General features: G+C 44.6%; 2 protein-coding genes across 7 annotated transcripts in view; one reads left to right on the plus strand and one right to left on the minus strand.

Annotated features, from left to right (window-relative positions):
- Window positions 1-31,440: 31,440 nt before the first annotated feature.
- LOC147622973 (GPN-loop GTPase QQT2-like) lies at window positions 31,441-119,886 on the minus strand. Of its 5 annotated transcripts, none has more exons than XM_086820995.1 (6): window positions 119,765-119,870; window positions 80,499-80,691; window positions 35,883-36,109; window positions 35,508-35,798; window positions 35,177-35,382; window positions 31,441-31,592 (listed from the first exon to the last, which is right to left on the minus strand). In XM_086820995.1, exons 1-6 carry the CDS (start codon window positions 119,765-119,767, stop codon window positions 31,574-31,576), a joined length of 939 nt encoding a protein of 312 aa, XP_086677121.1. In that variant the 5' UTR covers window positions 119,768-119,870; the 3' UTR covers window positions 31,441-31,573. The 5 variants fall into 5 exon arrangements, with proteins under 5 accessions (XP_086677121.1, XP_086677118.1, XP_086677117.1 ...); XM_086820992.1 differs by lacking the exon at window positions 31,441-31,592 and adding an exon at window positions 34,448-35,014 and having other exon boundaries at window positions 80,499-80,703; window positions 119,765-119,886; XM_086820991.1 differs by lacking the exon at window positions 31,441-31,592 and adding an exon at window positions 34,448-35,014 and having other exon boundaries at window positions 119,765-119,866.
- A 21,390-nt stretch (window positions 119,887-141,276) lies between these two features.
- Window positions 141,277-144,179, plus strand: part of LOC147622974 (uncharacterized) — a 3,514-nt gene continuing 611 nt past the window's right edge. Inside the window, exons 1-2 of one of the 2 annotated variants that reach the window (XM_086820997.1) lie at window positions 141,277-143,248; window positions 143,959-144,131. In XM_086820997.1, coding sequence (XP_086677123.1) covers window positions 141,527-143,248; window positions 143,959-144,114 — 1,878 coding nt within the window. In that variant the 5' untranslated portion in view covers window positions 141,277-141,526 and the 3' untranslated portion in view covers window positions 144,115-144,131. Of the gene's footprint in view, window positions 143,249-143,958; window positions 144,154-144,179 lie in introns of both variants that reach the window. The other variant, XM_086820998.1, reaches the window with a different exon arrangement.

Genomic DNA, 144,179 nt, shown 5'->3' on the forward strand with positions numbered 1-144,179 from the left:
TTAGAGACAATATGTACAACTTGAGGGTAGCTGTGTTGTCAGCTGGGTTGATTGTACTTGTAGCATTCTAGACCTAGCTTCCTCCTAAGAACTTACAAGCTGGGTTAGAGACAATATGTACATTTTGTGTAAAGAACCCAAGGCTTTGTATATGTTGTCCACCCTGGCAATTGAATTTGGCATGGGTAGTTTTAAGAGTTGGTTTACCTAAAGAGACCCATGTTTCCCATGGAAAAAGATTGTGGCTAGCTATGGGAGACAGCAAGGCACACTTTCGTTGCATGTTTCTGCCAAAGGGAAAATCTATTCAGAACCGAAGGGTGGTTGTTTCAAGTTGGGGAGCTACACTTACACTGAGGGTGTTAAGCGAGGCAATGGCCATGTAGGGTTCATGGAGGGTCTAGCCATTTGGGAGCATGAATTGTGTGTCAAGTTTGCGACCTGGGAGGGTGTCAAGTGTAGCAAGGATTTCAAGCCAATCATGGTCAACATTGTCACTATTGACAACAGCGACATGCATGGCACCCATGCATCATCAAGAGCTTGATGACAAGCATATCAAACCAAGAGATCATTGCTTCTAGCAGTGGTTATAGAGTCTTCAGTAAAGGGAGCTTTGGCCATGGGATGTGAGTGCTAGGTATATAAATTGACCTTCAGCGTTTGAGACTCTTTACAGAGGTAGACATGATGCATATCGTAGTCATGGATCAGTTGTGTTTGGCACATGAAGGGTCTACCCAAGATACTGTCATAGGTGGCATTATGAAAGTCTATGACCACAAATGTGAGGTGGAATGTTATGTCATAGACTTTGCACTATGCCTAGGGGGTTTGCAGATTTCCCATCCACAAGCTCGATCACCAATGTGGTGGGATCAAGGTGTGGTTGGCCCCAGTTTTCCTAGTATGTTTGTGTGAGGATGTTTACGCCAGCACCTCCATCAAGGATGTCTTTGATCACATGTCCATTATAGGAAACAGGCAAAGCTGCGTTGGTGTCATCACCCTCAAAGTAGTGGCCCAGTGCATTTACTCGAATTGTGGGTGTGCCTTTGGGTTGTGGGTTGTGGTGATGAAGTAAGTTTAGATGATGGGGCTCAGATTCATCCGAGGAATCTAAGTTAACTACCTCCTCTACTACAGAAGCCTGTAGTTTTCTTTCCATCCAATCCCGAAAGTCATTCCATAAATTTGGACTATCTTTTAACATTCCAATGGGCATTTGGATTTGGGAGGAAAGGAAGGCGGCAGAGAGGCCGACCAGGTCGCATTGATGAGTAGGAGATTTCGGAGGGGTAAGGCATTGATCATAGGGTGGATTAGGAATAGTATATGGAAGTTCAATTTGGTCCTTATGTGACAGGTGTGGAGGTTGAGAGTTGGTTGCCAAAGGAGGATAAAATACATCAGCAAATTTGGTGTGTAGACCTCGTGAGTCTTTGTCGGACTCTGTGTCAGTGTTTGCATCGAGTTGTTTGATGTGAACATGGGATTTTGGCTTGGCCATTTGTGGAATAGGCATTGGAGGATGAGGAGGCACATGAGGGGAAAAATTATCGTTTGTCAACATCATGTTGGCGAACGGATCATCCTCGGCCTTGGAACAGCTGTGGGGACTCTTGCCCTACTTGGTGTGGAAGTTTAGGTTCAATGGGGGACAACACGCACTCAGGCACTAGGTCAAAGGTTACAAAAGTGAGTGGCGGTTTTGGTTAAGCTTAGTAGTGGTCTACCAGTGCTTGGGCCTCTTGAAGACGTTACTTCTCAAGGATGGAATTGGGATATGTGGCTAGCCATTTTTTCTATTTGTTAAGTGTTTGCTGGGTTGCATGGGGGAGTGGCAATTCGGCACGATCTTCACTACCGGAGGAGGAGGATGTGGCCTTTGTTGAGCTAGTGTGGATGCTAACTTGATCTTTTCCGTGGTCAATGTGCTTAGAGCGTTGTTTCTTTTGGGATGTGGCCTTTTTTAGCTTGGCTTGCAACTGCGTGAAGACATTCAATGGGACAGCTGAAATCTTCCCATGTTGAACGCTCGACACATTGAGGGATGGCATGCCCTCAATTGTGGAGTGAGAAATCGATTGCGAAGGGCAATCTTTAAAGTAATGGTCAATTCCACAGCCATGACATTGTGGTTGCATTGGCAGATGTTTCTTTTGAGGGAATTCAACCACTCTATGGGGTCTATGGTAGAGGAAACACGGAAGAGGTGGTTTCCCTATGGGTGCACCTATAGTGTGCACAAGTGGTTTAGGGTCCATGTGAGGCACCGGCAAAGGGAGATGATGTGTTAGGGGTGCCACAGTGGGGATGGCGGAGCGCATGGGCTCCACAGGTTTAACAACGGACCTGGTTGGGATCTTTCCATGAGCACTAGGGTTTGCCTGGAGAGGCAACGATTGGAATGGAAAGATTGGTACTGGAGAAGTTCACGGTGGCGCTGTGTGTGAGTGGTTAGTTTGGGGTGGTGCCACCAATAAGGCTTGGGGCTCGGGAGGAGAGGAAGGTAATGTTATAAATGAGCTCTGGGTTGTCATTGGTGCGGTGGCCAATTGTGTGGAATAACTTTCTCGCATGTTGTCATCGCTCGAGAAAGATCGCCCATTTTTGCAGGCTTGATCAAAGGTGGAGGGGTCCTTGACCAACATGTGGTCGTATAGTCTTGGATTGTGCAACCCCAATAGGAAACGATCCATTAAGTTCTTGTCACTCAATTTTCTCCTCTCCTCACAACGCAAATCAAGGTACTTAATGTGTGTGATGTAGTCGCGTAATGTTTCCTCGGGTTTTTGTTCCAGTTTTGCAACAGTTGGATGATAGGGCTCCATTTGGGCCCGTAGGGTGCAATTCCAAGCATGAAGGCCTCTCTCACTGCTTTGCCAAGGATTGGAACCATTGCACGGCCTTGTCTTCAAGGCTGAGTCCAAGAGGAGATGGACTTTGGTTGCATTGTCGAAAATTTCAAATGCCTGACAAATTTGGTTAAAGACCTCGATGTGGTATACACAAGATCTCTAACTCCATGGAATTTTGGTAGAAGTTTAATTTTTTTTCCCACATAGGTTTTGTATGTGAGATTTGTGGGTGCGAGTGTCGTGACCTTCCTAGAGCTTCCTAGAGCTTGTACTAAGCTTGGAACGTCAAGTTATGGCGCAAGGGGAGGTGGTGCAAGGGTGGGGGTGGGAATAGATCCGTGGTGGATAGACAAGAAGGTACGTGAGTGTGCTAAGGGTGTCTATGCACGTCGAGGTGAATGTATGGAGGGGCCCCACTAGATGAGGGCTGTTGAAAAATCATTTCACCCTCACGGCTAAACATGTGTGGCGTGGCGACCACATGGGAATGTGCAATGGGGACCGGGGTGCCGTCGAATGGAATGGGGGCATTGGGAGCATGCAACCATGACTGAAAGGTGTCCATGGTATGTAGGGAAGCTTAGAAAAGCTTCAACGATGTGCGTGTGGGCCCGAAATAGGAGTTTTAGCTCACTTTTTCCTTGCGCGTGAATGCATCCTTAAGGTTAAAAGTGGTCTTTTTGAGGCGTTTTATGCCTATAAAAATGACCCTAGTAAGTCGAGGAGGTAGACCAAAAGCACTTCTAAAGATTTGGAAATTTTGGAAATTTTATTATTTTTTTGTAAATTTTAAAAATTTTTCTCGAGAATGGTACGGACATACGCCTAGGATGGTACGCTTGTGGCTATGGTTGGTACGGGTGTACGCTTAGGACGGTATGCTCGTGGTAAATTTTTTTTTTTCAAGAATGGTACTGACGTATGCTTAGGATGGTACGCCCATGGGGGTTAAGGTTGGTACAAGCTTACGCTTAGGATGGTACGCTCATGGCAAAAAAAAATCTTTTTTTTTCGAGAATGGTACAACCGTACGCTTAGGATGGTATGCCCGTGGTGGCCTAGGTTGGTAAAGGTGTATGCTTATGAAACGGTACGCCTGTGGCAAAAAAAAAATCAAAAATTTTGCTTTTTTTTTCGAGAATGGTATGGTTGTACGCTTAGGTTGGTATGCCCATGGATAAGGTTGGTACAAGTGTACGCTCAAGACAGTACGCTCGTGGGTAAAATTTTTTCAATTTTAAATTATTTTTTTCTGAGAATGGTATGGCCTTATGCTGCTTAGGTTGGTACAGTCGTACGCTTAGGATGGTACTGCCATGGCTAAGGTTGGTACGGGTATACGCTTAGGATGGTACGCTCATGGTAATGTTTTTTTCTAAATTTATATATATATATATTTTGGGTTTTGTATGGTTGTACGCTTAGAAGCATACACCTGTGGCCTTAGGTGTGAATGGCCGTGGCAAGTTGAAATTTGGATTTGGATTTTGAAATTTGAATTTGAATTTCAATTTGGAGGGAAGTGAGTGGGAGATAACTAAGACTCCCTCATTAATGCTAGGTAGGTGGGAAAGGGCTAAAATTAGAGTTTACCTCTAAATTAGTGGATTTCTACTAATTTGGAGGTACTCTAAATTAACTAATCATTAATCTTCTTAATCCCATTGTTAATCACTCCTTAACTCCTTTCTTTGCCCTCTAATTATTCCTAATTGGTGAGGAGTTTAAGCATGGGGATTTGATAGGTGGATTCGCAATGTTTCAGTTAATCCAAAGATGTGATTATTCCTAAATAATTTCACTAATTAGGTCTCTAATTAATCCACTCAAAAGAGAAAAAATTAGACAAAAAAGATCAAATTAGTGCTAATTCTTGCTAATTAAGGCCTAATTGGAGTGGACTAAACATAGATTTGGATCAAGGTAAGTGTTTATAACACTAATTCCACTCCAATTAGCCTAATTACAAGCAATTAGACTCGATTTTTTGATTTTTTGCTTTCTTTAAGTCCACTAATCACCCAACTAGTAGATTAGTGAAAATTAAGAGAGTATATGGATTTTTTAGATTTTTTGATGGATTAGTGTTATTTTTAACAAGGCTGACCTACCTATGCAAAGGAATTAAGCAAAAGAAACAAGATTAAGCTAAAAATTACAAAAAAAATAGTCTAGGTTTAAGCAAAAACTCTCACCCAAATCTCAAGATTTTTCACTTAAACGAGTAGTAATCCTACTCTAAACACAAAGCTACACATGAATCACAACAAAAACCATGCAAAACATCAAAATACATCGCCAAAGAGCTTACCTGGCACCGGGCTATGGAGGCTCTGTCGAATTTGAATCAAAGATGGTGTAGATAAGTAGCGGATTGGCACTCCCCCCCACCAGAAGTGGTGCCAAAGATGTTAAGGAAAACCTATCCTAATGGGTCGTGGGAAGTTTCCTATCCATCAAGCTCGGGTGGCTTAAGAGCTCCACCATAGCCGTCCATCACCACTGTTCTCCCGCACTCGTTGTCACATCGAGGTAGTTGCTCTAATCCTACATGTGATGCAAGCTCTCTTGTGAAGATCATGTGGGATCTCCACGGAAGAGGATCACATTGGTTAGCTTAATCACGAGAGAGAGAGAGAGAGAGAGAGAGAGAGAGAGAGAGAGAGAGAGAGGAAGCAAGAGGGAACAAGTGACTAGCACTAATCACTTGCAAACCCTAACCCAAAGTACACCACACATACTAGATTAGAGTTGCAAGAGGGAACAAGTGACTAGCACTAATCACTTGCAAACCCTAACCCAAAGTATACCACACATACTAGATTAGAGTTGCAAGAGAGAGAGAGCAAGCGAACACTCCACTTCTATTTCATAAATGGGAGAATCCGTTACAAACAAGAGAAATTGGCTTTTATTGTTCCAAGCCTTTTCGCACTAAAGAGACATATAGTTTACATTTTGAGCTTCTATTATTTGCAGCACACGGAAGGTCATCCCATCAATACCATCTTGCAATCACGCGCGAGAGCTGTGTCTTTGTCTCTCAGTAGGGGGTCTTGGGCTAGGAGGCCTCCATCTCCCTAGCTTTCTGGGCTCCCTACATGTAGTCTAGTGGAGGGATAATGAACAAGAGCTAGAGAAGATTAAAGATTAAGATGCGCTTCCTCCAAAAAAGCAACCGTTTGGTAAATGGGGTTCTGTTGCATGGCTGAGAAAGAGGGCTCTTCTGACACATGTCATGATGGTTCTTGCATGCCAAGGGTCTTGTCCATGCCATATTTATATATACATGTATGTACACATATATTTATATATATGTAAATATATATAATCATACAAATACATACATATATGTATGTGTGTACATACGTATTGTATAATGTGTGTGTGTATAATGTGTACATACGTATTGTATAATGTGTGTGTGTGTGTGTGTATACATATACACACACACACACACCACATATTATGCATATGTGTGTTCATGTGTGTGTGTATATATATATTATATGTATATATATGTATATGCAAGTGGTTAGACCACTTGTCTTGGATCATGGAAGTCCCTATTATACAGGCTAAAGAGGCGAAGAGGTGTGTCAATCCCTGCTATTTAAGCCCTTTCTCTACTCAGATAAAATAAGTAATCCTTCTAAAAGGCAACAATTAAGCTAGAAATATTGAACCACCTTCTACTCAATCAAAATGTCACTCAAGCAAGAAATCATGCATACTTAACACACTCCATCCACACACACAAGCATACATCCTCAAGCAAGCAAGATGGTAAGAGCTGAGGAGGAGAAGTCAGCTATGTGAGATAGTAAAGGAAAAGAAGGTGGAACATGTGACAGTCACATTGGTGAATAAGGCACTTGATATATCCATGAGAGAAGATAACCCAAAGTATTTCATTGTGCAATCGGAGAAAAATATATGGAGGTTAGGATCATTTGAGGTAAGTAAATTTTTGAAATGTGCATCTACTTTTGTCATCTATATTAGGACCACTATTGAAGATCTAGTTATGTCACTTATATGTTTACAGGTTAAGACAGAGGATCACAATACACTAAATTGGGTGTTTCATCAAACTAAAATACCGTCTATCATAAGAAGTCAAGTTCAAGATGAACTGCTTCATGTAGAAGGGAGAGGTGATTTTCAAGTTCACTGGCATCTTGTTGGGGACCTCAAAACACTAAAGTGTATGTATAACATTAGAAAAAGGAGGTAACTCAAATTCACCATGCATATATTGTAATGATCCAGCATCAAAGTTGAGCCAGAAGTGGTGGAAGAAAGCCCCCAACAAATTTATGTCGAATCTTTGAAAAACTTGTATTTCTATACATTGGATTTTCTTGGAAACTTTGTCTAGAAAAGCAAAGAAGAAAATAAAGGCATTAAGAAAAGTACTTTCATACATGGTGGTGATGTTAAAATTACTAAAGACTTGAAAAGGTCGACAAATGGTAAAGAAGTTCCAATCAAACCATTGATTGGTGATGTTAAGGCAAGAAGGCTTTTTCAAGGCCACAGGTTAAGATAAAGCTTAAAAAATGAACACATTATATCTCTACAATCAAATATAACTTGTGGAAGAGGGTACATAATACTATGAAAGATCATGAGGCGGATGGCCTTGAAAGGATCGTAAAGTCTAAAGTATGGCAATCTCTTGAGTGATTAGGTATTTATATTCCATGACAAACAAACTTGGAACAAAACTGATCATAAGGCATTTGAAGAACAAATGAAGATTTTTTAAAAGAGCATGAAGGAGGCTTGGACAGATTGCAACATAGACACACAACATTTTGAAGGAGTACAGCCTTGATGAACCGAGGTCCAATGCCCATGTCCTGCAAAGACTGTAATACAAAATCCCACTGGAGTCTATCATAAGCCTTATCAAAATCTATTTTTAAGAAGATGAAATCCTAGTTAGTACTCTGGGCATGTTCAATTCCCTCCCATAGTGCAATAATGGCACCCAGAATGTACTTGTCCTTAACAAAGCCTTTTTGCTCATTTTTGATCCACGTGTTCAGATTGTTAGATGGAATGATTGTAAGAGATTTGGCAAAGATTTTATAGGTAGAAGAGAGCATAGTAATTGGCCTCCAATTATTGATAATAAGCTCCTTGGTTCCTCTTTTATGTATGAGCTTTATGACCCCTTCATTCACTTGTCTAGGAAAAGCTCCAAAGGTTAGAGATTCCTTCCATATCGATAGAAGATATGGTGTGAGAATATTTATAAAGCATTTGTAAAATTCATTAGGGAGCCCATCCAAGCCAGGGCTTTTCCATTTTTAAGGGCATCAATAGCACATTCAATTTCCCCTTTGCTAAGATTATTTTCTAAGGAGGTTGTTAAGGAAAACCTACCCTAACGTGTCATGGGAAGTTTCCTCTTTGCCGTCGAGCTCGAGCTCCACCGTAGCCGCTTGTCTCACAATCATCCTCCCACACTCATTGTCACACCAAGGCAGTTTCTCTAATCCTACGGGTGATGCAAGCTCTCTCGCAAAGATTGTGTGGGATCTCCGCGGAAGACAATCGCATTGGTTAGCCTAAATTTAACGAGAGAGAGAGAGAGAGAGAGAGAGAGAGAGAGAGAGAGAGAGAGAGGAATCAAGAGGGAACAAGTCACTCCCACACCCTAAGCCTAAGCACACCACACGTGCTAGATTAGAGTTGCAAGAGAGAGGGAGAGAGAACACTCCAATTCTATTGCACAAATGGGAACAAGTGATTAGCACTAATCACTCCCACACCCTAACCCTAAGCACACCACACATGCTAGATTAGAGTTGCAAGAGAGAGGGAGAGAGAGAACACTCCAATTCTATTACACAAATGGGAGAATCTGTTACAAACAAGAGAAATTGTCTTTTATAGTTCCAAGCATTTTCCCACTAGGCCGCCCCAGAAGTAAGTGATCTGGGGTGCCCAAAATATAGTTATAAAGCTTTTCTCTATGGTTTGGCCAACTGACCACGATCCTCTTATCTGTTCTTCAAAGCTCAATACTTGGGAGCATCTTTAGGGCATTTCCCTCATCAAATGATGGGATTTACAATATATATTGCTGATGCCTATTACATAAGTGTGCGGACATAGTTGTTGTAGGAATCTGTTAACCAATATGTGGTTACCTTCCTAAAGTCGATTGCGTCCTTGTGATCGGTGAAGGGGTTTTGTCCGAGACACGCGGGGAAGTTTCACACTTGGTTTGTTATCTTGTCTCTCTGGAAATGAGAGGGGGTGGGGGATTTAATAAGATGGAAAGAAGTTAGTGGAGTATTGGAGATTATCTAGCTAGTCGTATATGGGCCTTTATGAGTTTGCTTTTTTGTATTAGCCCAGTTGTATCCTTTATTTTATTTTTGGTGTTTTTCTTGTTTTGTTGTCGCCTTTGTGGCGGCAGGACATCCTCATAAGAGGAGTCAGAGTACTTGAATGAGTAGACTAGCACAAAATACTTAATGACCAATATCCTAGTGGGAGGTGGTATTATTAAGGAGGGGTTAGTAAAACAATGGTGTTAGTAAGAAAGTGGCAAGGGAGGAATTACAGAGGGACAAAGAGGCAACACACATGGAGACTGATTATGCTCCAAGATGTTGTATGTCGATGGTGATGTACATGAAGCTATAGCATCTTTGTCAAGACACCATGATAGGTCTCTTGGTTGGAGGTATCTGTTTGTGGTGTTCTCTCTATTTCTTTTTGTGCTTTGTCTTCTTTTGTTGGAGTTCGGGGATCCTGTGTTGATAGGAGTGGTAGTGGATGATGGCAAGGATCCATAGATGTGGAGCCGAAGCAAAAGTTAAGGGTAGAATGGATTAGGCATGAAGCACATTTATATGGAGGTGAAGCGAGGGTGATTTAGAAGATCCAAGCAATGGGTCGTACCATTAACCAGGCTTGTGCGCACAACATGGTCCCCCCATCCAGAGATGTACCTAGATGGCTGTCCATGGTGAAGCTTTGTGCGGTGTGCACGCATAGGATAGAGCCAAGTGAGATTTGCAGGTGTTGTGCATGGGCGAGGGCAAAAGGTATGCCCACGTAGATCCTAATCACCTAGAGACTCTCTTTTTTTACATGTGTTTATTGGTCAGCACCCCTAAATAGGGTTTTGTATTACGTGGCCCATTACGTGGCCCATGTGGCGAGTGTTGTGAGCTTACGTTTGAGTTTATCTTTGAGTGGTTAGATAAGCTCAGCCATTTGTAGCACTGCCCCTTGGTTTGGTGACTAAGTCAAGGGGCGGGTGGAGCTTCGCGAAGGAGGCTCTATTGGGGAAAAGGGGTGGGCAAATTGAGATTTTGAGTGCCCAGGGTTTGGGTGTGGGCAAGTTTGGAGGATTTTGTCAAGTAGGAGGGGACTTGCCTACCCGTTGGTCAGCAAACCATCATTGTTGATTGGACAGGTACGGGCTTGGGTGGTGTGCTTTGGGCACAAACTGTTGAGTGTTTTGCCGTGGGAGCCAAATGATGGAGTTGCCATCATGGAGGCCTTGGGCTTCTAAGAGACATAAGGGCACCCAATGCAGCCGAGTGATGAAGGTTCATGGTTGTCGAGGCTTCCTGGTCTTTTGTTGACTAGGCGTTGAGCTATGATGTGGTTGTCAACATGGAGGAGAGGTTTTTGATCGTGGCTTTGGGAGCCACATGTGTGTGTTGCCTTCATGGAATCCTTGAGCTTTGAGAGCAGGTTGGTAGGCACCTAGTGTTGTTGGTTACGTTGTGCTTGGGGTTGCCTAACTCGAGGTTGTGGAACCTTTTGTCGTGGCTTCCTGGGAAGTTTCTGGTGGATAAGCACAAGCAGAGTTCTTGGGTAGCCAAAGGTGAGTGTTGCCTTCATAGTAGCCTTGTGCTCGTAATAGGCAGTTGGGGATGAGCCAACATTAAAGCTTTGACATAGTGTTGGTATTTGTTGGCTTAGTTGGTTTCTTGTGATTGGGTTTCATAGGTGGCCATTTGGGGATTGAGAGTTTTGTGTAGCCATCATAGAAACCCTAAGCTACAAGAAGGTTCTTGGGCACCCACCATTGATTTGTCATGATAAAGGTAAGAGGTCGGGATGCTTTCTGGATGGGTAGTCGAGGGTGTAGAGTTGAGTGGGATTGTCAACGACAAGGCTTGATTGGCATTGTTGGATGGTGTCGACACAGTGGCCCTTTGACCAGCTTTGGTGAGGCATGGGGTGTATAGAGGAGACTTCCAGCACAGCAGTATGAGCATGGGACAGGAGGGGGAAGGGAAGTTGGGGGCAAGGGTGCGTGTATGATTTCCTCTTGGGGACACAAGAGGACTGTGGCCTTTCGGCCATGGATTTCCATGGTGGCCATTTTTTCGTGCCAATTTATTTGGTAGTATAGTGAGTGGCATTAATCCACTCTTTTCCAATGATAATCTGGCCTTGGAGTACTCCTACATCGATAACATGAAATCTACACTCCAACTGGTTTTTTCTAATGGAAATTTTAGGAATGAAATACCCAACACTCATTAAAAGCATTTCATGTGAAATTTGAATGTAATTGTTTTCTTTTGTTAGTGTGGGTTTTTCGAGTGCTTCCATGCCTCCAACAATATGATATTGGTGTGGACCATAGAATAGATGTGGGCTTGCCACCATTGTAGACCATTTGCGGTCAGGAGTCCAATCCATATTCTTGGTGCAGTGGAAGAGTTATAGTTATTGTGGGGGGATGAGAATACCCTTTGTGGAAACATTTGGTGGGGGCAGAGGATCATATTCGAGGCACTCCCGATCCAAGAGGATCATTCTTACCTTTCCCCGAGGAAGCTTGAGGGTAGCTGTGTTGTCAGCTGGGTTGATTGTACTTGTAGCATTCTAGACCTAGCTTCCTCCTAGGATGATTGCTTCCTTTATCTCACCGATGGGAACCACATAGAACTTACAAGCTAATGGGTTAGAGACAATATGTACAACTTGAGGGTAGCTGTGTTGTCAGCTGGGTTGATTGTACTTGTAGCATTCTAGACCTAGCTTCCTCCTAAGAACTTACAAGCTGGGTTAGAGACAATATGTACATTTTGTGTAAAGAACCCAAGGCTTTGTATATGTTGTCCACCCTGGCAATTGAATTTGGCATGGGTAGTTTTAAGAGTTGGTTTACCTAAAGAGACCCATGTTTCCCATGGAAAAAGATTGTGGCTAGCTATGGGAGACAGCAAGGCACACTTCGTTGGATGTTTCTGCCAAAGGGAAAATCTATTCAGAACCGAAGGGTGGTTGTTTCAAGTTGGGGAGCTACACTTACACTGAGGGTGTTAAGCGAGGCAATGGCCATGTAGGGTTCATGGAGGGTCTAGCCATTTGGGAGCATGAATTGTGTGTCAAGTTTGCGACCTGGGAGGGTGTCAAGTGTAGCAAGGATTTCAAGCCAATCATGGTCAACATTGTCACTATTGACAACAGCGACATGCATGGCACCCATGCATCATCAAGAGCTTGATGACAAGCATATCAAACCAAGAGATCATTGCTTCTAGCAGTGGTTATAGAGTCTTCAGTAAAGGGAGCTTTGGCCATGGGATGTGAGTGCTAGGTATATAAATTGACCTTCAGCGTTTGAGACTCTTTACAGAGGTAGACATGATGCATATCGTAGTCATGGATCAGTTGTGTTTGGCACATGAAGGGTCTACCCAAGATACTGTCATAGGTGGCATTATGAAAGTCTATGACCACAAATGTGAGGTGGAATGTTATGTCATAGACTTTGCACTATGCCTAGGGGGTTTGCAGATTTCCCATCCACAAGCTCGATCACCAATGTGGTGGGATCAAGGTGTGGTTGGCCCCAGTTTTCCTAGTATGCTTGTGTGAGGATGTTTACGCCAGCACCTCCATCAAGGATGTCTTTGATCACATGTCCATTATAGGAAACAGGCAAAGCTGCGTTGGTGTCATCACCCTCAAAGTAGTGGCCCAGTGCATTTACTCGAATTGTGGGTGTGCCTTTGGGTTGTGGGTTGTGGTGATGAAGTAAGTTTAGATGATGGGGCTCAGATTCATCTGAGGAATCTAAGTTAGCTACCTCCTCTACTACAGAAGCCTGTAGTTTTCTTTCCATCCAATCCCGAAAGTCATTCCATAAATTTGGACTATCTTTTAACATTCCAATGGGCATTTGGATTTGGGAGGAAAGGAAGGCGGCAGAGAGGCCGACCAAGTCGCATTGATGAGTAGGAGATTTCGGAGGGGTAAGGCATTGATCATAGGGTGGATTAGGAATAGTATATGGAAGTTCAATTTGGTCCTTATGTGACAGGTGTGGAGGTTGAGAGTTGGTTGCCAAAGGAGGATAAAATACATCAGCAAATTTGGTGTGTAGACCTCGTGAGTCTTTGTCGGACTCTGTGTCAGTGTTTGCATCGAGTTGTTTGATGTGAACATGGGATTTTGGCTTGGCCGTTTGTGGAATAGGCATTGGAGGATGAGGAGGCACATGAGGGGAAAAATTATCGTTTGTCAACATCATGTTGGCGAACGGATCATCCTCGGCCTTGGAACAGCTGTGGGGACTCTTGCCCTACTTGGTGTGGAAGTTTAGGTTCAATGGGGGACAACACGCACTCAGGCACTAGGTCAAAGGTTACAAAAGTGAGTTGCGGTTTTGGTTAAGCTTAGTAGTGGTCTACCAGTGCTTGGGCCTCTTGAAGACGTTACTTCTCAAGGATGGAATTGGGATATGTGGCTAGCCATTTTTTCTGTTTGTTAAGTGTTTGCTGGGTTGCATGGGGGAGTGGCAATTCGGCACGATCTTCACTACCGAAGGAGGAGGATGTGGCCTTTGTTGAGCTAGTGTGGATGCTAACTTGATCTTTTCCGTGGTCAATGTGCTTAGAGCGTTGTTTCTTTTGGGATGTGGCCTTTTTTAGCTTGGCTTGCAACTGCGTGAAGACATTCAATGGGACAGCTGAAATCTTCCCATGTTGAACGCTCGACACATTGAGGGATGGCATGCCCTCAATTGTGGAGTGAGAAATCGATTGCGAAGGGCAATCTTTAAAGTAATGGTCAATTCCACATCCATGACATTGTGGTTGCATTGGCAGATGTTTCTTTTGAGGGAATTCAACCACTCTATGGGGTCTATGGTAGAGGAAACACGGAAGAGGTGGTTTCCCTATGGGTGCACCTATAGTGTGCACAAGTGGTTTAGGGTCCATGTGAGGCACCGGCAAAGGGAGATGATGTGTTAGGGGTGCCACAGTGGGGATGGCGGAGCGCATGGGCTCCACAGGTTTAACAACGGACCTGGTTGGGATCTTTCCATGAGCACTAGGGTTTGCCTGGAGAGGCAACGATTGGAATGGAAAGATTGGTACTGGAGAAGTTCACGGTGGCGCTCTGTGTGAGTGGTTAGTTTGGGGTGGTGCCACCAATAAGGCTTGGGGCTCGGGAGGAGAGGAAGGTAATGTTATAAATGAGCTCTGGGTTGTCATTGGTGCGGTGGCCAATTGTGTGGAATAACTTTCTCGCATGTTGTCATCGCTCGAGAAAGATCGCCCATTTTTGCAGGCTTGATCAAAGGTGGAGGGGTCCTTGACCAACATGTGGTCGTATAGTCTTCGATTGTGCAACCCCAATAGGAAACGATCCATTAAGTTCTTGTCACTCAATTTTCTCCTCTCCTCACAACGCAAATCAAGGTACTTAATTTGTGTGATGTAGTCGCGTAATGTTTCCTCGGGTTTTTGTTCCAGTTTTGCAACAGTTGGATGATAGGGCTCCATTTGGGCCCGTAGGGTGCAATTCCAAGCATGAAGGCCTCTCTCACTGCTTTGCCAAGGATTGGAACCATTGCACGGCCTTGTCTTCAAGGCTGAGTCCAAGAGGAGATGGACTTTGGTTGCATTGTCGAAAATTTCAAATGCCTGACAAATTTGGTTAAAGACCTCGATGTGGTATACACAAGATTTCTAACTCCATGGAATTTTGGCAGAAGTTTGATTTTTTTTCTCACATAGGTTTTGTATGTGAGATTTGTGGGTGCGAGTGTCGTGACCTTCCTAGAGCTTCCTAGAGCTTGTACTAAGCTTGGAACGTCAAGTTATGGCGCAAGGGGAGGTGGTGCAAGGGTGGGGGTGGGAATAGATCCGTGGTGGATAGACAAGAAGGTACGTGAGTGTGCTAAGGGTGTCTATGCACGTCGAGGTGAATGTATGGAGGGGCCCCACTAGATGAGGGCTGTTGAAAAATCATTTCACCCTCACGGCTAAACATGTGTGGCGTGGCGACCACATGGGAATGTGCAATGGGGACCGGGGTGCCGTCGAATGGAATGGGGGCATTGGGAGCATGCAACCATGACTGAAAGGTGTCCATGGTATGTAGGGAAGCTTAGAAAAGCTTCAACGATGTGCGTGTGGGCCCGAAATAGGAGTTTTAGCTCACTTTTTCCTTGCGCGTGAATGCATCCTTAAGGTTAAAAGTGGTCTTTTTGAGGCGTTTTATGCCTATAAAAATGACCCTAGTAAGTCGAGGAGGTAGACCAAAAGCACTTCTAAAGATTTGAAAATTTTGGAAATTTTATTATTTTTTTGTAAATTTTAAAATTTTTTCTCGAGAATGGTACGGACATACGCCTAGGATGGTACGCTTGTGGCTATGGTTGGTACGGGTGTACGCTTAGGACGGTATGCTCGTGGTAAATTTTTTTTTTTCAAGAATGGTACTGACGTATGCTTAGGATGGTACGCCCATGGGGGTTAAGGTTGGTACAAGATTACGCTTAGGATGGTACGCTCATGGCAAAAAAAAATCTTTTTTTTTCGAGAATGGTACAACCGTACGCTTAGGATGGTATGCCCGTGGTGGCCTAGGTTGGTAAAGGTGTATGCTTATGAAACGGTACGCCTGTGGCAAAAAAAAAATCAAAAATTTTGCTTTTTTTTTCGAGAATGGTATGGTTGTACGCTTAGGTTGGTATGCCCATGGATAAGGTTGGTACAAGTGTACGCTCAAGACAGTACGCTCGTGGGTAAAATTTTTTCAATTTTAAATTATTTTTTTCTGAGAATGGTATGGCCTTATGCTGCTTAGGTTGGTACAGTCGTACGCTTAGGATGGTACCGCCATGGCTAAGGTTGGTACGGGTATACGCTTAGGATGGTACGCTCATGGTAATGTTTTTTTCTAAATTTATATATATATATATTTTGGGTTTTGTATGGTTGTACGCTTAGAAGCATACACCTGTGGCCTTAGGTGTGAATGGCCGTGGCAAGTTGAAATTTGGATTTGGATTTTGAAATTTGAATTTGAATTTCAATTTGGAGGGAAGTGAGTGGGAGATAACTAAGACTCCCTCATTAATGCTAGGTAGGTGGGAAAGGGCTAAAATTAGAGTTTACCTCTAAATTAGTGGATTTCTACTAATTTGGAGGTACTCTAAATTAACTAATCATTAATCTTCTTAATCCCATTGTTAATCACTCCTTAACTCCTTTCTTTGCCCTCTAATTATTCCTAATTGGTGAGGAGTTTAAGCATGGGGATTTGATAGGTGGATTCGCAATGTTTCAGTTAATCCAAAGATGTGATTATTCCTAAATAATTTCACTAATTAGGTCTCTAATTAATCCACTCAAAAGAGAAAAAATTAGACAAAAAAGATCAAATTAGTGCTAATTCTTGCTAATTAAGGCCTAATTGGAGTGGACTAAACATAGATTTGGATCAAGGTAAGTGTTTATAACACTAATTCCACTCCAATTAGCCTAATTACAAGCAATTAGACTCGATTTTTTGATTTTTTGCTTTCTTTAAGTCCACTAATCACCCAACTAGTAGATTAGTGAAAATTAAGAGAGTATATGGATTTTTTAGATTTTTTGATGGATTAGTGTTATTTTTAACAAGGCTGACCTACCTATGCAAAGGAATTAAGCAAAAGAAACAAGATTAAGCTAAAAATTACAAAAAAAATAGTCTAGGTTTAAGCAAAAACTCTCACCCAAATCTCAAGATTTTTCACTTAAACGAGTAGTAATCCTACTCTAAACACAAAGCTACACATGAATCACAACAAAAACCATGCAAAACATCAAAATACATCGCCAAAGAGCTTACCTGGCACCGGGCTATGGAGGCTCTGTCGAATTTGAATCAAAGATGGTGTAGATAAGTAGCGGATTGGCACTCCCCCCCACCAGAAGTGGTGCCAAAGATGTTAAGGAAAACCTATCCTAATGGGTCGTGGGAAGTTTCCTATCCATCAAGCTCGGGTGGCTTAAGAGCTCCACCATAGCCGTCCATCACCACTGTTCTCCCGCACTCGTTGTCACATCGAGGTAGTTGCTCTAATCCTACATGTGATGCAAGCTCTCTTGTGAAGATCATGTGGGATCTCCACGGAAGAGGATCACATTGGTTAGCTTAATCACGAGAGAGAGAGAGAGAGAGAGAGAGAGAGAGGAAGCAAGAGGGAACAAGTGACTAGCACTAATAACTTGCAAACCCTAACCCAAAGTACACCACACATACTAGATTAGAGTTGCAAGAGGGAACAAGTGACTAGCACTAATCACTTGCAAACCCTAACCCAAAGTACACCACACATACTAGATTAGAGTTGCAAGAGAGAGAGAGAGCAAGCGAACACTCCACTTCTATTTCATAAATGGGAGAATCCGTTACAAACAAGAGAAATTGGCTTTTATTGTTCCAAGCCTTTTCGCACTAAAGAGACATATAGTTTACATTTTGAGCTTCTATTATTTGCAGCACACGGAAGGTCATCCCATCAATACCATCTTGCAATCACGCGCGAGAGCTGTGTCTTTGTCTCTCAGTAGGGGGTCTTGGGCTAGGAGGCCTCCATCTCCCTAGCTTTCTGGGCTCCCTACATGTAGTCTAGTGGAGGGATAATGAACAAGAGCTAGAGAAGATTAAAGATTAAGATGCGCTTCCTCCAAAAAAGCAACCGTTTGGTAAATGGGGTTCTGTTGCATGGCTGAGAAAGAGGGCTCTTCTGACACATGTCATGATGGTTCTTGCATGCCAGGGGTCTTGTCCACGCCATATTTATATATACATGTATGTACACATATATTTATATATATGTAAATATATATAATCATACAAATACATACATATATGTATGTGTGTACATACGTATTGTATAATGTGTGTGTATATAATCATACAAATACATACATATATGTATGTGTGTACATACGTATTGTATAATGTGTGTGTGTGTGTGTATACATATACACACACACACACACAACACATATTATGCATATGTGTGTTCATGTGTGTGTGTATATATATATTATATGTATATATATGTATATGCAAGTGGTTAGACCACTTGTCTTGGATCATGGAAGTCCCTATTATACAGGCTAAAGAGGCGAAGAGGTGTGTCAATCCCTGCTATTTAAGCCCTTTCTCTACTCAGATAAAATAAGTAATCCTTCTAAAAGGCAACAATTAAGCTAGAAATATTGAACCACCTTCTACTCAATCAAAATGTCACTCAAGCAAGAAATCATGCATACTTAACACACTCCATCCACACACACAAGCATACATCCTCAAGCAAGCAAGATGGTAAGAGCTGAGGAGGAGAAGTCAGCTATGTGAGATAGTAAAGGAAAAGAAGGTGGAACATGTGACAGTCACATTGGTGAATAAGGCACTTGATATATCCATGAGAGAAGATAACCCAAAGTATTTCATTGTGCAATCGGAGAAAAATATATGGAGGTTAGGATCATTTGAGGTAAGTAAATTTTTGAAATGTGCATCTACTTTTGTCATCTATATTAGGACCACTATTGAAGATCTAGTTATGTCACTTATATGTTTACAGGTTAAGACAGAGGATCACAATACACTAAATTGGGTGTTTCATCAAACTAAAATACCGTCTATCATAAGAAGTCAAGTTCAAGATGAACTGCTTCATGTAGAAGGGAGAGGTGATTTTCAAGTTCACTGGCATCTTGTTGGGGACCTCAAAACACTAAAGTGTATGTATAACATTAGAAAAAGGAGGTAACTCAAATTCACCATGCATATATTGTAATGATCCAGCATCAAAGTTGAGCCAAAAGTGGTGGAAGAAAGCCCCCAACAAATTTATGTCGAATCTTTGAAAAACTTGTATTTCTATACATTGGATTTTCTTGGAAACTTTGTCTAGAAAAGCAAAGAAGAAAATAAAGGCATTAAAAAAAGTACTTTCATACATGGTGGTGATGTTAAAATTACTAAAGACTTGAAAAGGTCGACAAATGGTAAAGAAGTTCCAATCAAACCATTGATTGGTGATGTTAAGGCAAGAAGGCTTTTTCAAGGCCACAGGTTAAGATAAAGCTTAAAAAATGAACACATTATATCTCTACAATCAAATATAACTTGTGGAAGAGGGTACATAATACTATGAAAGATCATGAAGCGGATGGCCTTGAAAGGATCGTAAAGTCTAAAGTATGGCAATCTCTTGAGTGATTAGGTATTTATATTCCATGACAAACAAACTTGGAACAAAACTGATCATAAGGCATTTGAAGAACAAATGAAGATTTTTTAAAAGAGCATGAAGGAGGCTTGGACAGATTGCAACATAGACACACAACATTTTGAAGGAGTAAAGAAGGCAAATAGTATGAAAGAAGTTTTTTAATGGTTTTACAGAAGCATACTACGACTTAATAGAAAATGAACTGTTGCAAGCTCACAAGTATTATTGGCATTTAGAATTTGTCAAAAACAACGAGAAGAGAAACATTTGACAATTCTATAGCTACACAAAAGCATGCATAGTGGAGACAAACTAAAGTGTTTATAAACGGGCATCATTCATTGGATAGATGAACAGTAGAAAGTACAATAGATCCAAATACAAAAAGTATCCTTTTGAGTCTACAAAGACATATCTTGTATAATAAAAATGAAAAAAAATTTGGTGTCCCTACACCTTAATATGCAATTATGGTATTTTTCTATATCTCTTCCCATAATCTACGAGCAGGAGCCTTCTTTGCTATTTTTGTTGGTGTTCGCTTTGTCTTCAACGAAACCTATTCTTTAGGAGTTTCAACACTGGGCTCTTCTTGGGACTTCTTTGACTCTCTGCCTTTAATCAGCAAGGTCTCTTGCTTTGGAGTTGCCTCCCTGAACCTTATCAGATAGTGCTTGCCAAAATCAACAAGCTCTGTAGGATTTCTTATGCCATTTGCAAGTGCATAGGTAGCGTAGGTGAGATAGTGTGCTTCCCTTGAGCTTTGTTTACTTGGATGGTAGACCAAAATATTCATGGCACTTACTTTCTTAATAAGAATTACTTTGTCATAGTTATAGTAGAGATTACACTTCCTCTAAGGAAACGAGATAAACTTTTGAATAAGAGAATAGTAGCTTCCCCATTATTGCTCAGTAGCTTGTGTGATAGACCAAAAGCTTTGCATCTGACAATTTGTTAATGTAATGAAATAAAGATGCATCTCTTCCATGTCCTCTCACTCTTTTTCTAGATTCTTGAAGCAAGAACTCATCCTCTTCAACAAGAAACTAAAACAAAAAATACTTTTATGAAAATACAAATTCACAAGAAAATAACATTCCAATGGGTAATATGAATACAAAAGCATTACCTGCATATTTTCATCCAGTTCTAATTGTTTGTCAGTCCACAAGTCAATGGTATTATCAAATTTATCTTCCTTTTCTTCCTTCTTTTCCTTGCTCTTGCCAAGTTGGTCAAATACGAATTATTTTTGGACTTGGTGTGAAACGTTGCATCAGCCATCTCTTCAGTCTCTTCAAACTTTGCAACCTCATCAAAACATAGTGCTAGAGATGCCTGTGGATTGGAATTATCTTCTAGTGGAATAAATGGATCATCTTTATCAATGAACTCGAGGTCTAGAGTACATGACTGAGCAATTATTTCTAGTTCATAATCTTCTCTTAAGTTGAAGATTTTTTGTATATTACTTAGAAGAACATACTTTGAATCTTCAATCCTGAAAGATGGAAGCAAAGAATTAGAATGATTGTAACTTTGAATATCCAATGATTTAATGTCCTGAGCCGTCTTCAATGTTTCTGACTTTAGACCAATTAGATCCAGAGAAGCAACCTCCTTCTCTTCTTCTTCATGAATAAATTCCTCTTCCATATCATTAATCTCTTTTGGAAGATGTGAGGGGACTTCAGCACTAGATAAGTTAAAGATTTTTTGTTTATCGCTTAGAATAAATCTAATCCCACTGACTTCTCGTTGATTTGTGCCACCTCCCCTACATCTAGGGCACCTTTTCCTAGAATCTTTCTACACCCCTATATTCACTCATGCTACCCTTGATTCTCTCATCAGTAGATACCTCTCACCTTTTCACTGCTACCCACTCAATTACAGGCTCCCTTTTACAGTCTCTTGCTAAGGGCTTGTTCCCGTACACACCCATTCACTTGCATATTTCAATACCTCCCCTCAAGTGAATAACTCTAGCACACCTGGACCCTATACCAAGTTTCCCTCTTACTTGGTAGCCCGCAACCAGTGCCTCAAGTCCCTAACTCATAGTCTCTCTCTATGTGTCCAAGGTTACTGCAAGTTCCCGTGACCTTGACTTAAGTGCTCACACATACATCTAGATATCTTGACACATCTGTTGTGGATTTGAGTATAACTGCATCACAAATAGATGGTCATGTCTGTCATCACCACCCTATTTACTATATGATGCATAGTTGCCTTGCTCTGCGACTTTCCCACTTTTAATGTCCTTCTACTTTTTATAGCAATCCTTTGCCATGTGACCTGGTATGCCTCAATAATAGCACTCTATGTTATTTACACTCTATTTTCTTTGCCAAACCACTTCGGTCTCTTTGGCTCCCCCTACCTCTAGATTGGCCTCTTCCACTTGCGTATGATTTACTGATGTTACAAAAATCATTAGACTGTTGTTGTCTAGAATTATGGTTTCCTTGTTGTTGGACCACCATCTTGGCCTTGATTATAATCTCTACCTCTTCCTCTACCGGAATTAGAGTAGAAGGCATATTCTAATGTGCTCTTGCTCTGTGAAAGAGTCCTCACCTAGAGACTTTTCTTCTATTATAAACATAGACACCAAGTCCAAAAAGTTGGAAACATTCTCTCTGGCTGAAATGGAGATCTTGAATGGCTTGTACTCTTTGCTAAGCCCATTCAAATAGACACTCACCCAATCATCATCTTCCACTGGTACATTGATATAGAACCAAGGGATTCAACAATGCCCTCGATCTTTAAAGCATACTCATTGATAGACGTGCTTTTCTTCTCCACTATATGCAGCTCTTGTTTCCTTACCTTTATATTAGTTTGGAACATCTACACACTCAAATAGACACTCACCCAATCATCATCTTCCACTGGTACATTGATATAGAACCAAGGGATTCAACAATGCCCTCGATCTTTAAAGCATACTCATTGATAGACATGCTTTTCTTCTCCACTGTATGCAGCTCTTGTTTTAACTGTGCAGTTTCCTTACCTTTATATTAGTTTGGAACATCTACACACTAGGTTCTGCCGGCCATGTAACTACTGGAGTGTTGGCATCTTGTGTATGTATCCTATCATTGTGTCTATGACATTGATAGAAAACCAATGTATGAATTTCCTTACACTTTGATTCCAATCCTTGAATGCCTTTATATCTGCTGGAGTGGCATTTTTCAGAAAACTTTGGAGGCTCCTCATTATCTCCTTTGACATAGTCCCAAAATCCTTTACCCCCATGAGGAAATTGGTCATTCCAAAATTCTAAGCATGGAAGTTGTTCTTGTACACCTACTCATTAACAATCTGATTGATTCTATCGGACATGTTTTCCTGCAGCAATCAAAAAGCTACAAATAGACAATTTATGTATGCAACTTATCACACAACAATATCTTCTATAACAGCCTATGGTACTTCAGCATAACCTTTATGTCACCAGATCTTACAGAGTACATGTACATACACCCAATATAAAAAATACATATGCAAACACTATTTGCACTCCCAAAATGCATTGCTGCACTACAAAAACCAAATTTCGACTAGAAACAGTTCTCCACCAAAACTTCTTGAAACTGCCAAAACTACCTTGTAGTGATGAAACAGAGATCAAAACGCATATGAAATGCGAATCTGGCCACAAAACCTAAGTATAAAGTATTATGTACCACACAAAAACATCTAAGTCTATGAAGAGAGCTCCTCAATTGGAGATGTGTAGCTCCTGGAGTGTTAACCACTCCAGTTAACATCATTTTTCAAGCGTGGTCATATTTCTTGTAACCTATCATTTTGTAACCACGTAAAGCGCTTATTGATAAAAGATATATGGGATGACCAAGCTTACAGTTTGTGTAATGCCGATCATAGGAATGAGCTAGATGTACATAGAGCTAAAAAGCCAATTTTGGGTCCCCAATTGTAAATGGATGGCCGGCCATTGTAAAAAGTGAGCTCATAAATATAAGTCATTTTATAGAATATGAAAAGGGACAATCCCATTTGTCTCAAATGAAGTCTTGCTCTCTCTCTCTCTCTCTCTCTCTCGCTTATGGTTGCATTCTTGTGTTGTGAATGCTTTCTTGCTTGATTGTTGTGTATGCATGGAGGGGATGGTGTTAATCTAGCTTCTCTTCTCCTCTCCCTTCTCTTGTCTTTCTCTCAAGATCCCTCTTTCATGCACATTGGCATTGAGTAGAGGTACAGCTTTCCATAGCTCCCTTCTTCTTTTCTCATTACCTAGCTTGTGAATCTCCACTTGGGTGACACAAGTGGTGGTGGAGTGAGCCCCTAGCAGCCTCACATAAGGGAGTTAATCCTCATTAGGGTTGGCTAAATGCTATTCTCCGAATCGACCCTTGCATGGTTTCATTGTCTTCTTCTCTCCCTCTCTTGTGCAAGTTGGTGTGTTTAGGTTAACATCTTTCGTGCCGCTATCGGGGATAAGCATTTAGCTTAGGGTCCTCCATACATTTCATTTGCTAGAGCCTTCACATTGCCCGGTTGGAGTGCAAATACACCTATTGTTGCATGTTGCATCATGTGTTTGTTGCTTGTTTGTTGATTTTTTAAAAAGAGAAATGGAGATCAATGGAGCATTGGAGCATCGAAGTCTTCATCAGATGCAAGAGACACAAGCAAGTGCTTAAATTTTATCTTAAGATTCATGCAAATTTTTTATTTTTGTTCAACATTTGTTAAGTTTCCATAAATAGCTTAATCATCTAATTAATCTTATTTAATTAGGTTTTCTTAGGCATTCTAGGTATCATTAGGTAGCTAGGGACTAGCTTTAGCCTCCTACAAAAACAAAAACTCAATAAAACATTTGGGAAGCACCTAAAGCAAAAAAACTGAGGAGGAGAGTAGGTGGAATTTTCACTATGGAGGAAGGGTTTCTGAGAAGCATACGGCCGTAGCCTTCTTAGTGCCACGATCGTGGCAACTTTGCCACGCTCGTACCTTTCTCTAGAGCAAATCTTTTGATATCTCCATCATTCAATTTGGCAAATGGCATTTAAAAGGGAATAATATGCATTAATTGAGCATAAAGATTATTAAACAAGGGTTACAGCAGTTGCACTATTAGGGAATCTTAGTAGGTGGCTGTCAGCACACCTACACCATTAAACATCTCTATGAATTGGAAGTGTACGGCCATACCATTTAAATCATATGCCTGTACCATCTAGAGCGTATGGCCATTCCTTCTCTGAAGCTACGCCCATGGCAACTTTGCCACACTTGTACCTTCTGCTCTGTCTCGCCTATTCCTTTTGTTTTGCCACACTTGTTCCTTCTTCCCTACCACAAATTGGCACGATTGCACGGAGTTCAAGGAAGCTATACGAATCCTACTTGGTTGACAACTCCAAGAGGCGCCCACCATCACCAAAGTCACTGATCGCATGGACCTCCATGTTCTGCAACCCTACCTCGATGCCAAGCATTGCATTGGAAGCACGAGCACCCCCCTCGATAACACAACGGCTACCACAGGCCACCCGCCACTTTTCATCCTATCACGTTCAATCTCATGGGTGAGAAGCCAGCCTGGTGGTGTCCATTCCTTCTCAAACCATATATCTGGGACCAGTATTGTAAGGCACCATGCTAGCTCAAGAGAATCAACCTCAAGTATCTATCGATTCACCGCCGATGGGCATGGAATCTCTTCCATGAGGAGCAGGCCAAGAACCCAAAACACCTTTACAATTTTCCGTTGTTCGCTCCTCCGATGCCACAAAATCCGTGCACTGAAGCCAACATGCTCAAGCACCTACATGACTTCATCAGCAAATACGAGCAAGTGCCAGATCCCGCAGTGGTCGCCACAATCAGGTTCTTTAATCTTATTATCACACTGTTCGAGACTTTCCCATATTGGAGCCATTACCATTTACCACAAAGGCAATCAAGGCTTGGCCTTCGACATCAACAAAGACCCAACACTAAAGCAACTATTTGGCTACTATGAGTGCATCCACTGGATGCCTGCGTGTGGAACCTCCAAACCTTTGAGGATATGAAGGAGACAACCTTTTAGATGAGTTACCAAGTCTTCCATCGCAACACAATTTTGTCCGGACATACTCGATTTACTTTTTTCGGACAGACCTAGATTAGGGAGGGGGGTATCTTAGCCACTTTGGTTAACATCATTTTTCAAGTGTGGTCACTCTTCTTATAACCTATCATTTGGTAACCGCGCAAAGCGCTTATTGATAAAAGATATATGGAATGACCAAGCTTACGGCTTGTGTAATGCCAGTCGTGGAATGAGCTAGATGTACATACACCTAGAAAGTCAATTTTGGGCTCCCAATTGTAAATGGGTGGCCGACCATTGTAAAAAGTGAGCTCATGTATATAAGTCATTTTATGGAATATGAAAAGGGACAATCCCATTTGTCTCAATGGAGTCTCTCTCTCTCTCTCTCTCTCTCTCTCTCTCTCTCTCTCTCTCTCTCTTGCTTATTGTTGCATGCTTGTGTTATGAATGCTTGCTTGCTTGATTGTTGTGTATGCATGGAGGGGATGGTGTTAATCTAGCTTCTCTTCTCCTCTCCCTCCTCTTGTATTTCTCTCATGATCCCTCTTGCATGCACATTGGCATTGAGTGGAGGTAGAGCTTTCCATAGCTCCCTTCTTCTTTGCTCATTACCTAGCTTGTGAATCTCCACTTGTGGGACACAAGTGGTGGTGGAGTGAGCCCCTAGCGGCTTCAAATAGGGGAGTTAACCCTCATTAGGGTTGGCTAAATGCTATTCTCCTAATCGACCCTTGCATGGTTTCATTCTCTTGTTCTCTTATGCAAGGTATGTTTAGGTTAACATGGAGCTACTGAGAGGGTGTTGTACCTAAACTAAGAAGGGAAAGAGATGATGATACCTAAACTAAGAAGAAAAATAGATGTTGATACTCTTACCCATGTATCTCTTCCTTGCTTTTTCTTACTTCTTGCTTGCCTCCTTAGTGCTCACAAAAACCAAAGCTCTGATACCATAAAGAGAATGTGGGGGGGAGAGAGAGAGAGAGAGCTTGAGCTCCTTGCAAGCAAACACACACACACAAGAGAGTGCAAGCTACCAGAGAGAGATGGATGGCTGAATTTTCTTCTATCTTCTTCTCTTCTCTACAACTATATAAATAAAAGATAAGAGTATATACATAAAAGAAAAGTACTCTCCTACAATAGCATACAATGGTCGGTCCATAGTGTGAACCCAACTATATGAGCTGGCACTATAACTATGCCATAACTCTATTACTCCAGAGTGGCTGTCACACAGCCTGTTATCCACTAGCGGTATATCAACCATAATCTCACCATATAAGTGTGGAAGCTATCATCAAGACGGATCATCAATGTCTGCCATAGCATTAGTTGAGCTCAATATCTCAACATAAGCATCACAAGAAAGATTAAGGTAATCTTAAGCCAAACAAAACGTTTACATGTTTTATCTAGGATTTGAGAGTCGCCTCAATGTTCTTGCTCTCTCTCTTTTCCTTATGTTGCCCTCCTCTCTTTCTCTTGTAAGCATGTGTCTTAATAGTTCACTTAAGTTATTAAATAAAAGCCTCTGTGTCTAGGCCCTCAGAAAACTCACTACCCTAACTACCTCAAAACTCCTCCCCACGATACACTGGCATTCACCTCCAAGAGGGGGGGTGGGGAGGTGACACAGTCTGTGCCGAGGGAGGCCATTGCGGGAGGGGTGTGAGGGACACTGCCCCCACCGGCAATGGGGGGCGGGGCAAGGAGCACGGCTCGAGGGTGCGAGGGGGGATGGCATCGGTACCCGAGAGGAGGGGAGTGTGGTCAATCGAGCTGAGGTGAGGCATGGGGGTGACCACCAACACCGCTCTACCATCTCACACAGGGCATAGGTCTGTTGAGTGCAATGCACATCCCCAGCTGGGACCATGCTCCATCGAGGACCGTTGCCCAATTTTTGTCTAGGGACATTAGGTTTGGTAGCCCAGTGTTGAAAAATGTTGTTTGTATCACTTTTTGGATTGTATTAAAAATAGATTACAGTTCTCTAAATGGAGAGCCATCTAATTCAAGAGTAGACTTTTACATCGTCTATAATCATATCAAGACGGCTTTTGAAAAGATGTTAAGGGCTTAAAATTGCATCATGCCAAAGTAGGCATCTTGAGCATGTTGTTGCACCACCGATGGTGATAGATACTCTTTTTTAGACAATTGCATATATCGGATGAGTGCATGGATGGGTGCATGAAGAGGCCCACAACTAGACATGGAGTCTTCACGATGACTAGCTTAGTAGGGGCAAACCTCTTGGTTGCCCAAAGTCTCTTCGTGATTCACGGCGCATGGCATACAAATGGCTACCACCACTAAAAAAGTACGATCTTACCTCTCGCTCCATCTCAGGGAACCTTGCAATCTTGAACCCACCCGTGGGAGTACACCGATCTCGTCATCTTGGACGAAGACCTTAACAAATGAATCCCGAGAAAAGTTATATATGGAAGTTGCTCAATTTTTTTTGGAGGAATTCAATCGTATAACTAGTTTATGCATAGTCATTCTAGATTTTCTCTAATTTTGGTTGTACCAGCCATGTCTATTTGGGATTAGTCCAATAAAAGGGGGTGTTGTGGATCAAGTAAAGATATCCCACCTACGGATAATCGTTAAGGGTAGAGGAAGAATGGATGGCACAACTAGATTCCTCGTGAAAAACTAGACATTTTACAATCCAAGACCGTTAAGGTCTCCAAACGGTTTAAAGGACGAGATCGCCTATTGCCAAAAAAAGTATGCTCTTGCCTCTCCCTTTCTCTAGATCATTAAGGCCATCATGGCCCAACTCCGCATTGAGACTCCGAATCATGCAGGGGACTTTTATATTCACAACGTCCGGGCCGTAGGAGCACTTCTTGTCTCATATCCGTCATGGCATGGTGCAACCTTCATTAAACATGACCCATAAGGAATATTGAAAATCAGACTATTCCATTGCGTTCAAAATTTTGAAATAACAGCACTTTGCAAATTTCATCGGTTAAGGCCCTTGTCTAGGGCTGAGAAAACTCACTACCCTAACTGCCTCACAGCTCTCGGACACGCTGGCGTTCACTTCCGAGGTGGGGTGGGGTGGGGTGGGGAGGGGTGTGAGGAACACCACCGAACACGGCTTGGGGTGGTGGGAAGGGGGTGTGGTCAACTGAGCTGGGGTGAAACACAGCATGACCGCCAACACTGCTCCGCGAGAACGCATCCCTGCGCATCCCTACTGGGACATTGTGACTCCAAATTGTGTGGACACTAGATGCAAGCCGGTGGTGGTGGTGGTGGTGGGCAAATTGCGTCCGGGATACAGGAGTTACACCGCCTCCGTCACCCTGGACGGAGACCTTACCGGATGAATCGGAAGAAACCTAATATATGAACGCTGCTAAAAGGGGGGGTTAGATCAAGTGAAGATGCATGGCTGCCGGATAATCGTTAATGCTAGTGGTAGAATGGATGGCATGGCTGGATTCCTCATGAAAACTGTGCATTTTACCTTTTTGGATCATTGCAATCCAACATCGTTAAGGTCGTCAAACCACCTAGAAGGTTAGTCCGAAAAGGTTTAGTAGTCCCAGTGCTGAAAAATGTTGCATGTATCACTTTCTGGCTGCTTGTAAAAATAGGTTATAGTTCATGGGGAGCCATTTAATTCAAGAGTAGACTTTCATATCATCTAGAGTCCTATCAAACCACCTAGAAGATTAGTCCGAAAAGGTTTGATAGCCCCCAATGTTGAAAAATGTTGCGTGTATCACTTTCTGGCTTGTTGTAAAAATAGGTTATAGTTCATGGGGAGCCATTTAATTCAAGAGTAGACTTTCATATCATCTAGAATCCTATCAAGACGGCTTCTAGAAAGATGTTAAGTGCTGGAAATTGCATCATGCCAAAGTAGGCATCTTGAGCACGTTTTCTGCACCATCGATGGTGGTAGATGCTCTCTTCTAGACAATCGCATATATCGGACGAGTGCAAGGATGGGTGCACGAAGACTCCTAGGACTAGACATGGAGTCTTCGCATGACGAATAGCATAGTAGGGCCAAACCTCTTGGTTGCCCAAAGTCTCTTCATGATTCACGACGTATGGCATACAGATGGCTACCACCAAAAAAGTATGATCTTACCTCTCCCTTCATTTGGATCACTCAAGGATCCTTGCATGCCTCCACATTGAGACTCAAAATTGTGCAGGAGACTGGATGTAAGCTGATGGTGGGTAGAAAGTGTCCTGGTTGCACCCGCACCGTGGGAGTACACCACTTTCGTTGCCTTGGACAAAGACCTTAATGGATAAATTTAGTTATATGGTACCAGCCATGTCTATATGGGATTAGTCTAGCAAATCATTAAAAAAGGGTAGTTGGATCAAGTAAAGATGTCCCGGCTGCGCGGATAATCATTACGGCTAGTGTGGAAGAATGGATGGCATAGCTAATTCCTCATGAAAAACCAAACAGTTACCTTTTTGGATCATTATGATCCGAGACCGTTAAGGTTGTCATTGGCTATAACGGCTTTAATGAGATCGCCTATCACCAAAAAAGTATGATCTTGTCTCTCCCTTCCTTTGGATCACTCAAGGATTCTTGCAATCCTTGCCCGACTCCCTATTGAGACTCTGAACCGTGCGAGGGACTGGATGCAAGCTAGTGGTGGTGGGCAAACAGCGTCTGGCCCATGGGAGTACATTGTTTTCGTCCCCCTTAATGTCCCCCTTAACGGATGAATTCGAAGAAAAGTTATCGAATGAAAATTGCTCATTTTTTCATGAGGTTCTCATGATTCATGACACATGGCATACATATAGATCCCCTACCACCCAAAAAGAGTATAATCTTGCCTCTCCCTTCCTTTGGATCACTGAAGTATCCCAGCCATTCTTGCCCGGCTCTGCATCGAGACTCCAAATTATGCGAGGGACTAATGGTAGTAGGCAGACGATGTCCGGGTTGCACCTGGCTCAGCGGGAGCACACCACTTGAAGACCTTAACAGACAAATCCATAGAAAAGTTATATATGAAAATTGCTCTTCTTTTTTGGTGGGAAATCCAACTATATGGCTTGTTTATGCACAAACATTCTAGATTTTTGTAGTTTTGGCTATACCAACCATGTTTATCTAGGATCAATCCAACAAATCCTTTAAAAAGGGGGGTTGCATCAAGTAAAGATTCCCCGGAAGAATGGATGTATAATCATTAAGGCTAGTGGAAGAATAGATGGATTCCTCATGAAAAACAGAGATCATTACGATCCGAAATTGTTAAGGTTATCAATGGTTAACAGTTGTTAATGAGATCGCCTACTAGCAAGCCGGTGGTGGACAGATGGCATCCGAGTCGCGAAATCTCATAGCCTTCTTTGGATTGATTTATAAGAAGAAATATGAGTGTAAAAAACCTTAATGTGGCCACACCATCCAAATCTTGCACTATCCTCACCAAGCACATTATATTCCAAATGTGTCTTCAATGTATTAGTATTCTCAAAAAAGTATGACCCAACAATGGAAAGTTATATATCGCATGTGGATCTCTTTGGTTCATGGTCATGAATTGTTGATCAAAAGTTATCTCCTCCTCTTGATTGGCATGTATGAGGGCTTGTTTCTCCTGAGTTAGTTCTTGCTAACATAGAAGTTTCAACACTATTTAAACCTTAGAAACTTCTTCTACCACTTTGGCTAGAGGGCCATGGTCTCCTCTGCCAACAATCTCCTCAGTTTGTAGGTACTGGTTTGCTAGTCACCTCTTGTCTACTTGGGGTTATTAGCCCTCCATGTGAGCTTGCTATCCCACACAATGGTGACTATTCTCTATGTATCATATAGTGTGACATCATATAATTGCAAATAAGTTTTGACTTCAATCAAAGCTTGCCACGGGTCCTTTGGTGCTGCCAAACATGCACAAAATCTTCAAGAGCCGACACAAGGGATCTCATTAGGTAAGATACTTTACGTTTCAGTTGTGGGACCCTTGAATAAGCTTTTTCTAGACATGGATCAATGTACATTATTGGTGCCACCTTCTTGAGCATCCTCAATGTTGCTGCATGTTAGGATTTTTGGCTTCTTCCTTCTTGTGCTCCTTAGGATCTATCTTGGTTCCTACATATATTTCTCTTTCATCGAATCTAGATTAGTATTTGCATGCTTCAAGATTGATCAAGTGTTAGTGGAAATATTGATAGTTACATTGAGAGAAGAAACTAGAGTAGTGTGTTGCGTTTGAGGCAAATGTAGTGTTTCTTGTATGTTACAAGTTGTGGTTCATGTCCATGGCCTTGTACCAATATAGAAGCTTCCTTTGAGTTTAGCTCCTTATCTTCATCTTCAAGTTGCGGAAACTTCACACTACAAGTCTTCAAAGGGAATGTCTAAGTTCATCTGCATTAGGGTAGGCAACCTAGGTTCTATCAAAAGAATAGACCTTCCTTGTAAGGTTGGCTAAAATTTGTTGCATTTGGTATCAAAGCTGCTTTCCACATAGCTTGTCTATAGTGCTGCTGTCCACATAGCTTGTCTATAGTGCTGCCTGCAACCACGTCACCAAGCAATAGCCATGTTATTACAAACCTGCTTGTAGCTCCACAACATCTTCATCACATCAACCGTAGTTGCGCTTTTGAAAAAAAATTGAGCTCCTACATTGCAATTGGATTATCTCCCGCATTCCAAAAAAATTGGGGTTCAAGGAAACAATCAGCAAATTCAAGCCCCTACATTAAAGAAAAAATAGAGCTTTTTCAATTTTAGCAGAAACCCCCATAAAATTACAAGAAACCCCATAAAATTACAGATTCTGCATTTTTGGGAGTTCTCCAAAATTGGAGCATTCTACATCACATTGATTGGAGCATTCTACATCACATTGAAGTCTTCTCGAGTCCTCTCTTCTGTCCTTCGGGCCTAAAATGATTGGCCAAGCATCCACAGCTTGGCGTCGGCACCTCAAACCTCAAACGACATCTACATTGACATGTGTTCAAGGGGGGGTCTAATCTCCTACAAATATGTGTGTTTTTTATGTGTTTGAGTTGGGTCTTCCACCCAAGTCATCCCCCTGAAATTTGATTTATAATAAATGTTCATGTGTGTTAGTATTTGCCCATCTGTGTTTGTACCACATTGAGCTATAAAAGGCTTCATAATTTTCTTCATTACCTTGTTTTGAGTCAAGGGGGGTCCTCTAGAAGGGCTGAGGAATCTTATGTGTGGTCAAGCTCCATTTGCAGGTTGACAGTGATTGGTTGTATCACCTCCCCGGTATGGTCACTATGATCTTTTGCATCACGTGGTGCCAGTGAGCCCAAATCACCATAAGTATGAAGCCCACTTCATAAAATATCACCTTCACTCCAAAGAGGGGTTTGTTGGGTATTTCGGAGCTTCACATGTAACCATCATGTGTACCCATATGTAAAGTGTCCACTTACGTATCCACATGCGTCCGTGTGTGAATTGCCCCCAAAGGACTAGTATGTGTGTGTATCCTTATTCGTGTGTGTGTGTGTGTGTGTGTGTGTGTGTGTGAACACTTGCTTAGGTGTTAACTCACCCTTATATTGAATAAGATAAGTGTATGCAGTATCCATTTCTGTGTGATATGATTGAGTCAAAAGATAAGGTTTGCAACCTATAAAAATGCATGTAATTGGTGTACTTTACATAACTTTAATCAAGTACTTTGAGTCATGCAATCTCTCTCTAGGGTATTATTTTTCTCTCTAAACCCTCTCTCCTTCGCTTTCTACATTTGTTCTCTCTCTCTCTTTTCTCGACGGAGTTGAAGCCTCCATAGCTCCTTCTGCAAAAACCCTACCCATGGCTATACCATCAGATCTAAAATATGAAAACATATCGATTTTTGAAGTTCCAATAGAGAGAACATAAAAACTTTTTAAGTCATGAAGGTTTTTTTGCCAGAGGGTAGGAAAGGGGGTACATAAAAAATAAAATAAAATTATATATATATATATATATATATATATATATATATATATATATAGAGAGAGAGAGAGAGAGAGAGAGAGTATATCAATTACAAAGAAGAAAAACGAGCCATGCAAAAGCAAAGTATGTTCAATACGTTGAAAATTATTGATGTGTTTATGGCCCAGTGACAAGACTCAGATAAATTTATACAATTGCAATATCTTTTCCGTTAGAATAATCTGAATATATTGTGCTCCAAAATTATACATTCTCTACTGTTGAATAAATTAAGGTAAAATACGAGATGTAAAGATTACCATTAGAATAATTAAAATAACAAATTATAGTAATTAAATTATAAATTAAAAAAGTACATAGTATGTAAACCCCCTGAAGTGATTGGCTCTCTCTCTTTGTGTGTGTGTGTGTGTGTGTGTGTGGGGTGCAGCCATGTATGAAGCAGCTTTTTGGGGGACCAAGGCTAGGGGAGGCTACTTGGAAGAGCATAGAGAGGCTACAGGTCATGATGTTGTCATGCATGCTTAGAATTAAGATGTCACAGTGGGTGACACATGGGTTGTGCTAGCAGAGTTAGAGTTCCAGCACCATCGATGCTCTCTTTCAAACCATTACCTACATCCAGCATGTATATACTCTTGATAGAGATGCAATAGAGTCACCTATGCAGTTACATCAGGAGAGGGAGAGAGAGAGAGAGAGAGAGAGAGAGAGAGAGGAAGCAGGTTAGGTTGGCTGGACTGCCCTCCACCTTGCTTGCGTTATCGCTCTCACCAGCACTCAAAACAACAATAGGAAATCCCCATTCCTTTTCTTAACAGTAGACCGCAGGTCCATAAACCTCTTATTTAAGGAGATTAATCTTAAAGTTGAGAGAACATGCTAATATTTCATGAAACTTGCAAAACAAATAGCACAGTAATGCATGGCTTTTTGCTAGCTTGAAATATGATTATAACATCTTTCTAGTTTGCAGACTACGTTGGTAAATCTAGAGTCTGACTCCTTGGTCATAAATTGCTTCTGTGCATTGATTGTTCTCATAACCCTCTTAAAGGGGTTAAACTACGTGAAATAACAAAATTGTGGGCATACAGCGTTACCCACCACAAGACATCATATAGCTATCCTTATGAGCTTACGTTTCTCAACTTTCTTGCTATTGCATAATGCCAAAACCTAGCTGTAAGATGCAGATTTAGTTAATGAGGCACCACAGCTTTTAAAGAAACCTCCAAATCCAGCATTGCATTAGACACGTCAAGATGAAAAGACAAAGATGGAAAGCTGTTATAGATACAAGGCTTATCTGCAGCAGAACTAGCCTTTATGTATCTACTGGTTTCTACTCATCACTGTCCTCTTCCTCGTCATCTTCCTCCTCTTCATCTTCCTCTCCTATCCCCTCTTCCTTGTTCTCTTCTTCCTGTTCCATCAATTCCTTTCCCTTTGTGGAACTTAAAACAACCTTCTGCCCCTTGGATTCTTCTATATCTTTTCTCAGTCGGGCTAAGCTTTCCTGCCTCTGCAAGTCCTCCTTATACTCCTTTTCTGCTCTCTTCTCTTCAAGCTCTTTCCTATACAAGGCATCAATACACAACCCCCAAGAAACCAAAAAAAAAAAAAACTCAACCACCCCATAGCTGCAAAATCACACCAAAAACTCATGCCCCTAATCCTTGCTAATAAGGTCCATTCATGCATGTTAAAGAGATGTCAAAAGTGCCAAAGAAACTAACCTGTATGTGCCCATGTACTCATCTGCACTTGCTTCAACAGCCTCAAAGAAATCACCTAGACCCGCACCAGTTACAGCTGATACCCCAACGGTTCGTAAATTCTGATAGAACTCATCAAGTACCAGGCACAGGCTTCTGCTCAAGTTGGACGCATAGGACTTCTCACCCTCCACTGCTGCTTGAAAAGCTTCAAAGTCTTTCATCCACTGCAAAAATCAAGTCCACTTAATTTCTGAAGTTTTCAAGATGTTTCCAAGTCCCAGCATGCGCACGGAGATCAACACTCAAATATACAAAAGCATGAGTATGCCATCCGAGAGCAGAGAATCACCTCAACAGCAAATTGATGCTGTGCCACGTCCGTCTTGTTGAACAGAAGCAGCAGAGGGAGGCGGGTCTTGTACAGTATACTGCAGGCATACAACATGTTGCTCATAAAAGTGACTGGATTTGTAGACCGAGGAGTGTCCACAACATACGTCACTACCGTTGGGAACGTGGAAGCGAATGCTTCCGTGATGATTGCACCCGAGGCTGACCATGTAAAGATTTCAATTTGCCCAGGCGTGTCCACCAATACATAATCCAACTCATTTGATCTTTTCTCTACCAGCCCAACAACCTGAGTGCAGTGGAAAATAAAGCTTCAGATGAAAGTGCATAACACGAGGCAAAGTCCCAACGACGTAGAATCCAGATCTCTTACCTCATCAAATTTGGTGGCAAATAGGTTCAAGGACGTGAGTATGCCTCCATTAGGACCCAAATTGTACTCCTCCATGACATTCTTATAGTTGACAGTGTCCCGGATGTCTATGTTGGCTGTGAATGGCAGAGATAGGACTGCCGGGTCCAGGTTTAGAACATATCCCCGTATGCCCGATGACTGAGTATGAGCGACTAGCCGATGTAGGAACGTTGTCTTTCCGCTTCCTGTAAATAGTAGGCCACATTATTAATCAAGAAAAGGAAAGAAGTATTTTGCACAAAATTGAAACCACAAATATAGCTTTTATTGGAAAAAGCCACGCAAGTGACGATTATGTGATGACTAGATTGTTATTTTTGTTATTGTCTTATGACAAGACGATCTGTGCCTAGACCGTGGATGCCATCCACTCCTGATTGTCCATCCTTGAGGTAGACGGTCCACCAACGGCCCTTAGCAGAAGTCCTCGTAGTATGGGATGCACAAGTGAATGTGATCTGTCTAGACAGAGCCTTAGCTCTTGCGCTCAATGTTCCAAGGTCATGGCCTGGCCGTCTACATACCACATGCATAGTGCTAGGGATAATGAGATCATACATAAATAATAGAAGACTAGGGCCATTATCATCCCTCCAAGTTTCGTGGCTTGGAAGGGAATAGAATGGTGGAGGTTAAGCGCGCAGTGGCGTGAACACTACTGGGATGGGTGACCTTCCAAGAAATAGCCCGCAATTTCCAACATGGTATCAAAGCCCGGGAGGGCATGTTGGGATGATGTTAGCCGAGCAAGTCGACTTGCCAATTCCTCTCGGTGGAGCTGAACGAAGGCCGAATGCATCTACGACTAAGAAGGCTACATCGTGTTGGTATGCCTAGAGTAATCACTAGCAGGCAGACATATGCTGGAATAGCCGGGTGACATCTCCGTGAGAGCAAGCACACCTCTGAGCCAAGTGTCATTAGAGCCTCTGGGTACCCTATGTCCTGGCCATTGAGGGAGGGTGTCTGAAGGTTATGGCCTGGCCATCTACATACCACATGCCAGGGATAATGAGATCATACATAAATAATAGAAGACTAGGGCCATTATCATCCCTCCTCCACCAATTTTTGTGGGAATAGAGCGGTGGAGGTTAAGCGCGCAGCGGCGTGAACGCTACTGGGATGGGTGGCCTCCTAGGAAATGGCCCCCAATTTCCAACACTCAAGGGAGATACTTGTTTGCTTGTGCTGTGCAAAAGGACAACGAAGAAGATACATGAGAGAAAATGAAATGAAATGAAATGATATATTAACGTCTCTAAGAGGCCATAGTAGCCTATGAGACCAAAACTGAGAGTACATTTGAAGTTGGTGTCTCATCAAAGAGAACAACTAAATGAGACTAAAAAGTACAATAAACTCATTGTCCTACAGTTATAAGAACAGAACTGTAAGACTCCGAGATGATACTGAGTAGAAAATACTGGAAAATGCTGAAAAATGTATATCAAGTATTGTTAGTGGAAGTGTTGCCCTCTCCTTAGATCAAGTATCTCCGCCATGGGGCTGTCTAGAATGGAGAGGTCGTAGAAGCGAGGTAGGCGCCTCCGATGCCGAGTAATAATGGATCTGATTTGGCGATGGTGAGGATGCCGTGGTCGGGATCCTGGTGGGCATGGCCGACGAGCACAACATAAGATAACTGCTCTATCAGTGGTGACTCCCTGGGAGCGTGGTCGGCGCCCTAATGGCCCAATGGAGGAGGTATCAGGAGGTGTATGGGCTGGGTTGCTAGTGCTGGTGCCGAAGAAATCTGTCAGGGTCCTCTGTCTAGGTACATCATGGCTCAGCCTCCTATCTGCCAAGAGGGTCTCTCTGTGTCTCCTGAGCTCAAGTAGAAACAATCCCAGGCATCTCTAATCCTCAAACTCCATGACCCTGCGTCTACTACAATGAGAGAGAGAAATGAAATGAAATGATATATTAACGTCTCTAAGAGGCCATAGTGGCCTATGAGACCAAAACTGAGAGTACATCTGAAGTTGGTGTCTCATCAAAGAGAACAACTAAATGAGACTAAAAGTACAATAAACTGATTGTCCTACGTTTATCAGAACACAACTGTAAGACTCTGAGATGATACTGAGTAGAAAATACTGGAAAATACTGGAAAATGTATATCAGGTAGATCCATGTATGCTGATTAGTTGAAGTGTTGCCCTCTCCTTAGATCAAGTATCTCCGCCATGGGACTGTCTAGAATGGAGAGTTCGTAGAAGCGAGGTAGGCGCCTCCGATGCCGAGCAAAAATAATGGCTCTGATCTGGCGATGGTGAGGATGCCGTGGTCGGGATCCTGCTGGGCGTGGCTGACGAGCATGACATAAGGTAACTGCTCTATCAGTGGTGACTCCCTGGGAGTGTGGTCGGTGCCCTGATGGCCTAATGGAGGAGGTATCAAGAGGTGTGTGGGCTGGGTTGCTCGTGCTGGTGCCGAAGAAATCTATCAGGGTCCTCTTTCTAGGTACATCATGGCTCGGCCTCTTGTCTGCGAAGAGGGTCTCTTTGTGTCTCCTGAGCTCAAGTAGAAACAATCCTAGGCATCTCTGATCCTCAAACTCCATGAACCTGCATAACGGCCCAAAACCCTCTCGGAAGAGGCAGTGATATTTCCCTCGGATCTCATAATAGACTGTACATCGGCAAATGTAGTGTTCCTCTCTCTCTACCTCCTGGTAGCATAGCTGACAAATGCGGTCATCCACGATGTGATGCACATATCGCCCTGCCTCAATCCGCAGCTGGTGTGATGAGGTCCGGATCTGTCCAATGGCACAACGTATCCCATGTGATAGGTGTACATCCATGTACGTCAGGCGGGTGATAAAATCATCCGGTGAGAGGTGTAGAAAATGGCTCTTGTAATGAGCCATTTTCGTGCCCAAGGGCTCAAGGGGGCTAGTCCATGTCCTCTCTGTGTCCACTCTGATGATATCCATCCTGATCAAGAGAGAGAGAGAGAGAGAGAGATTAAGCCTCTACTAAAGACCCAATGGGCCTATGCGACCAAAGCAATACAATAATGTCCATGGCATATCTCATCATGGAACGGAAAATAAAAATGAAACAAAACAAAGCTATCTCACTGGGGTGATACAAAACTGTCCATGCAATCTCATCAGGGAGTACCAAGAACATGGAACATGAGAGAAGCATCAGCCCCCAATAGATGGTATACGACTCTCCAAAATATCAAGCATGGGGCTAATGAGTATGGCCAAGAGGTCTCCCTCAACTACGTCACGTGGAAAGGTAGCTAGATGGCGGTGGAGCATGTCCTGGATTTGGAGCTAATGAGGGGATCGTGGCCGACATCCGGGGGGCCGGGCGCATCGGGCACGTTGGAATGCGGAGGCCCGGTCCGTGGTAACTCCTCTTGAGCAAGGTGGGTCCGGAGCAGCCCGAGGTAGGATGCACTGTATGTTATGTCCTCCACCTCTTGGATCCGGAAGAAGCTAGTGATCGTCGGCTGGCAAGGGAGGGGTCAGGGTGGCTGGGGCCAAAACTCTCTCAAGAAAGTGTCCCTGTATTTGTGGAGTTCAAGCAGGAAGAGCCCTAGGCAATGCTGGTCCGGGAAGTTAATGATCCTGGAGAGTGGACCAAATCCCTCACAAAATAGACAGTGAAACCTCCCGCTAATCTCATAGTATACTCGGCAGCAACATATGTAATGCTCCTCTGTCTCAACCTCTGTGTGGCATAATCAGCAGATGCTCTCCTCCTTGAGTCTCCATATGCACTTCCCAGCTCTGAAGACGCGCTCAGCTCTACCTATCTCCACTCTGAGGTGGTGGGATGAAAACCGTATCTAGCCAATTGCAATCCACATGGCATGGGACATGTGAACACTCAAGTAGCCCGGTTGCTGAACACTCAAGTAGCCCGGTTGCTGGATCAATCCATCCTGAGTGAGCATGAGGAAGTGATCTCTGTAGAAGTGCATCTTCGTTGGGAGCTCCGAAGGTGTGATCCATGTGCAGTGGGAGTAGAGGCTGATATAACTGGATAACCCGGTTGGTGTCCTCATGAGAGACCTGGAGAAAAGGGGAGTCCAAACTATTCTGAAGGGGTGGGAGGCGGTCCATGTGGAGCCCATATACTAAGAACCAAGTGGAAACTAAGCCATACCATATACTGAGAGAAAGAAGAAAGAAGAAAGAAGAAAGAAAGTTGTATTAACGTCTTCAAAAGGTCAAAATGACTTATGAGACCAAAAGGTTACATCATATCCATGAGGTACATCATCCTGGGTACAAAATAGTAATAAAGAAAGATAACAAAAATCTAGAGCTATAAAATCCGATCTAGGTACATGAGCAGAGAGCTTTCATATCACCCTAATACATCCCTCATGGGCCGTTGTGACATGGTGCTCAAGGTGGTAAAACTGAGCCGGTACGAGGTCCTATGATGATGGGAGATGATGGCCCAGATCCTCCTATGGTGGAGTGGCTGTGGGTGAGGGCCATGGGGTCTGGGGCGCCGAGCTCTGTATAACTCAGTGGCTCTATGGAGTGTCACACCTCTCGGCCAAGCTCCTGCACTAGCCTGTGGTCCAGGTATGGTGGGTGGATCGGCCCTCAGAGTGTTGGTATGGAAGGAGTCGGTGAGAGCTCTCTATGCTGGTCCTCAAGCAAGTACAACTCATCTGGATCTCACTAAGGACTCCCTGTGTTTGCGGAGCTCTAGAAGAAAAAATCCCAAGCATCTCTGATCCAAGAAGTCCATGATCCTAGAAAGTGGTCCGATCCCAGCTCGGAAGAGGCAGTGTGAAACCAATCCCATCAAGTGGGAATAGACTTCGTTGGACACCCACTCGCGTAATAGCACAACTTTAAAACCACAATTTGAAATGGACAACTTAATGCAACTTGAAATTGAAATGAAATAAAATGAGATAAATGGACACCAGCACGGCCGGAACAGGCCGACCCCCCCCTCAATATATGATATATTTATAGGGAGTATTTAACAAATACAATGCTCCATGGGTTCCAAGAACCAGATGATGTCCATGTACAAGATGAATACAGTACCAAACAAATAGGCTCGAAGTAGATATTCGAAGCAGAACGACCACTAGCGTCATCCAATCTCTACGGTCCTGTGCTTTCACTGGAATCCGCGGAGAGCGCCCAACTGGTGTTCCAGGACCACGCACAAACAGGCGCTCCCGTACTAACGCCCTGGCTCTCCCGATCTCAGCACCTTTGGACCGAGGTTCTCCAATAGAGCTTGGACTACCCGGCACCGAACGGGTGTTGCCGTGGAGAGAATTCCTTATCAGATTTATCACAAAGTACTTTACTTAAATCTGAAAATTCACTTACTTGTGGATGGCAGATGGAAGTCCAATTCCCTCATGTGTCTGTGTAGAAGGTGTAGCCACCTAAGAGGGGTAAAGTCCTCTTGTAGCCGCCAAAGGAAAAGAAGTGCAACCTCTTGCCAAAAAGGAGATGGAGCAGCCACCTTAGGAGAAGTAAAGTCTTGCTGTAGGAACACAGCCATCAGATGTATAGGAGAAGGTGGCTCAGCCTCAAGAGGCGTGGACGAGCAACCAATGTATAGTCGCCTGACTGCAGGTGAACACCCTGACTGCAAAGAGGAGATGGAGGCGGTGTAGGTGCCTGCAATGGATAGGGCAACCTGCTGGAAGACAGGCGCAGAAGAGCGCACAGGCGCCTACAAGGGCAGCGCTGTCTGCTAGTAATAGTACCAGCTGCCTGTGAAGATAGCAGCACAAGCTTCTGGAGGTGGCAGCTGCTTCTGGTTGAAGTTGTTAGCCGCCCGCTGAAAGTACAGCAGACTGCACTGTCTGTATGAAAAAGAGAACACACAGCCGCCTGCAGTGTTACCTAGCGAAGAGAAGGCAACCTGCTGGGGATTCAACGCGGCCTGCTGGTCAGAGAAGAGTCGCCGACTGCAGCACAGCCTGTATGGACAGGAAGCGTCTGGCTGCAGCTTGTACCGCCTGTAGCGCAGGGAGAGCAGCCGCCTGAGAGAGAACTAGTGCAGCAGCCTTGAGCCTGTACAGTCGCCTGCAGAGCTGGTGGAGCTGGCGCCGTTAGAAAAACCCAGGAGATGATCGCCCGCCTGTCTATCATGGAGGTCGTGGCTTCTTTTTTATAAAAATTAGAGAGGGAGTTTAAACTATAGTATTGGCTGGCTCCCCACGTTTGCATGTGGGTGGCCAGTTCAAAGGGGGTGTGGGTAGGTGACCATGCACCCACCCCCACACACACATACTTAAGTGGGGCTCCCCACCTTGGCCTAAGTGGGTGCCCACTTTTAAGTGAGTGTGAACATATAATCTTATAAATCAAAAGGTTAGAGATTAAAGTATTAAACTAACATGTGCAATATACTTACCACCTGTTCACATGCACCAAAACTCGTCAAAAGACAGAGCAGACTTCACGACTCACTGGCAGGCGTCCCCGCTCAGTAAGTAACACGTCAAACAGGCAAACACAAAAATACAAGTCATGCGAAAACAGTTTCAAACATGCAGAACATGAGTGCCTGTGCAAATAGTATCATGGACATATCTCCCGTTCATGGAACAAGTACAAAATATCTGTCGGCACAAAAATGGCACGACGTAAAACATAAATCCTGGTCTTCCTATGGAGTGACAGTCCCATAGGTAAGACCCAATTCCAGGCATGAGCCTCCCTATGGAGTGACAATCCCATAGGTAAGACATGGCACGAATACTGGTTCTTCCATGGCGTGACAATCCCATGGGTCGAACACAGTCCAAGTCATACACGGGTGGTACCAGTCTGGCTCCCGTCCATACGACACCATCCTGCTAACACACGGGTGGCACCGGTCTGGCTCCCGTCCATGTCATCAAAATACTGGCCTCTTCACATGAGACACCGGCCTGGCCTCAAGTGAACGAGACACAAAAACTGGAGATTGACCAAATGGTCGGCCAATTGGTGACATCCCTCCGGGCTTCTAAAGAGTTGTCCTCACCTGAAAAGCCTCAAGATATGCCTGCAACAACTGTGGATAATCAACAAAATAATTCTCATTTACCCACTTTGCATCAATAGGCAAATAATTTTTAAACTTCACAAGGTATCTCCTGGAAAGCTTTCCTGCATTTAGCTTTCTCTCCTTGTGAAAAACAATCTGTTCCGGCTAGAGGATCTCCTCAAGCTCTTCAATCTCTGGCCGATCTTCTGTGTGACAGGTTCATCAGGATTTGACCCCACATATTTCCGAAATAGACTCACATGAAAAGCATTGTGAATCTTCCAATGACTAGGTAAAGCAAGCCTGTATGACACTTCATTGATCTTTTGAATCACCTTGAAGGGTCCATAATAGCGAGGAGAAAGCTTAGGATATGATCCTTCTCGTCCTGGCCTCTTCCGAAGCCTAGCCTTATCAAATTTCAGCAAAACCCAATCACCTTCTTTGACTTCCATGTCTCTTCTATGCTTGTCAGCAGCCATTTTATGCTTATCTTGTGATCTTGCAATGGCTGTCCGCACCTAACCAAAGGCTACATCCAAGTCTCGAACATATTCATTAGCTGCAAAAATCTCATCCTTTGTACGAAGGATGGGTGGCAATACCACTCTGCCATAAATAATCTCAAACGGAGCCTTTCTCGTGGAGGCATGGATCGTATTGTTGTAGGCCAGCTCAACAAGTGGAAGATACTTCTCCCATGCAGTCTTTTGATCTGCAACATAACACTTCAATAAATCCAACACGGCTGAATTTACAGCTTTACTTTGGCCATCCGTTTGGGGATGATAAGCTGATGAAAACTCAAGCTTAGTACCCATATTATCAAATAAAGCCCTCCAAAAGAGGCTGGTAGTCCTGGGGTCTCTATCCCCAACAATGGATTTAGGCATACCATGATGCTTGAAAATATTAGCAAGAAAAAGCTTTACCATATGATCAGCTTTAATGGTTTTCTTGATGGGCAAGAAATGAGCTTGCTTGCTAAACCTGTCCACAATGGTCCAAATAGCATCATTCCCATGCTGGGATCTAGGCAAATCCATAGTAATACTCTCCCAAGGTTGCGAGGGAATAGGCAATGGCTAAAGCAAACCTAGAGATTTTTGCCTGTCAAATTTCACCTTTTGGCAAGTAATACATGCACGTACATAAGCCTCAATGTCTTTACGCATGGTTGGCCAAAAGAAATATCTCTGAATCATGCGTGTAGTAGACATGATACCTCTACGACCAGCATAAGGTGGAGCGTGACATTCCTCCATAACCTTTGGACGCAAATCCTTCACCACACACAGGCAATTATCCTTCATAAGATAACCCTCGTTGATAACATAAGAGGCATGTGAATGACCAGCCATCAAATCAGTCCATATATGGCAAAAATCAGCACCCAAATGATACAAATTGCGCATAGCAGATAAGTCTCCATAAGAGGCCACTGAGACTACAGCTACATAAGGCCTCCTGGATAATACATCGGCCACCACATTTTTCTTTCCTGGAGTATGCACAATCTGAAAATGAAACATGGAAAGAAAGTTTGCCATTCTCATCTGCTTCTTTGAAAGCTTTGTTTGAGATAGAAAGTATCTCAAGCTTTGATGATCTGTCTTGACTACAAATTCAGCCCCAAGAAGATAATGTTTCCATATCTTTAAAGCATGAATTACAGCCAAGAGCTCTTTCTCATAGATATCCATATGAAGCTCAGCATCATGCAAACGACGGCTCTCGTATACAACTGCATGCCCTTCTTGATTTAGGACGGCTCTCGTATACAACTGCATGCCCTTCTTGATTTAGGACAGCTCCTATACAATCACCACAAGCATCACATTCAACTACGAATGACTTGTGCAAGTCAGGAACAATAAGAACTGGACCACATATGATAGCATGCTTGAGCTGCAAGAAAGCATCCTGTTCTTTTGAAGTCCATTTGAAAGTGATTTTCTTCTTTGTGAGATCATGTAGAGGAGTGGCAATCATAGCAAAATGCCTTATGAAACGCCTGTAATACGAACATAATCCCAGAAAACTACGTACTTGATGTACGTTTTGCAATTCGGGCCAATTCCGAATGGTCTCTATCTTTGCAGGATCCATTGTAACTCCATCCTTGGATACAATGTGTCCCAAATAATGAATCTCTGAAAGGAAGAACTCACTTTTCTTGGCATTAATGAAAAGTTTGTGCTTCCGCAACTCTTCGAACACTGTGACCAAATGAGTTCTGTGTTCCTGCTCATTCTTGGAGAAAACCAAGATATCATCAAAGAATACTCCTGTGAATTTGCGATGGGGTCGGAATATCCTATCCATCATACGATTAAACGTAGCAAGAGCATTGGTGAGACCAAAAGGCATTACCAAAAATTCATATAGTCCAAAGGCTGTCTAGAATGCAGTTTTATGGACATCTTGTGGCACCACTCGTATTTGGTGATAACCACTCTTCAAATCAAGTCTGCTAAAACAAGCCAAGCCATCAAGCTTATCCAAAATATCATCAATTCGCGGAATCGGGAATCTGTTCTTGATAGTAAGCTTGTTTAAAGCTCTATAGTCCACACACATGCGGAATGATCCGTCCTCCTTTTGAACAAGAAGCACAAGAGAGCAGTAAGGTGAGGAACTGGGCTGAACCAAACCTTTCTCTAAAAGCTCGTTTACCTGCTTCATGATTTCTTCTTGTTGTGCAGCACTCACTCGGTATGCGGGTTTGTTAGGTGGAGAACTACCTGGCACAAGATCTATACGATGATCTTCGGGCCTTTGGAGAGGTAATTCTCCTGGCAATGAATCAGCATAACAGTCGTTGAATGCATGAAGAAAATTCAGCCTATCATTAGACATAGCATCCACATTTTGATGATTTGGTACAAGGCTATCACGAACAAAAACCAAGTACGCAGAAAGACTCTTTTTCATTGCTTTATTAATTTGGATGTGTGATACAAGTGGGATGGAATCCCCTTCTTTGCCAGTATCAATAAAATGCATGCAGCCTTTATACATAAAAGAAATCATATTGGACTTGTAGTCTTTGCGGGGCTCAAGCCTATGGTGCCACGGCTTGCCCAACAATACATCACATCCATTTGGTGGAGCAACTAGGAAATATTCATTATCAAGGTAGCCCTGGATATGGATGCGCAACTTCCCTATCAATGGGATAACCTGCACCTCTTTACCAATAAATGCAGCTTCGGCTTCAATTTGAGGTTCCATGTTCTCAACCTCAATACCCAATGCAGCTGCCGTTTGCATAGAGATGAAGTTATCGGTTGCACAGTCATCAAACATGAATAAGGCGGGCTGATCCTTGATTTGCCCCCAAGCCTTGCATACCATCCGCTCTTTTGGATCATGACTTGTATTTCCTTGCACATCAGGAACTGCATGTACATGAGCCTTGGTCTGCTTGTCCTCGTGCTTAGGTTTGCGGTTAGGGCATTGTCGAAACATGTGGTCTTTGCTACCACAAGAAAAGCATTTTCCATCCTTGGCATATTGCTCTCTTTGCTCCGGGGTTCAGCCGAATTTGTTCTTCCTTGGGCCCTGATCTTTAGATGTGGTAATTTCAGCTTTACCACCCTAGTGGGTCTCCCGGAAGTTCTTTTTAGGTGGCTGTCCACCCTTTTGCAGATTTAGGACAGCCTTGTCTTTCCCCTTTGAACCTCCTTGATCCTGTTTAATCTTGAGCACCAATTGCTCCGTAGCAAGAGCAGAAGCTGTGAGTTGTTGCAAAGTATGTTTCGGGTGCAATTCAATGCCCAAATGATATGCTGGTTGCAGTCCAGAGCGAAACTTTCTCTTTCTTTCATCCTCAGTGATTTGCATAAAGGGAGTTACTTCCAGCAATACTTTCCAGAACTTGTTAACATACTATTGCACGCTTTCATTATCTCTTTGCTCCAGCCTGTCCCACTTTTGAGTGAGAGTTTGCTCCGCATTCAGTGGCAAAAACTGAGCATAGAATCTATCCTTAAATTCCTTCCAGGTGCAAATGGGATCCTTGGTGATCTTTTCAATGATCCACCAATGAGCAGCGGTCCCTTTTAAAAACATGCTAGCATGGCGTACCTTTGACTTTTCAGTGAAGTCCTCATCGCTAAAAGCAACGTCGAACTGTGCCACAAATGCTAACACTTTGGAAGCATCATGCTCCCCATGAAAAACATCAAACTTGACAGATTTATCACCTGCTTTGAATTCCTTGAGCTTTTTGGCATGAGGCTCATGGTCTTCTATTTTTCTTTTCCCCTTATCCAACGGGGCAGCCCTATCTGCATGGGCTCCATGGGCCGTCATAGAAGTTTCATGAGGCACGGTGGCATGTGCTCCACGAACTTGAAACTCAGATGCATGTGACTTACCTGCATAAGGCAGTGTCTCTCCATGAGACAACTCAGAAGGCAAATTCTTCTAGTGGGAGACCTGTCACCCTTACCATGGGATACATGTCTTGAATGCATGTGACTTTCATGCCCTCCGTGAGCACTAGCATACATATATCTGTCATGTTTTGTGACTTGTGGAGAAGATGCATGACGAGAAGTGACTGTCACCTCTTCCTTTTGCATAAAAGACCTCAGTCTTTGAGATGCGGGATCTCCATGCTTCAAGCGGGGTGGATTTCTGAATTTCAGCTCTCCGTCGTCCCCCTCTTTGATATCACCCTTGCGGAGGAGGTAGGCAAGTGCCAACTCCCTTGGCTTTTTGCCCACTTCCCGTGCCATGGACTCAAAAGCTACATCTACCATTGCATCAGCCTTCCTAGCTTCAATGGCACTTTGCACATGGGGATCTTCATGCAAAAATTTTAACTGCTGCTCTTGTGCCTGCAAAAGTTTTCTCATATGTTTCATTTCAGCCCTCATTGCATCAGGCTCTTGTTCAAGCATGACTGTCTTTCCTGGAGACAGTTGACCCTTTGATTCATTATCATTAATCCTTTCAAGGGACTTGTGCCTTCCTCGCAGAGCATCAGACCCACGAGAGGCACTAGATGGACCCCTCGAATTTGGCACTTCCAAAGGGTTGCCTTGGCTGTCCATTGTGTTTAAGTGTGCTAAAAGCGGGGTGTCCAGTACACAGGTTCGTTTCCCCACTAGGAAGAGGGAAACAACCGTGCTCTGATACCAATGAAACCGATCCCGTCAAGTGGGAATAGACTCCGTTGGACACCCACTCGCTAATAGCACAACTTTAAAACCACAATTTGAAATGGACAACTTAATACAACTTGAAATTGAAATGAAATAAAATGAGGTAAATGGACACCAGCACTGGGGCCGGAACGGGCCGACCCCCCCCCCCCTCAATATGTGATATATTTATTGAAAGTATTTAACAAATACAATCTCAATGGGTTCCAAGAACCAGATGATGTCCATGTACAAGATGAATACAGTACCAAACAAATAGGCTCGAAGTAGATATTCGAAGCAGAACGACCACTAGCGTGGTCCAATCTCTACGGTCCTGTGCTTTCACCGGAATCTGCGGAGAGCGCCCAACTGGTGTTCCAGGACCACGCACAAACAGGCGCTCCTGTACTAACGCCTGGCTCTCCCAATCTCAGCACCTTTGGACCGAGGTTCTCCAATAGAGCTTGGACTATCTGGCACCGAATGGGTGTTGCCGTGGAGAGAATTCCTTACTCTGGTGCAACCGCCCTAGGCCCATATCTGGCAGTCTCCACTCTCAGCTGGTGGGACGAGGTGCGGATCTGGCCGATTGCACATCTCACCCCAAAAGATAGGTGTGTCCATGTAGCGTGGGCGGATGATGAAACCATCCTCTGTCAAACATAGGAGGTGATCTCTATAGAAGGCCATCTTCGTCCCCAGTGGACGACTAGGTGAACTCCATGTCCTCTGAGTATCCAATCTGACAATGTCCTTCCTGATAACCCTGTTCCGCTCTCTGCGGCTAAGAGCAAACGACGGGGCCTCTATGCTGTACTGGAACGGGGGGGGTGCCTCCATCTACATACCGTCCATGCCAAACCAAGGCCTACCTGTGCATACTAGCACTCTGTATCAGCCTCGAGTGTCAGCTGTCTCGAGGACTCCAGGGCTAGCCGGGGGTATCTATCTAGTGGAAGCTCCCATAGCCTGTGCCAGTATGTCACTATCTGGAATAGAGCCTCTGTCACTATCGGTGCAGCCCCACCCCTGCCCGTACAATCTCATGTGGCACTGATGGCTTACTCCTAATCATGCGCGAGATCATCGCCACTAGGGGCCTCTCCATCGGCTTCCACCCATCATATACCTATATATCTATCTCGGCTGGCTCTCTCCTCCTCTGGTATAAGCTAGGACCCCATATGGGGGCACCATACAGGAGTGCAGGTGTAACTAGAGTATCAAATAGCCAAAGCTTCGTCCTCGGCTCCTGAGAGAGAGAGAGAGAGAGAGAGAGAGAGAGAGAGAGAGTTTAATAATATTAAACGTCTTCAAAAGACCCAAAAGGGTCTATGAGAGAAAAATGATGTGTACATATTGTCCATGAAATCTTGTCATGGATGAAATAAGAAAAAGCAACAGTAAACTAAAACTGAAAACTGAAAGCTAAGATCTCAGACTCTGAGAATATACAAGATGAAAAATCTAGATCCTACTATACCAAGTATAGGGTATAATAAGTAATGGGATATGGGAGAGCTGAATAAAAACAGTCAATCAACCTTGTATGTCAAGCAAGGGCCCATCCAAGATGTCCATCATGGGTGATACAAGAAGGCTAGAGATGTCGATAGTCTACTGTGACTCGTGAGGATGAGGCTGCTCAATGGCAGGCCAGGATTTCCTTAATCAGGGGCTGATGAGCTGGGGGTGGTCACGGTCCGACGGGATGAGGGTGTCTAGCTCTATGGAGTGTGCGCGCCCGATCTGATGTGACTCCCATGGGCCTGCTGCAACGAGGGGGCACTGTGGTATAGGCTCCCAAATCCATTGTGGTGGTCTGTATCTACCCCTCTTGGCTGGAAAAAACTAGTGAGATGGTAAGCTGAGAGGAGGGCTGTTGGGGGGCAAGGATCTTTAAGTAGTGACTCTCTATGTTGGCTTAGCTCTAGTAGGAAGAGTCCAAGGCGCCTTTGATCTGGGTACTCCATGATCCGGGATAAGGTTCCAAAGCCCTCTCTGAATAGACAATGAAATCTCCCCCTCTGATCTCATAGTAGACTGGGCGCTGGCAAACATAGTGCCCCCGTTTGACAGAGTCTACATGTCATGTCATCTCTTGGTATCTGCTCAGCTCTATCAGTCTCTATCCTCAGTCTATGGGATAATACCCTAAGCTAGCCAATGGCTATCCTCATAGCATGGGACATTAAGGCATCAAGATAACTTGGTTTCTGTACGAAACCATCTGCTGTGAATCTCAGGAAATGATCTCTGTAGTACTGCATCTTAGTAGGTAATGGGCCTACCAGTGTGATCCATGTGTTACCTATGTATAGCCCCACTAGATCGTATCGGATCACCCGGTTCCTATCCTCATGTGTAAGCCTAATGTATGGGGAATCTGGATCATACTGAAATGGAGGAAGCCGGTACATATCTAATCCATGTGCCTAAAACTAGGTGAGTACTGTGTCATACCAAGATGAATGCTCTCCTCCGGCCGCTATATCTTGTGCTGCTTGTAGTGCAAGTCAGGGGAAACGAAGTGGATCCATCTCCCTCACCCTCTATATATAAGTGACTATCTGGAACAAGGCCTCCATCAACATAGAGCCACAACAAACTTTGCCTAGATGATCTGGTGGGGAACAGATGGCTTGCTGCATATCATCCATGATAGCATCATGATCTGAGGAAGCTCTATGTGCTGCCAACCTGCCAGGGATAAATCTGGTGCCCAGAAGGGAGCTGCATACATTAGTGCCGGGGTAACTAGGGTGTCAAAAAGCCAACCCTTGGTCCTCGGCTCTTGAAAACACGCCTGGAAACATTGCCTCTCCAATAAGGCTAGAGCTGCATATCCTCTAGTGAGTCTATCCTCTACTGCATGTCTCGTAGAAAAGCGTGGACTAGTGAAGGTAGCTCTGAGATAGACATATGAGCGCACCACCTCAACCCTGTTACCCATGTAAGTCTCTGTATGGCCTACAACTGGGTCGGAGGTGTGGAATACCATAACCTTGGTTTTCCCAAGGTTGACTGAGAGCCCCCTCTATGTGCAAAAATCCCATAAAGTATCCATGTGCTTCTGTAGCCCCTCCTCAGAATCTGCAATGAGTACAATATCATCACCATATAAAAGGATGGAAACTAGGATACCTCCTAGATAAGCTCCTCCACCTCCGATTCTGTCAATGAAGTCTAAGATCTCATCTATGTAAAGTCCAAAGAGAGTCGGAGATAGTAGGCATCCTTGTTTTGCTCCGATGGTGCTAGAGAGCTCCTCAGATACTCCTCCCCGGCATCTCACCCTGCCAATAACTGACTCATATAAGGCAATGATAGCCCAGATCATGTCAAACGGGACCCCGTGATGCTGTAAGTGATGTAGGAGACGGGCCCAAGGCACTTTATCAAAAAGCTTTGCGGAAGTCCAGAAAGCAACAGTATAGTCAGCGGTCATCTGCCTTGGCCTGCTTGATGATAGCCTATCCTAGTGCTTTGTATCCCTCTCTCTCTACTAGTGTGCTGAGCTCAGAATCAAGTATAGATCCATAGAGCTTTGCCAAGATATGAACGATCATGATGGTTCTGTAGTTATTAGGATCCATGGGTGTCCCGCCTTATGGAAAGGCACAATAATGTGTGATTGCCAAGTGCGGGGAAGCCCTTTGAGAGTGCCCTATTAAACATATGGGCTAGGAGGGGTGCCAGGGTGTTGCCTGCATAAGAGAGGTGCTCAGACATAGCCCCTCGTGATCCTGCGATCGGCAGTTTTGAACCCTGCATATAGCCTTCACCACCATGTCTCCTGTGAAGAAGGTGGATGTGGTGGGACGTGCATGAGGTGGATGTGGGAGGGGGGGGTTGGTGGGGTATGTGGTATAATGCATGTGCATATGAGTGCCAAATGTGTGGGTCTGTGATGGGGGCTTCAAGCACCTACTACATGCTCATTTTCCTATGCTCCACCTGTGTGGGAGTGAGGTCATCACCAAGATAAATTTCCTCACCTTTTAGGGCTGCTCTATGACCCAAGAATGCTTGCCGACTGGTCATGTCCTTAAATTTGAGTAGTGGGCGGGCACGCATGGTGTCCTTACCTGCTCTCCATGCATCCATATATGGTGTGCCTTCTATGGCCATTTTCCGCCATAGTGTGATGATGTCTGCCTTGGCAGACTCCCGTTCTTGCAGCCCAACCACCCGTAGGTGTAATGCCCGAATCTCCCTTCTTTTATTCTCCTCAATTGTGTCGTGAATAATAATGGGCGTGTGTGGTGTCCTATGTCTCTTGGTGACCTCTATCCATTCCTTCAAATTCTTTCTTCACTACTGCAGCCAACCCTCGTTCAATCTCCCTTTTGATCTCCACAATGTCCTCCTGAAGCTTCACCTTGAGGTCTGCAACTTCAGAGAGGATGGAGGGACTGATTTCTCCTTCCTTCTTGCAGTCTGTATTTCTCCATTCAGCTTGGAAATCTCTTTCTCCATTCCATCTATCTGTCTAGCATGTTGTTCTTTCATCTTACCCATCTCCTCTCGTATTTCTGCCATCTCCCGTTCGCGGTGATCTTCCTGGATAGTCAAAATTTCTTTCAGCAGCCGTAGGCAGTCTCTAGTAAGCACACCGCATCCATTTGGTTATGTACTTGCATTGACCTGGGCATCAATCTTGTCGAGCACGTTTTTCAATTCCCCTTCCTATCTATTCAATCAGGTCAGTTTTGGCTTGGGCTACTTCTTGTCTTTCTCAAGTTAGGCTCAAGGACATGGGTGCAGACGGGAGCCGGTCCGATGCGCGATGAAGGGTGGGAGTTGATGGTTCAACCACTAGTCCGAGATCGGAGAAGATACGCAAGAGAGAGAGAAAGAAAGAAAGAAAGAAAGCTGTATTAACGTCTACTAGAGGCCAAACTCGACCTATGAGACAAATCAATGTACAACTGTCAATGTCTTCAGGATGTCCAGAAAAAAAAAGGACAAAATGAATACGAAATAAACTATGAAAGTACTGAGCTAGTGGGGGGGTGTGATGGATGGAGCACTACTATTAGAGGCTCAGTATGCAACCTATATGCACAGGGTATACAAGAATGCAATGCAGATCTGTCTAGCTCCAACCAGTACATAATGGGGGTGTAAGTCATGCGAAAACAGTTTCAAACATGCAAAACATGAGTGCATGTGCAAATAGTATCATGGACATATCTCCCGTTCATGGAACAAGTACAAAATATCTGTCGGCACAAAAATGGCACGACGTAAAACATAAATCCTGGTCTTCCTATGGAGTGACAGTCCCATAGGTAAGACACAGTTCCAGGCACGAGCCGCCCTATGGAGTGACAGTCCCATAGGTAAGACACGGCACGAATACTGGCTCTTCCATGGCGTGACAATCCCATGGATCGAACACAGTCCAGGTCATACACGGGTGGCACCGGTCTGGCTCCCATCCATACGACACCATCCTGCTACCACACGGGTGGCACCAGTCTGGCTCCCGTACATGTCAGCAAAATACTGGCCTCTTCACATGAGACACCGGCCTGGCCTCAAGTGAACAAGACGCAAAAACTGGAGATGGACCAAATGGTTGGCCAATTGGTGACAGTCTTGACATAGATTACCTGCCACCTTTCCAGTATGATATACATGCACCACACATCCAGCTCTCTCACAGTGAGAGGAACAGAGTCCTTCGGCAGGATTTATGGCAGCGATACACTCAAGAGACTTGGATTACACCCAGTCAGTCTCTACCGCGCCCAAGATGCTATACTACAGAGATCAGTTTATGTGTATCTCAGCCGATGGATTCATACAGAGACCTGGATACATGGATGTGTACATTGAGGCAGGTAGGACAGCACGGATCCCTAGAGCAGAGAGGATATGCAGACTATGCCAGGAGGAGGTTGAGAGTAAGGAACATTATGTATGCAGATGTAGAGCATATAGTGTCATTAGAGAGAGATACACCACCATCTTTAGTGGGCATCCCTCACCTCACCAGATCATGGAGTCCGCAGACCAGCGCAGATTTGGCCAGTTCTTGCTAGAGACACAGCGCCACAGAGAGACACTGCTACGGACTCATACCACAGGGAGAGGTGGGTGACAGCTCCAGCTCACTGATTTCTTCCAGAGATCTATACCAGTGCCTATCCTGACACAGGAGGGGGTTACACTTCAGCGCGCTCCGGACCTCCAAGCCAAACGGAGACCGAGAGCACCAGGCTACCAGACTCCCAGACTACATCAGAGGGAGATCACAGAGATACGAGCTCGACATCAGCACCATATCCAGGAGTGGCTAGCTCACTTACACTCACACCCGGAGATCATGCTCCGAGGTATTTTTGCCTGTTTGACGTGTCACTTACTGAGCGGGGACGCCTGCCAGTGAGTCGTGAAGTTTGCTCTGTCTTCTGACGAGTTTTGGTGCATGTGAACATGTGGTAAGTATATTGCACATGTTAGTTTAATAGTTTATTTTCTAACCTTTTGTTTTATAAGGTTATTTGTTCACACTCACTTAAAAGTGGGCACCCACTTAGGGACCAAGGTGGGGAGCCACACTTGACTTGTGTGTGTGAGAGGGTGGGTGCATGGTCACCTACCCAACCCCCCATGGAACTGGCCACCCACATGCAAACGTGGGGAGCCAGCCAACACTATGGTTTTACTCCACTCTAATTTTTATAAAAAAAGTTAACAAGTTCTGGAAAGTGTTGCTGGAAGTAACTCCTTTTATGCAAATCACGGAGGATGAAAGAGAGAGGAAGTTTCGCTCTGGACTGCAACCAGCATATCGTTCGGGCATTGAATTGCACCCGAAACATACTTTGCAACAGCTCACAGCTTCTGCTCTTGCTACGGAGCAATTGGTGCTCAAAATTAAGCAGGATCAAGGCGGTTCAAAGGGGAAAGACAAGGCTGTCCCAAATCTACAAAAGGGTGGACAGCCACCTAAAAAGAACTTCCGGGAAACCCACAAGGGTGGTAAAGCTGAAAATACCACATCTAAAGATCAGGGCCCAAGGAAGAACAAATTCGGCTTAACCCCGGAGCAAAGAGAGCAATATGCCAAGGAGGGAAAATGTTTTTCTTGTGGTAGCAAAGACCACATGTTTCGACAATGCCCACACCGCAAACCTAAGCACAAGGAAAAGCAGACCAAGGCTAATGTACATGCGGTTCCTGATGTGCAAGGAAATACAAGTCATGATGCGAAAGAGCGAATGGTATGCAAGGCTTGGGGTCAAATCAAGGATCAGCCCGCCTTATTCATGTTTGATGACTGTGCAATCGATAACTTCATCTCTTTGCAAATGGCAGCTGCATTGGGTATTGAGGCTGAGAACATGGGACCTCAGATTGAAGCCGAAGCTGCATTTATTGGTAAAGAGGTGCAGGTTACCCCATTGATAGGGAAGTTGCGCATCCATATCCAGGGCTACCTTGATAATGAACATTTCTTAGTTGCTCCACTAAATGGATGTGATGTATTGTTGGGCAAGCCATGGCATCTTAGGCTTGAGCCCCGCAAAGAGTACAAGACCAATATGATTTCTTTTATGCATAAAGGCCGCATGCATTTTATTGATGCTGGCAAAGAAGGGGATTCCATCCCACTTGTATCACACATCCAAATTAATAAAGCAATGAAAAAGAGTCTTTCTGCGTACTTGGTTTTTGTTCGTGATAGCCTTGTACCAAATCATCAAAATTTGGATGCTGTGACTAATGATAGGCTGAATTTTCTTCATGCATTCAACGACTGTTTTGCTGATACTTTGCCAGGTGAATTACCTCCCCAAAGGCCCGAAGATCATCGCATAGATCTTGTGCCAGGTAGTTCTCCACCTAACAAACCCGCATACCGAGTGAGTGCTGCACAACAAGAAGAGATCATGAAGCAGGTAAATGAGCTTTTAGAGAAAGGTTTGGTTCAGCCCAGTTCCTCACCTTATTGCTCTCCTGTGCTTCTTGTTCAAAAGAAGGACGGCTCATTCCGCATGTGTGTGGACTATAGAGCTTTAAACAAGCTTACCATCAAGAACAGATTCCCAATTCTGCGAATTGATGATATTTTGGATAAGCTTGATGGCCCGGCTTGTTTTAGCAGACTTGATTTGAAGAGTGGTTATCACCAAATACGAGTGGTGCCACAAGATGTTCATAAAACTGCATTCAGGACAGCCTTTGGACTACATGAATTTTTGGTAATGCCTTTTGGTCTCACCAATGCTCCTGCCACGTTTAATCGTATGATGGATAGGATATTCCGACCCCATCGCAAATTCACAGGAGTATTCTTTGATGATATCTTGGTTTTCTCCAAGAATGAGCAGGAACACAGAACTCATTTGATCACAGTGTTCGAAGAGTTGCAGAAGCATAAACTTTTCATTAATGCCAAGAAAAGTGAGTTCTTCCTTTCAGAGATTCATTATTTGGGACACATTGTATCCAAGAATGGCATTACAATGGATCCTGCAAAAATAGAGACCATTCGGAATTGGCCCGAATTGCAAAACGTACATCAAGTACGTAGTTTTCTGGGATTATGTTCGTACTATAGGCGTTTCATAAGGCATTTTGCTATGATAGCCACTCCTCTACATGATCTCACAAAGAAGAAAACCACTTTCAAATGGACTTCAAAAGAACAGGATGCTTTCTTGCAGCTCAAGCATGCTATTATATGTGGTCTAGTATTGATTGTTCCTGACTTGCACAAGTCATTCGTAGTTGAATGTGATGCTTGTGGTGATTGTATAGGAGCTGTCCTAAATCAAGAAGGGCATACAGTTGCATACGAGAGCCGTCGTTTGCATGATGCTGAGCTTCATATGGATATCTATGAAAAAGAGCTCTTGGCTGTAATTCATGCCTTAAAGATATGGAAACATTATCTTCTTGGGGCTGAATTTGTAGTCAAGACAGATCATCAAAGCTTGAGATACTTTCTATCTCAAACAAAGCTTTCAGAGAAGCAGATGAGAATGGCAAACTTTATTTCCATGTTTCATTTTCAGATTGTCCATACTCCAGAAAAGAAAAATGTGGTGGCCGATGCATTATCCAGGAGGCCTTAGTGGCCTCTCATGGAGACTTATCTGCTATGCGAGAATTGTATCATTTGGATGCTAATTTTTGCCATATATGGACTGATTTGATGGCTGGTCATTCACATGCCTCTTATGTTATCAACGAGGGTTATCTTATGAAGGATAATTGCCTATGTGTGGTGAAGGATTTGCGTCCAAAGGTTATGGACGAATGTCACGCTCCACCTTATGCTGGTCATAGAGGTATTATGCCTACTACACGCATGATTCAGATATATTTCTTTTGGCCAAGCTTGCGTAAAGATATTGAGGCTTATGTACGTGCATGTATTACTTGCCAAAAGCTGAAATTTGACAGGCAAAAACCTCCAGGTTTGCTTCAGCCATTGCCTATTCCCTCGCAACCTTGGGAAAGTATTACTATGTATTTTATTATTGACTTGCCTAGATCCCAACATGGGAGTGATGCTATTTGGACCATTGTGGACAGGTTTAGCAACCAAGCTCATTTCTTGCCCGTCAAGAAAACCATTAAAGCTGATCATATGGTAAAGCTTTTTCTTGCTAATATCTTCAAGCATCATGGTATGCCTAAATCCATTGTTGGGGATAGAGATCCCAGGACTACAAGCCTCTTTTGGAGGGCTCTATTTGATAATATGGGTACTAAACTTGAGTTTTCATCAGCTTATCATCCCCTAATGGATGGCCAAAGTGAAGCTGCAAATTCAGCTGTGTTGGATTTGTTGAAATGTTATGTGGCAGAACAAAAGACTGCATGGGAGAAGTATCTTCCGCTTGTTGAGTTTGCCTACAACAATACAATCCATGCCTCCACGGGAAAGGCTCCGTTTGAGATTATCTATGGCAGAGTGGTCTTACCACCCATCCTTCGTAGAAAGGATGAGATTTTTGCAGCTGATGAATATGTTCGTGATTTGGATGTAGCCTTTGGTCAGGTGCGGACAGCCATTGCAAGGTCACAAGATAAGCATAAAATGGCTGCTGACAAGCATAGAATAGACATGCAAGTCAAAGAAGGTGATTGGGTTTTGCTGAAATTTGAGAAGGCTAGGCTTCGGAAGAGGCCAGGATGAGAAGGATCATATCCTAAGCTTTCTCCTCGCTATTATGGACCCTTCAAGGTGATTCAAAAGATCAATGAAGTGTCATACAGGATTGCTGTGCCTAGTCACTGGAAGATTCACAATGCATTTCATGTGAGTCTATTTCGGAAATATGTGGGGCTAGATCCTGACGAGCCTGTCATCACAGAAGATCCGCCAGAAATTGATGAGCTTGAGGAGATCCTCCAACCAGAACAGATTGTTTTTCACAAGGAGCGAAAGCTACTTGCAGGGAAGCATTCCAGGAGATACCTTGTGAAGTTTAAAAATTATTTGCCTATTGATGCAAAATGGGTAAATGAGGACTATTTTGTTGACTACCCACACTTGTTGCAGGCATATCTTGAGGCTTTTCAGTTGAGGACAACTCTTTAGAAGCCCGGGGGGATGTCACCAATTGGCCGACCATTTGGTCCATCTCCAGTTTTTGCGTCTCGTTCACTTGAGGCCAGGCCGGTGTCTCATGTGAAGAGGCCAGTATTTTGCTGACATGGACGGGAGCCAGACTGGTGCCACCTGTGTGTTAGCAGGATGGTGTCGTATGGATGGGAGCCAGACCGGTGCCACCCGTGTATGACCTCGACTGTGTTCGATCCATGGAATTGTCAAGCCATGGAAGAGCCAGTATTCGTGCCGTGTCTTACCTATGGGACTGTCACTCCATAGGGAGGCTCGTGCCTGGAACTGTGTCTTACCTATGGGACTGTCACTCCATAGGAAGACCAGGATTTATGTTTTACGTCGTGCCATTTTTGTGCAGACAGATATTTTGTACTTGTTCCATGAACGGGAGATATGTCCATGATACTATTTGCACATGCACTCATGTTTTGCATGTTTGAAACTGTTTTCGCATGACTTGTATTTTTGTGTTTGCCTGTTTGACGTGTCACTTCCTGAGCGGGGACGCCTGCCAGTGAGTCGTGAAGTTTGCTCTGTCTTCTGACGAGTTTTGGTGCATGTGAACAGGTGGTAAGTATATTGCACATGTTAGTTTAATAGTTTATTTTCTAACCTTTTGTTTTATAAGGTTATTTGTTCACACTCACTTAAAGTGGTCACCCACTTAGGGGCCAAGGTGGGGAGCCACACTTGACTTGTGTGTATGAGGGGGTGGGTGCATGGTCACCTACCCAACCCCCCATGGAACTCGCCGCCCACATGCAAACGTGGGGAGCCAGCCAACACTATGGTTTTACTCCACTCTAATTTTTATAAAAAAAGAAGCCATCACCTCCATCGTGGAGGCCGGCGAACGTTTTCACCATCTTCGTAAGAGAGAACAATCAGCCGGTGACCATCTCTGTGCATGTTCTCAAGCGTCGCCATCTCCATCTCTCAGGCGGCTGCATCATTTCAGGCTGCGTTTCTACTCCATCTCAGGCTGCTGCGTATTTGTACACCCAGGCACTGCTCCCAGGTGACTGCTGACTCGTGGCTGCGCCTGTTTTCCAGCAGGCTGCCCTATCCTCTGCACTACAGGCTGCACAGGCTGCAACCAGGAGCCTCCTTGCCATCAGGCGGCTGTTTCCCACCACCACAGCAGGCGGCTGTGCGCCTGTTCTCCAGCCATCAACGCTCTACCCTCAGGCGGCTGCACTACAGCTTGCTGCACAGCCTACCACAGCAGCCGACTGTAAGTCCATCACCAGCAGAGCAGGCGCCTACACCGCCTCCATCTCCTCTTTGCAACCAGGGTGTTCATCTACAGTCAGGCGACTGTGTGCGCTCTATCAGGCCATCTTCTCTTCAGGCTGCAGCCAGGTGTCTGTGTACAGCAACCAGGCACCCCTTTCTTCTCACAGGCCAATAGGTGGCTGCACCTGTCCCTCCAAAGCTAGCGACTGCACAAGCCTCTCTTTCCATACAGGCTGTTGTATCCTTCACTAGGCGGCTGCATCACTAGGCGGCTGTAGCAAGACAAGCTACGCCTCCTCCTCCACAAGAAGACAGGCTGTGTCCTGCACAGCAGGTGGTGGTGTTTTCTTTCTTCAAGTGGCTAGCCGCTACATCTTGGTGTCCCACTCAAGTAGCTACACACACAAATACCTCGAGTATTGGTCTTCAATCTTCAAGTAAGTGAATTTTCAGATTTAAGTAAAGTATTTTGTGATAAATCTGATAAGGGACTCTCTCCACGGCAACACCCGTTCGGTGCCGGCTAGTCCAAGCTCTTGGAGAACCATGGTCCAAAGGTGCTGAGATCGGGAGAGCCAGGCGTTAGTACGAGAGCGCCTGTTTGTGCGTGGTCTTGGAACACCAGTGGGGCGCTCTCCGCGGAGTCCAGTGAAAGCACAAGACCGTAGAGACTGGACCACGCTAGTGGTCGTCCTACTTCAAATATCGACTTCGAGCCTATTTGTTTGGTACTGTATTCGTTTGTACATGGACATCATCTGGTTCTTGGAACCCATGGAGCATTGTATTTGTTAAATACTCCCAATAAATATATCATATATTGAGGGGGGGGGTCGGCCCATTCCGGCCCTAGTGCTGGTGTCCATTTATCTCATTTCATTTCATTTCAATTTCAAGTTGTTATTAAGTTGTCCATTTCAAATTGTGATATTAAGTTGTGCTATTACGCGTGTGGGTGTCCAACGGAGTCTATTCCCACTTGACGGGATCGGTTTCAACGACCATGCTGAGTGAGCCACTGTATCATCTGTGAATACCATGATCTCCTATCTCCACTCTCTACGAGCTGCCTGGACGCCTCAAAAGCTCTATGTGAGAGTCGATCTGATGGCATATCTCTGATCCTCTGTATGAAGCAGATCGTCTAGAAGAGGGCCTCTGCTAGCATAGGAGGTGCAGCAAACTCCGTCCGGACAAAGTCATGTGGGACGGAGGGTTTGCTGCGGATCATTCGTGAGAGCATGAGCATCTGAGGCGTCTCTATCTGAGACCATGTGGAGGTGGCGAGCCCAGAGGTCGGTGTGCTCTCTCCGAAGATAGCTTCACAGTCGCCTACAACTTATGCACAGTTCTACCTAGCATTTCACCACTTTGTCCTTGCGTTTGGCAGTAAATCAGTCAGTCAGCTTGTCCGCTCAGTCTTGTGTACACAGTTCATCTTGTATTCAATTCTCCACAAGAAATTGAGCAAATACTCTTGCTTGCAAAAGGGGGGGGGGGGGGGAGTTGGGGCCGGGGGGCTTCAATGGGTAATTGGGACCCCATCTCATGTCGTCTCGTCTCGACTACTCTTTCAGTTCATGTATGCTATTTAAAGGATTGCTAAAGACTCACTAAACTGAGGTATAAAGAAGGCCCTATTGTTTCACACGGTCCTGGCTTGGCGTAAGCTACATTGGTAGCACAGCTTGGGACGCGATTCAACTCGGCCACCTAGGGTCAGAGCATCCTGTGGTGGATGGTAAAGCTAAGATCGGGAAAAACCACTCACCCATCCACCATGCCATCAAGCTCCAAAGACATTCCAAAAGAAAACATCGCCAAAGATGAAGAACCATTCAAAGAAACACTTCCGCAAAAAGAAGACGAAGACACCCAGAAGCTAAAGGAGCAAATAAGGCAACTCCAGATTCAACTCGAAAGAGTCTGGATGGAAAAAAATTGGAAAAATTACAAGCAACTTTGGCCCAGCAAGAGACACCAAAGAACCCCCAAAAAAACAAAGTTCCTCACTGGAGCAATGGTGTCAATGGATGACCAAAAAAGAAGAGCGAGACCGTGAAGCAAGATTAGCCAAACAGCTGGCACAGAAAGCCAAATGCAAGGCCAAAGAAGAGCGACTGCGGGCAGAGCTCGAGGCAAAGGCGTACTACGAGCAACAAGCCCGAGCACACTTGGGGACCAGATCCAAAAACACACTAGACTTTGGTCACTTCTTTCACCCCTTCTCAATCCTCCATAACCACCGCCACAACCTCGACAACCGTCATCTGCACCTCACCAAACTTCACCGAGTATGACGGCAAGTGCGACCGTTCGATTGTGACCCAATTCATCCACCAGTTTGTTGCCCATTTTCCATTCTCAAAGATCACAAACCCCCAAGATAAAGTCCATTTGGCAGCTCCTCACCTCGCAGGTGATGCAATCACTTGGTGGCAACATTGGTCCCGTTTGCACACAGATCCCTACACTGGCTTACCAGACTACGATTGGGACACCTTCTTGTCCGATCTGAAGACAAGGTTTCTACCTCCACAGTACATAACCAGCCTCGAAGACAAGTTCTACAAACTCACCTAGAATGGTTCCCCTATGCTCACCTAATACAGTCCCAAGCAAGAGACAGAAGTAGTCTCATAAGTGAGGGAGCAAAAGATAGACAAGGCAAGATACAAAACTGCGGGGCCAGCCCACCTATTTATAGGTGGGGAGAGCTGGCCAACTGGAACTGCAGAAGTTGGCCGACTCGACAACTGAAGCTAGCCGACTGGGAAAAAGACATCCAGGCTAGGAAAAATCACAAAAAAATATATAAAATAAGGGTGGCCATCCCACAATCAAGGGCCATGCAAAAAGGGACCAAAAGTACACCATACATGGGCAGAAACTGGGGATGAATGTGCTAACACCCCCTCTCAGCACCAGATGCTAAACAAACTCCGAGAAGCCGAAGAAGTCGTCCTCTGTCAAAGACAAAAGAATGCAGCAACAACAGGTACCAGGAAAGCTCCACAAGAAATCTCCAAAGCAACTCAGCTACAAAAGCAACAGAACAAGCTACCAGGTACACTGCTCCTATAGAAGAAAACAACCATGCAGGCTGCGTCGTGCTGCTCCAAATATCGGTGCCAAACCCAAATGTAAACACAGTGCCACAGAGATCCCTAGAATCCTGTAGCTCCAAGAAGATAATACCCTCAAAAGAAATAGAGTCCATCTGCTCCAACTCTGTACCAAGAGTAGCCAAATGCTGTACAATAGCATCCTCCTCGAAGGTCGACATCGCCAGATGTAAGAACTCAACTGCCCCCTCTGAAAACTGATGTCGGAACTCCACAAGCCCAACCAAATCCAAATCCCAATCCTTCAAACCCTGGAAGTACCACTGTGCCCCAAGCATGGTCACGGACACACCTGACCACAATCCAGAATCCTCACACAGAGTAAGGGAAATAGGAACATTCATAGTAGTGGTAACTGACGTAGTAGTAGCCTCCTCAATAGCATCACACAGCGTAGAAGCAAGCTCCTCCATAGAAGGCAAAGGGACCAACAACACATCCTGGTGACTAGTTGACGAAGAAAGAGTCAGAGGCGAAGCAATAGAAGACAAATCCCCCTCAGAAGTTGTGAGCAAAGATAGCCCACTGTCTTCCTCAAAAACATTACCAAAGATATCATCCTGGCAAGGAGAAGTATGCACAGAAACTAAAGGCAAGGCAACAGGAGAAACAAACTCCTCAGATGCAGTGAGCAAAACTAGCCCACTATCCTTCGTTCGCTGCAGGAACATCTCCAAAAGAAGTATCCATAAGATCACTGGCTGCATAGCACCCAGAAGCAAAAACCATCTGCTGATCACTGGTATCACCATACAGGTCACAAAGCAACTGCCACACATAGAAAGTAGAAGCATCATTCAGGAGCATAGATGAAGTGTCGAAGAACCGAATCTTGACAATTCAAGAGGAGAAAGGCATAGATATGTCCGTCAGTCTTCCTCCACCGACACACATCCTCCGCAGAGGCAAGGTCCGGCAAGCACCGATTCTTGTATGAGAGAAACTCCATCAAACCATACTCCCTGAGAATAGAAGTAACCTATAACTTCCATGACTAAAAGTTACCACCATCCAACTTGTCTGCCTCATCTAGGAAATAACAAGAAAGTGGTACGGGAGCCAAATCTGAAGCTGTCATCATTGATCCAACCAATAGGACCAAACCTCATAAGATAAAAAACTCTCCAAATCAGAAAACGCTGATGTAGGTCCCTTCCTCCCACCAAAACGCAGCCCTAAGAGGCTGGACAGCACCCGAAAATCCTCCTATAGCCAAAAAAGCAGAAGTTTCTGTCGACTGTACCTCCAACCTTGAGGCCACCAGAAGAGGGAAGCAAAAAATGCAGATTTGATATAGAGAGAAAAGGCAACCACACAGGGCCTGGGAATATGCTATAAGAGGGTGCAAGAGGGAAAGGCATCAACTAGGACTGTAGCTTGGGCTCTCCTCAAGAAAAAAAAACGCACAATCTCAGAAGAAGAAGTGTCCACCATAGGTAACAAGGTGGCCACCAAAGCCAGAATCACCACAAGACCCCCTCTGCAAAAGGGAATGTCCACTGGAGAGCATTCTATCTGTCTTATTTGCTAGATTACAACTGTATTTGGGTGACTGCTAGTCTACCACACTTTGGATTCTACTAGAGCATACTCATAGGGAATGGGCATTTTTAGACTCAGGAATGTTGGGGATGGTTACTGGTAGCATCTTCTCGTTCCCATTCCCGTCCCATGTCACTCTATAGTCACAGGGAATGGCCATTCTCAATCTTTTCCGTCCCCGTTCCCCATCCCCATTTCACGTCCCATGTGACTATGTACTAGAGGCCTGTTTCACTTGACTTACCTTCCAAGTCTTGCATGCAGCTCCGGCATTGTCACCAATAAGTGCCCTTGTTCGGAGAAGTAATCACAAGCCTTCTGGTTGTCAAAAGAATGAGGAGTTGAAGACCCCTTCAGCTGCATCCTTGGAGTCCTTGGAGTCCTTAGAGTCCTTAGGGAGGTGCCCCACCTTTGCCTTTGTTAGACTGCCCCCCCCTCTATCCAATGAAAGCTTGGTTACCATCCCAAATAATGGTTTCTATCCGTCCCGAGGTAACAAGTGAAGAATAGAAGCTCTCATATTTTGGGGGCAATTAAGCAGGTAGCCGGATGGCCATTTCCTCATTGGAAATCTCCTTCCTGCACCCAGAAATATCAGATCGCAATGACTCTAGTTTGTTGATGTGATCCCTCATGGAAGTAGAATCGGCACATTTGGAAACTCTCTTTGTAGATGTCGGAGAATCTCTTCCAAGCAACATGTGCAAAGGTATCCCGTTTGATGTAAGCAATGACTAAGGGTTGAGAGTTCAGAAGGATGAATGACTGAGCACGGGCATTAAGCCAATCCCATAAAGCAGCTTCGTATGTAAGGGCATTTGTAAGCCAAGCGGGGCATGCCGTGACAGATTCAACCACGTGTCCAAGAGATAAAGATATAGAGAGAGAGGGGAGCGAGATAAGGGAATAGGGATCTTGCATAGTACAACACACTGAGTGGGGAACAAGCCCCGCCCCCTTTCAGGAATTTATTCAGGAATAATCCACGAGCACGCTGGCCAGGATCAATAAAATCAATGAATACAAAACAAACACATATGCCGATGTAGGATATCCAAGTCGATGTCGATGTTGATGTCGAGGCACAAGATCTCTGATGACGAGCACGACCCACAAGTATCTCTCATTGGGTTAATACCAAATCCAATGAATCCAAATCCAAATCCAAGTCCAAGTTCATATCAAAGTCCAAGTCCAAGTCCAAATCCATGTCCAAGAATCACTCACTCATCCCATGAGTAATCTCCACAACTCCTATAGCCTTGTCAACAAAGAAAACCATGGAAAAGCTTTTTTTGGCAAGAAAAACTGATATAAAACCTGTTTTAATGGTTTTTAGGCGATAAAAACCTCCAAAAAGGAGTTTTTGGAACAATTTTAGGGTTTCAGAAATTTTTAGTCCGTATAGTTCTGTACGGCTGTACGGAATCTGTACAGTCGTACAAGCAGGTGATGCATGGCAACGATGAAAAAATCCATGATTTGGTTCATGGAGGTGCTCTAAATCAACACGCAGCGATGAAAAATTCCATGATTTGGTTCATGATCAAGTAGATGATGATGGAGGCTCATGCTTCTTTTATACTTGGGAAAGCCTTGCTTTTTGCCAAAAAGTGATGCTTTTGCCTTTACTTTGTTTTTTATCTTTTTAATAGTAAAATATTACTCAACTTTAGTCAAAAGTTCTTGTTTTGCTTTTCTAGCTTCAGGGCCTTGCTTTTTGGCCCTGGAGCTGCTTTTTGAAAAAGCAGCTTTTAGCTTTTTGGCCCGGCTTAGTCTCCTCTTCCCAATGGTGCCCTTTGCTCACAATCAACCCTGTTTGACTTTTTGTCTTTTCTTGCTTTTTGACCAAGAATGGTGCTTTTGCTTAGTCAAACCTTATGGACCTTGTCCCATATCTTCTTCCACATATCTGGTGTCTAGGCAAGGATTCTATCATGTGAAATAGAGCCAAATAGTTACATTCCCTCCCTCTTACATCGCAGTTGTCCTCAACTACAGACTGCAAGTGTTCCAAGCACATCAATATGTTCCATGTATATTCATGTGTTCCAAGTATATCATGTACATCCATATGTTTCAAGGTACTAGCCCCATCTGGTGAGCTTGTGCATCTGGTCTTTCCCCATACCTATGGTGTCATCTGCTCATCTGGTAACATCTCAATGCCTTTTTTTTTTTTTGACCGATGTCCTTGTTCTTGATGGTATATCTTAATGGCCTATCACGTGTTAGATATAATAAATGCATACTTACCTTCTGCAAAAACTAGACAGAAGCTAGTCAACAAACAAGTATGCATCATTCGCGTCTATTGGGTATTCCAGGTACTGACCAAGTAGTCTGGAGCCCAGTGGACTATCACATGCCATAAATCCAAGCATTGTCCACACATCAAAAACAGCACACAAAGTCAGAGAAATTCAAACGTACATCAGTATGCAGTGCGCAGGTAATGATCCTCCTGTTCATGGATTATCCTGTCTGATTTCATGGAAACCGTGCTGAGCCATCTGGTGCCCGAGGGAAATCGCTCCGACTCTCGCTCAAGGCCATCTGGTTACTAGTATCATGCTCGAGAATTCATCAATAGTCATCTGGGCCATCTGGTCGCATTGACCGCCCAACTATGAAATCCAATACAGTCATCTGGGCCATCTGGTCGCAATGACCGCCCGACTGCGAAGTCCAATTCAGTCCTCTAGGCCATCTGGTCGCAATGACCGCACGACTCCGAAATCCAATACAGTCATCTACGCCATCTGGTCCCAATGACCGCTGACTGCGAAGTCCAATTCAGTCATCTGGGCCATCTAGTCGCAATGCCCGCCCGACTACGAAGTCCAATACAGTCATCTGGGCCATCTGGTTGGAATGACCGCCAGACTGCGAAGTCCAATACAGTCAGCTGGGCCATCTGGTCGCAATGACCACCCGACTGTGAAGTCCAATTCAGTCATCTGGGCCATCTGGTCGCAATGACCGCCCGACTGCGAAGTCCATTACAATCATCTTGGCCATCTGGTCGCAATGATCGCCTGACTGCGAAGTCCAATACAGTCATCTTGGTCATCTCGTGGCAATGACCGCCCGACTATGAAGTTTAAGATATCTGGCATCTTTGCCGTCAATGGGTCATCTGGCATCGTTGCCTCCCATATACAAATCTCATTCTGGCATCGTTGTCATCCAATGGGTCATTTGGCATCGTTGCCACCCAAATACAAATCCCATTCAAGCATCATTGCCGTCCAATGGGTCATCTGGCATCGTTGCCACCCAAATACAAATCTTGCTCCTTGAGCTATCGGGCATCGTTGCCACCCAAACTAGAGCATGTCCAAGTAATCATTATAAGCAAAATGACGATCAATTCCAGTCCAATATATATATAAATACAATGAAGAGGACTAGAGGTACAATCTCTCCCTCTTGAATCTGTCTTGATCGCAAGACGTTGATATACCTATACTTCAAATATATCTGAACCAACCACTTGCTCATAAACTCGAAGTATATCTGGATTGTCCTTGAAGTACTTCTCTGGCATCCATTTCCAAGAGAGTTTCTAACCACGTCTTTCCTTTTTTTCTCACGGAATGAAACACAATCTATTCTGGCTCTTCAATCCCTTCTAGATCCTTCAATACAGGCTCCTCTGGGAGTAACCCTATGTCACCAATTGGCCGACCATTTGGTCCATCTCCAGTTTTTGCGTCTCGTTCACTTGAGGCCAGGCCGGTGTATCGTGTGAAGACGCCAGTATTTTGCTGACATGGACGGGAGCCAGACCAGTGCCACCCGTGTATGACCTGGACTGTGTTCGACCCATGGGATTGTCACGCCATGGAAGAGCCAGTATTCGTGCCGTGTTTTGCCTATGGGACTGTCACACCATAGGGAGACTCGTGCCTGGAACTGTGTCTTACCTATGGGACTGTCACTCCATAGGAAGACCAGGTTTTTATGTTTTTTTTGTCGTGCCAGTTTTGTGCCGACAGATATTTTATATGTCCATGTTACTATTTGCACATGCACACATATTTTGCATGTTTGAAACTGTTTTCGCATGACATGTATTTGTGTGTTTGCCTGCTTGACGTGTTACTTACTGAGCGGGGACGCCTGCCAGTGAGTCGTGAAGTCTGCCCTGTATTCTGACAAGTTTTGGTGCATGTGAACAGGTGGTAAGTATGTCGCACATATTGTTTTAATGTTTCATATTCTAACCTTTCATTTTATAAGGTTAGGTGTTCACATTCACTTAAATGTGGGCACCCACTTAGGGGCCAAGGTGGGGAGCCCCACTTAAGTGAGTGTGGGGGTGGGCATGGTTACCTACCCAAACTCCCCACCCACATGCAAACGTGGGTATCACCAAAGTTAACTTCACCTTAATTTTTATAACAAGGGACTCTCTCCTTCAAGCGTGGGCACCCATCGCTTCTATCTGGCGTTGGTTCATCACCCGGCGATCACCTTCGCTGGCTGTCCTATCGGCTGCTCCACCACCCGTACAAGCGACTGCCTCTACTCGCCACAGGCGGCTGCTTCATCTCCTATATAGGTTACTGCACCTTCTGCAGGCGGCTGTCACCTCCAGATTGCTGCGCTACCTCCTCTTACAGGTTGTACTGCAGCCGGCGACTCCTCCTGGACCAGCAGGCAGCGTGGTACCCCCAGTAGACTGCCACCAGCAGACGGAGCTGCCTCTGTAGACGCCTGTGAGCTCTCCTGCGCATCTCTTCCAGCAGGTTACCTCTATCCACTGCAGGCACCTACACTACCCCTTTGCAGTCAAAGCGTTCATCTGCAGCCAGGCCACTCTATACTGGTTGTTTTTCCACGCTTCTTGAGGCTGAGCCACCTTCTCCTATACAACGGGTGGCTGTGTTCCTGCAGCGAGACTTTACTTCTCCCAAGGCAGTTTTTCTATCGCCTATTTGCACGAGGTTGTACTTCTTTTCCTTTGACGGCTACAAGAAGACTTCACATCTCTTGGGTGGTTTCATCTTCTGCACAAACACCACGAGTATTGGTTTCCTATCAACCATCTACAAGTAAGTGACTTTCAGATTTGAATAAAGTATTTTATGTTTAAATCTGATAAAGGATTCATTCCGCTCGGCCAACACCCGTTCGGTGCCGGGTTGTCCAAGCTATATTGGCGAACCTCGGCCCAAAGGTGCTGAGATCGGGAGAGCCAGGCGTTAGTACGAGAGCGCCTGTTTGTGCGTGGTCTCGGAACACCAGTGAGGCGCTCTCCGCGGAGTCCAGTGAAAGCACAGGACCGTAGAGATTGGACCACACTAGTGGTCGTTCTGCTTCGAGGTTCTACATCGAAATTCGAGCCTATTTGTTTGGTACTGTTTTCATATGTACATGGACATTATCTGGTTCTTGGAACCCATGGAGCATTGTATTTATTAAATACTCCCAATAAATATATCATATATTGAGGGGGGGGTCGGCCCGTTCCGGCCCCAGTGCTGGTGTCCATCTTTCCATTTCATTTCATTTCAATTTCAAGTTGTTTTAAGTTGTCCATTTCAAATTTGTGATTTTAAAGTTGTGCTATTAAGCGTGTGGGTGTCCAACGGAGTCTTTCCCACTTGACGGGATCGGTTTCATTGGTATCAGAGCACGGTTGTTTCCCTCTTCCTAGTGGGGAAACGAACCTGTGTACTGGACATCCCGCTTTTAGCAAACTTTAAACACAATGGACAGCCAAGGCAACCCTTTGGAAGTGCCAAATTCGAGGGGTCCATCTAGTGCCTCTCGTGGGTCTGATGCCCTGCGTGATAGACACAAGCCCCTTGAAAGCGTTATGGATAGTGAATCCAAGGGTCAACTGTCTCCAGGAAAGACAGTTATGCTTGAACAAGAGCCTGATGCTATGAGGGCTGAAATGGAACATATGAGAAAACTTTTGCAGGCTCAAGAGCAAGAGTTAAAGTGTTTACATGAATATCCCCATCTACAAAGTGCTATTGAAGCCAGGAAGGCTGATGCTATGGTAGATGTAACTTTTGAATCAATGGCTCGTGAAGTGGGCAAGAAACCAAGGGAGTTGGCACTTGCCCATCTCCTTCGCAAAGGTGATATCAAAGAGGGGGATGACGGAGAGCTGAAATTCAGAAATCCACCTCGTTTGAAGCATGGAGATCCCGCATCCCAGAGGCTGAAATCTTTTATGCAAAAGGAAGAGGTGACTGTCACCTCTCGACATGCATCTTCTCCCCAAGGCACTAAGCCTGACAGATATATGTATGCCAGTGCTCATGGAGGGCATGAAAGTCACATGCATGCAAGACATGTATCTCATGGTGACAGGTCTGCTTCCAGAAAAATTTTGCCTTCTGAGTTGTCTCATGGAGAGACCATGCCATATGCAGGTAAGTCACATGCATCTGAGTTTCGAGTTCGTGGAGCACATGCCACCGTGCCCCATGAAGCTTCTATGACGGCCCATGGAGCCCATGCAGATAGGGCTACCCCGTTGGATAAGGGGAAAAGAAAAAGAGAAGACCATGAGCCTCATGCCAGGAAGCTCAAGGAATTCAAAGCAGGTGATAAATCTGTCAAATTTGATGTTTTTCATGGTGAACATGATGCTTCTAAGGTGTTAGCATTTGTGGCACAGTTCGACATTGCTTTTAGCAATGAGGATTTCACAGAAAAGTCAAAGGTGCGCCATGCTAGCATGTTTTTGAAAGGGACTGCTGCTCATTGGTGGATCACTGAAAAGATCACCAAGGATCCCATTTCTACTTGGAAGGAATTCAAGGATAGATTTTATGCTCAGTTCTTGCCACCCAATGCAGAGCAAACTCTCACTCAAAAGTGGGACAGGCTGGAACAAAAAGATAATGAGAGTGTGCAACAGTATGTTAACAAATTCTGGAAAGTGTTGCTGGAAGTGACTCCCTTCATGCAAATCACTGAGGATGAAAGAAAAAGGAAGTTTCGTTCTGGATTGCAACCAGCATATAGATCGGGTATTGAATTGCACCCGAAACATACGTTGCAACAGCTCACAGCTTCTGCCCTTGCTACGGAGCAATTGGTGCTTAAGATTAAGCAGGATCAAGGAGGTTCAAAGGGGAAGGACAAGGCTGTCCCAAATCAGCAAAAGGGTGGACAGCCACCTAAAAAGAACTTCCGGGAGCCTTACAAGGGAGGTAAAGCTGAAAATAACACATCTAAAGAACAGGGCCCAAGGAAGAACAAATTCGGCTTAACCCCGGAGCAAAGAGAGCAATATGCCAAGGATGGAAAATGCTTTTCTTGTGGTAGCAAAGACCACATGTTTCGGCAATGCCCACATCGCAAATCAAAGCACGAGGACAAGCACACCAAAGCTAATGTACATGCAGTTCCTGATGTGCAAGGAAATACAGGTCATGATGCAAAAGAGCGTATGGTTTGCAAGGCTTGGCGGCAAATCAAGGATCAGCCCGCACTCTTCATGTTTGATGACTGTGCAACTGACAATTTCATCTCTATGCAAATGGCAACTGCATTGGGTATTGAGGTTGAAAACATGGGACCTCAGATTGAAGCCGAAGCTGCATTTATTGGTAAACAGGTGCAGGTTACCCCTTTGATAGGGAAGTTGCGCATCCATATACAGGGCTACCTTGATAATGAGCATTTCGTAGTTGCTCCACTGAACGGATGTGATGTATTGTTGGGCAAGCCGTGGCACCATAGGCTTGAGCCCCGCAAAGACTACAAGTCTAATATGATTTCTTTTATGCATAAAGGCCGCATGCACTTTATTGATGCTGGCAAAGAAGGGGATTCCATCCCACTTGTATCACACATCCAAATTAATAAAGCAATGAAAAAGAGTCTTTCAGCGTACTTGGTTTTTGTGCGTGATAGTCTTGTGCCAAATCATCAAAATGTGGATGCTATGTCTAATGATAGGCTGAATTTTCTTAATGCATTCAACGACTGTTTTGCTGACTCGTTGCCAGGTGAATTACCTCCCCAAAGGCCCGAAGATCACCGCATAGATCTTGTGCCAGGTAGTTCTCCACCTAACAAACCCGCATACCGAGTGAGTGCCGCACAACAAGAAGAAATCATGAAGCAGGTAAACGAGCTTTTAGAGAAAGGTTTGGTTCAGTCCAGTTCCTCACCTTACTGCTCTCCTGTGCTTCTTGTTCAAAAGAAGGACGGATCATTCCGTATGTGTGTAGACTATAGAGCTTTGAACAAGCTTACCATCGAATTGCAAAACGTACATCAAGTACGTAGTTTTCTGGGATTATGTTCGTATTACAGGCGTTTCATAAGGCATTTCGCCATGATTGCCACTCCTCTACATGATCTCACGAAGAAGAAAACTGCTTTTAAATGGACTTCAAAGGAACAGGATGCTTTCTTGCATCTCAAGCATGCGATCATATGTGGTCCAGTATTGATTGTTCCTGACTTGCACAAGTCATTCGTGGTTAAATGTGATGCTTGTGGTGATTGCATAGGAGCTGTCCTAAATCAAGAAGGGCATGCAATTGCATACGAGAGCCGTCGTTTGCATGATGCTGAGCTTCATATGGATATCTATGAGAAAGAGCTCTTGGCTGTAATTCACGTCTTAAAGATTTAGAAACACTACCTTCTTGGGGCTGAATTTGTAGTCAAGACAGATCATCAAAGCTTGAGATACTTTCTATCTCAAACCAAGCTTTCAGAGAAGCAGATGAGAATGGCAAATTTTCTTTCCATGTTTCATTTTCAGATTGTGCATACCCCAGGAAAGAAAAATGTGGTGGCCGATGCACTATCTAGGAGGCCTTATGTTGCTGCAGTCTCAGTGGCCTCTCATGGAGATCTATCTGCTGCTATGAGAGATTTGTATCATTTGGATGCTGATTTTTGCCATATATGGACTGATTTGATGGCTGGTCATTCACATGCCTCTTATGTTATCAACGAGGGTTATCTCATGGAGGATAATTGCCTATGTGTGGTGAAGGATTTGCGTCCAAAGGTTATGGACGAATGTCACGCTCCACCTTATGCTGGTCATAGAGGTATTATGCCTACTACTCGCATGATTCAAAGGTACTTCTTTTGGCCAAGCATGCGTAAAGACATTGAGGCTTATGTGCGTGCATGTATTACTTGCCAAAAGGTGAAATTTGACAGGCAAAAGCCTCCAGGTTTGCTTCAGCCATTGCCTATTCCCTCGCAACCTTGGGAAAGTATCACGATGGATTTTATTATGGATTTGCCTAGATCCCAGCATGGGAATGATACTATTTGGACTATTGTGGACAGGTTTAGTAAGCAAGCTCATTTCTTGCCCGTCAAGAAAACCATTAAAGCTGATCATATGGTAAAGCTTTTTCTTGCTAATATTTTCAAGCATCATGGTATGCCTAAATCCATTGTTGGGGATAGAGATCCCAGGACTACAAGCCTATTTTGGAGGGCTTTGTTTGATAATATGGATACTAAACTTGAGTTTTCATCAGCTTATCATCCCCAAACGGATGGCCAAAGTGAAGCTGCAAATTCGGCCGTATTGGATTTGTTGAAGTGTTATGTGGCAGATCAAAAGAGTGCATGGGAGAAGTATCTTCCACTTGTTGAGTTTGCCTACAACAATACAATCCATGCTTCCACAGGAAAGGCTCCGTTTGAGATTATTTATGGCAGAGTGGTCTTGCCACCCATCCTTCGTACCAAGGATGAGATTTTTGCACCTGATGAATATGTTCGTGACTTGGATGTTGCCTTTGGTCAGGTGCAGACAGCCATTGCAAGATCTCAAGATAAGCATAAAATGGCTGCTGACAAGCATAGAAGGGACATGGAAGTCAAAGAAGGTGATTGGGTATTGCTGAAATTTGAGAAGGCTAGGCTTCGGAAGAGGCTAGGACGAGAAGGATCATATCCTAAGCTTTCTCCTCGCTATTATGGACCCTTCAAGGTGATTCAGAAGATCAATGAAGTGTCCTACAGGCTTGCTTTACCTAGTCATTGGAAGATTCACAATGCTTTTCACGTGAGTCTATTTCGGAAATATGTGGGGCCAGATCCTGATGAGCCTGTCACAGAAGATCCGCCAGAAATTGAAGAGCTTGAGGAGATCCTCCAGCCAGAACAGATTGTTTTTCACAAGGAGAGAAAGCTACCTGCAGGAAAGCTTTCCAGGAGATACCTTGTGAAGTTTAAGAATTATTTGCCTATTGATGCTAAGTGGGTAAATGAGGATTATTTTGCAGATTATCCACAATTGTTGCAGGCATATCTTGAGGCTTTTCAGTTGAGGTCAACTTTTTAGAAGCCCGGGGGATGTCACCAATTGGCCGACCATTTGGTTCATCTCCAGTTTTTGCGTCTCGTTCACTTGAGGCCAGGCCGGTGTCTCGTGTGAAGAGGCCAGTATTTTGCTGACATGGATGGGAGCCAGACTGGTGCCACCCGTGTGTTAGCAGGATGGTGTCGTATGGACGGGAGCCAGACCAGTGCCACCCGTGTATGACCTGGACTGTGTTCGACCCATGGGATTGTCACGCCATGGAAGAGCCAGTATTCGTGCCGTGTTTTGCCTATGGGACTGTCACACCATAGGGAGACTCGTGCCTGGAACTGTGTCTTACCTATGGGACTGTCACTCCATAGGAAGACCAGGTTTTTATGTTTTTATGTCGTGCCAGTTTTGTGCCGACAGATATTTTGTACTTGTTCCATGAACGGGAGATATGTCCATGTTACTATTTGCACATGCACACATATTTTGCATGTTTGAAACTGTTTTCGCATGACATGTATTTGTGTGTTTGCCTGCTTGACGTGTTACTTACTGAGCGGGGACGCCTGCCAGTGAGTCGTGAAGTCTGCCCTGTATTCTGACAAGTTTTGGTGCATGTGAACAGGTGGTAAGTATGTCGCACATATTGTTTTAATGTTTCATATTCTAACCTTTCATTTTATAAGGTCAGGTGTTCACATTCACTTAAATGTGGGCACCCCCTTTGGGCACCCACTTAGGGGCCAAGGTGGGGAGCCCCACTTAAGTGAGTGTGGGGGTGGGCATGGTTACCTACCCAAACTCCCCACCCACATGCAAACGTGGGTATCACCAAAGTTAACTTCACCTTAATTTTTATAACAAGGGACTCTCTCCTTCAAGCGTGGGCACCCATCGCTTCTATCTGGCGTTGGTTCATCACCCGGCGATCACCTTCGCTGGCTGTCCTATCGGCTGCTCCACCACCCGTACAAGCGACTGCCTCTACTCGCCACAGGCGGCTGCTTCATCTCCTATATAGGTGACTGCACCTTCTGCAGGCGGCTGTCACCTCCAGATTGCTGCGCTACCTCCTCTTACAGGTTGTACTGCAGCCGGCGACTCCTCCTGGACCAGCAGGCAGCGTGGTACCCCCAGTAGACTGCCACCAGCAGACGGAGCTGCCTCTGTAGACGCCTGTGAGCTCTCCTGCGCATCTCTTCCAGCAGGTTACCTCTCTCCACTGCAGGCACCTACACTACCCCTTTGCAGTCAAAGCGTTCATCGGCAGCCAGGCCACTCTATACTGGTTGTTTTTCCACGCTTCTTGAGGCTGAGCCACCTTCTCCTATACAACGGGTGGCTGTGTTCCTGCAGCGAGACTTTACTTCTCTCAAGGCAGTTTTTCTATCGCCTATTTGCACGAGGTTGTACTTCTTTTCCTTTGACGGCTACAAGAAGACTTCACATCTCTTGGGTGGTTTCATCTTCTGCACAAACACCACGAGTATTGGTTTCCTATCAACCATCTACAAGTAAGTGACTTTCAGATTTGAATAAAGTATTTTATGTTTAAATCTGATAAAGGATTCATTCCGCTCAGCCAACACCCGTTCGGTGCCGGGTTGTCCAAGCTATATTGGCGAACCTCGGCCCAAAGGTGCTGAGATCGGGAGAGCCAGGCGTTAGTACGAGAGCGCCTGTTTGTGCGTGGTCTCGGAACACCAGTGAGGGGCTCTCCGCGGAGTCCAGTGAAAGCACAGGACCGTAGAGATTGGACCACACTAGTGGTCGTTCTGCTTCGAGGTTCTACATCGAAATTCGAGCCTATTTGTTTGGTACTGTTTTCATATGTACATGGACATTATCTGGTTCTTGGAACCCATGGAGCATTGTATTTATTAAATACTCCCAATAAATATATCATATATTGAGGGGGGGGTCGGCCCGTTCCGGCCCCAGTGCTGGTGTCCATCTTTCCATTTCATTTCATTTCAATTTCAAGTTGTTTTAAGTTGTCCATTTCAAATTTGTGATTTTAAAGTTGTGCTATTAAGCGTGTGGGTGTCCAACGGAGTCTTTCCCACTTGACGGGATCGGTTTCACCCTATACATGGTTTCCATAAACTATCATGGAAGACATTATATATCCTCTAGTGATTTGAAAGGTCCAACCGATAACATATACGGTTGATCTTCTTGGTTTCCTAAAGAGGTTCATATACCATCATTCCCTGACTTTGGCAATCCAAAGATAAATCCATAACAATACTCTCCCATAGAACATTCAATGGGTGCAATAATCCTGCTAGCTTTTGTCAATCAAACTTTGACCTTCTAACACAACAATCTTGAACATAAAGTTCATTGTCCTTTCTCATAGTAGGCCAATAGAAGTAGCTCTCCAAAGCTTGAAGTGTAGTCAAGGTGTCTCTATGCCCCATGTAGGGAAGACCATGGTACTCTTCCATTACTTTGACCTCAATTCCTTGTGTCAAACATAATCTTGGTTTGCATCATAAGAAAACCCTATTTGATGACATGCAAAGTTACCAAATTTTGTATTCTTCAATCTGTTTCAAAACATCTTTGAAATTCCTCATTGATAGCATAAAGATCCTTCATCAAAGTGAAATCCGTATGGTAACCCATAGAAACCGCATGGCTCAGGGATCTCCGAGGTAATACATATGCTACCTTGTTGTCTTTGACGTTCATAGGCCACAGAATGGCCTTCTTGGTTCAAGACTTCTCCAATGCAAGCTCACCATGTTCAACCACAAAAAAAGTCCAGAATATCCAACACTGGTCCTTTGCTAACATAGAGTTTCAATGCTTCAAAGGATTCTGTTTCAACTTTGGTCCACAATGATCCCATGGCTTTCTTTCTCAAAACTTGCAATGGTCTAGAATCCACTACAAACCTCTCGTCAAACTAGCATGATGTCAATCTGATGATCTTCCGATCTCTCTGGCTTCTTTGCCTTCCTTTCCCTTACTTGTCCTGAGGAAGCTGCATCTGACAGAGCACGCCTAGGAGTAGCTTCCCTGTCTCCTCCATAAGAAATAGAATAGGTATCTCTAGATCCTTCTACAATGGTGACTCCTTTGGCCAAAAGATAGGCTTTGGCAGCTTCAACTCCTTCGGCTTCGATGGCTCAACCCTTGATGAAATCTTCAAACGTTTTGAGCCCTTCGATGGTCCTGTTTTTTCTTGGCTCTCCAAGCAAGGAATTCATCATCTTCGAGAAACTCTCTAAACTGCAAAAAATCTCATTACTTTGCTGATGTCATGGTTGTTGTCTCATGAGAAATAGACTATCGGCCTTGGTTCCCATCTTGAAGTCCCGGATTGGCCTCATAGTTGTTCCCTTCATTAGGTCCTTGGTCTCCCTCTACTCTCAACATGGCTCTGTCACCCGTTCAAGAGAAATCCTGCTCTGATACCACTGTAAGCCCAACGGGGCGTGCCGTGACATTCAACCACATGTCCAAGAGACAAAGATATAGAGAGAGGGGAGAGAGAGAAGGGAATAAGGATCTTGCACATTACAACACACTGAGCACGGAACAAGCCCCGCCCCCTTTCGGGAATTTATTCAAGAGCAATCCACGGGCACGCTGGCTAGGATCAATACAATCAATGAATACAAAAGAAATAGATATGCCGATGTAGGATATCCAAGTCGATGTCAATGTTGATGTCAAGGCACAAGATCTCTGATGCCGAGCACACCAAGGGGATGACCCACAAGTATCTCTCCCCGGGCTAATACCAAATCCAATGAATCCAAATCCAAATCCAAGTCCAAGAATCACTCGCTCATCGCATGAGTAATCTACACAACTCCTACAGCCTTGTCGATGAAGAAAACCATGGAAAAGCTCTTTGTGGCAAGAAAAACTAATATAAAACTTGTTTTAATGGTTTTTGGGCGATAAAAACCTCTAAAAAGCAGTTTTTAGGGTTTTTAAAGCAATTTTAGGGTTTCTAAAATTTTTAGGATTTCGAAAATTTTCAGCTCGTACAGTCCATATAGCTCTGTACGGATCTGTACAATTGTACACGCAGGTGATGACATGGCACAGCAATTGATGGAGGTGCTCTAAATCAACGGGCAACAATGAAAAATTTCATGATTTGGTTCATGATTAAGTAGATGATGATGGAAAAGATGATCTCCACGCTTCAATGAAGATGGCAATGCAATGAAGAGGTTCTTCTTCAACTTGATGCTCAAGAGCTTTTTGCCAAAAAGTGATGCTTTTGCTTTGCTTTTGCCTTTTACTTTGCTTTTGGTCTTTTTAATAGTAAAATATTACTCGACTTTCATCAAAAGTTCTTGTTTTGCTTTTCTAGCTTCAGGGTCTTGCTTTTTGGCCTTGGAGCTGCTTTTTGGAAAATCGGCTTTTAGCTTTTTGGTCCGGCTCAATATCCTCTTTCCAATGGTTCCCTTGGCTCGAGGTCAACCCTTTTTAACTTTTACTTTTTCCTGCTTTTTGACCAAGAATGGTGCTTTTTCTTAATCAAACCTTATGGACCCTGTCCCCATGTCTTCTTCCACCTATGTGGTGTCCGGGCAAGGATTCTATCATGTGAAATAGAGCTGGGAGGGCCAAATAGTTACAATATCCCTCATATCCTCATTCTCTAGTGTCCGGGTTAGGCCAGAGGACCGGTCAAGTGCTGAACTCCAGAAGACCATAAGTCTCCCAAGACTACTTCCACCATGATGTTGTAGTTTGTGCCATCCAACTTGGCATCTGAAGGCAAAGTCAGAAGAGTGGATATCTGAACCGCCAAAGGTTGGATGAGTGCCATGATGTACCTCTTCTGAAAAATGCAGCTACCAAAACAGCCCAAGAGCTGCCCTTTGCACTTGTAGGGAGGGTAGGCGGGATAGAGAGTGGAGAGGAGAAAAAAAACGCGAAAGTGCAGATCTGCCGCTCCGGAGAAGAAAACACAGGTTTGAAACATTGCAGACAGCCACTGAGTTCACGTGCAAACGCGGAAAAAATCAGCCTCCAATCAGTGATTCCAGGACTAGACGCCTCTGGGCTCTGATACCATGTCAAAGGGCAGCGGAAAGATGTAGACGAATGACAAAAACGCTGAAGCTCCAAGAGAGAGATGAGAGAAAACAGCAAAATGCTGATGCACTAATCCTCCTCAGCCCGTAGGCAAGGAGTGGACTCCGTAGGCAAAGGGCTGAAGGTGCTCACCAAAATGATGAAGAAACAATGATGAGAAGTAAGGGAGAGAGTAGCGTATATACACACCTCATGTGAGCTGGCCAACTACCTCCTAGATGCTACACAACCTGAAAAATAGGCATAAATTCCATAAAATAGGGTGGGCAACCCACAACAAAGGCCCATAAAATAGGGAAAAAAATTTGGGGAAAATATGGGGGATGCCTGAGCATGGAAAGGGTCCCCATAGACACTAGAATAGACACAGAATAGACACCAACAGGAGATGATATATGCTAACAATCCTCCACAATCTTGATGATCCATGGAAGGATTTCATGGACACTATGTAAACATCATTTTGGTCTCATAGACCCTTTGGGTCTTTTGAAGACGTTAATATAACTCTCCCTCTCTCTCTCTCTCTCTCTCTCTCTCTCTCTCTCTCTCTCTCTCACATGCAAGTACATATGGGTTCAAAAGGCCATACCTGCCATGCCAATGACAATTACAATGACAGGCTTTTTGCAAACAGAGAGAGACGGTTCCCCGCCTTCAGCGGAGCCCGAAGCAAAGGGTGTTTCATTGCGAAGCAACCTCTGCACATCATTCTCCGCATGCCTCAGCTGATCTCCGAAGTCTTCCCCATGCTCCTCATCTTTGTCCATGTGACTGCTATCTGACTGTGTCACTCACTTGACAAATTCCAATACGAAAATAAGTTAGAACGTGAACTTAGACCATTGGGTGTAAATAGGGCTTCAGAACAAGGAGAAAACAAGAAGACTTAAAACTAGAAGTGGGCAGCAAGCAACTTGAAATATAAAAAACAATTTAAAATTGAAATAGAAAAATCTCTCTCTCTCTCTCTCTCTCTCTCTCTCTCTCTCTCTCTCTCTTTTTGAGGGAACACAGAGCTATATTACTGAGTATGAAAAATTCCCCAAAGTGCCAGTGGTGGCCTACTGAGGGGGCATACAAACTGTGCAGTGAGAGGCGTGTAGCCTGTGAGCGGTCAGTGCTACATCACGGTGGATGATGTGATGTGTGCAATATGAACCACTGTGGGGGAGTGTACTCCCATCTAGCATGTCCTCCAACAATCCTGAAGAAGAGACCCGTGCGCCCCCATCGTCGAATGAAGGCCTGGTGTCTGTCCTGGGCTGTCTGTGAGGGCCGACAGGAATCATCATACATGGAGCGCAGTGCACGGATAAGATCGAGCGAAATCAGGACTAGAGTATCACGTGTCGATTGCCGCGTGTGACTAAGGACATGGAGACAACGAGCTCTCCAAATGTTCCACATCGCAATCGCAGCAATCACCATAAAAACATCATCCCTATGCCAATGCTCCATCTGCAAGGCGTCTGGTGGAATCATACAAAGGTACCCCCACCGATACCCCGTCGCCATAAGCATGAGCACAGCATCGGTGCCCTCACCCTCAAAGAACACATGTGGTCCCGGCCAAGGAAGGAGCCATAACACAGATCCCCAACTGAGGAAACCTGCATGCTGACCAGCTCTGCTGAGTAGTAGAGCCACTGCTCGCCAAACAGAGGAAGCCACTAGACACGACCAGAGGCAGTGGGCCTGAGACTCCTGAACCTGATGATCACAGCATATACATATGGGATCATGGCCCATCAAGGCACCCCAAGTGCCGACGGCAAGACCAGCATGAGCAGTCAACCAAAAAAAGAGAGTGATCCGCCGAGCAATCCTCAGCCTCCAAATAGATGCCCAGTACTATGTCAGGAAAGCATGAGAGAGACCTGCATGTAGCCAAGTGCCAAAACGCGTAGGTCTATGTAACTGTCGTCGAAGCAAGCAGTGTCTCCCAATCCGAACAGTATACCCGAAAAAGGAAGTATGCCTAGCGCCGGTCTCCACAGCAGACCACTCCCATTCCCCGGGGTCCCAAGTCAGCTGCGAAAGAGGCCGTCCCTCCCAGATCCATAATTGCCAACGGGCAGCCATACCAATGTGAAAAGACGGGTCCACCTCCCGTCTTTTCCTGTAAGAGCCTACAACAAGGATGGGAGTCCAGTCGGACTGTCGCAACTCCTCTAGGCAACCCAAACCATGAAACTGTAATCTGACGTGGCCGAAAGCATCTGGCATGCCCATAGGGATAAAAAGCATAGGCCAATAACAATGGGAGCTCCAAACAAGAGAGGGTGTACCCTCAGCACCAAACATGCATAACCATCCTGAGTTGTTTAGTTTCAGTTTTAGTTAGTTGTTTAGTTGTTTTTAGCTTTCCTTACACAGACATTGTATCAGATCCACCAATTGTTGTAACCTTTTTGGTCTCATAGGTCATTTTGGCCTTCTGAAGACGTTAATATATCATTTCATTTCTCTCTCTCTCTCAGGCACATTACAGACTTCTTTAGTCCAGCCATCACTGCGCCAGATGGACCACAGCAGCACAGCAGGACATGGATACCGCCCACACCAGGGGTACACTGATTGATTGTGCGATTGAGCTTGGGTGGTCCAGACGCCCACGACTACGGAGGAGGGCATCCCAGCATAGACGGAGGTTGCAGCGGCGGATTCGGATTATTCTTGCGAGGCATGCGGGACACCCAGCCGGGGTGCTGACCACAGAGGATATTGAGGAGATCCGCCAGTGTCCGATGTGGCACATATTATGAGATGGAGGCACCTCCATAGTGTACCCCTCCGTCCCACATGATATTGTATCCCCTCACTATAATCCACTCACCTCCATAGCGTACCCCCCCTCACTATATTCACACCCTATAAGGGTTTCTGTTTACCTTCCAATTCCAGTTTCATTTTCTAGGTGCCAGTAGTATCATCTTTATTTTTCATTTTTTGGGTTTTTTTATCCAGACATTGTATCAGATCCACCATGCTGTAACTTTTGGTCTCATAGGTCATTATGGCCTTTTGAAGACATTAATATAACATTTCATTTCATCTCTCTCTCTCTCTCTCTCTCTCTCTCTCTCTCTCTCTCTCTCTCTCTCTCTCTATATATATATATATATATATATATATATAATTTTCCGTTCCATGGTGAGATATGCCAATAGAGATAGCTTTGTTTTGTTTCTATTTTATTTCCCGTTCCATCACCATGGACATTATTGTATCACTTTGGTCTCATAGGCCCATTGGGTCTTTAGTATATCTTTCTTTCTCACGTATGATCTGCAGCAAACCATCTTTTCCACATGCCATTATCCGGGAAGAGTTTGCTGCAGCCCCCATGGTGATTGATGCCCTTTTTCAGACAATTGCTTACATTCACCGTATCACGGACATGGATCAGCCAGGCTACCAAGACTCGCATGGGAGTCATCTAGGCAGTTGGTAGCTCAGGGGGAGAACCGAGCTTGGTTCTTGGGGGTCACTACATGGTTCTCTACACATGGGCTTCATATAGAGCGCCACAGTACAGTCTCAATGCACCAACATTTCATCTCACACATGAGGAGACGAACTGGGTGATCAGGACATATCCTCGGTTTGCACATTCAATTTTGATAGCGATAGCTCCGTTATTCCATGATTCAATTACTCATGGATTCATTGTAGCTTTTGGTCTCATAGACCCTTGTGGTCTTTTGCAGACGTTAATATATCTACTTGGACGAGGATCTGACCCCGACACAATGGGCACACAGGAAGGCCCCTTCTCACACGGATGATATATCCTTCCTTGGAAGCCAACAAGACATCAGAAACATTTTCAACCATCATTGAGTTAGTCAAAGAGCACCTTACCAAAGCTCAGGAGGCTTACACCAGACTGGCAAACAAGTCAAGGAGAGATGTCAACTTCAAAGAGAGCGATTGGGTGTATTTAAGGATCACCGTGCAAAGACTCAAGGAAGTGGGCAAGCGCTATCCAAAGTTATCATTAAGGATCACGGTGCAAAGACTCAAGGAAGTGGGCAAGCACTATCCAAAGTTATCATTAAGGAGTTTTGGTCCTTTTCCCATCATCAAGAAGTTAAGTGACATCGCCATGCAACTCAGATTGTGAGACAGTTGGATGATGCACAACGTCTTCCACGTCTCTTGGTTAAAGCCTTATATCGGACCTTCATTGCAGACTGTCCTAGAAGAGCAGCAGACAGAAGAGGGTGATGAAGCAAAAGTCATAGAGCCTAAGTAGATCCTTCTACATCGTTGGAAGCACGGTTCCGGATGACGACTTCGCCAACTTTATACCACCGATGAAGACGTTTGGCTAGATGAATTCTTCCTCGAGTATCCATAGTTATTGGCGGACTACCTCGAAGCCATGAACCTACCGCCAAGCTAAGCAAGAGGGAATGTCATGTGCACCCATGTAGTGGTACACGATGAGTCAACAATGCAAGAAACATGTATAAAAGTAGTACCTTTTTAGGATATTTTGTCGTATGCCATGACCCCTTTAGGAGCCCCAATCCGGGACATGTCAAGCACAAGCTATGTAGGTCAGTCTCCCAGCCATAGGTATGTCAGGTTAGTCCTCTTAACCCACTTTGGAGAATTCAGCAAGTAGTCCTCATGTAGATGTCAGCCATAGGTTAGATTGCATCAGAAGCCTGTGAGTTGCAGGGGCCAGCCCTAAGGCCAACCCCAAGGACAGTCCATGAGGGATAGCCTTGCAAGGGGTATTAAATACCCTTAGCCTTCAGTTAGGCCCGGTTGGCAACCCCTGTGGTGGCTTGGGCAGTCGGTAGCCTCCCTTGTGGCCTGGGCAGGAGTCGGTCAGGTGTGAAAACAGTCGGCAACAGACAGGACAGTCCACGACAAGTTTCAGCATTTAATGCTATTGTACTAAGCTGTTGGAAATTAATCAGGTCGACAACAGTCTATCCCAACTGACCTGCACCCAGGAGTCATATAAAAAGGTGAGCAAGCCTCAGTCCATAAATCGTCAGATACAAATCAAGTTCTTAAGCAAACAGCCAAGCATGTGTGCTTAGGCCCTAAGCCTTTGCATACTTTCAGCATTTGCTCTCAAGCCAAAGGCATCAGAAGCTCAGTCTCTTCCAAAGTTCTCAGTACACTAACCCTCAGTCTCAGGCGGGTGTATTCTCTTCGAAGATAGCTTCACAGTCGCCTACAACTTATGCACAGTTCTGCCTAGCATTTGGTCACTTTGTCCTTGCGTTTGGCAGTCAGTCAGTTAGTTTGTCCGCTCAATCTTGTGGGGACAGTACAGCTTGTATTCAATTCTCCAAAAGAAATAAAGCAAATACTCCTGTCTGCAGGGTGGGGGGGACATCAGTGGGTAGCTTCGGACCCCATCTGGTGTTGTCTCAACTACATCTTTCAGATTCATGTATGCTGTTTAAAGGATTGCTGAAGACTCACTAAACTCAAGTTTAAAGAAGGCCTCGTTGTTTCACATGGTCCTAGCTTGGCGTATACTACATTGGAAAGTCTTGGGCTTTCCGTCATTGTACTTCATTTCAGCACTCTATGCAAGTGAGAGTGCATCCTCGAAGGTGGCTAGCCGAAACATACACACCTACCACTCGATTTGCGTGTCAAGGCCATAAAGGAACTGCCCTTTCTTGTCCTTGTTAGAAATGCCTAATTGCAAACATATGTTCAAAATTTTGTTGGCAAACTGTAGGACTAGTTGCGCGACAAACACGTCCCAAACATAAGCTGTCATAACTAATCTGGTGTGGGCATGAGCCTGTTAGAAGTCATCTCCTGTCTATTTGTATACACCAGGGCCTCTGTTGTGGGTGTGCCCGCCCGTATATCATTTTTCCACACTCCCCGTATTTTTCCCTATTTTTCCCATTTTTTCCTAGTGGCTGGAGGGCTGCCAGGTGATGCCAGGAGCACTCTGAAGCTGGCCGACTGCATCTGTATCAGTCGTGGGCTGTCTGAGTGCTGGCCGACTTGTTCTGTGCAGGCGTGGGGCATCAGATGCTGGCCGACTGCTAATACCAGCAGTCGTGGACATTTATTCAGTCGTGGGCCTCTTCTAGAGCTGGCCAACTGCCCTCATGGGCTTGTATATATTGCCCCCCATCCTCCTCCACTTTCTCATTCAGTATCTTCGGGATCTTGTGTATAGAGAAGAGTTTACACACATCTCTCTGTGTTTCTTGTGCTGATTATTTTCTGCAGTCTACTTGCTCTTGTCTACCCAAGTTTGGATATCATTTCCGCTGCATATTCTGACATGGTATCAGAGCCCTAGGCTCTAGGAGATCTTGGGCGTTTTTCTGAGCAAGAGGGGGAGCAACAGGTTGCTGATCGGTGGACTGTTTCGGGCTGAACGGGAAGTGAAGGTGCAAGAGGAAGGCGGGCAGAGGGGCTGGACGGCCACTTGCATATTTCTGATTTTCAGATTTTTCCCACCCACCCACCCTTTCAGGTTACTCTCCGAGATGGCGAATTTAATCGAGATGGCTGAGAAGCACGTGAAGATTCCGACTCTCCCCACGTTCCCAGTGGATCGGCAGTTGGACGGGTCCAATTACGGCATCTGGAAGGTCATGATGGAGTCAGTTTTGGAGTCATATGATCTTGCTGATTTTATTATCAAAGGGGTGCCAAGGCCGGAAGCTGAGGAAGGGGAGTTATTATCGACGAGGAAGGACCGAGAGGCACAGGCACAAATGTGGGACCGTGTCAACGCCAGGGTCCGGTCGTTTATATTCCTCAATTGCACACCGCAGGTGATCAACCATGTGAAGCACATGACGCTGGCGAGAGGCATATGGGAGCAATTGGCTTCTTTGTACAACAGGGTGTCACCCATGAAGCGGATATCCTTGGAAGTGCAGATGCGGGTTATGAATCCTGCAAAGTCTTCGACGATGCGGGAACACATTAACAAGCTGCAGGCCCTTCAGCAGGAAGTCCTTCAAGCTGGGAAAGAGATATCGTCCGAAGATATGGCCATCACGTTACTTTCCCACTTGCCTGGTCAGTATTCCGCTTTCTATTCCTCGTTGATCACGAGTGGCAGGCTCAGCACCATTACTTGGGAGGAGCTTGTGCCAATGGTCTTGGACCAGGAGGAACGATTCACGAGGTTCGGAGGCCTTTACTGGCCAACGGTCGAAAGGCCGTAACTTGGGCAAGGGGAAGGCTTCATCGGAGAAGACTTCTGAGAAGATGTCCGACGCTGACCGCGAGAAACTAAAGGCAGAGAGGACCTGTAATGATTGTGGCGAGAAAGGCCACTACTGGAGGCAGTGTCCCAAGCGGAAGACCGAGAAGGGTGAAGACTCCTCAGCAATCATGAAGACTCCGGCTTTTGTGCACCTGGAGGTGATGGACACCGATGCTTCATCTTCTTCAGGCAGGGAGGAGATTGGAGGACTCTCCGCAACGGATACTCGGGAGTGGATTCTCGATAGTGGTGCTTCCAGGCACATGACTCCTTCCCGTTCTGGTTTACAGGATCTCTGCAGGCTTTCTGGTCATATTCTTACTGGTGATACGTCCACTATCCCAGTTCACAGTGAGGGCAGGATGGAGATAGTTCCCGATGGCAGAGGGGGGAAGCATTCCTCCCACGTGTTGTATGTTCCGGCACTTGGTTTTCATCTGTTGTCAGTGCATCAGGTGTGCAAGACTGGCGTACGGGTGGAGTTTGATGAGCATTTTGTTGCTCTCCGGGACAAAGCAACAGGCCAAGTGGTTTGGGAAGGCGGAGTGGAGAATGGAGTTTACAGGCTTTCAGCACTCTCTCTCCCAGGTCCTCAGGTTTGTGATGAGTGGCACTGTGGCAATGGCTACTCAAGTGTGGATACGCTGCAGGTGCGGGCTTTCCGAGACCAAGTGGTGGATAGCTTACCAGTAGATGGCAGCAGTTGGCAGGAACTTTCCAGTACTGATGTTGGTAGTTCTTGTGTTCGTGAGTCAGAGGAAGCTGAACAGGTCACTTATGCTCTGATGTCTCGTCGTGTTCGGGACATAGAACTTCCAGTAGTTGAGGATGTTCTTTCCACGGGGACCTTTCGAAAAGCCACGCAGGTGACAGGTGTTTACTTGCAGAAGGAGGTAGTTTCTCCAGGCTTTGTGGTTCCGGATTCAGAGGGGGTGGTTGACAGGTTTCATCAGGTTTCCAGGACTTGCTTGTGCACCGTAATAGGTGTTGATCCTTGTGAGCAGTGTGATGTCTCTGTGACTCAGAAGCTGTCTGGTTCATTGATCTGGTTGATGGACACCGGATTGGACGGGAGCTTCCTGATGAGGCAGTTGAGCTCTTGGTTGCAGATGTCTCTTTGGGAGGCAGGATCGCGTTTCCTGTGGTTTCTGCAGAGTACGAAGGATCTGGGACTCTTTTACACAGGAGGGAATGGAGTCAAGCTCCAAGGTTGGAGTGACTCAGATTGGGGAGGAGATCCAGACACGAGGAGATCTACTTCAGGATACACTTTTACCCTCGGCTCAGGAGCGGTTTCTTGGAGCAGCAAGAAGCAGCCGACTATTGCCCTTTCTTCGACAGAGGCAGAGTATCGGGCTGCTTGTGGTGCTGCTTGTGAGGTTGTATGGCTGCGGAGGCTGCTTGGCGAGATGGGGTTTCCACAGAGGGAGCCCACAGTCATCCAGTGTGATAACCAGAGTTGTATAGCTATTGCTCGGAACCCGGTTTTCCATGCCCGGACCAAGCATATAGAGATACAGTATCACTTTGTTCGTGAGAAGATCTTGGCGGGTGACATCTTGCTACTTTATTGTTCGACGGAGGACAATGCGGCGGACCTCTTCACGAAGTCTCTACCTCAGGCTACGCTCAGGCGGCACTCCAGCTCCCTGGGGTTGGTTACACAGCCAGGAGCTGAGAGGGGGTGTTAGAAGTCATCTCCTGTCTATTTGTATACACCAGGGCCTCTGTTGTGGGTGTGCCCGCCCGTATATCATTTTTCCACACTCCCCGTATTTTTTCCCTATTTTTCCCATTTTTTCCTAGTGGCTGGAGGGCTGCCAGGTGATGCCAGGAGCACTCTGAAGCTGGCCGACTGCATCTGTATCAGTCGTGGGCTGTCTGAGTGCTGGCCGACTTGTTCTGTGCAGGCGTGGGGCATCAGATGCTGGCCGACTGCTAATACCAGCAGTCGTGGACATTTATTCAGTCGTGGGCCTCTTCTAGAGCTGGCCGACTGCCCTCATGGGCTTGTATATATTGCCCCCCATCCTCCTCCACTTTCTCATTCAGTATCTTCGGGATCTTGTGTATAGAGAAGAGTTTACACACATCTCTCTGTGTTTCTTGTGCTGATTATTTTCTGCAGTCTACTTGCTCTTGTCTACCCAAGTTTGGATATCATTTCCGCTGCATATTCTGACAGAGCCCACTCGGTCCACCATGGAATGGCCTCACCTTCTAAATACCAACTAGCCAAGATCACTCTGTCAGTATCATATTTCCTTATAGCAGCAAACTAAGCTTCAAATTGATGCAACTAGGAATAAATGTTGCGGGGTCGAGTTTACCATTATACTTACTGAAGTTCATCCTCTTAGGAGGATGACTCAAGGAAGAAGTGGTGTCACTCTTGCGTCTAAAGCCGCTGGTTTTCTGGCTGAATCTTCACACCTAAAGAAGCGACTGTTTGCTTAAGAACTTGATTTGTTATATGACTCCTGGGTGCTGGTCAGCTGGCATAGACTATTGTCAGCCTGTTTAATTTGCCATGACTGAGTACAATAGTATTAAATGCGAAAACTCATCATGGACTGTCCTGTCTACTAGCCGATTGTTTTCACACCTGACCGACTCCAACCCAGGCCACAAGGGAGGCTGCCGACTGCTACCCAGGCCACCACAGGGGCTGCTAACTGGGCCTAACTGAAGGCTAAGGGTATTTAATACCCCTTGCAAGGCTGTCCCTCCTTGACTGGCCTTGGGGCTGGCCCCTGCAACTTACATGCTTCTGATGCAATCTAACCTATGGCTGACATCTACATGAGGACTACTTGCTGAACTCTCCAAAGTAGGTCAAGAGGACTGACCTCACATTGACCTAACAAACCTCTATGGCTGGGAGACTGACCTACGTAGCTTGTGTCTGACATGTCTCGGCCTGGGGCTCACAAAGGGGTCATGGCACACGACAAAATATCCTAAAAAGGTACTATTTCTGTACATGTTTCTTAAACTGTTGATGAGCTAATGTGTCACCGTGTACCAAAGTGCCTAGGTGCACGTGACACCTAGCCTTCCACTCCCAAGGCACCCACCTGGGGGGGAAAAGGCCAAAACCAAACGGGGTCTTCCCCGGGTCTATATCCCTGCTCATATGCATGTCAAGAAATTCATTTGCTTTTGCAAGTATTGTACCCTGCTTTCAAGATTCATGTAAATGTGATTACATTGGGAGAGACTCATGTGACATCTGTTTGAAAAAATTTAGAACATCTAGGATTTGCCCTTGCTGGGCATAAACACGTGATGAGTATAATCCAAGAGAATACATCATGCATCTCGATAGAGGCTCCGTATTCCATCCATTTGAAACAATTTAGTGCTTGCTCACCTTGGCCCTATTCAACATAGAAAGGACTTGTCAAGCTTGCGACTACAATGCATTTGGCAAACATTAATACCAGCACATTGCCAACAAAAATATTAATTCCTCCATGAGCTTCTATTTAGCAATCTCATAATGAATTTGTTTCCCCTTTCTAGCTATTCCTGTGTTGCCACATGCTTTTAACATGCAAGCGAAGGTTACTACATTTTGAAAAGAGACCCTTTGAGCTCAATGCTTACTCTGCTTGGTGCTATTGGACACATTTAGCAAATAGTGCATCCCAAAGTACAATATTATTTCCTGGAAACCCCTGCCTAGTAATATCATCATGAATTTGTTCCCCTTTTTAGCCACTTATGTGCTCCATAGGCTTTCAAAATGCAAGCAAAGTTCACTCCACACAAAGAGAGGCCCTCACCCTGCATCCGTTCAAAAAAGTTGAGTACACCATAGTCGAGTAGCCCTATTGGGTATAACCTTTAATTTCATTCCAAGAAATGATGTGGCTCCAAGAACTCAACTAATGCGCCCAAGCTTACGCCGGCAAGACCGGTGGGAAACTAAGTGTAGAAGAGATAGCTCAATAAGAGGGTAGGCGTGAGGATTATATTGTTAATCCCTCATATTGTGTACTAATTACTACTTAAGTACTTAACAAGAGACTTCAGGAGAGCACTTGAGAGAAGATTAAATTGAATTGATTAAACTGAGTACAATAGGCTCTTATTTAGGAGATGAAAAGACACATTTGAAGAGGCATGTCCTTTAACGAAAGGACATGACCATAGACGAAAGGATACAACTTTAGGCTAAGGGATGTGTCTATTCGATGTAGAGACACAACCATTCATCAAGGGATACAACCATTCGTCGAAGGGATGTGGCTATTCGATGAAGAGGTACATCCTTTGGTGAAGAGTCGCAACCAGTCAAGGGCAGGGGTTCCCTTGGCTGGTTACTCTTTGCATCTGCAAAAACAAGAATCAGCAATGAAGAGAGAATCTGATACATACATACGTCACAATCGTGACATTCCCTCCCATTTAAAATAAAACCCATATGTCAAATGATAGACATCCGTTTGTCAAAGAACTCCTGAAGAAGATTAGGGTACTGCTGCATGTCTTCATCCGTTTGCCAAGTGGAATCAGACTCATCTAAATCCATCCACTTCACAAGAAATTCTGTAATCAACTTTCTTCTTGTTTCCTTCTGTCGTACGTCAAGAATTACTTCTGGAACAAGGATAATATGGTCATCTTCATAGTTTAAATGATGAAATCATTCACCACATTGTAGGGATACAACAAGCTAAAGATGCATGGGATGAACTTAACAAATTATTTGGCACTCAAGCAAAGAATTCAAAGATAAATCTGCTAATGCAATTCTACAAACTTGACATGAAGGAAAGTGAACCTCTAACCACACACTTGAACAAATACAAAAGCATCAAGCAACAACTTACAGCCATTGGAAAGAAAGTAGAAGATGATGAGGCACTAGGAGTGCTTCTAAAGAGTGTGGACAAGGGAGAGTGTGAGAACATTGTGGCAACCTTAAATAATGTACCAGATTTGAAGTGGCATGAGATAGAAGGAGCTCTACTAGAGCAAGAGAACAAGGTCAAAGAGAAGAAAGGATTGGACCCAACAACTGGAGAGGAGAAAGCACTCTACACCCGAGGAGGCCTCGCACGAGGACGAGGATGAGGAAGAGGCAGGGGTGAAACTTCCCCCATGAAGGTGGAAGTTCCAACTTGTAACTGACAACTGAATTTTTCTGAAGAATCTTGAAAGGCCCATAGAAGTGAGGTCGCAACTTTGGAAAACTGACTTCACTGTTTTGTAGCGGTGAGGTGCCACATACAACAAGACCAAATCTCCTTCTTGAAAATCTGCATGTCGACGATGCTTGTTGGCCTGTTTTTGATATTTTTGTTGCACATGGACCAATTTATCTCGAACTTGCACAAGCACATCTTGCATCTCCTGAACCAACTGATCTGCCAATGCCACTTTGTGTTGTAAAACAAAGTTTGTAGGCACAAGAGGAGTATGCCCATATGTTGCTTGAATGGAGTCAATCCATTTGCTGAATGATGGGAATTATTATAAGCAAATTTTACGAGTGGCAAATAATCTTCCCATGATGCCAAACGGGCTTGAATGTAATGTCGAATCATTTCTTCCAAAATCTGATTGACTCTTTCACCATCTGTTTGAGGATGATAGGCTGAACTGAACAACAAATTCGTGCCAAGAGATTTGAACAAAGACGTCCAAAAATGTCCAGTGAACTTGGGATCCTTGTCATAGATGATGGTCTTCGGCAAGCCATGCAATTTGAAGACATGTTGCACAAACAATTCATTCTTGAAACAAGCAAGGATTTCCATTTGCACATCTGTGATGGCAAAATTAGAGGCTCGAGGCATGCAGCTCAAAGCATCTGCAACCACATTCTGAAGACCAGGAACATACCGGATAGTCATGTGGAAATTAGCCAAGAATTCAACCCACTGGCCTTGTCAAGAGTTCATTACAAACTGAGTGAAAATGTATGTCAGAGATTGATGATCTGTACGTACAACTGAATCTGCTCCAAGAAGATAATGTCTCCAAGTCCGATAGGCATGCACGATTGCCAAAAACTCCTTATCATACACAGGATACCTCCTTTGAATGGCTGAAAACTTCCTGCTGTCAAAAGCAATGACACGATCATTCTGCATCAAAACTCCACCAGAAGTACGATCTGAGGCATCTGTCATTACATCAAGGGGCTGGGTGGGATCTGCAACGGCCAAGACCGGGGTTGTCATCAAGGCATGCTTGAGATCATTGAAGAATTGCTCAGCTTCAGAAGACCACTTAAGTTTGTCCAGCTTTGTCAATTCTGTCAAAAGGGGCAGCAATCTCTGAAAACCTATGCACCTTGTTGTGATAAAAGTTAGCAAGTCCCAAGAAAGATCGAAAATCTGAAATGGTGAGGCAAAGGCCAATCCACAATCGCTTGAATCTTCTTAGGATCTACTGCAATCCCATTAGCAGAAATGATGTGACCAAGATATTCCACATGGTTCTTGAAAAATTCGCTCTTCTTCTTGTTGATGTACAGCACATTGGTGCGTAGTACTTCAAAGACAATCTGTAAATGCTCTTTGTGATCGACCAAATGATTTTTGCATGAATCGCTTGGCTAGGGGGCCTGGGAACTCTTTTCCTCGATACCCGGGCAAAAACCCAACCAAATCTTTATAAAGGAATCCCACCAATTTAGTGGTCCGGTGGTTGGCTAACCCATGGGCCGGATGGAGCTAGGCTAGATCGGAGGATTCTTGAGAAACAACTAGATACGATTAGTTACGTTATTTAGTTTTAAATCCTGAGAAGACCTTGTTTTGTGGGAGGGGATCATTGGCTGTGCCTCGTAAATGAGGAAAAAAGTGGTGATTCCATGGACCAAGTGCAAGTCTCTTCTTGATCTGACCATGTGACTTCAAGTTTAGTCAGATCAGTTTATCTAGTTAAGACTTGACTCGCTAGAGTAACTTCCCCGTTAGAAGATTTTTCTCAATTGGCGGAATCGCCCGTGCCTTCCAGGCAAGGGGAGTCTTCTGGGCCCGATCTCGGAGGGGCCACCCGGGCTAGCCTCTCATCTCGGACATCCGCGGGTGAGGCCCCGATCGGCTAAAAACCAAAATATCATCGAGATAAATGATCACAAACTTGTCCAAGTACGGCCCAAAAATTTCATTCATCAGGGTCATGAAAGTGGCCAGGACATTGGTTAACCCAAAAGGTATGACCAAGAATTCATAATGGCCATATTTTGTCCGAAACGCTGTCTTGTATTCATCACCATTACGGATACGAATTTGATGATAGCCGAACTTCAAATCAATCTTGGAAAACACCTTTGCACCACGCAGCTGGTCGAACAACTCATCGATGCTTGGTAAAGGAAATTTGTTCTTGATTGTCAGCTTGTTGAGAGCACGATAATCAATGCAAAGCCGCATTGATCCATCCTTCTTTTTGACAAGCAAAACCAAGGCTCCAAAGGGACTTTTGCTGGGACGGATGTGACCTTTTTCCAGCAACTCCTGTAATTGCCTTTGTATCTCCGGAGATTCAGAGTAAGAAACACGGTATGGAGCTCGGGTTGGAGGAGGTTGACCTGGGACAAGATCAATCGGGTGATCCACAGGGCGACGAGGAGGCAATGTCGTCGGAAGATCATTCGGAAACAGATCCTAAAAAGGCCTGAAGAAGGGTTGCTCCAAGTAAGCAGTTGTTGATGACGAGGCTTGAGATTGCTCACTAGTTTCTGCTTCAATCTTCCGTAACATGACCAAGGATGTTGTACCCGAACCGAGGCCGCCGTTACTTGCTTATCCTTCTCTGAAGTGGACCTTCACCTACTCGCTATGACCGTTGCACTATTAGAGGCCTCCACTCTGGTATGCAAGATTGTTAGTAGCCGCCCTACGCTCGGACAACTTAGAGATCTTTTGCAGGCGAGCCTCATCCGTGGACCTACAAAGATCATAGGCATTCATCCTTTGGGACGTGGCTACTATCAAGTTGAGTTTGACTTGCCAAGCACGTCTAATCGAGTCATGCAGCTGAGCCCCGTTGCACTGTGTATGGCCTAGGCCGTCTTTGCATGGTGGCAGCACGGCTTCCACCCCATGTCCGACCCACTAGCTGGCGTGTGAGGTTTCCAGTGACAATCTGCTTCCCAAGCCTCAGGAAGGATACCTTCCTCTTCTCCTGGTGATCGATGGAGCCATTGGGAGAGATGGATGTCACGTGCATCCCGCACTTGGATGCCACGTAGACATTTCTGTACAGAAGGTGCAGGACCTGGGATGGTGAACTGGTCCCATGTGAGCCCAGTCCGGCACGAGTCAACCAGGGATCCATCTCAGTCATCCGAGGTGTCCTGCACATGAGTCCAAGGTCAAGTGTGCACTGTCCTGCACATGAAACAGTGCCAGTCCGCGCTGTGAGTCTCCCTCTAGAATGATGTCAGTGGTTCTGAGGTACCGGATGCCAGATCACTGAGTAGAGTATGTTTAGGACAAGGGGCCAGCCCATAGGGCTACCCCGGAGCTTAGTATGGGCATGGGAATGGTGTGAAACCATCCCCATGTGGGCCAGTAAGGCCACCAGCCATGGAGGGGCTGTAGGACAGCCCTAGGGCAAAGATAAGGCTATTTCCAGGAGCTTACAGCCTTTATATGGCTGTAGGGCATGTATGGGGCATCCATACAGGCTGCCCAGCCCTGGGATTGTGGACAAAAGGTGTGCCCAGCCCTTCAGAAGCAGGCGCCTGATGACCAGCCAGCCAGGAAGTGATGCGCAGGATTTATGGGAATTTTTCCAGCATTGAATGGGATTTTTCAGCATTAAATGCTGAATATCCAGTCGTGGGACATATCTGATGCTGGCCGCTTGCCCTTATGCTGGCCGACTGCCCCTGAAGGGTAGTATAAATAGTTGAGGTCCACAATCCCATCTTTCATCTCATTTTTCACCAAGTGCTCAAGCAAACCAAGGGGCCAAGACAGCCAAGGGCTTGCTAACGCAAAGGGGTGAAGGATTCAGGTCAAGGGCAGGATTTTCCAGCCAAGAAAAGGTCAAGTTTTCTGTATTTGTTTCTCTCCATCTCCCCCTTCTCTCTCTATTTTCTGCACATCTCCTTTCAGTTTGTGCGTTAATTCCGTGCGAAAAGAGTGCTGATTTCTGAGTTTTGAAGTACCGATCCTTCTCCGAAGCTTCCACATATTACAGTGGTATCAGAGCCTACTTCAAGGACAAAGATTCAGCAAAGAAACCAGAATTTTTTCTCGCTTGTGTGGTTGGTTTTTAGACGCCGGTGGACTACCCCTTTCGGAGTGACTCCTGTCCCTCGAAGGACGGTTGGTTTTTAGCCTCCGGAAGTCTCCCACACAAATAGTGGATGGTCAGATTGCGTTCTGGAAAGGAATTGCATTTTCCCGCTATGGCGAGCTTCGGCGACGAGAGAGAACCAGAACCATGGGACCAGAGTGCACCAGGCAGCCCAGCTAGGGCACTCGGCTTGAATGTCACAGACATGTTCCAGCAGATGATGCGAGCAATCGCAGACCAGACAGCCAAGTTGGATGAGCAGAAGGCGCGGATCTTGGCTCTGGAGGAGCGTTCCCGCTCTCCAGCGTCGCATTTTCCATCTCCTCCTCCCTCTCCTTCTGTATCCCAGATACCAGATCCTCGTCACAGGGACCCTCTCGCGGGGTCACAGCCGCAGCCAAGCTCCTTGCTTGAGATGCAGATGCCTGCATTGGAGATCCGACAATGAGAAGACGACGCCATGCGACGCGTGGAACACGAGTGTTACCTCAGAGCTTTGGACGCCAGATTGACACTGGCGGCGCCCTCGAATCATTTTCCCGAGAAAATGAATTTCAGTAAGTATAATGGTAAACTCGATCCCACAACTCTTTATTCATGGTTACATTAATTTGAAGCTTACTTTGCCGCAGTTAGGAAAACAGATACTGACACAGTGATCTTAGCTAGTTGGTACTTGGAAGGTGAGGCCATTCCTTGGTGGACTCAGTGGGCTCATGCCCACACCAGAGCAGGTATGGCAGCTTATGGGTGGGACGAATTCGTCCGCGACCTTAAGCAGCAGTTTCTACCGTCCCACTACCTTGAGCGACTCGAAGACGAGTTCAGGGGAGCGCGTCAGAACGCGCAACCAGTCCTTCAGTTTGCCAATAAAATTTCGACTTTATGTCTGCAATTAGGCTTATCTGATACGGACAAGAAAGGGCAGTTTTTGTATGGCCTGGACACGCAAATCCAATGGGAGGTGCGTATGTTTAGGCCAGCCACCTTTGAGGACGCACTCTCACTTGCGCAAAGTGCAGAAATGAAACACAATGGTGGCAAGCCCAAGACTTCCCAACCGGCTTCTCCCAGGGCTAACACCTCGGGGGGCAAAAGCCAGAACCAGACAGGGTCTTCCCCAGGACAGAGCCCGGGAGCCTCTGGCTCCAAGAACTCGAACAATGCGTCTAAACTTACTCCAAACCAGAAAGCGGAGGCAGGCAAGACAGGTGGCAAGTTGAGTGCTGACGAGCTCTCTCAGTACAAGAAGGAGGGTAGATGTTTCTTTTGTCATACAAAAGGGCATACTTCTCGGGATTGTCCGAAGAAGCCTCCAAAGGCCGCCGCCGCCTCCACAGCTTCCGTGGTGAGCTCAGCTCCCACACAGACCCCAGCAGCTAACCCTAGTTCTTCAACCCCCAGTGCTTCAATTGGAGCAATTATTAGCCAGGAGCTCGAACATAAGCAGAAGGGCGCCCATGACCAGGAGTATGAGCGCAACGAATTGCTGGAGTCCTTTGGCTACATAGGTGGCCAGAGAGTCGTTGTCTTGTTTGACAGCGGCAGCACGGAGGATGTGGTCACGGAACAGGCCGCTAGGCGTGCCCGTTTCGAGCTGACTCCGGTGGACAAACAGGTTGAGGGTTTTAGCACAGGTATGACAACAAGCGTCAAGTATGAAGCTCTAGGTGCTAAGTTAGTGATTCAGGGCATAGAGTTTGTGCGTGACTTTATGGTTGCCCCTCTTGTAGGAGCAGACATAATTTTGGGAATCCAGTGGTTTCACAAGTTTCTCCCTGATGTCAAGTGGGACAAGCACACATTCCAAATCAATCGGAATGTGTCAAACACCCCGGGTGTGGCTGAGTATACAGACGCCTACAGGATTCTCCTCTTTTCTCTCCTTTGCTTTTGACAAGAAGCTGACTGTAAGCTGATAAGTGTGGACTATAAGAGGGGAACACAAGGCTGGCCAGCAGTTTCCCTCACAGGTTCTCTCTCTACCGGCTGCAAGACAAGAGGGCAGGACAGTACAGGGCTTTTCCTCGTGTCTTTTCTCTCTTGTGAAAAGCGACATAAAGACTGTAAGTTTCTCACTGCAGGAGGTGTCTTATGGAGTCTCTTTTCATTGGCTCGTGACTATTCCGGAGTGGTTCTCTCTAGCCCTTTGTGAGAGGAAGGGTTTGGCAGTTCAAAGGGTGGAAACAGGACAAGATTGTGGGCTGATTTGGAAGAGTTTGTGGACTGTTTTCATGGCTGAGTTTGTGGCTATGTGCATGGTTCAGTCATATGCATATTCAAGGCCTCATGGATGCACTGACTTAGCAGATTAGAGGAGATAACCGTGTGGTGTTCTTGGGACACAAAGCTGTGTAACCTCTATGCTAAGAGGTCTTGAGGATTGGCAGATTGGACTTACAGATATACGACGCAAGCTTTGGGGCCAACAGGTGTCGTTCTCTTTCTTGTGTTGGAGCACTCTAGCTCCTGTTTATTTCTTTCTGGTTGGACTACAAATGGATTGGGTGACTGCTAGTCTACTGCACTTTGGTAGGCTTCTGTTGCGATAGATGGCTGCAGACAGCAGGCTGTAAAACAGAGAGAAAACCAGTCGACCAACTCCATGCAAACCAGAAAAGCATGCGCCCAGCTCTAACTGGGCTTCTCTCTCAATAATAGAGTCCCATCGCCAGGGCCAGCCTCGCCTGGTTCCGTCACCGGATTCCTCATCCGCCAGCTGGACACAGGAGAGGGATTTACGATGGAAGCTCCTCAGCAGCCTTACCATCTGGTTCAACTGGAGGGCCCAGTGTTTCAGGGCCTTTGAGGGGAGACTGGAGCCACCAGCAGAGACTGTACGGGGACTTTGGCAGGAGTTGATCCACACCCTACGAGGACAGTATGACCGCATCCGGGGCGACTCGGATGAGGCGATCTTGCGGCGCCAGGCCTTTCACACCACCTGGCGCAGTGGCCCCTTCTATACCTTACACACAAGATCCCCCGTTGGCATTACACGCCACCTGTTTGGCTTTTCCCCCCTCCTATTGTATGATTTAGCCCCTCAGTCCTTTGTACTGATGCTTGTATTTTGCAGCACCTAGGTCCTAGGGAGAGTCTCCCGGGATGCCTTGCTTTGTTCACTGCTCTGTTTTTCTTATAACCAGGAGAGATCTTTTGTAGCCCTACGGGTGTTTTTATATAACTAATGAAAGGATCTTTTCTCGGAAAAAAAAAAATAGAGTCCCATCGCCAGAAATAGCTCTGAAGGGTGCTTTTTAGGTCCAGAAGGGATCGCCTACTTGAAGAAGGCCCAAAAATTGTCCACTGCCCAGTTTTTGGCCACCACCTGTATTGAACTTATAAAGCTGTAAATTGAGTTTTTGGGGATACTTACCACCTGCAAAACACATGTAGACCACCTGTCAGTCCCAAACAAGTGTGCACATACATGTCCATAGGTGCCCAGGTATTCCCGGCCCCATGGACAGCGCAGGTAGAAATCTCAGGCATCGTCCAGGCAAACAAGACAAGTCATCCAAAGATAAAATCAAAGTCATGCACACACATGAGTGCAGCTAGACTGGAAGAAACACCCATCTGCTTAGTTGTATCCGATAAAATGTCTAGGGCTCATCCGGAACCTTCCCAGAATATAAATACAAAAGATCTCCAAGATAGCTGGTCCCAGATGGCAGAGAATTACATCGTGTCAGGCTCCATAAGCCATACATGTACACCATGTCAAGCCCCACAAGCCACACATGTACTATCATGTCAGGCTACACCAGCCATACATGTACTGTCATGTCAGGCTCCATATGCCACATAGACACACCATGTCAGGCTACACCAACCATACATGTATGTCATGTCAGGCTCCACATGCCACACATGAATAGTAGAAAAATAGAAGCTATAAGGAATTTTGTGACACCTCGCGTTGTGCGCACTCGGCCCCCCCAGCCTCCGGTATCCCAGCCACCCACCCACACTTCCTCAGGCCCCAAGGCAGTAACATAATTTTCTCTAAGGCCCCCAAGGAGGCAGTAGCATAACCCTCTCTCTCTCTCTCTCTCTCTCTCTCTCTCTCTCTCTCTCTCTTTGTAGAAGAGCTACCACTCTGAGCTTCAGCGCCATCATCCGCCTCCTCTTTTGGAGTACAATGGCACCTACACCTACCCGATCATCCAAATGGGAGGGCTGGTATGGCAAGTTGACCGACATCATAGACAAGATGGAAAAACACATTTCAGAACAGAAGGAGAAGAGTGTGCTAGGGGATTTATCAAAGGACGGGTTGAAAGTGATCAAGGACATACTGGTATGGCAAGAAGACACGTATTTAGGTGAAACCAAAGCATTACGAGAGGAACGGTCAACCATGCAAACAGAGATCTCTCAGCTTAAGGAGAAGGTGCAAGGGATTAAAGAACGGGAAGATGGAGAGATCAGCCCTGACATCGAAGAAATCAAGGCCGAGCTCAAGAAGGGGTTTGCTGACGTGGTGAAGGAGGTGGTGAAGGGTGGAGACAGCTAAGGTGAAACAGGAAATTCAGCAAGAGGCTGAAAAGGATTGGGTAGTGGTCCAAACAAAAGGGCGAACGGCTTTGGTGCTTGAGGAGGAGAGAATGCGTCAGGTACGCCGATTGAACGTACAGGTGACAGGCATGCCCAAAGGGGAAGGCTCTACTCTGGAAGAGGATGGGAAAATGCTATGCAAGAAATTGGGATACGATGAAGGTGAGACACCCTTCAAGAAAGCTTGGAGAGAAGGCAGAGACACTTCTAGTCCACGTCCTCTCATATTACAGTTTGAGGATGACACATGCAGGGTTACATTCTTGAAAAAAAGGGTAGTAGCTAGAGGTTTACATGGGGAAAGAATTTACTTGGATGATGACCTTACCAAGGCACAAGTGGCACATCGCAAACAAGAGATGCCCAAAGTGAAGGCAGCATGAATGGTGGGAAAAAAAGCCTTCTATCGCGACGGTCATGTCATCATTGATGGGCACGATCGTCGAATAGGGACTCGTGGCCTATGAGACAAAGGTACAAACGACAGTGTGGAACTGCAATGGGTCACTGTGGTCAGATCCAGGGCGTTTTGAGGAGGTGCTGGGAGATCGGGACAATATTTTTCTCACAGAAACACACCAAAGTCAAGAGAGAAGTTTGCCGAGGGTGACAAGCTATACATGGGAGTCTGCCTTTAGAGGACAGACTAGATGGGCAAGAGGTGTTTGAGGATCGGGGGGAGTGGCTGTATTCTCTAGGGAGGAGCTCCGGCCACGTGTTCCAGTGATAAGCCACGTGTTACAGGCTATACATGGGAGTCTTCCTTTAGAGGACAGACTAGATGGGCAAGAGGTGTTTGAGGATCGGGGGGAGTGGATGGGGGTCAGAGTGCAGCTCACGGATACGAGGGCGGTATATATTGTTGTATGCTATTTCCCACCGGATGGCTCACTTTTTGCTCAGGGGAAGCATCATAGAGATCAAATGGAGGATGCAAAGGAGCATGAGGATGCTATAGGAGAGGAGGGGGAGATATTCACAGCATTGTCGGAGGGGATAACAGAGTATAGGAGGAGGGGGGATATTTTGCTAGTGGGAGACTTTAATGCCAGGACCCAGAGTAGACAGTGTGAGGTGTATGACATGGAGGATCCACATTTGATGGCCGGATGAGGAGGACCTTGGGATACAGAGATCTTCGGAGGATCGAGGGGAGATCAAAAAACATGGGAGACAGCTATTGATGTTTGGTGCGCATCATCGGCTCATTATTTATAATGGGCTCGAGAGGTGGCCAAGCTCAGGAGCCTACACTTGTTTTCCATATGGAGGAGGGAGGAGCATAGTTGATTACATTCTTGGTCCCATAGACACCATGAGTCTCATGGACTCTTTTTCCATCCCTACTTGTCCTATTGGGGCGGATCATACATACCTGCTACTATCTTTTACGTGCACATCCTACTACTAGTACATCACTTCGCCCTACTATATATTTCACACATGATTGTGATCATCTATATAGTACTTCTATCTTCCAAGGCCTTCTTCATCTTCTAGACCCACACTCACCTCTTGACACTCTTACTACACAGCTTACAGATTTATTAGATACATCCGCCCTATTGAGCTTCCCACATTCCTGTAGGAGTGCTACCAAGAGACACACTAGAAAGATTCCCCAAAATAGTTCGTACGATGACGAGTGTCGAGCTACTCATTCGCGTCTCAAACGAGAGGTAGAGAGAGGAGAAATCTCGGGCCGCAAGGCACAGAGACTTAACCAATCTTTAACTCGCCGTAAGAAACACATGTTCGAGGAAACCAAACACTGGGACATGTAACACTTATTTTTGAGCAACGATTAAGCTGAGGCTTGGCGGAGGCTACGGGAACACCGTTCACACACCCCTATCTCTAACAATGAGATCTGGCATACGTATGTTCACTCACTATACGATGTGTGCCAGATCAGCCGCCTATACTCTATCCTTCGGAGCCTCGGCCCACTCACTCTACTTTCTTTACAGCAGATATGGTGGAGAGTGCTATACGCCGACTCTAGCACAGACGCGCGGAGGACCACATAGGCCTTAGAGGTGAGCATTTTTCATAGGCAGCCGACACGGTGGCGCCATTTATAGCACATCTCTTTAACAAGGCTATCGTAGAGGGGTTCCTGCCCGCATGGACTTTACACACTATTGCCCCCATCCATAAGGCTAGCGAGCCTATGGATCCGGGTAACTACAGGACTGTGATGGTAGGCCATGTTGAAATATGCAAGTGAATGGGTGTGTGCGGGAACAAGCCCTTAGCAAGAGACTATAAAAGGGAGTCTATAATTAAGTGGGTAGCAGTGAAAAGGTGAGAGGTATCTACTGATGAGAGAATCAAGGGTAGCATGAGTGAATATAGGGGTGTGGAAAGATTCTAGGAAAAGGTGCCCCCAGATGTAGGGTTGGTGGCACAAATCAAGGAGAAATCAGTGGGATTAGATGCTTGGCATCTTGTGGATGTACAACCTATAAATTGAGGCATTGGCCTAATGAGAAATTGTTGGTTTTTGAGTATCCATGCCTACATTAAGCTATTAGTTAATTGTGCACTAATCTCATCTTAATCATCTTCTAATCACCTTCTAATCATGTTGATTCTTGCATTTGATCCACCATAGCTTATCACTTTGCTTGCATTTTAATATGGTATCAAAACCCCAGATCCATGCCCAACATGTCTTAGCCCATCATCAAGTGCCTTATTCACCTCATTAGTCCATAATCATAATTATAAGCACTAATCTTCTCTCTTCTCCATAACCAAGTTGTATCCCCAGTTGGTGGAGGAGCTCTCTCTCCCTTCACACATCCATTGCCCAAGCCCTTTTAGAGGCATAAACTAGACTCAGGGCTCCACGCACAGCTCGAAGGACTGGGCGATTTTCAACGCAGATCAACGACGCCAGCACGATTATCAGACGCCAGCAGAATTGGAAAAAAAGCTCCATGCGACGCACTCGCTTCGAATCCTCTAATTCCAACTACACCTAACGGTTTTCAAGCATGCTCTACAAGCTAGTGAAGACGGTTTTTTATTTCATCAAGTCTACAGTGAGATCCAGCACTGTGCACGGTCAGGGAAAAGCCTCTGTTAATCACTTGATTAATTCTTCATTAAAGCTTCAATATTGATGTTTGTGGGCTCAAAACATATCTAGACACATTTATCTACTACTATATTGAAGCATTTTTTGATTAGATTTGTGCAAGTGGATCAATTGAAGACTCCAAGTGGGGACAGCCTTCTGCACATGAACAGTGAATTATCTTAGCAAATTGCTTAATTAATTCACCTAATCAAGGTGTTAATTAGGCATTGGTGGATCTAATCCAACATTGGGAAGGTGCTACACAAGTCTATGTGTTTAAATTGAATTTTCCGTCATAATCACTACCCCGATTAATCCCTCCAAACCAAAGTATTCTCTGCACACAAAACACGGAATTATTTTCACTAATCAATGATTAATCAACACTAATCATGCATTTTGGTGCAATTCATGGTTCAAATTTACCATTGGGTATCTGATACAGATCTCTATCACTTCAGATTGCAATTCGGAGATAGTTTGATATCCCAACCATTCAGTACAAATCAGTTACCCTTGGCTTTATGTAATTTTTGGTGAATTCATGTTAATAAACTTCTTGTAATCATCATTAAACATCATATTGGAGTTGTAAGGGTAGACACTGTCCTTGAATCTTGGATTGGATCAAGAGGTAAGACCCTCTTCACATCATCATGAGCAGTGCACAAGAAATAGCTAAATTTAACGGAGAGTAGTTCCATACATGGCAAACAAAGACCATGTATTTGCTCATAAGTAAGAATCTGTGGGGACTAGTTGAGGAAAGAGATGAATGTCCAGTGGAGAACGGAGAGAATGAGTCGAAGAACAGAGAGGAGAAAGCATTCTACACCCGAGGAGGCCTTGCACAAGGACGAGGACGAGGCTGAGGCAGAGGCAGGGGAGGAGGAAGGACCTTCACTTGCCACAACTGTGGAAAGCCAGGACACATGGCTAGAGACTGCTACAGAAAACCAAATGAAGAAGGATCGACATCGGAAAACTTCTAAAGACTCCTAAGGTAGAGAAGTCAAAACATCTTTCTTGAGAGAGAGAGAGAGAGAAACCCCACAACCCAATGTAACCTGCCCCAACACAGTAAAACCACCTCTAAGCCACCGATGATGTAGGCCATGCGGTAGATGTATGTGTGAGCACTTAAGTCAAGGTCGCCGGCACTTGTAGTAGCCTTGGATACATAGAGAGTATGGACAGGCTCCCTCCGTTTCAGTAAGATGAGGACCATCCAACCCCATGTGGAGAGGAACCGATTGATACGTCAGGATTTGATACAGCTATACACATGTCATACATGGATTGATCCTCCATAGCCTCTTCCTATGAAGAGGCAACACTACCACGATCATTTCTCACAGCTCACAGAGGATGGGTTTGTGCAGGGACCAGGGTACATGGATGTATATATGTCTCACGCCATGTGCACTACTATTGGGCAGCTTTGGGTATCTTCACACACTCTAGAGATAGAGGCAGGGAGAGCTACGGGAGCCCCGAGGGAGACAGGTATCTGCAGATTGTGCCACATAGAGGTGGAGACACAGGAGCATTATGTTTGCCATTGCCCAGTATACTATGAGATTCGGGGGAGATACTGTCAGAATATGCAGCGGAAATGATATCCAAACTTGGGTAGACAAGAGCAAGTAGACTGCAGAAAATAATCAGCACAAGAAACACTGAGAGATGTGTGTAAACTCTTCTCTATACACAAGATCCCGAAGATACTGAATGAGAAAGTGGAGGAGGATGGGGGGCAATATATACAAGCCCATGAGGGCAGTCGGCCAGCTCTAAAAGAGGCCCACGACTGGACAAAATCCACGACTGCTGAAAAATAGCAGTCGGCCAGCATCTGATGCCCCATGCCTGCACAGAACAAGTCGGCCAGCACTCAGACAACCCACGACTGATACAGATGCAGTCGGCCAGCTTCAGAGTGCTCCTGGCATCACCTGGTAGCCCTCCAGCCACTAGAAAAAAATGGGAAAAAATAGGGAAAAAATACGGAGAGTGTGGAAAAATGATATACGGGCGGGCACACCCACAACAGAGGCCCTGGTGTATACAAATAGACAGGAGATGACTTCTAACACCCCCTCTCAGCTCCTGGCTGTGTAACCAACCCCAGGGAGCTGGAGTGCCGCCTGAGCGTAGCCTGAGGTAGAGACTTCGTGAAGAGGTCCGCCGCATTGTCCTCCGTCGAACAATAAAGTAGCAAGATGTCACCCGCAAAGATCTTCTCACGAACAAAGTGATACTGTATCTCTATATGCTTGGTTCGGGCATGGAAAACCGGGTTCCGAGCAATAGCTATACAACTCTGGTTATCACACTGGATGACTGTGGGCTCCCTCTGTGGAAACCCCATCTCGCCAAGCAGCCTCCGCAGCCATACAACCTCACAAGCAGCACCACAAGCAGCCCGATACTCTGCCTCTGTCGAAGAAAGGGCAATAGTTGGCTGCTTCTTGCTGCTCCAAGAAACCGCTCCTGAGCCGAGGGTAAAAGTGTATCCTGAAGTAGACCTCCTCGTGTCTGGATCTCCTCCCCAATCTGAGTCACTCCAACCTTGGAGCTTGACTCCATTCCCTCCTGTGTAAAAGAGTCCCAGATCCTTCGTAATCTGCAGATACCGCAAGATCCGCAATCCTGCGTCCCAATGAGTCTTCAATGGCGTCTGCATAAAAGAGCTCAACAGCCCCACGGAGAAGCTCAAGTCCAATCTGGTGTTCAGCAACCAGATCAATGAACCAACCAACTTCCGGTACTGCGAGGCATCAACTGGCTCACGAGGATCTGTAACGGTTAACTTTGTGTTCGGGTCCATCGGCGAAGTAATAGGCTTGCAGTTCTCCATCCCAAAGGCCTCAAGCAACTCATGAACATACCGCTGCTGAGAGACGAAAAACCCCCTCTGGGTCTGCCAGATCTCCAATCCCAAGAAGAAGTGGAGTAAGCCTAAGTCGGTCATCTCAAACTCCTTTGACAAGGCAGCCTTAGTCACTCCAATGTGCTCCACATGACCGCCGGTGAGAATGAGATCATCCACATAAAGGATGATGAGTGTGACCATGCCGCGTTCCCGAAAGAGATACAGGTTCGGATCTGCAACCGATCTCTGGAATCCAGTCTGAATAAAGAAGGAATCAATCTTCTGATTCCAAAGCCCGCGGAGCCTGCTTAAGACCATACAAGGCCTTACGTAACCTGTAAACCATCCCTTCCGATCCTGGAACAATGAAGCCTGGAGGCTGCTCTACGTACACCTCCTCCTGCAGGTCACCGTTAAGGAACGCCGATTTTACATCCATCTGGTACACGGGCCACCTCTGAGAAGAAGCAAGGGCAAGAACGGTCCGAATCGTGGTCATCCGCGCTGTCGGTGCAAAGGTATCCTGGTAGTCGATGCCTGGCCGCTGAGCATAACCCTTAGCCACGAGCCTGGCTTTGTGTTTGTCCACCGACCCATCAGCCGCGTACTTGGTCTTAAAGACCCATTTGACACCAATGACTGACCACTTCGACGGCCTCGGTACCAACTCCCAAGTGTTGTTCTTCTCGATGGCGTCAAGTTCCACCTGCATGGCTTCCCTCCAAGTATCCTGTGAAAGGGCTTCCTTTACGGAAGTGGGCTCTTTATCCCGCATGATACGAGACATAAGAGCATAGTTCACCTGAAGAAGCTCCGCCGTGTTGCTTTTATCTCGAACTCGATGTGATCTTCGAGGGCCGTCCTCTGTGGTCCACTCGGAGGGTAGCTCCGTGACACCTGACTCCCGAAGGGTGTCCATCAACCACCTAGGTACTCGAACAGATCGTGGAGCCTCCTGTGGTCGCGGGGGCTCAACTCCAGCTGCGGGCTCAACCTCCTGTGATGACTGAGGTGGATCAACTGGAGTGGTAGACTGGGAATCATCATCAGACTCTGGATCTCCAAGAAGTGGCGGCTCCTCGACAGTGGATGCTGGAACATGCTCGTCAAAGACCACATCCCGGCTGACAACAATCTCGTTCCTCTCTGGATCATACAACCTGTATCCCTTGGAAAGAGAGTTATACCCCACAAATACCAGCTTGCGGGACTTGGAGTCAAGCTTCCCCCTCTGCTTCTTCGGAATATGTACATACGCGTCACTCCCAAAAACACGGAAGTGCGAGACATCGGGTTTCCTGCCAAAATATGCCTCAAATGGAGTCATATGGGGTACAGAAGTCGTCGGAGAGCGGTTAATGGTATGGACAGCTGTCGCCACAGCCTCACCCCAAAGTGGACGAGGAAGATCTCGATGCTCCAGCATGGTCCTCGCCATCTCCACCACAGTCCTGTTCTTACGTTCAACAACTCCATTCTCCGAAGGCGATCCGGTATTGGCCAATTCCCTCTTGATGCCATGATCTGCACAAAACCGAAAGAATACAGTCGAGGAGAATTCCCCTCCTTTGTCAGCCCTGAGAGTCTTGACCTGAAATCCAGACTCTTTCTCCACCATCACGTGCCAATCCTTGAACCGAGCAAAAGCCTGGTCCTTCTGTGAAAGAAAGTAGACCCACGTGAATCTGGTACAATCATCAACAAGCAGCATGAAGTAGAGAGATCCTCCCAAGGATGGTATCTGCTGTGGTCCACACAAGTCAGTGTGAATCAACTCCAAAGGTTTCGAAGCCCGCCTGGAAGCCTGCTTCGGAAAGGATTCCCTGTGCTGCTTACCACGTATGCAAGAACTGCAGCGTCCTTGCCTACTACCAACATCTGGCAAACCAACCACCATCTGGTCCCGGAAGGCGCGCCGCAAAGCATCCACATTTAAGTGGCCAAAACGAAAGTGCCACAAATCTCCGACCTGAGAGCCTGTCAGTGAGGAGAGTGCAGAGAGCTTGTAGATGCCGTTCTCCACACCGCCTTCCCAAACAACTTTGCCTGTCTCACGGTCCCTTAGAGCAACTGAATGCTCCTCAAATTCCACCCGAAAGCCAGTCTTGCATACCTCATGCACTGACAAAAGATGAAAGCCCAGAGCAGGGACATAAAGAACACGGGAAGCATGCTTGCCCCCCTTTCCGTCGGGAATGATCTCCATCCGGCCCTCACTATGAATCGGAATAGTGGAGTTATCACCAATAAAGATACGACCTGACTGCCGCTTCAGATCCAGGAAGAAGTCACGGGATGGAGTCATGTGCCTGGAAGCACCACTGTCGAGAATCCATTCCCGAGTATCCTTTGCGGTGAAGCCAACTGCCTCCTCGCTCGAAGACGATGAATCATCGGAGTCCACCATCTCCAAGTGCACAAATGCCGGAGTCTTCGCAGCTGAGGCTGAGGACTCAGCACTCTTCCCTGTCCGCTTCCTCCAGTAGTGGCCTTTCTCGCCACAATCATTACAAGATCTTTCGGCCTTCAGCTTCTCTCGTTCTGGATCAGGCTTCTTCTCGGAAGACTTATCTGGTGAAGCCTTCCCTTTGCCCTTGTTGGTATTACGGCCTTTCGACCGTTGGCCAGTTAAGGCCTCCGAACCTCCGCCGTGAGGAGGGTTCGTGAAACGTTCCTCCTGGTCCAAGACCATTGGCACAAGCTCCTCCCATGTAATGGTGCTGAGCCTGCCACTCGTGATCAACGAGGAATAGAAAGCGGAATACTGACCAGGCAAGTGGGAAAGTAACGTGATGGCCATATCTTCGGACGATATCTCTTTCCCAGCTTGAAGGACTTCCTGCTGAAGGGCCTGCAGCTTGTTAATGTGTTCCCGCATCGTCGAAGACTTTGCAGGGTTCATAACCCGCATCTGCACTTCCAAGGATATCCGCTTCATGGGTGACACCCTGTTGTACAAAGAAGCCAAGTGCTCCCATATGCCTCTCGCCAGCGTCATGTGCTTCACATGGTTGATCACCTGTGGTGTGCAATTGAGGAATATAAATGACCAGCCTCCGGCCTTGGCACCCCTTTGATAATAAAATCAGCAAGATCATATGACTCCAGAACTGACTCCATCATGACCTTCCAGATGCCATAATTGGACCCGTCCAACTGCCGATCCACTGGGAACGTGGGGAGAGTCGGAATCTTCACGTGCTTCTCAGCCATCTCGAGTAAATCCGCCATCTCGGAGAGTAACCTGAAAGGGTGGGTGGGTCGGAAAAATCTGAAAATCAGAAAATATGCAAGTGGCTGTCCAGCCCCTCTGCCCGCCTTCCTCTTGCACCTTCACTTCCCGTTCAGCCCGAAACAGTCCACCGATCAGCAACCTGTTGCTCCCCCTCTTGCTCAGAAAAACGCCCAAGATCTCCTAGAGCCTAGGGCTCTGATACCATGTCAGAATATGCAGCGGAAATGATATCCAAACTTGGGTAGACAAGAGCAAGTAGACTGCAGAAAATAATCAGCACAAGAAACACTGAGAGATGTGTGTAAACTCTTCTCTATACACAAGATCCCGAAGATACTGAATGAGAAAGTGGAGGAGGATGGGGGGCAATATATACAAGCCCATGAGGGCAGTCGGCCAGCTCTAAAAGAGGCCCACGACTGGACAAAATCCACGACTGCTGAAAAATAGCAGTCGGCCAGCATCTGATGCCCCATGCCTGCACAGAACAAGTCGGCCAGCACTCAGACAGCCCACGACTGATACAGATGCAGTCGGCCAGCTTCAGAGTGCTCCTGGCATCACCTGGTAGCCCTCCAGCCACTAGAAAAAAATGGAAAAAAATAGGGAAAAAATACGGGGAGTGTGGAAAAATGATATACGGGCGGGCACACCCACAACAGAGGCCCTGGTGTATACAAATAGACAGGAGATGACTTCTAACAGATACCACTGTCTCTTCAGGGAGGGATTTGGTCCACTCAGCAGAGTCATGCAGTTTCATGATCAGAGATGCTTGGGGGGATTTTTGATGGAGTTACGTCATAGAGAGTGGCTATTACAGCAGCTCCCACAGCAGAGGGATACATCTCAGACACGAATCACTACCTTCTTCTAGCCACTTAGTGGTGGGACATCCTCCACAGCTCCTTCGGTCCAAACCCGGGTCACTCAGAGACGCACTATCTCTACATCTACTAGTAGAGGAGTGACACCACCCCACAGTAGTTAACCAGAGCCCTGTATGAGATTTATCTCCACATTATAGAGTACTTTGCACTTTTTTTTCTTTTGTATCCATTTGATGTCCATTGAGACATGATGTACACAGGTTTTGTCTCATAGGCCGTTTTTTGGCCTTTAGAAGACATCAATAAAATCTTTCTTTCTTTCTCTCTTCACCCTGCCCCACTTCGCTTCACACTGCTCCCCACCCACCCTTTGGCTGACTGGTTGAGGCATTCCGGCTCCTTGTCCCCGCCCACCCTTGGCTGACTGTGTTGAGCCATTCCGGCTCATTGTCCCTGCCCACACTTGCTCAGGACCCCAAGGCAGCAACTAGGGGGAAATAGCCACAATGAATCTACAAGATCTGGAGGCATACATCAAGACAGTGGAGGACAACACCAAGAAGTTGTTGGGCAAACAGAAGAAGGTGCTAGACAGGCATGAAAAGCAGTTGGAAGGCCTCCGCAAGGAGATACAGGGAAAGAACAACAAGATTGAAGAATTAGCAACACAGGTGAGCCACCAGGAGGAGGTAATTCAGATGTTGAAAGAGACCCAGCTTCAACAACAAGGAATGCCAAAGGATGCCCAAGTGATTGGGGAACTCCGGGAAGAAATGGAACCCCAAAAGGCTACGGTCAAGGACCATACAGTGGAGGAAGGGGAACTGAATATTCAGGAGGGTCTAAGGACTGACTTGGAGCAGTTGAAAGCTGTGTGTTATTTTGCACCACGCCACTCCCCTTACGCCACACAGCATGACATGTCACCGTACTTACCATTATATGGGAATATTATGGAGTTCTCACAACGGGGGGAAGTCCTCCTGCTCGGGGATTTCAACGCCAGCACGGGAGGTCAGCAGGTCCTACTACTCGATTTGGATGACCCTATCAGACTACAGGAGCTGGACATCACTGACACAGGGCTACAGAGATCATCACAGGACCATGAGGAGGTCACAGTGTATGGGAGATATTTCTTAGAGCTGGGAGCTGCACATGGTCTCGTTATCTATAACGGGATGTCTTGATGGCCCTCCTCCGAGGCCCTCACCTCCTTCCCTCACTCAGGAGGTACTAGCACAGTGGACTACCTTATGGGATCTCCGGCTTTGGCACACCTTCTCCCCGACTTCTCCATCCCGCCACCCCCCTTTGAGGCTGACCATGCCTACCTCTCTTTCACTCTTACCTACACACCACCTGCCCCTCCGCCACCACCCCCCATCTCGCATTACACTCGGGTCCTTTTTGATCATGAGCTTGACGTTGTTTACTCCAACCACATCTACCGCCAACTCCAGGATGTGGAACCTACTGTCCCCCTATCCACCCTCACATCACAGCTTACCACCATACTCCACACATCTGCCACCACTTCTTTCATCTGCACATGGCGATCTTACTGCCAAGCCACCTTGCGGTTCCATGCCCCAGAACTGTTGGATGACGAATGTCGGGCCACACGCTCCGTCTTAAGCATGAGGTACGGATTGGGCAAATCAAGAAGCGCCAAGTGCAATGGATTTCTCAACGGCTCACCCAATGCAAGAAACGGGAGTTCTACGCTCGCAAAGAGGATGAGTTATACCGACTTCTCTTAGGGCTCTGCAACAAAAATTGGAGCCACTGATGTACCCATTGCTCGAGCATGGCGAGTAGGCAGAGATGAATACAAGGCGAAGATATTGATCATCAGGTTTGGTGACTTGGAGAAGAAGAAGGCCTTCCTCTCCAAAAGGATGGCCCTTAAGGGGGAAAAGATTTATTTGGATGAGGACCTTACACCGGCACAGATAGCACACCGGAAGGAACACATACCGCATGTGCTTGAGGCAAGGAAAGAGGGGAAATGGGCGGTATACAGAGAAGGCCGAGTCATCATTATGGAGAGGAGGCCCTCCCGATGGTGCGCGGCCTATGAGACCTTGCGATTCACGGTGTGGAATTGCAATGGAGCCCTTAGAACAGATGTAGGATACTTTCAGACACAATGATATTTGCTATATATACGGAGACCCATCAGTGTACAAACAAGAGGCTTCCTGACGTGTGGGGTTATGGGAATCAATGTTCCGCCCTCAGCCATGCACAGTGGGAGGTACCGGAGGATCTAGAGGAGTGGCAGTACTTTTCAAGGAGGAGCTTCGTGACAAAATAAATGTGGTACATAGAGATGCAGATGCGAGGTACATGTGGGTCCGAGTATGCAGAGAGGGGCTCCACGAGCTATATGTGGCAGTATGCAACTTTCCCACAGCCCACTCCAGGTTTGCACCATCAGGAGAGTCACCCTATACTCCACTATATGATGATATCATGAGGTTTGCCAGCATGGGAGACATATTACTATTGGGAGACTTTAATGCACGTACAAGCACAGAGCAGACAGAGCTGTATGATACTCAGGAGGCTATGTACCGGGAGATCACAGTAGAGGATGTAGGGTTGCAGAGATTTGCACAGGATGAGGGGGAGATTACAGATTATGGCAAGCATTTTCTCATACTCGGGAGTGCACATGGGTTGGTCATATACAATGGCCTATCGAGATGGCAGGGATCAGATGCTCTCACACACTGGAACTCTAAAGGGGGAGCGAGCACAGTGGACTACTTGATGGGATCTACTTCATTGATACCTGATGTGCAAGGTTTCACGATTTCCAATCAGCCCATTGGAATAGCAACCGATCATGCATACCTGAGTTTCACACTAGTAGGTAGATCCCCGAGAGATGGGCCAACCACTCATCTACCTAGGTACCCAAGATATCAGTTTACATGTGACACAGCTAGGGTTTACTGAGATGCAGTATCCGATGGCTTGTTTGCTTTAGACCCGCACAGCCCTCTGGTCGAGATTACGAAAGGATTGGCAGGTGTACTACATGCATCCGCCTTATATGCGTTTCCCTGCACTATACCCCCCCCCCCCCCCCCCCGCGTGCAGCACTACCCCACATAACAATTGGTATGATGATGAGTGTCGTGAGACACGGGCACAGCTACAACGTGAGATTGCCATTGGGACTCACACATATAGACAGGCCAGGATGATCCTTCGGCGCCTTGTGCGGAGGAAGAAACGAGCCTACCTGGCTACGTTAGAGGAGGAGATCTACCAACTCCTCTTGGGGAAGGATAGCAAGAGGGCATGGAAGATGTTTTAGGAGAGACACCCTGGTACTCCGATAACCGCACCTGAGGCACGGCATGCTTATGCTAGAGAGCTATATGATGCACCGGGACAGCCCCCCCCCCCCCCCCCCTCCATTGGGAGCTAGACCGGCTAGCAGCACCTTTTTTACTATGCGGATAGTACTAGATGCGATAGACAAGTTACAAAATGGAAAGGCACAGGATCATGATGGGCTAGTTGGAGAGCACTTCTCATATGCACGCGATACTTTGGCTCCGCTGATTGTACATGTGTTTAATCGTGCCATTTGTGAGGGTTTCCCGGCAAGCTGGACATACCTAGACAGAGGATCCTGACAGATTTCTTCAGCAGCAGCACCAGCAACCCAATCCACACACCTGATACCTCCTCCATCGGGCCATCAAGGCACCAGTCACGCTCCCAGGGAGTCACCACTAATAGAGCAATCGTCTTATGTCGTGCTCATCGGCCACGCCCACTAGGATCCCGACCACGGCATCCTCACCATCGCCAGATCAAAGCCATTATTGCTCGGCATCAGAGGTGTCTACCTCGCTTCTACGACCTCTCCATTCTAGACAGCCCCATGGCGGAGATACTTGATCTGAGGAGAGAGCAGCACTTCAACTGATCAGCATACATGGATCTACTTGATATACATTTTCCAGTATTTTCTACTCAGTATCATCTAGGAGTCTTACTTACAGTTATTATAACTCTAAGATAGTCAGTTTATTGTACTTTTCAGTTTCATTTGGTTGTTCTCTTTGATGAGACACCAACTTCAGATGTACTCTCAGTTTTGGTCTCATAGGCCATTATGGCCTCTTAGAGACGTTAATATATCATTTCATTTCTCTCTCTCATCCCCCCATCCCACCACCATTACATCCACCTTCTTCAAACCCGCCATGGTGGCCCGAACCATTCGAAGACTCAAAAATAGTAGATCATAGGACCATGAGGGCCTCTTGGCAGAGCAAATCCCCCTTGCGAGGGAAACTGAGCACCCCTCCTAGCCCATATATTCAACTGGGCTCTTTCAAAAGGCTTAGCACCCACCTGGAAAACCCATACCATCACACCCATTCATAAAGCTTGAGATCCCATGGACCCCAACAATTACAAGACTATTATGATTGGCCACACTCACCAAACTTTTCACGAGTCAGTACTTGAGATGGAGCTCAGCAGAGAGATAGGGGCACAGCGCATCATGGCAAGCAGGCTTCCGCAGGTCATTCTCCACTTTGGATCACATCTTCACCCTCTAAGCTAGAGGCCAAGGCACAACACCAACGGGTTTGTTGCTACTTTGAGGACTTCCGCAAAGCCTTTGATACAGTGCCCCGAGCCCGTAACTTCCGGATGGACCAGAGGTTTTGCAAAACACTTGACCATTAATGCAATTAAACACTGAAATTGGCCACAGCCTTAAACATATGCCATTTAATCCACAAAACTGTAAAAGAGAGATGTGCACAATTGACACCACATAGAGGCCGGAATGGGCCGACCCCCCCCCTTCGAGTATTTGATTATCCAAGGAGAAATATAACATGTACAAGCTTTGAGGGCCTAAATCTCATATACATATACAACCATCATCGGACCATATACACGGGCTATCATCAAAAGAAGCCCCTATATACCATGAATGTGTGTAAACCACCTTTTCCTGTGAGGGTACTGATCTTCCCCATCACCACGGGTCTTCAAGATGCCATTGTCAAAAAAACTCAGCTGAAGCAAATAATATACCATATACATCACCATGAACAAGTCGGGCAGCACCATGGGTAACCAAAACAGGTCATGGCAGCACCAATAGAGCTGGTACAGCAGCTACAGAATCTGAAACAGCCGGTACAGCCCTCCACTCAGCCGGTACAGCATGTGCAATGGCTGGTACAGCACGTACAGAATCTGAAAACAACAGTACAGTCCTCCACTCAGCCAGTACAATAGGTACAATGGCTGGTACAGGGGTTGATTCAGCTCGTACAGCATGTATACAGCCGTGAAGAGGCTAAAGAAATAGAGAAACCTTCTATAGAGGGGACTGTAGTGTAGAGACTCTCCATAATGCGATGTAGACAAGAATGTGAGCAGCCACATGGAAGAAGAGAGCTTGCAGCAAGAGAGCCTCTCTTCATGAAGAGAGAGGGCTCCAATTTATAGATTTGGGCCTCCCATGAGCTAAAATGGCAAGAGAAGGCTATAATGACAAGTGGAGAGCCACACAATAGCTGAAGTGACAAGTGTGAGGCCACTTGTCTCACTTTGATCCACTTTCTTGCCACATGTCCCAATCTAAGAGATGGGTTCTCCCATAATCTTTACCTTCAAAAATATCCCAATTGGTAGACCTTCTGTCAAATGTGCTTTGGCATGTCTCCCCATTTGCTCAATTCCGGATGTAATGACGCAAACGGCATCGGAGTCGGGCCAAAAATAGGAACCCTCCCAAATTTTAGGAGTGATCCTTTGTATTCCAGGATAATCCCCCATTCTCAAAGCTTGTACTTTCCAAATATTTAGATGTCCTGGAGTCCACCAAACCACTTTCATACGTGGAAATGTCCAAGCTGGTGACAGAGCCAAACTATTGCAGAGACTCTAGGATTTGGGAGTACCATGAAACATGATCTGGGGGGATCAGTGCATTATATGAGTTGGTCATAGGGGGGTGAGATGCCCAGGAGGATTATCAAAGGAGATCTCCAATACCATCTGTCACCAATTGGCCGACCATTTGGTCCATCTCCAGTTTTGCGTCTCGTTCACTTGAGGCCAAGCCGGTGTCTCATGTGAAGAGGCCAGTATTTTGCTGACATGGACGGGAGCCAGACTAGTGCCACCCGTGTGTTAGCAGGATGGTGTCGTATGGACGGGAGCCAGACCAGTGCCACCCGTGTATGACCTGGACTGTGTTCGACCCATGGGATTGTTACGCCATGGAAGAGCCAGTATTTGTGCCGTGTTTTGCCTATGGGACTGTCACACCATAGGGAGACTCGTGCCTGGAATTGTGTCTTACCTATGGGACTGTAACTCCATAGGAAGACCAGGTTTTTATGTTTTACGTCGTGCCAGTTTTGTGCCGACAGATATTTTGTACTTGTTCCATGAACGGGAGATATGTCCATGTTACTATTTGCACATGCACACATATTTTGCATGTTTGAAACTGTTTTCGCATGACATGTATTTGTGTGTTTGCTTGCTTGACGTGTTACTTACTGAGCACGGACGCCTGCCAGTGAGTCGTGAAGTCTGCTCTGTATTCTGACGAGCTTTAGTGCATGTGAACAGGTGGTAAGTATATCGCACATGTTGTTTTTATTATTTTATTTCTAACCTTTAGTTTTATAAGGTTAAGTGTTCACATTCACTTAAATGTGGGCACCCCCTTTGGGCACCCACTTAGGGGCCAAGGTGGGGAGCTCCACTTATGTGAGTGTGGGGGTGGGCATTGTCACCTACCCATACTCCCCACCCACATGCAAGCGTAGAGTAAACTACACCTTAATTTTTATAAAAAAGACTCTCTCCATCAAGCGTAGACATCCTCGCTTCCACACTTTTACGTGAGATCAACCGATCACCATCTTGCGTGGAGGAACCGGCGACCATCTCTTCGCTGCTGCCTCCTCCATACAGGCTGCGCATGCTGCTGTACGGCTGCTTCTCCCTCCTCAACCAGGCGGCTGTGGTTCCATCAGCAAGCAGCTGCACAACTGCAGGCTGCACTGCCCTATCCTCTGCGCCAGTTTTACCTGCAGGCTGCCCACCTTCTACAAGTTGTACAAGCTGCGCATACTATCTTCTCCATCATTGTTGGCAACTCCACAAGCTACAGGCACTTCGATTGATTGCTGCGGAGGCTGTTGTGTATCCTTCTATCTTACAGGCTGCGTATCACCACCTGTAGGCGTCTGTGCACAGCATCAACACCTGCAGGCGGCTGTACCCTCCATCTCCAGTAAAGGCGGGTGGCTGTGCGATCCATATCCAGCGAGCTGCTCATTCTCTCCACGCTGCAGCCAAGCATCTTCTTCCTTGCTAGTGGGTGCTCCTTCTCTCACAGCAGGTGGCTGTGCTTTTTGCGGTTGTACTTATCTTGGTGGCTGCACTAAGTTCACCACGAGGCGACTGTACCATCTCAACAAGGTGGCTGTTTCCGGTTTCACCATCAGAGTGAAGCAAGGTTACCCACTCTCTACATCCAAGAGATTTCGGCCTTCATTGATAGAGGAGACGTATCACTAGCAAACATCCTTGTTTCCATACTACTTTATGCTAATGACATTGTGCTTATTGCAGGCTCTCCAAAGGCAACTTGACACACTACAGGACTTTTGTGTACAGCGGGATCTTAGAGTATACCTTGGGAAAACCAAGGTTATGGTCTTCAACACATCCCCTTGGTTCACATCTCGACTGAGTTTCACCTACATGGGCAGCCCAGTGGAGATTGCACAGTCATAGTATACTTGGGAGTCACTTTTATCGAAACACCCTTTTGGTCACCCGATCTCACAACGGCCAAATGGCCGAAGATAGAAAGGCCTTAGGTCATGATGCTCTCCCGTATGATATGCAACAAACCATCGCACATGATATTATCCTAGCGACATCCCAGACTCCCTGGACCCCGCCAGCAACACACACATCAGCCCCGGCTTGAGGAGATCTTGAGCGCCACCTTCCCATGCGTAGTGGATCTTCAAAGCCTTCTACAAGCTACTCCCATGCTTGATATCCTTGATAGCTCCCTCCTCCTACCGGGGGGATAGCTCCATAGACTGTATGATGACGATGATCCCATTTTGTATCATATGGCTCGGATTTGACATTCCCAGCTCATAGCTCTCGTCTTTGTTTTCTTTTGTACCATGATGAGATTACATGGACACTTTTGTATCACTTTTGGTCTCAATGATGACCATCCAATGATCCACCAAAGAGACTATTTGAACGAGTGGTTCCACCGGCATAGCCTCACTGATTCCTCTGAACCAGTAACTATGTTAACCTTTATAGGGTTTGCTTTCCAATTGGAGCCACTCCAAACAAGTCAAATTTCTGCGCAATTTTGAGACTAGATTTTAGGTTTCCTTCCCAACTCTTTAGTTAATACTCCTTCTAAACATAATGAGAAAGTCATCTAAGCAAAACATGATATAATTGCTTTGCCCAAGCTTATACAACACAATTTGATAAATGAGCCTAATTTGTCAATGAACACCCAACCACTGCTTGATTGGGCAAAAATGCCCACATAAAACGTCTTCAAAAAACGATTTTCGATTCCTAGAGTACTAACCTTGATTGAGGAAACTTGAGAGAGCACTCGGCGATGGCAACAAGGAGATTAACACCCAACTAGTGAGTTAATTGAACCAAAATTAATCGAGGCGGCAAATTAATCACGGAAAAGGGGGCGATTACCATTAAAATTCGCCTGGCTTGGAATCGGAAACAGAACTTAGTACTTCTGAGACTCTAGTTCTTTTTTTTGTGTGCATATATATATTTGAGCTTTTTTTTTGTGTGCATATATATATTTGAGCTTTTTTATTTCACTTAGTAAATGAGTCTCGCCGCCTTGAATTCCCTTAGTAAATGCCTTGAATTCCCTTTGAAGGCTTTTTATAGAGAATCGTGAGACCTTAGAAAGGATATGGGTGAAATGATAGCTTATTACCAGCAGTGGGGTAGAGCAATTGGTGAAGCGTGTGTGTTTTGGGTAAGGTCTCATGATCCAATGTTACTTCTAGCTATCATTTAAATTTTTCTTATGCATAAAAATAAATTTAACTAAAATTCTTTTTTAATTTTAAATAAAAATATTCATTTTTCTCTTTCTCCCTTGAAATACATGGATCTCCATTACCATGGGAATCTCTCTTTTTGCATAAGAATGAATTTACTAAAAATTTCTTTTTTTTTAATTAATTATTTATGCATAAATATTAAAAATTAATTTTTCATGGATGTGATAAGAATTATTCTTTTAGCATAGGATGACTAATCATAGAATGTGGTAGAAAGTCCTCTTTTCACATTATGCATAAAAATGATTAATTTCTAAAAATTTTGTTATAGCTCCGGTGCTATTACTGATAATTTTTAATTATTTTAAAAAGAATAAGACTTAGTAATACGAATATGATAGAATAACTATCATTTGGACCTAAATCCAATTTATGGAATTAATTCCTAAGTTTGTCATAATTTATGTAACATTAAAGCATAAAAGCCATTTTCTTAGCCTCTAGCTTAACTAGCATAGAGTTTGATTTTAGAATTGAGAATTTCTCCATGAGAAGCATCATTTGAATAGAGAATTGGTCATAGAAATGACCATTCTTTTGGAGAGAGAGAGATATACTTAAAAAACATCCTTATTAAGCATAAATGTAAACTTTTTGTGATTATTCATTAAAATTCTTTAGAAAGCCTAATTTGCATTGAAAAACCATTCATTTGAAACTTCTCAAGCTTGAGAGGGGTTGAGAAGTGTAGTCATTGAGAGATTTAGAGAAACAACCATAAAATTGCATCTTACCTCTTGTTTTTGCTTGCTTCTCTATCTTAGAAGAAGCCCCCAACCAATAAATTGGCTAGTGTGTTGAGAGGAAGCTCCAAGGATGGTTGAAGAGAGAGAGAAGCTCCAATCTCTCCAAAATGTAGAGGATTTTTAAAGGATAATAGAAAATATACTTATTTTAATGTAATACTAGCATGGTCTAGTTCACAGATGAGAATACAAAAGAATGAGGGTCTATTTATAGGTGAGGGAGGTCACTAACTGAGTCCAAGGTTCAGTTTGGCTGAATTTGGACAAGATTTGGACCAGTTTAGCTCCCATTTTGATCCAGTTTGATCTAGGAGAGAGGAGAGATAAAAATATCTTAATATTTTTAAATTAAAAACTCATTCACATGTGTGAAATAGATGCCTCCTTAAATTTTTCCCCTCTCCTTACCAAGGTGTCAAAAATGTATCATTATACCAAAATATCTCATTTTTTTAGTAATATCTCGTAGTTTTTAACTAATAAACCTTATACTCAGTCAGCTCTTCATCTTATGTGAGCATTTACTCATTTTTGGGTATTTTCTTTTATTCATTGGATTTATCTCATCCCAACATTTGGATTAATCTTATTGGCCCCCCATAGAAACCTTAATTGGAACATAATCTAAAAATTTCAGAAAATCTTGACTCTTAGGCTAAGGTCTTTTAAATCATTTTTAATTTATTTCTAATGCACCTTGGAAAATCTATTTTGATTTTATGTTTTAGAAAAATATATTTTTTATATTTGTAGAATTTTTATATCCAAAAATATCTCAATATTGAATTATCTTTCTCTAAAAAATTTTATCTCTCTAGGTAAAAATAAGAAAAAATAATATTTTCTTGTATTTAGAAACAGGGAATGATTACAGGGGATTGAAGTAAAGCTTATTCATTATTTAGGCTGAGGAGGAATCTTATAAGGAATAATCGCCAACCCACCTACACTTGTATATTCATGGAGGCATCGTATTTTTTACCCTATCTTAATATCTTCTAGATTAACTAAATACAGTTAAGTTGTAAAATATTATTCTTTTTTGTACAAAAGTAATAAGGATGACATTTTTTCATCATAAAAATATACAATTGCAGTGTAATACTAAGTAGGTTTGACTACAGCATGCTTTGCTATTTTGTCCATGGGCTTATCTTCTATGGTTTTGGCTTCACCAGAGGTATTTCTAGTTGAAACTTCCATTTTGATATCCTCCTTTGTACTTGCAAATTTGGAGGCCTCCTCAGATGGGGATTCTTATGTGAATCTGATTTTAGCAGATGGGGATTCTTCTGTAGCCTTTACTTTTAGCATGCTCTTCTGTTTTGTTGTCCCTAGGCATATCTTTTGTGGTTTTGGCTTCACCAGAAGTATCTATACCTATAACTTCAATTTTGATATCCTCCTTTGTAGTTTGGAGGCCTCCCCTATATCTTTTACTAGTCGAGGCGTTTATTGTACAACAAGGGGGGCTCTTCTGGCATGATCAAGTATTGAACTTATCATTCTAGCTCTAAAGCTATCCACATGTACATCATTGTAACTCTCTAAGGTTATCTGCAATCTGAAAAATAATAATGATTACATTTTGTTATATCTTACTCTTTTGCATCACATTATTGGTTTTGAGGTTTTTGTGTTTACCTGTTCTAGTCTATCTATTTTTAAATACACAGCATCGAACATGTACTTTGCATGGACAAGAGTCCTCCACCCACATGAGAAACAATCATGTTGAGGTGAAACCTATATAACAAAAGTATAAACCTTAGGGTGGAACCTATATACCAAAAGTATAAACCTTAGGGTGGAACCTATATACCAAAAGTATAAACCTTAGCTATTTTCATTCAGGAGAAAAAGTTTTGAAACATAGAAAAGAGGAAGAGGTACTTACAAGAATCTAAAGTGGAGTTACATACGTAAGAAGATTAGTATTTGGAGGCAAATGACCCAATACAAAGAAAAGCCTCTTTAAACATCTACAACATATGACATTTTAGTTACTTGATATTAAAACAAACAAACTAAACATAAAGTAACTAATAATACATACAATCCAAGTACATTGTGAGTATCCCAGAGAGAATTGAAAAGCCAACATTATTTATCAGCAACATCAATGACCACAAGACTCTAATGGGAGCTGCTACAACATAAGAACAGGATAATCAGTCTTCCTTCACAAGACTCTAATGGGTGCTACAACATAAGAATAGGATAATCAGTCTTCCTTCACAATGGTCAAAAATATTGAAGACAAACTCTAGTATCTTACTTACTCTGCATGGTAAGGGAAAGAAGATTAAGCTAACATATTCAAAATTACAATGGTTGAACCACTTTGCTAGCTTTTTGTTTGATTATTTTGGGTTCCTTAAAAAGGATGAAAAGTGTGGCTCCAAGATAAATGTCATTGATTTCACATCTGGAGATAACTTAGACCTAAAAATCCTACAAAAGTAAAATTAATTTGACAGTGCTTCCAAAGATAGCCTATAACATGGAACTACAAAATGAGATATTAAGAAAATTACCTTAAGCCCACAAGAATTATTGTTTCAGATAGTTTAGTTGTACTCTTTCTCAAGATCCTCAAACATTCTTTGTTGCTAAGTGGAATCCTACTTTCAACATCAATCTCATCTATTACAATATTCACATTGTCCACAAGATCTGCTAATCTTTGCAAGTTTCTAATATCTTGGAGGGAAATCTCTTGAGCCAGAGTATCACCTTTTAGGATCTCTAACATTACATAAAAGTGTTTCACAACCAATTGTAAACCATTGTAGGACACAGGTATTCAGTCCACCTTATCATGCTTTCACCCTCTACCAACTTCACTTCTTCACCTTCCTTTGACTTTCTTGATGGTCTTGTCATATCTCCAACATACCCTCTTCAATGTCTCCATGCCCTTGTGTATGTGCAGCTACTAACATAGTGTCTTTGACTTTCTTGATGGTGGTATTATGAGAATATCTCTCATCTTGATGTCCTCCCATTCAACAGGATGCAGAAGCTTGTCATATCTCCAACATACCCTCTTCAATGTCTCCATGTCCTTGTGCATGTGCAGCTACTAACATAGTGTCTTGAAAGAATGCTATGAGAGAATCCACTGTTGTTGCTTCCAAAAGGGTGTAGACTGCACTTCTTTTCCACCTCAATAAAAGTGACCATTGATCTTAAAACTTTCGTAAAAGTCTCTAAAATGGTGACTTAGGGATTACAAACCCTATCGCCTTCAAGGCTTGTCTGGTATGCCTAAGAATACTTACATTTTGCGTCAATCTTTTTTTCTTTCCTTGGTTAAATATGTTCATTGACTTTCTTGCTAAGGGCTTGTTCCCACACACACCCATTCACATGCATATTTCAACACTTTAATATCTCCTTGCTAGGAATATACTCAGAGTCCTAGACTGCACAATCAACTAGGAGGTGTTTGCCAACTTCTTGCTCTACCCACCCCATGTCTGCTTCACTATAATTTTCTAAAGCAGCCAAGCAATAGTCTTCACGAATATTAAAATGATGCATAATGTCTGCTAAGAATATATAATCAAATTGGTCTACCATAGTAAAGCTGGGCAAAGAAGGAAGTGCCAAGTCCCCCTGTTCATTCTCATTAGGTGAACTAGCTTCCAATGGGATTATACTCATAGGTGCTATGCATCAACTCTGACAAAGGGATGTACTAGCTGAAAACGTTTCCTTTTTAGTCTCTGCCCTCTCATGTGCTAGTGGATCAATAGCCACCTTCCTTAACTCCATCATCCTCGATTGGTACTTGATTGCTTGGTAAATCCGTTGTTTGGGGTTCAAAGTCTTCAGTAAAGGAGATGCAAAAAACAAAGAAATCCATAATTGTATTAGAGAAGGCGACACTTCTTTGGGTGTATTGGGAATTTCTTCTCTACTCTACTGCCATAGTTGGGGATCTTTTCAAGACAACGATTGAGCCTTCTTTTCATGACTTTGTTTGTTGCTAAATCAGATGGATGAACCGATCGTTCACCATCGGTCGTCATGATATTGCCAAAAACAATCTCTTCAAATAATCCTTCTCTTGGTCACCGAGAACAATCCTAGAAGTCTTATTGATGTTCTCAAAAGGAAATTCTACATTGAACATTAAAAACAATTCAGGAGCACGGTGGTGGGCATGTGCATTGTATAGGAACATATGTACCTTTTTTGTGCGAGACTCTTCTACCTCGTCATCCAATTCCAAGAGAATGTCCAACTCATTCACTGATATGCTTAAAGACAAATTTTAGTCAATTAGGACGAGCACACTTAATATACAAGGGGTCAATACCAAGCGATAAAGGACTTAGACGATGCATGTGATCCCCTTGTCACTTGGTACTGACCCCAAAAACAAAAGAAAATAAAAGGTGGTTAGTATCAAGCAATTAGGGGCTTACGTGATGCCTGCTTTCTGCAAGTTCCCTACTGTGCTTGGTATTGACCCCTTGTGTATAAAAGTAGAGAAAAGGGGGTCAGTACCAAGTGATAAGGGCTTATACGATGCATTCAAGCCCCTTGTTGTTTGGTACTGACCCCACAAATAAAAGAAGTCAAAAGAGGGTCAGTATCAAGCGATTAGGGGCTTATGTGATGCGTGCGAGTTCCCTACCACTTGGTACTGACCCCTTGTAGAGAAAAGGGGGTCAGTACCAAGAGATAAAGGGTTTACGATGCATGTGAGCCCCTTGTCACTTGGTATTGACCACCAAAACAAAAGAAAACAAAAAGGTGTTAGTATCAAGTGAGTAGGGGCTTACGTGATGATTACGAGTTCCCTACCACTTGGTACTGACCCCTTGTGTATAAAAGGAGAGAAAAGTGGGTGAATATGGGTCAGTACCAAGCAATAAGGAGATTATGCGATGTCCTTGAGCCCCTTATCACTTGGTATTGACCTCGATAATAAAATGAAGAAAAGGGGGTCAGTAATAGCAAGCTATAAGGCACTACAAGTATACATGCTTTGGCAATGGTGGGGGCGATGGCAACAGGGGAGCTAGATGCCAAGGCATTGGCAAAGCAGAGGTAAGATAATGACTATGTAGAGCGATGATGGCAATGGCGATGTAGACGGATGGTGCGAAGGGCAAAGCTCGACACCAAGGGTTTAGGAAGGATTTAGGAAGAGCAGAGATCTCGACACGCAAATGAATTTCCCCAAGGAGATTCAGGACATTATAGACCCATGTGGTGGTCTTAGCACCACACATGTGGTGTGTGCTGATCAACAAGTGGAATTATAAGGTCTCATGCATTTATAAGCCATTTTACTCTTTATATAAGGCCACCCAAAAAATAGCCTTTCAAAAGAAGCGTGATTTTTTCAAAATCCCCTTGTTACATATAGGAAAATGAGGGCATAATAGAATTAACCCTTCAAATAAAAGTTTGGGGCCACCCTTCAAAATTGAGCCTTAATCTTGGGTATGCATCACAATTTACAAGGCTATGGTTCATTAAAACATCATATAATTTTTTTCTTTTTGTAAGGTTGTTAGAGACAAAGCAGAATTTTTTCTTTTTGTAAAGTTGTAAGGTTGTGTTTGTGTGTGTGTGTGTGTGTGTGTTCAGAATGAATTTTGTGAGTGTATTTGTGTGTGCATTAGGGAGAGAGATAGAGAGAAAAGCATGCCTATAGAATTGATTAAAAGCTTCAGTTTGCTTGTGGAGATAGAAGAAGAAGAAGGGGCAAGGGCGATGCAGAGGGATGACGCAAAGTGCAGATAAGGCGATGGTAGGAAACTCGACACGAATGAATGAAGCTCTAGAGGAAGATAAGGGGCGTTTTAGACCAACGTGGTCCCATACCACATGGTCTTATCACCACTTGTGTGGTGTGTACTAATCATATGTGGCATTTATAAGGTCTGACGCATGAATGACACGTCAATATGGTAGGTACTCACTCCTCTCCTCTCCTGCACGTGTTTGATTTATTTTACCTCTCACAAACTAGTGTGACACATTATCGTGGTTCCCTATTGTTTTTGCCTCATGACTACATCTGCCTCCTCATCGAGCCCCCCCCCCAAAAGTAGCAAATGCCATCACCTCTACATCCATCACATCTGTAGGTATTTTGAGAGTTTTTAACCTAGGAATGAGGGTTCATTCAGGGGTCAGTACCATGCAATAAGGGGCTCACAGCAGGCACTCCACGAGCTTTTTATTAACTGCTAATGACCTTATCTTAACGTATTGTAATTTGTTAGGGTAATGTTGCTAATAGGGTCTGCACCAAGCAATAAGGGACTCATTGGCATCTTGCTAGCCCCATATGGCTTAGTATTGAACCCCCTTAGGATCATGCTGCTCATGGGGTTAGTACCAAGCAATAAGAGGGTCATTGTAATCGTGCAAGCCTAATATCGCTTGGTACTAACCCCCCTTAGGGGCATGTTGCTCAGGTGTTCAATACCAAGCAGCACAAGGCTCATTGGCATCCTTCTAGCCTCGTGTCGCTTGGTACTGGTGATTTTGCTCACAGGGTCAGTACCAAGCAACAGGAGGCTTGTGGACATCTTATAGGCCCCTAATCGCTTGGTATTGACTCCCCCCTCTCATGTGCTAGTGGATCGATAGCCACCTCTTCCTCAACTCCATCATCCTCGATTGGTACTTGATTGCTTGAAATCCGTTGTTTGGGGTTCAAAGTCTTCAGTAAAGGAGATGCAAAAAACAAAGAAATCCATAATTGTATTGGAGAAGGCAACACTTCTTTGGGTGTATTGGGAATTTCTTCTCTACTCTACTGCCATAGTTGGGGATCTTTTCAAGACAACGATTGAGCCTTCTTTTCATGACTTTGTTTGTTGCTAAATCAGATGGATGAACAGATCGTTCACCCCCATCAGTCGTCATCATGATATTGCCAAAAACAATTTCTTCATAATCCTTCTCTTGGTCACCGAGAACAATCCTAGAAGTCTTATTGATGTTCTCAAAAGGAAATTCTACATTGAACATTAAAAACAATTCAGGAGCACACCAAGCGATAAAGGGCTTAGACGATGCATGTGATCCCCTTGTTACTTGGTACTGACCCCAAAAACAGAAGAAAATAAAAGGTTGTTAGTATCAAGCAATTAGGGGCTTACGTGATGCCTGCAAGTTCCCTACTACTTGGTACTGACCCCTTGTGTATAAAAGTAGAGAAAAGGGGGTCAGTACCAAGTGATAAGGGCTTATACGATGCATTCGAGCCCCTTGTTGTTTGGTACTGACCCGCAAATAAAAGAAGTCAAAAGAGGGTCAGTATCAAACGATTAGGGGCTTATGTGATGCCTGCGAGCGCTTGGTACTGACCCCTTGTGTATAAAAGAAGAGAAAAGGGGGTCAGTACCAAGAGATAAAGGTCTTACGATGCATGTGAGCCCCTTGTCACTTGATATTGACCCCCAAAACAAAAGAAAACAAAAAGGTGTTGGTATCAAGCGAGTAGGGGCTTACGTGATGCTTACGAGTTCCCTACCGCTTGGTACTGACCCCTTGTGTATAAAAGGAGAGAAAAGTGGGTCAATATGGGTCAGTACCAAGCAATAAGGAGATTATGCGATGTCTGTGAGCCCCTTATCACTTGGTATTGACCTTGATAACAAAATGAAGAAAGGGGGTCAGTAATAGCAAGCTATAAGGCACTACAAGAATACATGCTTTGGCAATGGCAGGGGCGATGGCAACATGGGAGCTAGATGCCTTGCACGGGAGCTAGATGCCAAGGCATTGGCAAAGCAGAGGTTAGATAATGACTATGTAGAGCGATGATGGTGATGGCAATGTAGACGGATGGTGTAAAGGGCAAACCTCGACACTAAGGGTTTAGGAAGGATTTAGGAAGAGCAGAGATCTCGACACGCGAATGAATTTCCCCAAGGAGATTCAGGCCATTATAGACCCATGTGGTGGTCTTAGCACCACACATGTGGTGTGTGCTGATCAAGTGGAATTATAAGGTCTCATGCATTTATAAGCCATTTTACTCTTTATATAAGGCCACCCAAAAAATAGCCTTTCAAAAGAAGCGTGATTTTTTCAAAATTCCCTTGTTACATATAGGGCAAAAAGGGCATAATAGAATTAACCCTTCAAATAAAGGTTTGGGGCCACCCTTCAAAAATGAGCCTTATATCTTGGGTATGCATCACAATTTATAAGGCTATGGTTCATTAAAACATCATATCATTTTTTTCTTTTTGTAAGGTTGTTGGAGACAGAGCAGAATTTTTTCTTTTTGTAAAGTTGTAAGGTTGTGTTTATGTGTGTGTGTGTGTGTGTGTGTGTGTTCAGAATGAATTTTGTGAGTGTATTTATGTGTGCATTAGGGAGAGAGATAGAGAGAAAAGCATGCCTATAGAATTGATTAAAAGCTTCAGTTTGCTTGTGGAGATAGAAGAAGAAGAAGGGGCGATGGCGATGCAGAGGGATGACGCGAAGTGCAAATAAGGCGATGGTAGGAAACTCGACACGAATGAATCAAGCTCTAGAGGAAGATAAGGGGAGTTTTAGACCAATGTGGTCCCATACCACATGGTCTTAACACCACTTTGTGTGGTGTGTACTAATCATATGTGGCATTTATAAGGTCTGACGCATGAATGACACGTCAATATGGTAGGTACTCACTCCTCTCCTCTCCTGCACGTGTTTGATTTATTTTACCTCTCACAAACTAGTGTGACACATTATCGTGGTTCCCTATTGTTTTTGCCTCATGACTACATCTGCCTCCTCATCGAGCCCCCCCCCCAAAAGCAGCAAATGCCATCACCTCTACATCCATCACATCTGTAGGTATTTTGAGAGTTTTTAACCTAGGAATGAGGGTTCATTCAGGGGTCAGTACCATGCAATAAGGGGCTCACAGCAGGCACTCCACGAGCTTTTTATTAACTCTGCTAATGACCTTATCTTAACGTATTGTAATTTGTTAGGGTAATGTTGCTAATAGGGTCTGCACCAAGCAATAAGGGGCTCATTGGCATCTTGCTAGCCCCATATGGCTTAGTATTGAACCCCCTTAGGATCATGTTGCTCATGGGGTTAGTACCAAGCAAGAGGGTCATTGTAATCCTGTAGGCCTAATATCGCTTGGTACTAACCTCCTTAGGGGCATGTTGCTCAAGTGTTCAATACCAAGCAACACGAGGCTTATTGGCATCCTTCTAGCCTCGTGTCGCTTTGGTACTAGTGATTTTGCTCACAGGGTCAAGGAGGCTTGTGGACATCCTGTAGGCCCCTAATCGCTTGGTATTGACTCCCCTTAGGGTCATGTTGCTCACAAGGTCAGTACCAATTGACAAGAGTCTTGTTAGTATCTTGCAAGCCCTATATCGCTTGGTACTAACCCCCTTTTGTGATCATTTTGCTCACAAGGTCAGTACCAAGCAATAGAAGGCTCGTTGGCATCCTGCAGGCCTCATTTTGCTTGGTAATGACCCCTTGTGGTCATTTTGCTCACGGGGTTAGTACCAAGTGATAGGAGGCTCATTGGCATCCTGCTACCCCCATATTGCTTGGTATTGACTCCCCTTGGGGTCATGTTTCTCACAGACTATACAATAAGATCTTGTAAAGCGGTGTCAATACCAAGTGATTAGTTTCTTGCGGGCATCTCGCTAGTCCATTATCACTTGATACCAACTTTGAGAATTTTTTCTATTGTCATATTATTGAGTTTATTTAGTAGATGGTGCATACCAAGTGAACTGCTTGAAGGCTAGGAACAAGTGAAAGGCCTAGGCAGAGTTGCTGCACGTGCAAGGTAGGAGGAGAAGATATCAAGCCCACACGACAATTCTTCAAGAGCTTCAATACATTGAGTGACATATGCAACCGGCAATATCCAAGCTACCATTTCAGAGGCTTGTGCATGATATTAAGACTGTATTAGATAATTTGGGCGAATGGAGACTTTTTGGGAATTTGAAATTGGATGAATTTCATTAAATTTGGGTAAATTTCTACAACTTTGAGAGATTGAATGATCAAATAGTGGATAGTTTTCTTCACACCATTGAGGGGTACAATGGAAATGGGTGGTGTTTATAAACACCTTTTAATATATGTTCTCCCAGGGTTTTACAATGCTGACCTCCACCAACAATAAAATCAATGAAAGACCTTTTTCAAAATATGTACTAGAAATTATGTAGAATTTGAGAAATCTAAATGTAAGAACACCTTACCAAATAAGTCATTCGATTTGCAAGTTTCCATTGCTAAGCAAGCCTTCTGGGAATTTGAGATTGGATGAATTTCATTAAATTTGGGTGAAATTCAACAACTTTGGGAGATTGAATGATCAAACAACGGATCGTTTTCTTCACACCATTTAGGGGTACAATGGATTTTAATACAAGTTAATAATCACACAAATGGGGGGTGTTTATAAACACCATTTAGTATATGTTCTCCCAGGGGTTTACAATGCTTTCCTGCACCAACAATAAAATCAATGAAAGACCTTTTTTTAAATCAAAATGTGTACAAGAATTATGTAGAATTTGAGAAATGTAAACGTAAGAACACATTACCAAATAAATAATTCAATTTGTAAGTCTCCATTGCTAAGCAAGCTCTTCCTCATCGCTTCGGGGACTAACATTTCTACCACGACGACCTTGATCCAATACAAAAATTCCCTGTTAAGCCCCTTTTTCCAACTTAACCAAGACGCCCAGGTGAAAAGGGCACTTCAATCTGAAAGGAGTTAAACTTTAGATCCAACTGATTCTAGGGTTCCTTAAAGTTTTGTCAACCCTCTCAGAATCCTGGGATAAAGATTCCTTCTATAAGAAGAAACATACATGACTCATTATCAGAAAATATCTCATTCATATCCTTAACACAATAATGGGCTATGAGACTAGTAATTTCATCTGAGCATTACCCACGGGAATTTCAGTTATACAGGTTCTTAATTTGTCATTCCACAATTGGGTCCACTGGGCCAAAAGTCAATCTGTCAGCATAATCCACTAATCTCATAGTGATCTACTGAAAGATTTGATCATCTTCCCAGCTACCAACATCATTACTGGAATTCTCTCCATTCATCACCATCATGACTTATTCAGCCCATCATCCCGAATTCAAAAATCATCATCTTTCAATCAGTATCCAAATCAATTCATCAATTCTAAACCAGAATTCTAAAATCATATCAAAGCATTCGAAATCATCATCTGGGATAGCATTTTTGCTTATAACTTCACGGTCTTATATTCACTTGTGTATATTGTCAGTATATAGAGCTGCTGTTATACTCATGGTATATACAGGTAGTCACGATCCTTGGTGTTATAAGGTAAATGTCATCATGTCTATGCCTCAAGCAAGTCGAGGATTCCACATAATTGTGGTACTTTCATCTAAAAGCCCAGTTTCCAATTTATGAATTTCCAATCTGGATATCAGTTTGTATGAGTTTTAACACACAATTACAATCTTTCACTAGTAACTCATAAATTTTTGACATTCTTGCTTCTTGGTTGATGAACTTCAACCAATTGGCTCTGACAGCAGCTGTGGGATCCCTGCCCCCTCTGCGCATTGAACTCTTGAGTGCTGGTAGCAGAAGTAGCAACCTTGCGAGCAGGACAGGGTTTCCCACTCGGGGCCTCACCCACGAATGTCCGGACAAGAGACTAATCCGGCACCTCTTCCAAAACCGAACCCGAAAAAAACTTCCCTCTCCCAGAAAGCATAGGCGATTCCTCCAAGAAAAATCTTCTAACGTAGTCAATAGCATTAACTATCCTTTGTATTCCGACCAACCCTGTGGGTCACATGGCTGAATCAAAGGAGGAAATTGCACTTGGTTCATAGAGACCAAGGCTTTTTTCCCCATCAAAAGAGGCACATCGTTGATTCTTTTTCCATAGAACGAGGATTATCCTGGGACTTACTTCAACTATCGTAACTTGAACAGAATTGAATTTTATTATAGGAATCCATCAGTCCATCCAGCCCCATGGGTCCAACCAATGTATTGATAGGATCCATGAAAATTTGATTATGTTTTGTCCTCGCTACCACCAGGGAAAAGAGTTCCCAGGTCCCCTAGCCGGCTCTCATGCAAAAATTAAATAGACAAACCACTTACACACCCAATATGAAAGGGTGGTTGCAAGATGAGGTTATCTAGTTTCATGTAGTGGGCACCCAATATGAAAGGGTGGTTGCAAGATGAGGTTATCTAGTTTCATGTAGTGGGCGTCCTTGGCTTTAGCCGAAAAACAGGCATTTTTTCAAGAAGAATAGCCAATCTCTCCTAGTTAGCCAAGGAGTTTCACTTCAAGGTCTTCTAATGAAATATCATATGCAAAGTTGGGCACCTAAAACTATAATCTGATCGAATATCCAATAATTGCAAATCCCCTTTTCTTCGGGAACCAAAATTGTATACATGCCCTGTCGAAGGTTTAGACAGGTACAGTGAATGTGAGTAAATTGCCTATAACTTTTACATTTTACTCATATGATGTTCCCACTTTTTGCATATCACAAATACAAATAACATAGAGCTTAACTTGATTTATCGAGTAATTTTTGATGTGTTCTACTATTAGAATTGTTAAAAAACATACTATTTTAACCTCCCACCACATCTACCATTTAAAATTGTGAAATTGTATGGATCTAGTGATGATTAGATTGGGAAAGATTAGTATAATGTGGGTATAAGGTAAAATTACAAATCTAACGGTTGGATTTTTGTAGATTTACTTTGGAAAATTTGTTATGACTGTTAGAGGCCCATTAAATCAATTGTAATTTAATTCTAGAAAATTAAATTACAATTGTAATTTAATTCTAGAAAATTTGTTATGACTGTTAGAGGCCCATTAAATCAATTGTAATTTAATTCTAAAAAATTAAATATTGAATCTTTCAATCTAAAAACTCTAGGGATCAATACGCTTGTTGCCATGAATTTATTAAAAAAAATTGGCTTAATTTGAGTATGGGAAGGTCCATTTTCAATCCTCCCAAGTGAAAATTCCCATATTGTGTCCACTCTTAGTTTCTTTACTTTTTTAACAAGGTGGGTGCCAAGAAGGTTGAGGAAAGTGCTTCCAACTAGGAGTCATAAGACTCATTCACTTTGGAAGAGGAAGTGACCACACCCTACAAGGCAAGGAGGATAAGGTAGATGAAAACATTATCAAAGTCTCCGAAAGAAGATTTACTTAGGTCCATACATGGACCAAGTAGTGGGCTATATTGTGCAAAAGGATATGGATACCTCCAAGGGGAAGGTGCATTTCTTGTACCACTAACAAGAGTGTCTCTTATTCTTGGAAGACCTATACGTCAAGGCAAAGCTTCATTCAGTAGGATTAGTAGATAGGTATGCAAATATAGCAATGCAAAATTGTGTGTAAAGAACTATGATTAGAGCACCAACTCATCTGAATCCCTCTCTCTCTCTCTCTCTCTCTCTCTCTCTCTCTCTCTCTCTCTCTCTCTCGTGCCCAGGTTCTCTCTTTCTCATGCCAAGGTCATTTTGTCCTTCTACAAACATTAATCTCTCTCTTGCAAGCAACTATGGAAGTGTGGTTTGTTAGCCTCTCACCTAGAGGAAGCTCATCATAGGGAGCAATACCTAGAGCACTCATGGGAGTTTGCACCATATCCATGGAAACACATGTTCCAAGGAGAATAGATGTCCAAATGTCATATAGTGAGTAAAAGATCCCAATACGTGATAGTAATCTCCTATTTATACCCCTAGGGCCCCATGTGCCCCACATGTGTAAATGGACCCTAACTCCATGTGCCTTGGCCCATCCCTATGTGCATGTGCACCACTAGGACACTTGTTACAAACCATCCCCTCCTACAATGATTTCATCCTCGAAATCAAAGGGTGGTAGTGCATAAAACATATACAAGAGGCTATGTACAAAAGCCAAAAATAATCACATCCATGACTGAATGTAGCGGAAGACTCGTGTATGAATCATATGACCCCCTGGGTCAAATGGAAAGGATAGAGGGCTCCCGTCCTCAATGATAAGGCTATATATGCCAGCTCTTGGATCAAAAGGAAGTTCGAGGCATATAAAATCCAAGGAAATGGTCGCATGATAATCTGGTGCAAGTGGAGTAGATAAGGAACCACTGTCGGCGATGACAAATCTAGTCGAGTATCCTCCAGGATCAAAGGGATATGTATGGTATACACCTTGAACCGTCGAAGTTGGAATGGTAGAAGCTCCTAGATTAAAAGGAAAGCTCGACTCCGAAGAGATAGTAGTCCCAGGGTCAAAAGGAAAACTCATAAGCCCATCCTCATGACCACACTGTGAATCTGGCATGAAAGGTATCTACCGAAAAAGCTCAAAACTCCTGGCCAAAATGTCAAGTGGTCCTGGCACAAAAGAATCATCGTGTATGCCAATCTCATAGCTTAAGGTCGGCCTCATGTAGAGTCAAATGTGAACTCATGCCTCCATCATATGTAGCACCACTCAAGAAGTCAAAAGCATGATCCAACATATCTATATATCAAGAAGTCAAAAGCATGATCCACCATATCTATGTATGTATGAGTATGATCCGACCCATGCACAATATCTCCATGTGTATGACACTCTATATATGTATGTCCCTCTAGAATAGAAACTGGATCATGATAAAGATCGTCATCTCACTAAGAATTGACCAAGTGTCCACACAAGAAGTATAAGTGGTATCAATCAACTCACTACTATCAATGGAATCTCCAAGGCCACTAAGTCCATCCCCAAAGGTATAAACCAACTCCATCATCACTGGTGTCCGTATGTGACCTAAATCCCATGATAGATAAATCTTCAATAGTATTGGATCTAAGGAAATACCTAGATCAACTGTGAAACTCTCAAAGTCAATATCATAGGACATGCTAAAAATATGATCGATATGCATACTCCTACGATGTCTCACCACTATGAACTCATCACTACTCTCGTGCACTATCCCTGACTGCTCAATCACAACAACTCGATCCACTCGAATGTTGCCAAGAATGCTATGAAAACTAGAAGTAGTGGTCGTATCCGAAATCTCTCCACATGTAACAAATCTAGAGGAGTAGCCCAACACATCTAATACTAGAACCTCGGGTCTATGCTCCTCATGGTCTATGATGTGCTCAATGACATGTGAAGTGTCAATGCCATGTGTGACTAAAGATGTATGAATAGCAGAATGATCATGACTAGTCAAATGCCCATCAAGATCATGGAATGCATCACTATGGTCATCTAATGTATCCCTATGATCACTAGGAATAGATATAGGTAGCTCTATGATGCTCGACGTGCTCGCTGCCATTCCTCCCATCAAGATCATGCCCACATGATCCAAGTTACACACATCACTCTCACTATCACTATTACATACATCATCATTATATACATATGTGTCAGCGGCATCATGTGCATGTGTATCACTATCATCATGTGTATGTGTGTGTGATACATCAATATCATCATGTGTGTGTGTGCACGATACATCATCATAGGTATGTGGGTGTGATACATCAATGTCATCATATGTATGTGTATGACCATCACCATGTGTACAAGTGTTAATATCAATATCATCATCAACATGATGATCATCATCTCACCATCCACATCATCATCCACTGAATGCATGCCATAATAATACCCATCCTCAGGTATATAGTCATCTCTGCTCACAAATGTTGGGCACTCAATCAAATCCCCACATACATCCTCCCATGCATTCAATGTCGAACCATCCATGTAAAGATGACCACATAGATACTCAGCAAAATCACCATGTGTAGAACGTCTAGACCATCTAGCACAAACATCCTCCTCATCAAATAAATGACTAAACTGGCTAGGTAATAACATCTGAAGCTCAAACATCCATATGTGACATGAATATGATGTGTCATCATAGCATGATGTCGATGAAGAAGGATCTAGAGGTCGAAGAAAGCCGCGATGTGCCAAATGTATGTATGAACTCGGCAAGTGATATGTAACTCCTCACTTGAAAATGGCAAATCAAGATAACGGCCATAAAGCCAGAGTGATAGGATACGAGCAGATATTGCATGATCAGTATCTGGAATGGAGACATAGTGATGTCAACGACGAAGATGGTGGGTAGCATGACAATCGTAGGCAGGGTAGAAGTAGTAATGGAAACTCATGTCATCCCACCAAAGCCTGAAAGAGTAGAAACACCTCTGAATGTGCTCAAGAATCCCACACTGCATGTGGAAAAGGCACCAATATGCTTAGATGGTCACTCAAACGTGAACAAAGCCAAAACAATGACTAAAAATGCTCAAAATGACCACCTGTGCATGAACAAGGGCTAAGATGCACGTGTGAATACCCAGAATACACTAAATGGCCAAAAGTGTGCATGTGAACGCCTGAAAGTGTGCGCATGAATGCCCAAAATGCACCAAATCGACTACACGACACACTAACCACCTCCACGAGGCTCAAAACATGTAAACAACCCCAAATAAAACATCAACACATGTGACACACCTCACACGTGTGAGCAATCACCCAATATGTTTGTGTGAACACTCTTTGAAAGCCCAAATGAAATGGCCAATGAGATAGAATGGAAGGGTATGAGTGGTAGGGTGGACAAACCAAATAAAGTGTCCAAGGGTATAAATGCCCACGTTGAGTGCCAATTAATTTATTGACTTCATCCCATGCATCTTTTGCCCATTGTATCCCTGTGATGTGATGAATGATTTCATCATTTAAACTGAGTGTGATAAGTCCTAATGCTTTCTCATTCCTATTCTTCCACTCATTGTTCCCTCTCAACTCTAGGCATTCATCTCTTCCCTCACTAGCCCCCAGAGATTTTTCCTCATGAGTAGATACATGGTTTTTATCTGCCATGTGTAAAACTGCTCCCCATTAAATTTAGCTATCTCTTGTGTCATACTCATGTGATGATGTGAAGGAGGTCCTATCTCTTGATCCATTTTCAAGACTCAAGGGTAGTGTCTACCCTTTTATAACTCAATTTGGTGTTTAGGTGATGATTACAACAGATTTATCAGCATAAATTCACCAGAAATTACATTAAACCAAGGGTAACAAATCTGTACGGAATGGTTGGAGTATCAAGCCATCTCCAAATTATAATTTGAAGTTAATAGGTATGATGGAAGGAAAGTGTGGACACAAGCAAAACCCTAAGGATGCCCATGGTGTAGAGATAAGACAAAACCCTAAGGGTATTTAATCCCTCTTTTTTTTTCTCCACACATGGTGCTCCTTCGCTCCTTCTCTGTTCATGGTCGTGCGCTCCTTCGCTGGTTTTGACACATGTGCCTTTGCCTATGGCAAACCCATAGCTTCCTTCACTGGATCCCGTCTCTGTGTCTCTCGTAGAGAAGCTTGTGTGTGTTTGCACAGGGGCTGTTGTTGTAGTGCCTTCTATTAGCAGTTGTTGGGCAGTGGTGCTTCGCCTCTGTGCGTTTGCTTCTGTGGGCAGTTGTTGGTAGCGCCTTCTTCTGTTGGCTACGAAAGAAGGGTTATCAGATTCTTCACTTGAGGGCTGATGGGATGTGGTTCTATGATGCCTAGAGATGCAAATCTCTATGATGGCTAGAACCTTGTATTTTTTTTTTGTTGTACTGTATATTTGATGCTTTTCCTGGAACCAAATAGCAGACCTTTTCTTGTATTGAAGCATTAAATTGTTTGGTAGTATCTTGCTGCAGGGAACTTTAATCACTATGCATGTACTCTGTTAAGTGCTTGTAAATTTCTTGATTCAATTCATGTTGTGAGTGATAACTATGAGATGCATGTAATCCTTCATCCCTTTCCAAAATGGTTGTTGGAAGCTATTTTTTTGTAACCTGTTTGATCATGTCATGCTTGCATGTAATCCATAAGCTTGAATGTATTGTTTTCATTTCTTTGGCTGCATGTGACACCTTAGCTATTGCTGTTTGTGTAGATAGGATTTATGTGTTTGCCTCCTTGGCCAGCTAGGTTAGAAGACCCCCCCTGCTGCCAATCTTGCTGCTCTTCCTCAATGGATGCCAACCAATCAATGGTTGGTATTCCCACTCCAACAACCAACATAATTTCAGCCCTATGGCGTATGGAGCACCTTGGTAATGCTAACGGACTGGGTTCAACTCCCAGTAGGGTTCTATGAGTATCGACAAATGGTTGCAACAAATTTTCACTCATTAGTGCATGAATTCATTGTTTCACAGAAGTTTAGCTCAGCATGCCATGGCTTTTAGCTTTGAGTGGACCATGCAGTGTCTTTGATTAGAATGTTCAAGGCTGTGTCTTCAGCAACTTCTAGCAGTAGGATAAATGCCCTTTCATCAACCTTTCCATGCATACATGTAACTGTCTACACATGTGTTCATCATACATGGATTCAAACTGTATGCAAATTTGTCAATCTTGGATTGATTCAGACCATTCTTGCTAGGCATTCATCAAGATTTGCTTACAACTGCCCTGATTGCAGAAAGATTCACAACTGTTTGGCTTGTTTGCTAGATATCTAGCAAGATCTGTCAATTCCTGCAACTTTGATGTATAGCAGTAGAATCCTTTGGTGTAAATGGTAACACATTGGCTTGCCAATGATCACCGTTCAATTATGAGAGGGATTGTGATACCTTTGAACTTTCTTGCAAAGATCAACTTGCTGAACACTTTTTTTTCTTGCACAGAAATAAGAAAATCAAGAATAGAATGAAGTTAAGGGTAAAGATCACTTACAGATGTAAAGTTTTACCCCAATCTTACTTGAAACACTTAAGTTCTTTACTCTGCAGTGTTTTCTTGATAATCTTTATGGATTTTCTTCATAATCTCTACACTAACTGTCACTGTTTCAAGGAACTCTGCACAGCTACATAAAAACTTTGCACAAACTTCAAGAAATTGCACAGACTTCAATGAACTGGAGTAATCTTCAATTTTCTGCAGAGAATCTGCAACTGTTATAATAATCTGCACCAGAACTCTGTTCTGCACAACAATATGTACTCTGCATAATAATCTGCACAGAAATCTGAAAACTGCCCAGTAATCTTGATGTCTGCATAGCAAACTGTACTCTGCATAAACTTTGTAATCTGAATATTCTACACAGTATGCACCAGTCTTTGAAACTGCAAGGAAATTTTTGCAAAATTGCTTAAGAAACCAAGCTTCTTGTAAATCTGCTCCAAGAACTCCAAGATTTTGGAAAATAGGACATAAATAGAGGCTTAATGGATTAATAATTGGAACTATAAGCTCTCAATTTTGGTTGCTAAAATCTCTATAAACCCTAATTTGAAAATCAAGAAAATCAAGATCAAGAAGATCAAGAAGTTCAAGAAACCAAACAATAAACTGGATTAGGGTTCTGAAAACTGTGTTTAATGCAAATTCGAAAATGATTAACAGAAATTTCTTTGCTAATCCTGTCAAACAAGAAATTAGCAAATCTGAAAACTGTGTGGAATTCAATTTCAAAAATGATTAACGCTAATCACTCCCTAAGCAAGGACCTAAGCCAAGGGCTCTGCTACAAATGTAAGCAACTATGGAAGTGTGGTGTGTTAGCCTCTCACCTAGAGGAAGCTCATCACAGGGAGCAATACCTAGAGCACTCATGGGAGTTTGTACCATATCCATGGGAACACATGTTCCAAGGAGAATAGATGTCCAAATGTCATAAAGCGAGTAGAAGATCCCAATACATGATAGTAATCTCTTATTTATACCCCTAGGGCCCCATGTGCCCCACATGTGTAAATGAACCCTAACCCCATGTGCCCACGCCCATCCCCATGTGCATGTGCACCACTAGGACACTTTGTTAGATCTCTCTTTCTCGCTACGTGTGTCAAACATTTACTTGGAGGGACATCTCTCTCTTTCTCTATCCTTCTTAGGTAGTCTCAATAGTAGTGTGCTTAGGGGGCAATGGTGCATCATGCTCTGTCCCTCATATCTCAAGCTAGGGTGCGAGGTGGCATGAGGTGACAAGAGAAGTGAACGGGGGGATATGATTCAAGAAGGGGGATTGCTAGAGGCAAAGGGGTGCAGAATCTAGGGTGAATGATCATGGAGGAGCCATGTGTCGAGTCGAAGGTAAGTAACGTTAAGACTTTAACGTCTGAAGCTGTTAATTAATGTTGTATATCGAGACTAGCTGAGAGAGAGGGGCGATAGAGAGAGAGGGAGATGTTATATATCGAGACTACCAAAGAGAAAGAGGATAAAGAAAGAGAGAGAGAGAGAGAGAGAGAGAGAGAGAGAGAGAGAGACGTTCTCAAAAGGCCATAATGACCTGGAAGTTCTAGCGTAGGTCGCTGTATATGATAAATGCAGCCATGGGGGGAGGCAAGATCCGAACGAAACTAAAAGTCCGAGGCCGGTTCTATATGAAGTGACCGCCTGCACAGGCCAAGAATTATCTTACCACAGTTATTGCCATCCCACGGAACGCGCAGTAGTTACGATCTTCTAGGGTTTCCATCTTCCTCTCCTGGGCTAGGGTTTCGAGGTCCCATCCTATTGCTGCGTCGGACCTTTGTCTGCTGATTGTCATCACACAGCATGGACGGTTACTCGCTGCCCAGGGATTCCTATTACGCAGGGTTTCCTGCTACTCAGGCTCCAGCTCCAGCTCCTCCTCCTCCTCCTCCAGGTGTGGCTCCGCCTCCGGCCCCGGCTCCGGCTCCTGCTCCATCTCCGGCTCCATCTTCGGCTTCTGCTGCATACTACGGTGCGTATCATCCTCCCTCCTATGGCTACCTGCCTTCCTCTGCCGACAGATGGAACTCGTTCCCCTTGCCCGCGATGGACCCTCTCCCTTACCCGTCTTACCCCAGTGCTCCGTTTGATCGCAACCTCGCCTATGGCCATCATCATTTCCAGCCGGAGCCCCTCCTGCATCCTCATAGCTACCCTGGCCCTGCACAAACCTTCATGCCCCCGGCTCGACGAGGAACCGACGCAGGTCGATTCAGGAAGAAGAAGCCTTTTTCCCAGCACAACCTGCGGCCGAAAAATAAACCGTTCAAGCAGACGCAGCAAGCTTTCAAAGCCGGAGCTGAGCAGCAGAAAACTGCGCATGAAGTTAAGAAGGCGGTTAAAGTAGAGCCGAAAGCTGCCAAGGTCACTCCTCAAGGCGGTCCTCTGGCCAAGGATGTCAAAGAGCTTCACACTTTGTGGAGAGCCGGAGTCGATGAAGCCTCTGGGAGCCTTTCCGGCAAGAAGCGGAAATCAGACCCTCAGGAGAAAGGAGAGGGAAAACTTTCTATAAAGGATGAAGGGAAAACCATGGGAGAGAAGCGAGCCCGTGGAGGCTGGAAGAAAGGCAGGCGAAAGAAGCACAGAAAAGACAAGAGGAACCGGGACACAAATGGGGATGCCAACAGAAATGTCACTGCAGAGAAAGGTGAGAAAAGAAGGAAGGTGGAAGCAGTTCCCATGACTGAGGAGGAGATGCAAGAAGCAAAGGCTTCATTGGAGCTGCAGAGAGAGGCTCGCAAGAGTGTCCATGAGGTCTTGTATATCCCATTGGATAGGGAAGACACACAGAAGACTGGGAGCCATGACGCACTGAAAGCTGGAAGTGGTGATGTAGATGCGCAAATGGTGGAGATTGGTGATGCACAGAAGGCTGGGAGTGGAGATGCATATGCACAGATGGTGGAGAGTGGTGATGCGCAGAAGGCTGTGAGTGAAGATGCAGCTGCACAGATGGTAGAGTGTGGTGCCCAGCAGTCTCATGCACTGGAATCTGAGAAGAACAATCCACATGACCTAGTAAATGGAGGTGCACAAGAGCTAGTGAATGATGAGGAGCAGAAGACTGAGACCATTGAACAGAAGCCATTGGGAGAAGATGCACCAAGTGTTGAGAAGGAACATGACCCAAACCAGGAGACTCTGATGCCTGAGGAATTGAAGGTGCGTGAAGAGCTGGGCTTTGAGTTTTTCTCAAAGCTTTTGGAGGAAAACAAGGAACTGAGAAAGCTGTACATGGAGAAGTGCAACAGTGGAGTCTTTGAGTGCCTAGTATGTCACAGTAAGATGAACAAGAAGTTTTCTAACCTCGTGAGTCTCGTCACCCATGCAAGCAATGTCTTGAAAACCAAGAAGCTCCCTGAGCACCGTGGGTATGGCCGAGCAGTGTGCTCTTTGCTTGGCTGGGACCCTTTGAGAATTCCTAAAGTGCCTAGAGGTAAAGGCTCTCGTTTTGGAGCTGAGTGTACACCTGGCGGCAATGAGAGTGCACCCAGGGATAATGCTAACGACAGTACTACAAAACAGGTTGGTCTATCTCTAGGATTTTATGCATGTATGTGTGCTTGTGTGTGTGTGTGTGTGTGTGTGTGTGTGTGTCACTGTGTGGAGAGAGAGAGAGAGAGAGAGAGAGAGAGAGAGAGAGAGATATTATATTGATGTCTACAAAAGACCTGAAGGGTCCATAAGACCCAAAGATGTTATATCTGATCCATAAGTAAACTAAATATCAACATGAAAGAAGAATCCAATTGCAGAAAGAAAATGAGGCATACTATGCGGACCTTGTGCGTACAATGGAATGGGCATACAAAACCTCATGCATCTCCAGAGACTGCGTGTCGTCCTGCTTGATGCGGGCATCAAATTAGGAGGTAATGTCAACTGCCGGGGGGTTTGCTGCTCAGTGATGCTGTAGTATCTCCCAAATTTGGAGCTGACAGGATAATGAGGGTTGGAGCTGCGTGGATCTCTGAAGGGATTGTGCATGGTCTCTGGTGATCTCATGTCTACAAGGAGCTAGCGGGTCTTGGTGGCAGTCTCTGGTTTCTTGTCCTGGATCTCTTTCTGCTTTGATGCCACATGGGTTGATGAGTATGTATCAGTCACCTGTGTGTGTGTGTGCGCGCGTGCACATGAGTGAGTGAGTGAGTGAGTGAGTGAGTAAGGAGTGAGAGAGAGAGAGAGAGAGAGAGAGCTGCTATGTTTTTGATGCCAACTTTCAAAGGGCTTTTCAGGAGGTAAGCAAAAATGTCGAGAAATCTGAGGGGGACCTCGAGGTGTCTAACATGGATGCAGAGGGAGGAAATGAACAAGCAGATGAGGCTAAGGTTACTGATGATGCTGGAGATGTGCAGACAGATGGGGACGCCATCCAAGACCCAGCAGCCTAATACACATTAGCTGATTGGTATGCGGCTTTGAACTGGCACGTATCAATTTCCTTCCCATACGTTTG

Source organism: Cibotium barometz, chromosome 27 (genome assembly GCF_041138505.1).
Source record: "Cibotium barometz isolate CiBa-2024 chromosome 27, ASM4113850v1, whole genome shotgun sequence".
NCBI lineage: Eukaryota > Viridiplantae > Streptophyta > Polypodiopsida > Cyatheales > Cibotiaceae > Cibotium > Cibotium barometz.

Bases quoted from the DNA above. Each gene is read 5' to 3' on its own strand.
- LOC147622973 (XM_086820991.1), bottom strand. The intron at 36,110-80,498 runs GTATGGCCTTTT...TACTATTTACAG, and splicing joins AATTGTCATTGGCATGGCAG to GAAGCGGAAAGACAACGTTC. The intron at 35,383-35,507 runs GTGATTCTCTGC...TGATTTTTGCAG, and splicing joins AGCATCAATTTGCTGTTGAG to TGGATGAAAGACTTTGAAGC.